This window comes from Harpia harpyja, chromosome 13, assembly GCF_026419915.1.
Source record: "Harpia harpyja isolate bHarHar1 chromosome 13, bHarHar1 primary haplotype, whole genome shotgun sequence".
Lineage (NCBI taxonomy): Eukaryota > Metazoa > Chordata > Aves > Accipitriformes > Accipitridae > Harpia > Harpia harpyja.
Window position 1 is genome coordinate 12,367,730 of NC_068952.1, and position 102,996 is coordinate 12,470,725.

At 42.5% G+C, this 102,996-nt stretch overlaps 4 protein-coding genes and 1 long non-coding RNA gene across 22 annotated transcripts; 1 reads left to right on the forward strand and 4 right to left on the reverse strand.

Moving 5' to 3' along the window:
- The first annotated feature begins 211 nt into the window (after positions 1 to 211).
- Positions 212 to 23,611, forward strand: RD3 (RD3 regulator of GUCY2D). Of its 2 annotated transcripts, none has more exons than XM_052806876.1 (3): positions 212 to 356; positions 11,751 to 12,065; positions 19,860 to 23,611. In XM_052806876.1, exons 2-3 carry the CDS (start codon positions 11,770 to 11,772, stop codon positions 20,155 to 20,157), a joined length of 594 nt encoding a protein of 197 aa, XP_052662836.1. In that variant the 5' UTR covers positions 212 to 356; positions 11,751 to 11,769; the 3' UTR covers positions 20,158 to 23,611. The 2 variants fall into 2 exon arrangements, with proteins under 2 accessions (XP_052662836.1, XP_052662837.1); XM_052806877.1 differs by lacking the exon at positions 212 to 356 and adding an exon at positions 1,003 to 1,117.
- Positions 23,612 to 30,654: 7,043 nt separating this feature from the next.
- On the reverse strand, positions 30,655 to 38,272 carry LOC128150571 (corepressor interacting with RBPJ 1-like). Its single transcript, XM_052806878.1, has 7 exons — positions 38,145 to 38,272; positions 37,440 to 37,511; positions 37,053 to 37,184; positions 33,875 to 33,927; positions 33,157 to 33,240; positions 32,820 to 32,912; positions 30,655 to 31,217 (listed from the first exon to the last, which is right to left on the reverse strand). Exons 2-7 carry the CDS (start codon positions 37,507 to 37,509, stop codon positions 31,167 to 31,169), a joined length of 483 nt encoding a protein of 160 aa, XP_052662838.1. The 5' UTR covers positions 37,510 to 37,511; positions 38,145 to 38,272; the 3' UTR covers positions 30,655 to 31,166.
- Positions 38,273 to 39,609: 1,337 nt separating this feature from the next.
- TRAF5 (TNF receptor associated factor 5) lies at positions 39,610 to 63,505 on the reverse strand. Of its 12 annotated transcripts, none has more exons than XM_052806858.1 (13): positions 63,183 to 63,505; positions 53,026 to 53,165; positions 50,693 to 50,837; positions 49,961 to 50,329; positions 48,762 to 48,819; positions 47,383 to 47,484; positions 46,658 to 46,822; positions 46,272 to 46,349; positions 45,817 to 45,891; positions 45,450 to 45,542; positions 44,363 to 44,503; positions 43,683 to 43,851; positions 39,610 to 43,203 (listed from the first exon to the last, which is right to left on the reverse strand). In XM_052806858.1, exons 4-13 carry the CDS (start codon positions 50,173 to 50,175, stop codon positions 42,626 to 42,628), a joined length of 1,674 nt encoding a protein of 557 aa, XP_052662818.1. In that variant the 5' UTR covers positions 50,176 to 50,329; positions 50,693 to 50,837; positions 53,026 to 53,165; positions 63,183 to 63,505; the 3' UTR covers positions 39,610 to 42,625. The 12 variants fall into 12 exon arrangements, with proteins under 12 accessions (XP_052662818.1, XP_052662816.1, XP_052662813.1 ...); XM_052806856.1 differs by having other exon boundaries at positions 50,693 to 50,841; XM_052806853.1 differs by having other exon boundaries at positions 50,693 to 50,841; positions 53,014 to 53,165.
- Positions 63,506 to 65,771: 2,266 nt separating this feature from the next.
- RCOR3 (REST corepressor 3) lies at positions 65,772 to 93,261 on the reverse strand. 6 transcript variants are annotated; one of them, XM_052806865.1, is made up of 12 exons: positions 93,008 to 93,257; positions 92,388 to 92,444; positions 86,507 to 86,584; positions 84,868 to 84,920; positions 82,989 to 83,150; positions 82,508 to 82,632; positions 80,894 to 80,972; positions 77,948 to 78,166; positions 76,196 to 76,273; positions 75,355 to 75,412; positions 69,676 to 69,917; positions 65,772 to 69,246 (listed from the first exon to the last, which is right to left on the reverse strand). In XM_052806865.1, exons 1-12 carry the CDS (start codon positions 93,147 to 93,149, stop codon positions 68,902 to 68,904), a joined length of 1,638 nt encoding a protein of 545 aa, XP_052662825.1. In that variant the 5' UTR covers positions 93,150 to 93,257; the 3' UTR covers positions 65,772 to 68,901. The 6 variants fall into 6 exon arrangements, with proteins under 6 accessions (XP_052662825.1, XP_052662824.1, XP_052662828.1 ...); XM_052806864.1 differs by having other exon boundaries at positions 80,876 to 80,972; XM_052806868.1 differs by lacking the exon at positions 69,676 to 69,917 and having other exon boundaries at positions 80,876 to 80,972; positions 93,008 to 93,261.
- Positions 76,340 to 77,930, reverse strand: LOC128150568 (uncharacterized). The gene is made up of 3 exons (XR_008238098.1): positions 77,850 to 77,930; positions 77,087 to 77,138; positions 76,340 to 76,365 (listed from the first exon to the last, which is right to left on the reverse strand). It is a non-coding gene; the product is annotated as an uncharacterized LOC128150568 (long non-coding RNA).
- Positions 93,262 to 102,996: the final 9,735 nt, after the last annotated feature.

A 102,996-nucleotide genomic window follows, 5' to 3' on the forward strand; every position in this document is an offset into this window, starting at 1 on the left:
TATCAGTGCAGATTTAATCTATAGAGGTAAGTCCCTGCGGGGGTGGGGGGGGGGGAGTCGACGCCGGGCCGGGGCCGGGGCCGGGGCCGGGGCCGGGGCCGGGGCCGGGCGGACGCCCCGGCGGAGCGCGCCGCCTCTGGGCCAAGTGGCTTTAGCGTAGTCGCTATGGCAACAGCGGCTGCCGGCGGGGGAGCGGCGGGCGCGCCTCCGCCCGCCAGAAGCCGGCGGCAGCGGGCGGCCGGCGGCGGCTCCGCTCAACTTCGGCGAAGGGGCGGTGTTGAGGCGGCGTTGCCCCGGCGCGGCGCGGCCGCTCGCTCGCCTCAGCGTCGTCGGCGGGACGGGAGCGGGTGGCCGCGGTAAGGAGGAGGGGACGCCGCTGCCGGCGGCGGGCGGGGTGTTGTGGCCGTGGGGCGCCCGGCGGGACGGAGGTGGTGCCAAGCGGAGGGGGCCGCTGCGTTTCCCGGCCCTTGCCGCGAGGAGCCCGGGGTCGGGGTTTCCCCGGAGGGCGGCCCTCCGGGCAGTTTCGGCGTTTGCCGCCGGTGTGGTTATCGCTGCCCGGCCCGAGAGGCTCCCGTGAGGGAGCGGCGGCCGCGTGCTGCCCGCCCTCCGCCGGGGCAGCGCCGTCAGAGCCGACGGCCGCCCGGGGCCCCGGGGCCGTGAGGCGCGGAGCTGGGGTGGGCGACGCTGGGAGGTGGAGGCGCAGGGCGAAGGGAGTGAAACAGCGACCCTGCTTTAACGACTTCAGAAAGCCCGAATTCCGTGAATTACGTTCATTTCTTCCACGTATCGGCTCAGCTGCAGATTAGGAAACCCCACAAAGCTCTCAAGTTTTGGAGGGATTTTTAAACAGGTACCGAAGTCTGCCCAAGTCGAGAGGTGTCACCTTTTGACGCGTATCTTGTAGAGGTATTGGACCAAGCCCTGACAGCTCAAAAGCACTGCTGTAAGCCCAGCTGTTATCCCTCGTCACCAGGGCTAATCCATACCCTAGTGTGGGTTTAAGCTTGCTATGCCAGTTTAGAGGGCTTGACTCCAAGCCACGTCCTCTTTCTGGTACCCTCTTCGCTCACTCTGGGTCCATCTGTCCGCACAAGCAGCGGGAGCGCTGCTGCCAAAGGTGAGGTGGGATGGGTGGGCAGGGAAGGGGGACGGGGTGCTCCGACAGCTCTCCCAGGCTAGGCTCGGACACGGCACCACGGGGCTGCCTGCATGGATAAACACTGGGTGACTGGTTATGTAAAGAACAGGCAGCCAAGGAGGAAAGCATGGTTTATGCTGCCTCGTGCTTATGCCACTCTTGTTTAAGATCTCTCAGATGAGACACTTGCCCTACTAAGTGACTTCAGTGTGGAAGTCCAACGTGTAGTAACCCCAGCGTGGTACCACTAAGGTCAGTCAGATAGCTTTGGAGTTATGGCAGTGTAACTGAGAATAGACTACACTGTACACCTCTTAATGCTAACACATTAATTAAAATCTGTCTCAAGACAGCGCTCCTCACTGCTTGTATGGCTGCTCTCTGTGGATGGGCCGTACGTGGGTCATACAGCTATTGCAAAAAGAAAAACATGAGCTTTCCCAGAGCTGTGCCGGTTGCTCCCTATGCTGTATGTGATCTCTACAAAGAGAGGCTTAAGTTTTCAAACTGTAAACTTAGCATTCTTCTTTTGGGTGCTTATTTTAAAACAATATGTATTTTTAAGTAAGTCCTGTCACAAGGACCAAACTTTAACACTGGTCCTAGTATTCTCCCGAACAGGGAAAACTCCCACATAGGCTAATAGTTCTGCAGAACAGAGTGAGACTTTGGGGATCTCCAGTAAATATACTTTCCGATAGATACTGTAACCAGGGTTCAGTACTGAATAGAAATGTACGGGCATCTGTTAAAATGCATTCTCACCTTATGATGCAATGAGTTACTCCAGCTTTCACAGAAGAATCAGTCCTCAATCTGGATGAAGAATGCACATCTCACCCACCCATTTTCACAGCACTTAAGTCTGGTCTACGCCACAATATATGAATAAAAAACCCAAACTTCAGTGGACCTGACAACAGGTGATATATGCTTTTGGGTCTGAGTTTCAAGCTCTTACTTTATATAATTCTATAGATATAAGTATCTTCAGTGAATTACAGTATTGGAAACTCCAGTTTGTGACATTACTGCCCCTTTAATAATGTTGTGTAGTCACAATGACAGTAGAATAGAGAAAGATGAGCTGGGGATCTCTCTGAGTTTTAATTTTGAAAGCCTTTTGTGTTGGAGCCTTCCATCAGATGCTATTGCTGCTTTATTGCAGTAATGCTTTTTTTTGTGGTTTGAGTAGTTTTTAATAACAGGAAAGCTATGTGTCTGTGTTACCTTCTGAAGTCTCATTTACATGGCTGAATGAATGGTGAAGAATACTTTAGGTCCCTCTGTCCTGACTGGAAACCTGGCTTTGTAGTCTGCAGAGATCAAAGTAAGATACAGAATTGAAGGTGTGTTTGTTCCACCACAGCAAGATCTGAGCAAAATATAGGAGTTTTAATAACAAGTTAGGCAAACAGAGAAAATCAGTGTGTTTTAACTTCCTGGCTTCAGTAGGTTTAGGTAACAGTCCAGTATAAGTTGTGTATGATAGAGTATTTTTATAGTTGCTATTAGAAAACATTGTTTAAAGAGTGAGTGGGAATTTGGCATGAAAATAGTCCTGTTTCTCAGCAGATGGAACTCATTTGCTCTGATAAGTAGACAAACTGTAAAATGCTACTCTGCTTCATAAGCAGATTTGAGTAACACCCACCCTTTTGCTTCTGCAGATAACACAAAGATTATCTTCTGTAGAGAGTCCCAGCCATTAGTAGAGCTCTAGGCTATTGGGCCCTTCCTTCACTTTTTCTTTAAGATCTGTAGACTGGATTTTCATCTGGAGTTAATCAACACAGCTCTTTTATTTATTTCAGCGAGGCAAATCTGTTTTATATTAGTGCAGCTCTACTGTAGATTGTGAAGCTGTACCACGGTAGCTGATCTTTCTCATTCATACCTGAGCTTAGAGCCCGGTTCATGCTGGTTTACCCCTCTTGCAATCAAAGTGCAGATGTAAAATGCATCAGATAGACATGTTTTCTAAAAGATTGAAGCTCTAAGAATGTATTACAAACTACACAAATGCTGGGGAGCCAAGAGCAGTATTTTTCATGTGTTCTCAATTTTAAAGAGTTTCTTTACAAAAAATCTTTGGAGGGCTACTAGCTGTAGAAAATGTGACATACCCCTGTATACCATAACCATTGTGGTATTTTCAGAAAGCCACTCAAGCTTTCCTTTGGTAGCAGTGGTATCACTTTTGTATCTCTTTTGTCTTGCAGCACCTTGTGATACGCTCCGACTATCCTTCTGTTATGCTACCTAGCGGTGATTTTTACAGTCATGCACATTCGCAAATAGCTTAAGTGACTTGTAACTCTCTGTGGCAATTACACCAGACAAAGAGCCAGCCCATTTCTATAATGCTGAGAATGCAAGATCTGCCGGAGAAAAACTCATACAGAAATTAGACTGTATGCTGAACGGCATTATGCTTCTCACATGTTTTTGAGAGTGCTTGTCATTGAGAAGCAGACCTGGGCAGCAGCAGGAGCTGTCAGCCTGCAGCAGGCTGGTTGCACCGTGTGCACAGCCCTGCTAGAGGCAGATAGGCATTACCTGGCACGCAAGGGCCTGCTGGGTGCCACAGTGCCCTGTCATGGTTAGCTCCCCCTTAGACACCGCTGTAAGGCCCTTTTTGCTGTCCTGAAACACCTGCAGCTGTGAAGACTTAACAATAAATAATGTTTCATTTAAAGTGTTGGCTTGATCCCCTGCACTTCTGTTCCTCAAAACTCCTTGCTACTTCTAACAGGGTCATGTCCCTGGATATATTTTAACGACTTTTAATTATTTTTTTTTGTCCAGAAATAGCATGTGTCCATCACAACAAGAAAATCTTCTAGGCTCCTAAAGCGAAACACAAGTTCTCTGCTGTGGTCTATAAGCAGACCCCTGAGTGTCCCCAAGAGTTCCCTCTCTTTATTGTGCAGGTCAGAACGAGGAATGCTGCTGTATTAATATCATGGTATTTGCATTGCTTTTAAGTTTCTTGATTGAAAAGCTCTATCTACTGCTTTTTCAGCATTAATTGCCTCATAGCAACTTTGGGAGATAGATGTCTGAGGTTATGATTTCCACTGAGATTACAATCACATGGCAAGTAGCTGTAAACACCATAGACTTCCAGTCACTAAACAAGAAGGGAGATTCCAGACAGATAGGAAGCAGGGTTCTTTGGGCCCTGGTAAGGTAAAAGTCTCTGTATGGAGAGGATAATGGTAAGTAACTGCAGAAAAGCAGCGTAGAACAGAGAACAGGGATTCTTTTACAAAGCTATGATGGACTATATAAATAAAATTGAGAAGGTGTTGGCAGCAGTTTCTTAATTAGAACTTGCTAAGATTCTTTGTTGGAACAAAATTAAGATATCTTTATCACAGGAGAAATAGAATTTGGGGTTCATTTATGATGCTGTTGCTACTTAATGCTACTGCATGCAGGTATAGCTAGCAGCATAGCCATGACTACAAATTCTGCCTAAGCAGCTGGTTAAATGTTGTATCAGTTAGCATGTACAGACTTCAGAGATTGGTGTAGCCAAACCAGCTTTAATTTACCTATGAGTTGCAGTCCAGGGAGATACTAGATACCCTTTGCTACCGGAAGGACACTGGACTTTTCTGGATAATGTAAGCCAAACTTTACTAAAGAAGCAAACTAAAAAAAAAAAAAAAAGTTTAATATGCTCTGCAGTTTCACATCATCTGTTTTCCCTGTGACTGCATGTCTTTTAAAAAGTACAATTATGAGCACAATTTGGGAATGGAGCTTGTCCTACTTCTTTTAGAAATAATTTTCCTTGTTTGTTCCCCTCTGATCTGGCATGGGTGGAAAAAGGTTGAGTGGGTATCTTGCATGAACAAATTCTGTCTCTGTGCTCTCTGACCATAGTAGTAAGGAACTACCACTCACAAGAAGGGAGGGAAGGCATTTCCCAGCTCCTCAGCCCAGTTTGTTGGTATGCTTTGCCTGGATAACAGTGGATTTCCTGGGACTCTATCTATAGCCAGCTGAGTGACAACATTTCCATTGACGTCACTGGACTTTGGATTAGGCTCCTACTTGTCCAACCCCTTAAGATTTTTCTCCATCTGCTCTGACACAGCTACCATACCCCTAGGACTACTGAGAGTCACTAAGGATTGTCAGTAGTACTCCTGGACTGACAGACTGTGAAGGCAAAGGCAAGCCACAGGAGACTTACCCAACTGAGGATGTACCTTTATAAAGGGTCCAACTGTATTCTATCCCCCCCCCAATACACATTTCCCACATTCTGCCGACTCCTTTCCTGTCCTGGAGGGTGTTGGAAGCTGGGAACCAGGAAAAGGATCAATGGAAAGGGGATTTTTATATTCTCAGAAGTTCATCTTCTACAAGGCAAACAAGTCCTGCTGATTGACTCATGGTTTACCAGAAAGCAGCCCTGCTGTAACAAGTCTTAGCAAGTGGTGATCTAGTCTGCAAGAGACTGAAGGAGACTGGTATCTGTTGGGTTATATGAACAGCCTCCACCTGGTCAAAGAACAGCCAGAGAGCAAGCTGTGGAAATATATTCCCTTTGTTAGTAAAAGAGCTGGGAAAGGCTGAAATCCTGTTTTAGGAAGGTGAAAAAACAAATAAGGCATATGAAGTTTGATATTTCTGATGATTCTTTGGTGCATTCATTGGAGCAAGAAGAGGAAATCACATGGGGAAATATGGGAGAATGTAAAAAACCAAAAGATGAGGTGAAATTGTACAGAACAAGCCATGAGAAGAGAATGGAGAAAGCTATAAAGTACGTGAGGAGAAAAATGCAGGAATTGCTGACAATGTGGAGAACAAAAATGAGATCTGGAGAGAGGCAAAAAGCTTCTTTAGAACTAAAGCTAACAGGAAACTTTTATATGAAAAAGTCTCAGAGGGACTTAATAGCAATCACTAAAAATTGAAGAAACCTCTCAGAGGCTCTGTGAGAGAGAAAGTGAGGTATTCCAGACCTTAACATAGTGTTGTGGTTTAACCCCAGCTGGCAACTAAGTACCAGGCAGCTGCTCACTCACTTCTCTCACAGTGGGATGGGGGAGAGAATCGGAAGGGTTAAAGCGAGAAAACTCGTTGGCTGAGATAAAGACAGTTTAATAGGTAAAGCAAAAGCCGTGTGCACAAGCAAAGCAAAACAAGGAATTCATTTACCACTTCCCATCGGCAGGCAGGTGTTCAGCCATCTCCAGGAAAGCAGGGCTCCATCATGCATAGCAGTTACTTCAGAATACAAACACCATCACTCCAAACATCCCCCCCCTTCCTTCTTCCCCCAGCTTTATATACTGATCATGACATCATATGGTATGGAATATCCCTTTGGTCAGCTGGGGTCAGCTGTCCCAGCTGTGTCTCCTCCCAACTTCTTGTGCACCCCCAGCCTGCTTGCTGGTAGGATGGGGTGGGAAGCAGAAAAGGCCTTGGCTCTATGCAAGTACTGCTCAGCAATAACGAAAACATCTCAGCATTATCAACACTGTTTTCAGCACAAATCAAAAATATATCCCCATACTAGCTACTATGAAGAAAATTAACTCTATCCCAGCCAAACCCAGCACACATAGATAAGGTAAATGTATGCTTAAAACTTTGTGAGGTGGTTGGTCAGACTTGCAATCAACAGTGTGAGGGGAAGGTTTGTCTTCTAGACAAAGGTCTAGGGTCAATGAGGCAAAAGTCTTGAAACCCATATCTGCTTCTGGAGTGAAACTTACATAAACCACTCTGAAATTTTGCTTGAATAACACCAGAGTAGTTCATCAACTGGATTATGTCAGCTCCCAGGATAGCCTCTTACAAGGAATCAGAAAATAGACTAATTGTACAACATAAAGATCTGTATTCAGATGGGGCAATATCTCTTTCTTTTAATAATTTTAACATGAATGCTTGCAAAGTGTAACTTTGTCCTTTTTCCCAATAAGAAGGTCCAGCTGAAACTTTTGCCTTCCTTTAGTTGGCCACATCCTGCTGACAGTCCTTTGAGTCTTTCTTAACAGGAAAGCCATTTTGAGTCATTTAATGATTAGCCTGCATGTGAACTTTAAATTAAAAACAGCAGCTACAATTAATGGAGCCCACAGTATCTTCTGCAGGCTGCAAAGACCAGTAGTGGGAAGAGTAGTGGCTTGTCAAGCCTGCTAAATAGAGATGGCCAGTTTCCAGCTCTCAAAAGGAGGAGATGATGGATGAGAGATGGGGAAGGAAACAATCTCATACAAACAAGACTCCCTTAGGAACAGCTAGCACAAGCTGCTGGTGTGCGTGAAATGCTTGCATGGGATTTTCCTTCATTTGAGAACAGGCCATTTCAACTGCAGGCGAGGTGCTTTTCTTAGTTTATACTCTTCTTTTGTGGAAGCAAATTTTTCAAGTAATGTATGGTAGACAAGTGGAAGCCCCATTCAGAGTCAGTGGTATTCATGTTCTCATATCAAAAGCAAATCTGCCTGTTACCAGTGCTTTATGAAAGCTCTGGAACAGGGCAAAGCTCAGGTTCAGCAGGCCTTGCTCAGACAAGGTATCCAAAATATTTTTCTAATTGATGGTCCTCCACAATACTAGCAGTAGGTAAAATGGTTCTCCTCATGCAGAGCTACTTGCTTTGAGAGAGACCTGTGAGAGAAAAACATACAGGCAATAAGAACAGCCCAGGACCATGTGAAAGCCAGGGCAGGTCAAATTAGAGCCCAGGTCTCCTTGCTCTCTTTCCCAGTTCTGACCACTAAATTCCCCTCTTGCTCTCTTCTAATGAAACAGCTGGTGAGCTAGGAATAGCTGGAAGGACATTCCTCAACTTCACAGTTACACTGCTTTATACTGATTTACCCCTAATGCCACTGAAGTCAGCAGAGTTAAACCGACATGAGACCAGGTCATAGCCAGAATAAGCGCAAAATAAGCTAACCCTTTGCTAGTAAAATACAGAAGGGCATGCTCACCTTCATCAGATGAAGGCGCAAATGGAAATGATAATGATACTTTAATTGGTCAGGTACCTGTAAAAGCTTATGAAATATTGCTCGTCACATAAGCTGAAAAGAAACAGGAGACTTTTAAATAATTTACAACAGTTTGTGATCTGTTATGCTGCTCACTTTTGCTAGCAGGGCTCACCTATGCAATACATAAGGGGTGATAAGACCAAATAAAAGGTCTTAAGTTTTAAGGATCTTCATCCTTAATAATGTGTAATGGTGAGTGGAGGCCACCATGTAGCAAGATCCAGGTACATGTTAGGATGGTGGGATTATGGCATTGAAGCTGTCAGCACGTCAATTCCAGCCTGAGTTCATTCACGTGTCTTTGGCAAGTAAGTCAGCGGCAGGCAGCCAGAGTGCTGTGTGGTGATTTGAGAGCTGTTAGCTGGAGTCACCCTAGTCATGAAAGCAAATGAAAGGACCTGCTGCTCCTCCTCCTACAGAGCACAGAAATGAGATAGGAGCAGGATTACTTCCAGCAGCTGCTGACTATGGCTGCTATCATAAGGATAATCATAGCTGATACTCCAGGGCGAAAACAGTCACTACAGTTCTCTCTCACGTATAAGCATTGTAAACTAGCAAAGTTGTTAATGTTTATACAGTCTCAGAAGAGTACCTGAGGCCTTACACACCTAGGTAGCTAGGTCTGTGGAAGTTTTCAGCCCTTTTATGTCTTTGTTCTGAAGAAACTGGTATTGCTGGGAGAGGTAGGGTATAGGACTAGAGAAACTAGTCCTTTGATGCAGCTTGTCAAACTTCCTGATTCTAGAAAAGCCTAAGCATTAGACCCTGAAATCATTTCAAACTTGGGACACTGTACAGACTATCCAGGTTTTTGGAGCATGTTCATTTAATGGTGTGACATATTTACATAATATGAACATTTCTGAAAGAGAACAAGGCTACATTGCAGCAAGTGATAAAGGCATGAAAGCAACTGAAGCATCCTTCTCACCTGGTGCAAAGAGTGATGGTTTTCCAGGCACTGAAGGCAGAATCCTATTGACCATTGCTCTTCTAGGGAGTCTGGGAGCTCGTGGCTCTCAGTTCTAGAGGGAGTACTGGGTAGTTATGAGCTTCTGGTGATTTGCATTGTCACTAAAAGCTCTAGGCCCTAATATGACAGCTTAAATCAAAAGCATATTTTTCTCCCTTTTATGTCTCTCTTCATGTCTGTGTCTCAATAGTGAGGATTTGCTCAGGCCCTGCAGAATCAGGCTCTTTAGTCCATCGCCCTCACGTTAACTTTTGACGCCATGTCCTGATTGGGCTGCTGCCAAGAGTAGCCTTTTGGTAATCGTAGCTGCAACTATTATTTGTGCTACCCCTTCTCCCTGGGGGCTAATGGAAGGGAGCAACAAGGCACGTAAGTGCGCTGTGTGAAGAAACAGATGCTGTTTTGCTCCTGTTCAGGTCCCTTGTGCCTGCTTTGGATTCCATTGTGTTTAAATACAAATACAATAGTTAATAACTTTGTTCCATGCATTGTTCTCTTGAAGTGACTACATGAGGGATTGGCTGGGTGAGGAGTTAATCCTTCTTTTGCTGAGTTGATTGGTGCAGTTTGTTCTGCCTTCTAAGTGCTGGGTAACTCCCAGCAGCAGAAACCTCTCACTTAGAAGTAATAACAGTTTAAACCTCGGTATGCTGCTAGTTGCCTCTCAACCCAGCCTCAGTTCCCTTGGCACTGGCGGTAGCGCCTAAGGTGTGCTTTTCCAGCATAGTTAATAGTTGGACTTCAGCTTGTACAAGATGGTGTAGCCTCCCCTGCATGCAACAACACAATTACCAAATAACAGTTAAAGCTCTGCCTGGCCTTGTAACTAATGGAGCTATTGCTTCTGCCAGTACTACCTAAGTATGGGTGAGCTCTACCACCTACGTTACAGCAGCAGCAAACCAACCCAGGTGCAGTGGGTTTGTGTGGCAAGGTTTTGGTAGTGGGGAGGCTACAGGGGTGGCTTCTGTGAGAAGCTGCTAGAAGCTTCCCCTATGTCCAACAGAGCCAATGCCAGCCAGCTCCAAGTCGGAACCGCTGCTGGCCAAGGCCAAGCCCATCAGCAATGGTGGTAGCACCTCTGGGATAACAGATTTAAGAAGGGCGGGGGAGAAACAACCTGCGCAACACCAGAAGCAGTCAGAAGAGAGGATTGGGAATATGTGAGAGAAGGAACTCTGCAGACCCCAAGGTCAGTGAAGGAGGGGGAGGAGGTGCTCTAGGTGCTGGAGCAGAGATTCCCCTGCAGCCCATGGTGAAGACCATGGTGAGGCAGGCTGTCCCCCTGCGGTCCATGGAGGTCCACTGTGGAGCAGATATCCACCTGCAGCCCATGGAGGTTAATGGTGGAGCAGATACCCACCTGCAGCCCGTGGAGGACCCCATGCCAGAGCAGGTGGATGCCCCCAAAGGAGGCTGTGACCCTGTAGGCAGCCCACGCTGGAGCAGGCTCCTGGCAGGACCTGCAGACTTGTGGACAGAGGAGCCCATGCTGGAGCAGGTTTGCTGGCAAGACTTGTGACCCCATGGGGGACCCACGCTGGAGCAGTCTTTGCCTGAAGGACTGCACCCCGTGGAAGATGCCCACGCTGGAGCAGTTTGTGAAGAACTGCAGCCTGTGGGAAGGACTCACATTAGAGAAGTTCATGGAGGACTGTCTCTGGTGGGAGGGACCCCACGTTGGAGCAGGGGAAGAATGTGAGGAGTCCTCCCTGAGGAGGAAGGAGTGGCAGAAACAATGTGGGATGAACTGACCGCGACTCCCATTTCCCATCCCCCTGTGCTGCTCTGGGGGAGGAGGTAGAGAAAATCAGGAGTGAAGTTGAGCCAGGAAGAAGGGAAAGGTGGGGAGAAGGTGTTTTAAGATTTGGTTTTATTTCTCATTTTCCTATTCTGATTTGATTGGTAATAAACTAATTTATCCAAGTCAAGTCTGTTTTGCCCATGACGGTAATTGGCGAGTGATTGCTCCCTGTCCTTATCTTGACCCATGAGCCTTTTGTTATATTTTCTCTCCCCTATCCAGCTGAGGAGGGGAGTGATAGAGCAGCTTTGGTGGCCACCTGGGGTCCAGCCAGGGTCAACCCACCACAGCAGGTCACCTATCCAGCCTTCATCCCTAAGGATCTCCTGCTAGCTAGAATGTGGCTCCCAGCAATAGTTTGACTCCGTGTGTTGAGTTTTTGCACGAAGGATTGCTGCAAGGTTGTGCCCTCCCATGAGTGTTCAGACAGGCAAGACCTAGCTCCAGCTCTTCTGTGTGGGCAGAATGCTTCCCCAGCCTAACCTGGAGGAGCAAGGTATCTTTATAACTTGACTTCAGATATAAGAACTGTGACTGTCATTTTAATTACGTGGTGACTGGAAGTTCAAGGGAAACTGTGCCTCTTCACCCTTTGTCTCGCCCTCTGCCCAAGTTGGCTGCTATGGGTGAGATTTCTCAAGGTGCTCAGCACCGATCAGTTCTAAGTGGCTAATCCAGTAGCACTTTCAGGTGAACAACAAACTTGAGGGGTGTGCGGGGGAGAATGTTCTCGGCTGAGGTGTGTTGATGATGGCACTGTTCTTTTTCTCTCCCTCCCTACCCTCAACCCACTCCCAGTAAAGACACACAGAGCACTATGTCACTGGCTTCCTGGTTCAGGTGGAATGAGCCCCCAAACCGCATTTCCCAGAGGAACCCAACAGAAATGGTGGTTGAGACGCTAATGATGGAGCTGAACTGGCAGACCAAGCAGGCAGAGAAGCAGCAGCGAGAGCGGGAGAATGAGTATCGCAAGATCAAGACTGGGGTGGACTACGGCTGGCTGGTCAGCTATCCAAAGCAGAGCTATGATATCAGCCCAGGAGAACGGCTGCAGCTGGAGGATATGTGTACCAAAATACATCCTTCCTACTGTGGGCCTGTCATACTCAGGTACAGTAAAAGATGTGATGATACAGAACTTTCCTTTCTCCCTCTTCTCTTTATGATATGTGAGGAGCGAGTGAGAGCTATTCAGACCAACAGAACCAAAACTTGGCATCCTTTATCATAAGTCGTGCTGGGACAGTGTCTTTGTGGAAGAAGGGAAATCGAATGTTTTAAGTCAGTTTAACATAGTATCACTTCCTGCAAAAAGTTACTAAATGCCATTTCCCTCTGAGACTGGCCTGAGTACTTTATGCTGCTCAGTAGCCAGAAAAACTTTATCTTGCCTGATGAGCAGTTACCATTTCAGTATTGTGATGGGTTTTGCTTCAGTCTTTAGAATCTTAAAATAATTGAGGTTTACAGGGACCTCTGGAGGTATGTGCTTGAATCTCCTACTCGGAGTGGGGCCAACTTCAAAGTTCGATCAGTTTGCTCAGGGCCTTGTCCTGTCCATTGTTGAGTGTCTCTGAGGGAGGAGATGCCACAGCCTCTGAACAACCTGCTTTGGTGTTTATCCACTCCCATTGGAGCCTTCCTTCCTTGATTCAAGCTGTCCAGCAGGTCTATTGAGGCACTTGTCCCCAGTGTCCAGACTAGCCAAAAGGTGCTACTGTGTTTTTCAGCCTGTGAGTCAGGTATTCCCAAAGAAAGGAGGGATTGCTTGCTTCTCCCTCCCTTGCCCTCCCTCCACACCCTTGACATGGAGTAGGATGCACGTGGGGTGTGCAGCTGGCTTTAACAGCTAGGTGGTGCTTCTGCCTTCTGCAGTGTACATGTAGACACAGCCTCTTAGACTTGCTGTTGAGCCTTTCAAGTGCTAGACATAGGATTGCTGCTTGCCAGCTGAATAGCCTTCTGTGAAAATGCCCTCCGAAATAGATCTAAGCCTGCTGTAGCATCCAGACTGGAAGGGAGGGAGGCGACTCTTCCTTTTGAGGGGGCTGTTCTAAGTTACTTGCGCTTAGTACAGTGCAAGTGAGGAGTAGTGACTCTGAAGTTCACCTTAGCCAAAGCAAAGCTGAGAAATGGGCCTTTATAATCCACTTCCCCTGTTGTGACATGTTGTTCAATCGGGATTAGAAAAAAGACAGTGCTGGTAGGCCATATGCAATGGAGTTCTCAGCACTCTGCAGTCCCTCACTGCATATGCTGGCACCTGTTTTCCCTTGAATAAATGAATCTACAGCTCCTGAACTACAACTGTAAGAGGGCTGGAATAGCTGGTCCTCTGTCTTACAGTGGGGGTAGCCAGGAAAGGATGCCAAAGCTACCTCTCTAGCCCTCATCTTCCCTGGGGCTGAACCTTGGAAGCAAGCTGGCATAGGGCTTTGGCTCTTGCAAAGGTTGCCATGGTGGCAGAATCAGAGATTTGGGATCATTCAGTGGCCAAGTTCTCTCCAGTGAAAGTTTGCTGGGAACAGCACCTGCCTTGTATTTGTATAACTTCAAGCTATGCTGTAAACAAGCCGCTACAAACCCCTTGGGGTTCAGAGTTATCTTCACCATCCCCAGGGCCACTGAGCAAGGCCTGGCTGGCAAACAGGTTATTTCCATGAGAATAGGCTTCAGTCGCTGGAGTTGGGAGGCCCCAAGGCTCATAATCTCCTTCAGAAAAGAGTATTAAGCTGAGCCATATACATCTTGCTGCTTTTTTTTTTTTTTTTTTAACTGAGACAAATCATGCAAGATGCATGATTTCAGCACAGCGTGTAGTGGTTGTTTGCTGTTGTTCAGGATTCAGCATACTGCTGACAGTAGATAAACATACTCAGCAACATTGGTGGGTTCTATGTGGGCATAATGGAAAAGGATAAAACCATCCTCTTAAAAATCCTCTTATAAATTGCTATTATAGGCTATCACAAATTGTATTACAGTATAATTCAAGAAGTGGCATGTTTTTGTTTGTTCCATACTGTGGAGTTTGCATGGCTAGCAGAGCCACATTAAAAAAATGAGGCTTGCATAACCTTTGTTGGTTCAATTCCATAATTGAGAAGGGAATGTCATAGCCTCAAAAATGGCAGAACTGGATTGGGTCAAAGGTCTGTTTGATCTGATGTGCAATCTGTATGTGAGAGAGTGGCCAGTAGCATCAGTGTAAGGAAAAGAGAAAAGAACAAGGCAATCGAATACAACAGTATGAACAATTACAGTATCGTGTATATAGCCAAAACCAGCACAAGCCTCCAACTTACTGTGCCTTGTAATCTGGGAGACTTTTGGAGCCAGAAGTGGTCCTTCTGTCCATAATTGCCCTATGTGGCTTTTTCTTCCAGTATCTTGTTTAGGTTGTGGGGTTTTGCTTTTCTTTTTTGAACACATGTAAACTTCAGCATTTGTGCCATCCTGTGGCAGAGTTCCGCATCTGAACTACAACTCTGCTGTAGAAAACTGTATTTTGCTTGTCTTAAACTAATATGTAGTAGTTTTATGTGATAATCCCTTTGTCTTGTGCTGGAAATGTAACAGTTGACCCCTCTTCTCTTCTACCTTCTACCTGAGAGCCCTGTGGTTCAGAAATCTTCGTTGCCGATGTGGAAACAATGAAAAAGAATGGGGCTTGCCATGCTAGGAGCTGAAAATGTACAGAAGAAAGAAGGAGCGTGCAATCTAACTAAAAGACAGCCCAAACTGGCTAAATTCTCCTCTCAGAAAGTAAGATAACATGGAGATTTTAATAACTTCCCCAAAATTGCACAAGATTAGTATAATAGGAATTCAACTGAAATCTTCACATTTCCAGTGAATTACTTTAATCACAAGATCATTGCATTGCTGATGTTTCCTCTTGAATACTCTGGACTTTCTGTTATGCAGCAACTTCTAGAAAAATCTTCCACCAAAAAAAATGTATGAGCTTGCATTTGGAAATTCAAATGCAGAACATGTACCTTACTGAAGGCCTTGGTTCTGTCTGAAATATTAAGCTTGATCCTTCCCCTTCCATCTTAGACATTTGAAGAGCTGAAGTCCTTTTTGATGTATTGGACAAGCATGTTAATACTTAAATAACACAAGTAGCATGCATCTTGCAAGACTGCAGAGTTTGTTTTGGTTGTGTCATGCAAGGTCTCCTTCTTTGTGAGATTCTGAGCTCAGAGTCAAAGCCAGAACAAAACATTTTTGTATGAGTTGTCAGAGATGTCACTTTATTCTCCAAAGGTCTAAATGATTATCCAAATTGTCCTTTTCTGTGGCTACAGTCACATCTACTGAGAGGCTGAGTTTCTACAGATTTGTTTCTTTAGATGTGGAGGAGGCTGGAAAGGAGCACTTCTCAAATGGGAGGTTTTTTTTCAGATCCAGTTTGCCTGTTTTGTATTTTGGGTCAATAGAAACTTTTCTTTGAGTCTCTTGAAATTCTGTAAGGATTCAAGGTACACTGCAAATACCATCAGATATCTGGAGACTCTGATTCACCTCATACAAAGCAAGCTATTGCATTCAGGTGTAATTTAGCTTTAGGTTACTGGGTTGGAGATCGCTGACTACATTTGAAATTAAACCCTGGAGCCATTTGAAGGAAGTGACAGTGATTTTGGTGAGGCCCTTAGTACCTAACTGCCATGGATAAACTGTACGAGTAGACTAGTAGCTTGCTAATACAGAATGCTAGATTTTTGCCATCTTTACTCAGAGCTTTAGCTCTAATCAGAGCTAGTTGTGGTCTGTTTCACTTCTTTGAAACAGTGGGTTTCTGTCCTCCTCTGCCCAGAGAGAAACAAACAAAACCCCCTAATATGGAAATGTAAATCTGCATTTTGGTGATCTTAGATGTTATTAATACCACAGGCTAAGGACTATAATTTTCTAAGGATTGTGTATAGCTCAAGTGGACTTCCTAGTATGCTTGAATGTAAAAGACAAATGACTAAAATCAGAAATGGGTTTATTTACAATTATGAGCTTAAGTTTGAGGTGATGTGACATGAATGTTGCAGTTAAGCGTGAATGCCATAGTCCTCTGGGAGTCAAATAGCCTTCTGTAGCAAAGCTGGTCATAGCTTTACAACCAGAATTCCTGCTCAAAATATAGATTCAGGAGTCAGCAGCTAATTATTAGCACTAAGCACCCCACGTTTTCTTCGAATGACTAAATCTGCTTAGAGCTCCCAGTTCAGACAGGCACTCAGGAATACACTGAACTATAAGCATATTAAGTCCACGGACTTCCATTGGATTTAACAGGTCTTTAAAGTTCAGGCTGTACTTAGGAAACCTACTGAACTGGGGACCTACAGAATAACATAGGCAGGTGACAGCACTTTAAAAAAAGCAGTGCCAGTATGAGCCAAGTGCAGCCAGATTCTTCAAATCTAATGCCCATATAAGGAAATAGAAGGGTCACAATTTAAAGAACAAATTTGTTTGAACTGTGATTAAAACACAGCCTGGACTGGGGGATGTGCTCATCCTTATGTATGCATATACATGCTCCCCAGGCTTCTGTGCTGGTTCAAGGTGAGTTTTGTTGACAGTCACGTCTAAGACTGCGTGACTTGCATAATATATTACAGGTTAGCTACCAGCAGTATCATAACTTGTTTCACAAATAAGATAGATAGGTATACTTTTCCAGTGAGTAAGGAAACCCTACTGAGGGATTTCTAGATATGGTTGTGCAGTTGCCTAGTTTGAAACTATTCCATGCAAAAGTGTAAGGGTGTTAACCTGTGCTAGAAGATAGGTGCGCCTCGTGCAATTTTGTGTGCTTAACTGCACCAAGCAGCTTTGTGTGGAGTTTGTTTCCCAGGATAGAAGCCCATATTCCTTGATTCCAGTGGTTTTACTGTTTTATATGTTGCTTGTTTTGTGCAGACAGCAGACTGCTGGATCATCCAGCAGTCAACTGGCTTCCACTGTAACTGGGGAAGATGGCTTCAATTATGCGTAGGTGGCTGCAGCAAACATCATCTATTTTCTGACACACAGACTGGTTTAGCTAGACCACAGCCCCTGATAACCTGTCCATCCTTTCTGCTGAGAAATATTTGTGTCATGCACACCTCTTGGACTTCATACGTGGGCTGTCCCTTACACAAACGTGCTGGTACTGAAGTTAGGTGGGCATTAATAAAGGGGTAAAGTTAGCTCATCCTATCAGGGAGAGGAAAGGGCCCCCTTTCCCTTCTCCATCTGAATAAGAGTGGCTTTTCTTTGGGTCACTGGCAGACAGTCTGTTGGATTGCTTTCTCTTTGTTTCTTAGACCTGCTCAAATCCATATGAAGTAGTTTTTGTGTTGGTCCTGAAAACTCAGAGGTGAATCTTAACAGCAAAAGCAGAGTTCACAAAATAACTCTTGCTGCCCTAGCTAAGGAGAGTGCAAACAGGCAGATAGCCATGAAGGTGGAAAGTTACACTGATTTTAGAAAACTATTTCAGCTAGATTCGTTGGGAGTGTTAGAGGCATCAGCATTAGAGCTCTGTGTTCAGGAAGTAAATCTGCTGTCGTACCACCCATTTTCTCTCTTGTTCCCAGAGCCAGTCACTGGTCCAGTAATAGCCTGACACATGCTGCTACCTGCTCTGGAGCCACAATTCAGCAGTATGACACACAGCCTCTAAAACCAGAGGCAGTGATGAGGCCTTTTTGGGTGCACAATTGCCAATACAAAAGAAGAGGATGTCCTGATAGATATATATAATATGACAGCATCTCTCTTTAAAATACACATGGAGATAAAATAATGGAATGACTCATTCCATTCACCTCTGCAATAGAAGTCCCTTGAAGGTGCCTTCCGTGGTATAATAATGATGTTGCAAAGACTTGGGTTTCAATGGACTCATTTGTCTATTATTCTGACTAGGATAAAGGGAAAAGTGTATTTATTGTGAAAACTTGTATTTTTTGCTCTTTGGTAACGCAACTGAAGTGCCGCCTCGGAAGGCAGAAAGGATGTTTGCAATGTACAGCAAATCTCTGTTACTGCTGTTATGTGCTAACCCTCAGCAAGACCTAGTCACTTGCTCTTACAGGCTCTGCACAATTTGGTTTAGCATCATTGTGTAAGTACTTATGTACCAGCGTGAACTACAGTGCCTCAGAGGCTTTTTGCACCCAAATGTTCAAAGTTTACAGGTTTTTTGGTGGGGGGTGTGAAGGGAGATTAGGAATTCATCCAAAGCAACTGAAATGCTTAAGGAACATCTTGGTGACTTTGGTAGGTTTTGCCTCAAACTCCTTTGGCTTGACCGTGAAAGGGACTGGTGCTTCTGCTCATACTGAGTTCCCTCAGCATGCAATATTGGTGTCTCCACAGCTGTACATGTAGCTGCCAATACTTGCTGTGAAAGAAGCACACTGAAATATCTGGGATACAGCATGATGTTAAGATATATGTCCAATACCAGGCCTCCACAGTAAGAGTCAAAAGGCATAAATGTACAAAGAGTCTTCTTGTTTTATCTCTGGTTTTCTTTCTGTCCTTATTATCTTGGGTACCCTTTGGTACACCATTAAGCAGTGCAATTCCATACTGCACTAAACTCCTTGTTACATTCCCAGGGCTTATAAAAAAAAAAAAACCAAGAGGCAAGATCTTTTCTATCAGCTTCTGCTGTATTAATTAGGCTTATTTAAATGCAGTCCTACTGTTTTCCATCCTCATTCAGTTCTGTTGGAGAAAAATATTAAAATGCTTACAGACCTTATACACTTTAGCTTCCATTAAGTACAAATACCTGGATTTTAGTGAAGTTCTAGTTTAGCTCTGTGTCTGCTTGTAGATATAATTTTTATGTTAAGAACTGAATATTTATTAGAGGAGTAGCCATATTACCATCTGTCATAAATGCATACTACTATGGAACAACTACAATATCTCTGTGTGTGAGCCTTGGGAGCGGATCCCACACTCTCCAGGCTGGGAACCAAATCACCCAACAAGGTGTCAGGAATGGTATGTTCTCTTCTTGGCCCAGCCAGTGAGCCACTCAGTGACTTCAAGAAAACTATCCTGCTCTGCATCTCATCTTCCTCACCTGCGAAATAAACAGTGGTAATTCTTCCCTGGTATTAAACTAGCTTAATAAACATCAAAAAAGCATTTTGAGCTCTTTGTTGAGAAAGCACTGGATTAATTCACAGTTGTCTACTTAGATACAGCATCATGCTGCCAATGAAGGTATTATCAGCTGAGCCAGTCCCATTATCCTACAGAAATCCAGAGGAAGATGAAATACCACTTCCATGAAATTTAAATATTGAGAGCCTAGCAAACATACAACAAAAAAGAGTTTTACAGGATTTTTGGTTGTCTAGTAGCCATTGGGTAATGCTATGGGAAACAAGAATTGGAAACAGAGAAAGTCTAGTGAGACTTTCTCTGGTTTATCATCAGCTTCTGGTAAGCAGCAGTTCAGGGACTATTTGAGCAAGGATTTGCATTTGGACAATAACGTTTAATCAGCAGTGATGGGGACGTTTTCTACAAACTTGTCTCATAATTTTGTTTCTTAAGCTATTGATAGCACTGAGTTCTGATTTAATAGGTGTTGTGTGAAAAGAGCACTTCCTTCTGTTCCAAACTTGCCACCTTCTAGTTTTGTTTGGTGCTCCCTATTATTTCTTGTGCTTATGAGAAATGGTGATTCATTGCTTCCTTACATTCTCTGGCTTGCTTGTGATTTGAGACCTTGAGCATATCTTTATGGCCCCTCTGTGTTGTTCTCTTCAGTCCAGGGAGTCCCATTATGTAGGAGAGGCCAAGTTCCAAGCCTAGCACAGTGACTTGGCAGCAATCCGTAATTTGATGTTTTTAATCAAAACTGTGCCTTGACTGTGCTTTCAGATTCCGGCAACTCATTGCTGAATATGAACCAGAAGTGCAGGAAGTATCCCGGCTCTTCCGCTCTGTCCTGCAGGAAGCTGCTGAGAAGATCAAAGAGGAGGAAGAGGCCAAGAAGCTTGCCAGGCAATGGAACACAAAGAACAAAACCAGCCTCTCCTTAACAACATTTAAATCTCGGTCCAGGATTTCCCCATTCATCAGTGACATCAAGACCATCTCTGAGGATGTGGAGCGGGGCACCCAGCCCACGAGGAGGGTTTGGAGCATGCCAGAATTTCGGAATGCCAAGGATTACTGACTCTATACTAAATAAGGTTTTTAGATGGTGATCTTTCAAAATCCCAGTTAACCCTTTTTTAGCTCTACTGTTTCTTCTTTGTTCCAGCTCTCTCTTCCTGCCTGTCTCCCTCTTGGAAGCTGTGTCCATACTAACTGCTGCTGATGCCTGTGGTGTGTAACACAATTTATTACCAAACATGCTAGCCTTTCCTTTAATTTAGTAGCTATTCAGTAACCTTAAGGGCAAGGCTCACTTACTATCTCATTCTTATTACTGGTTTCTTGTGGAAAATGAACTAGTTTTGTGATGTCTGTCTTCCCCCCCACCCACCCCCCAGCCTGGATGTAGTTATCTATGAAAGCTTTTGGCCCAAGCTAGTGAGAGCTGCTGGCTGGACCAATCTTGCTGAAAGCGACAGCCACTTACATGAGTAAGGCTTACAGGATCAGGCCTGTGAGTTAAAGCTCATATCTGATTTGGAACTGAACTTCCTTTTCCAACTAATAACCTTCCTCAGTGCTACAAGAAACTTCACAGGTAACCTCAGCACTGCTCTTGATCAGCTTTTTGCTGACAATTCACAATCTAACCTGAGTAGAAACAGACCCAAGTTTTTTGAGAAGAAAGACCAATGTTATTCCACAGCAACCAGTTTACGCATGCTCAGGTTTCTTGAGTATCTTCTCTTTTGTGCAGGCAGAACCCCCTGAACCTTGCACCTGCAGAGTATATAGAAATATAACAACCTGCTGCGTAGATATACAGGCGCATGCATCAGTGCTGTGGCAAATGCTCTTCTTGGTCCTCAGTGCTCTGTGTTGCTGAGGTAAGTGGTCCACCCCACATCCCAGTAATAAGTCAGTGGGCTGAAATTAATGTTTTTGGCTAAGCCTGAAAGAGTACTAAGGGATAGTATCAATGTACAGAGAAGGGTGAAGGGAATCACCATTCATCTGCAGGGCTCTTTGTACAGCTGCAATAGTTGAGATCATTTTAACAAGCTGCTGCTGTGAGTGACTGAAGGGCTTCGGCAGATGAAGGTTTGTTCTCTCAGTCTTCTCTCATGAGTGCTCAGAAGAGAGCTGTCCATATCACAGGCTGTTGGCCAGTGAGTTGATACTATTACAAAAGAATCTTTGGTGCAAACTGAGTAGCTTGTAGGACAGCATGGTTCTGCTGAGACCTTGAAGAAACAGGAAAATGCCACTGAGGAAAAGCTACTAGGGCTCTAACTCAGCATCAGTAGGGAGAGCTCTCAACAGCAAAGGAAATAGAATGGCACACTGTGAAAGTCATGGGTCCTGTAGAGAAGCCAAGGGCGAGGATGCTTTGTAGTGACCAATGGGAGATGGGTAAGGAAGAGAGGGATTTCCCTGTATGACTGGCTTTTGGGGAATCATGCCAGTGGCGTATAGCCTCCTGGAGGACCCTGTAGCTTTGTTGTTTCTTTTGTCTGTTTCCAAGTCTTTTCCCTGGGGATCTTTGCAGCAACATGTGGGTACTACAGCCAAGATAAAACCCTTTGAGGCTGTGCCACCTCCAGGAAGAATTCCAGTACATGTAATCTATCCTAGAGTAGAAATGTGCAGTTTCTTCCAGAGATGGGGGAGGGCAGCATAAAACAAAGATCAAGATCAAACCCTTAAGAGCTCTCTAAAACCGTGGGATTCTGGCTCTTCCTTTCTCCGCTCTCAGCTATCTAAGATTGAAGACAAGGCTTTCTTACTAGCACCAAGCTGTAGTTTCCAAGTCCCTTGGTAAACAGTGCTGCCAGCAGCCCTCCTAGGGACAGAAAGCAGAAGCTCACTTTTAATCAAAAACTCAGGGCTTCCAGATACAGCATCCAGTTTGGGATGGGCTATTTCAACTCTAGGTCAATGAGGGAGAGTTTAAAGCCTTCTGACAATCAGCTTGGTGTTTTTCAGCTGTATGTCCTTGTGAAGTAATGTGATTGTGTATATGAAGTAAAAACAAAGGCTTTACACACTTAGCATAGCCTTAGCTGTCTAGAAGATGTGGGATCTCTAGCAAAGGGTTCAGCACAATTGGCAGAACAATTCTTGTTCGGAAAAAAGCTAAGCATATTTTTTTAATATATTTACAAACCACTGTATGGTAACTGAAGGCTGACATGAGTTCACTAATTTCATGCTACAGCTCTGTTATTTTATTTGCACTCACGTTCTATCTGACACCTTCAGTATTGACTGTATTGATGCAATATTTGATGGACTGCTGGGAGAGATGGGACATTCAGACACACTGACATAAAGCTCTTCTTTGTTACAGTACAGTGTATGTAATATGCTCACTCTTTCTTAAGGAGAATCAGGAGTAACTAACTTCCCTACACCAATGTACAAAGCCAAGGAAATCACCTTAAGGGGTGTTTGCACTGTCACAGCAGCCTGTGATCATACTGTGTCCTTCATTAACAACCTCCAGCTAGCAGATACCATTCTTGTTTAACAGCCAGCAAAGGGAGACAAATCTGACCTTTGGTCAAAGCCATGTATGTTATAGAGGCCAGGCTGTGGCAGTGCCTGCAACAGCTGTTTTGCCTCAACTTACCTATCATTTCTCCACAATAAAATGTAACCCAAACTTTTCAACAGTATCATTCTCCCTGTACCTCTTCTGCAAGTTACACTGCGCTCACAGTAGTATCTGATGATAAAGGGGTATTCAGATACCAAGCTATGAGGTTTCTGTTCTTACTACATGCTATCTAGTACTCTTAAAGGTATAGAAGTAGTACCACATTCGCCTGTAGCCAGCTGCTTGGAGACTGACTGTGACCTTCTGCATTGTGTATGCACCAGCAGGTACTGAAGCAGAGCTGGGGAGGTGGTTAAGATGCATGTCTGCTGCACTGTGCTTGTGGTGTTCATTTTTCTTAGGAATGCTGTAGACCGAACCATAAAAGATCCTTTGGTCACAGCATGCAGCAACAACTACCCACTCATGCTTGCCTTGTCCTAATTCCACGTTTTGTGTGGCTAAATTAGCATTTTAGTTCAAATCAGGAGCATGCAACTCCTGATTGTCCCTACCTACTGTGCTATGGTCCATGGCACTGGGCAGGCATACTGGGCAAACTAGATTGCTTTTGGATGAAGCTAACCCAAATGATCAATTGCAGCTGGCTTACAGATCATAAAGTTGAACTAATGCTGGTCTGAAGTAAACCCTCATGAAACCTGTGTAGTGTGAACATCAGGTCCTCACCTACAACTGTCTGACTCCACAGCTCTGCTCCTCCTGGGCTGCCGTATTTGCTAGTGTAAAAAAAAAAAAAAAAAAACCAACCAAACCAAAAAACCCCAAACCACCCACATTTCTACACAGCCCTGATAAGACTCTCTGATCTGTTCTTAGCCCGTCCCAAGAGCTAGTCCAGTGTCTTAATTCTTCAAGAAGAATAAACAGTGAAATAGGAGCACAACATAATTAACAAACAAGTGAACTGAATGATTCTAAATCCTCAATCACTCTCTCAAAACTGAGCAAGGATTTTGGTATAAGCCCAGAGCATCACAGTTGCCCCACTGCTGATAGTGTTATGCTGGCCAAAGGACATCATTACACCCAGGAAAAAGCAGTCCTAGACTTACTATACATTCTAAAAAGTAATGGCAACACCTTGATAGCAGCTCAGCTGCACTGCTCAGCTTCAAGGGGCTAACACTCAGAGTCACTACTCACCTGACAGAGACTATGCAGCCCGGCTTCTATGCCTTCTGCAGATGAGCCTGGCCCACAGGCTGTGGTAGTCGGCAAAGGTGTGCAGGAGGTGAGGTTCCTCACCCATATCAGCATATAGTTCAGACAGCTATCACACCATGAGGAACTGGAGTAATCTTTGCAGGAAATACTTGTCTGCTGAGATTGCACTGTTTATACATTTCATCACGGAACCTCAGAGAATTAAAGCAAAGCTGTGAAATATAAAACAATTTTTTGTACTTGTTGTCTGTAATTAAAGATGTCCTGAAATATAATCTGTCCACATCTAGCCAAACACAACAGCTGTTTCACTGCCCTACCGTGCACTGTGTATGTATCAAAGGAGGAAGGCAGGAATGGTAAAGGCACTTGATCTAAACAAAAAAAGCCATCCTCTCTCTACAGGCTACAAACGCAGCCACCTACGTTCTATCTTGATACCTCTACAAACAGATCCCAAGATTTAAAATGATAAATAACCAGGATTAAACTACTAGAAAGGTCTGAAATTCTCTGAAGCTAAGTGGTTTACAGATACAACCTTGAATTGAAGTCTTCATCAACGTGTTTCCAAGCACGTCTCACATTAACCAGTATTGCCACGAAATGAGAAGATATAAGTGACAAAATGGATGTTTTGTCTCCAGATACTTGAGTCACTCCTGTTGATTCTGTACCTGATCCTGGGTACTAGAACATCTTAATATTAGCAGATGGCCCCAGATGGCTCAGGGCTCCCTGTGCTAAGCACTGTACATGTAAAGCACGCATATGTTAAACAAAAGGAAGTAATTTTTACCCCATACGAAGTATTACTGAAGCATGGAATGCATCGCTCAGCAGATTCTGGAGATCAGGTGAGTGGTTCCAAAAGGGGACTACATGAGTTCAGAGGGTCAGTAAATCACAGTGGTCAGGATACAACCTACAGCACAGGGCTTAGGCCACTCCTTGCCAAAAGCTGTGGAAAAGCAAATCTCTCAGTGTTGTTGCTTACACTACTTCACCAAACATTGCTACAGGCCTCTCCCAGGAGGAAAACTATAGACAGCTAGGCCATTCTGGATGGCCATTCTGATATTCCTGTGTTCTGCTACACCTCCCTGATAAAGGACATTGCACTGTAGTTTTGCCCAAAAAGCATTCTGAGAAGCACTAGACTGCACAAGTCAAAGCCTTTTTGGTTGTGCCCTGCAATAGAGGAAGGGCTATTAAGCCTCCCTCAGTTCCACCCACCTGTGCCAGGCAGAGACATCATAATCTCAGCCCCTGCCTTTCCCTGGTACTGCCGACTATGCTGCAGGCTGTCAGCACAAGGGACCTCTTGTTCCCTTTGTATGATCAGACAAGCCATGTTTCAAGATGGCTTACATCAGAAAGATACTGTGCTGGCTGTGAGAGTTGGGTCTCAGGGCCCAGGTCTCCCAATGACTACCATATATTTTCTGTGCAGTTGCTGCACAAAGATATTTTCAAACTGAGGGAAAATCTTTGCAGGATGAGATCTTAAACATGACAAAGGTGAGGAAAAGGGCTGCAAGAAGCACTGAGTTATGTGATGATTTATGGTTATCTGTGTATACGGTACACTTCATAAAATTATAAATTCTTAGAGTCTTGGCTAGATAGCCAGATTACAGCATCTCACTTCTGTATTTTAGTCACAATTACATTTTTCCTCTACCAAATAAATCTAATCTGACCCAGTAGTAGATACTGCAGAAGTGTGGAAAACAGCACGTGTATTTTCTACATCAGAGTATCTACTCTCAGAATGTAATTAGTTACACCTGTTCAGTGATCACAATGCCATATTCTCAGAGGCCTCTATTAGGTCACAGTCCATGTGCAGTACCTTTTCCAACCTTATTCCCTGCAGTGTCAGGCTGCCTAAAGCAACAGATTGCACCTAATTTAGTCTGAAGACTATTTAAATAACCAGATGTGGTATGAAGCAGTGACAGTGAAATACTCCTCAGGTGGGTTTTTCTTTTCCACTATATTCTGGCACTGGAGGTCTGAAATTATTTCAGAGATGGAGAAGAGCAGGGTGCAGTTTCTGAAGAACTCAGCAGCCCCAGGTAGGGATGGTGCAAGAACACCTGGTCCTTCCAGGTCCCTACTGGCTCTCAGCAACTTGCTCCTATTGCATTCAACTACTTAGAAGTTAAAGGCTTCCAGTTAAAGCACCATCAGGAGAGACTATTGTCTGTCCAGAGCACAGGTAGGAGGAAGAAATGAACAAAGACTGGATTAAATTCATAGGACAGCAGTAACAAATGTTCCCCATAATCAACACATAATTAGGTCTCTGCAGACCAATTATAGGGTTTCAGAATAAGGAAGTGCAAAGCCAATGTCCAAAGGTAAAAAAAAAAAAAAAAAAAAAATTAGATTTCCATGACCATCCAGCTGGACAGCAATGCCACCTGCCGGCAGATTTCCCAGCAATGATTAACTTAACCAGGAAACAGGCAGCAGCTTTGTAACCAGGCCTCTCCTGACAAATAGATTCCTCACACTACCTTTCTCTCGCACCACTATCACCCAGAGAACAGCTCATGAATGGAGAGCAAAATGAACACAATTGATGTTAGCTGTAGTGTTTAGCACCTTATTGGAAGACGGCACCAGTGGCCAGCATGCTGGTATCAGAAGAGTTGTCATCTTCAACATTGTGCCTCTGTCATTGATGTACACTTGTCAGACTGGATATTAATGACGTTCTTCACACTGCTTGAAAAGGCTCAAAACATGGTTCCTTAGACCAATTTAAGACACAATTTAAGACCAAAACTGAACAGGCAGGAAGAAAATACCTGTTGTCAACAGCCAGATAAACCATGATTTGTGCACTGGTCAGTAATTCTGATGATTTGTTTTGTCCAGAGATGGAACTAGAAGGCTGGGTGTTTGCCAATAATTTTAAGCAGCAGCTCTTCAAAAGCTTATCACCCTACAGCTTCAAATACAACCAAGTAGCAGACTGGAGGATTTTCAGGTGTGCCCAGGACCTCACATCCTTCAGGAGGATCCACTACCACTTAAAATCCAGCCATTTCATGGAGGGCCCAAATGAAAGTGGAGCTCCCAACCTTGAGAGCTGAGCAATAACTTTGGAAACTTGTTTCTAAATATGCACAGCAAAGACAACGAGGAGTACATTTAACTCGTACAACAAAGCATATCAGAGCTCCATCCAGTGGTCAAGGCCCCCACCTGCACCTCACCAGGGCGGGTTCAGCAGGTGACCCCAGGGCAAGTTACTTCAGCCTCTCTGACCTCTGCTTTTCCCCTGCATATAGAGCTCACTCAGTTTTCCCCGCTGCAGAGGATGACTGGGAAGCTCATATACTCCTGCAGCATGAAACATCCAAGTACACCAAAACAGCACAACCTGCCTAAGTTTAACCATACTAAATATCGAACAGGTATCAAAATTGCAGGCCCTGCTCAGCACTGCAGGATGATACATCTTACTTCAATGGAGGCAAGTATTTCCAATACAAAGTGGTATTCATATGTATTTTCTCTATCTCTTGTACATTTTTGCATGGGCAAAGGACTCAAGTTCAGGCAAATCATAAAGGAAATGAGTAACAAAGAATTGCATTGCCCATGAGAACTAGCTGAATCAATTACTTGCATCAAGCGTTCTTTCATGTTTGGGTTTTTGCCTGTTTTCTCTGCACAAGAAAAGAAACTTACATAACTGTGCTCCATCCCCTTCTGATAACTTTTGGGGATACAACTTAACAGTTGTATCAGTTGTGGAGAGATCTTTAGAAATACCTGGTTCCCTTCCGGCTTCGTGACAATTACTAGATCCAGGAGGTCCAAATGAGCACCCTCCACCATGGGATCGATAAAAACCACACAGCCATTTTACATTTATGCCTGCTTAACTACAGCACTCAAGTGGGAGGTAGGACTAGTGTGGTAGCAAGGGCTTAAAGAGCAACAGACACAAATCCCAAGGGACCAAGTCTTAACAATTCCGCTGCTTGTGGCACAATTTTTGTAAATGGGATAGAATACTTAGAAAGAACAGTGCCAAGGAAGATGGGCATGGTGGCAGCAGCTCAGAGAATGTATCTTTCCTCTCCTTCCCACGCCAGTGACTTCTGTTTCTGGAGTTTCTGTTGTTAAAAAAATTCAGTTGAATTCTGCATGATTGCCAGTATGGAAAATGGTGCAGGGACACAGGAAGTGCGTGTGATACGGGAGACTGTCACACACACACAAAAATGTAGGTTTCACATCTGAAAGACTTCTATTATTCAGCATTTTAGCAAGAATCTCAACTTGTCCAGCCAGGTAGGCTTCTGCAGCCCCTTCCTTATCACCTGACCTCTGCCCCATTCCATGACTTCTGACAGGAACAGTCTCCATCTATCCCCACCTCATACCTCTTCTATTGTTCTATTGTTCCAGCCTTCATCTTTCCCCACGATATGCACTTTTTTGAGACCTGGTAGCAAGGCTCTCTATCAGCCATTTGCATATCAGGTCAACATCCCACACCACTTCACAGTTCCCTCATGCAAATTGCTCCATCTGTATTTCATCACATTCCTCTACATCTCTTACCTTACTGTCACAACCTTCACATCTGGTTCAGTCTTTGGTTCAGCTGCCACAACAGTAATCTGAAGCAGTATTAAGAAGCTATGCTTTAGTGAAAAGGTCAACAAAATTAACTGCTTTCCTCAGGCAGCAAGGCATGGACAATTATTCTGGCTGTATGGGTCTGTGCTCACTAGGGAGACTGGAATCTGTTGGCCAGCTCCAAACAGCAGCCTCAAAGATACTCAGTCCCAAAAAGATGCACATGATCTCAGTGCCTGTGGGGAAAGATGGGGGAGGGAAGGATGCAACATGAATGCAAACCTCTTTAGAAACCCAAGAATCTACATGGAGATGGGCAAGAAAGAAAAGGAGGCTTATAAAAGCAGCAACTGCTGGAAAGTTTCAGACAGCACTTATAACTGACTGGGCAAGAGAGAATAAAACTGAATCACTGCCACAGAACTTAAGCAGCTTGGCTTTCTAAAAGAAATGATAGCTTAGAAGTAAATGCTGGCATAAAAATACTTTAAAGCAACACCAAAGCATATCCAGCGTGTCAAAACTGAACAGGAAAAGTTGCTCTGTCCTGAAACAACAACAACAACAAAGTTTGGTTTTTTTTTTTCTTAAGTGGTCTGACTCATTTTTGTACAGAGTTGGCAACTACCAAAACCCTGAAAGAGGAACAGACCACATCATATTACTAAAGGTCCTTTGCCTTTTCCATACTAGCATGGAACAGTGAAGGAGTTTTTACGATCTTGACCGATCTTGAATAAGGCAGCAAAAAGCAGATTATTTCAATTAAGTCCGAACCTTCCAACCAACACAGTTCTTTACAAGTGTGATCTCCGAGTTTCCCATTCCTACTTGTTTTCTATCTTCCAAATTTCTACCTTTTTTTTTTCCCCACTAAATTTTCAGGAAATGATGCTATCTTTACGTAAAATATAACCCAGGAATGGCAAGGACATTAGTGTCTTCTAAGAGCATGTTTGGGATTAACCTTGTCAAGAGAAGTCCAGAGATAAAAGCTGCTTATCTGGGCAAGATGCTTTGGCATCGCTAGCTAGAAGATAACCAAAGTAGCATAAATCAAAGCATGATCCCCATGAAAAAAAAAGGAGGAGGGTTTTTTTGTTTGTTTGTTTTTTCTCCTACTGACATTTCAGAACAGTGCTTCCAAAAAAAGCATCCATCACCAAGTTAGAAGCCAAGTCAAATCCAGTTCTTACCTATGTGTTTTCATGTTTTATGTTCATAAGGATGTAAGGACTTGCTCTTCTAGATCAGGGCTTTAGTCTCTAAAGAGTTGCATCTCTGCAACAATTGCAAAATGTTTCACAAGAAAAAAAACCCAGGGAAAAGACAGGATTCTAGCATCTTCACAAGGTTTCATACATCAAAACAGTTTTTAAATTATCCCTTGAGCAACGGTACAAATCTTCAGATTTACTTAAAATACCGTGGCAGACACAGATGTAAAGAGTTTTCCATTTGTTTGCTCTTTAATGAACTCCCCACACTCTGACCACCATACACCTGATACTCTTTTCAAAGTCAACTACCCTTGACTCCTTTATCCAGATATTCCTAAACTGTGGTTCCCAAGGAGCGCTTGCTACACAAGGGATTCAAGTGGAATTCCCACATCAGAGTTAGGTACACAGGGGCCTGCTGGATAATCGAAAGTCAACGCTCTGGAAGTGAGCAAGCACTGAGTAAACTACCACAGCTAACACACACACACAAGTTATGCTGGGGTCCAGCTGCATATCCAGACCTGTCTCATCTCACAGCAGACTGCCAACACACCTGGAGGGTCACTGTCACTGCCTGCCTCAGCATCATTCCTACAGCTCTTTCTCCTTCCATTAGACTAAGATATGCGTATGTGTCTCGCCACACTTCAGACAGGGGAAGATTTGATACACAGCTCACAGGATCAGAAAGGCAGGTCAGAACTCCAGAATTTTAGGTCTAGGAACTGCAACTCCAGATGTGGGGGGTAAACTATCTATTGTGAGCTGCCTTTGAACAGCTGATCCAAATAAACAAACACACCAGAGACCTTTCCTGCTTCTATTTTAGGATAAAAATCATTCAGCTACCACTATTGCTCTAGAGTATTTTACCCTGGTGAGAGAGCAACAAACCATCCAGAGAAAGATCATATCTCATACTCTGAAAGAAAATAATATATTAGCGAATGTCAAAAAATCATTTATGTAAAAGCATGTTCTATTTACAAAGGTCAACTTGCTCTTTAGGACAAGTAAAACCACTACTGGAAAAAATATACATATAGAAACGCCTCATCTTTCAAACAGACATTTACAAATACTCTGCTTTGCTTTAACTACTAGAAACATTAAGACATTTGAAATCAAGAGTGCGTTCTGCATGCAGTTAGGATATAAATTTCATTATTGGACTTCAGTGTGTAATTTCTTATCATTGTCAACAACACACACTCTTATAGGCTCTTGTAAAACACCACAGCCTGGCTATTACCTTAGGATCTCAAAAGGAGGACATGGATCTTCATTAACAAGTTATCAGTTACTCTTCATTTTGCCATTAAAAAAGGACATCCCGACTGTCTTCTCAGCAGGAGAGTCTGGTCTTGTCAAACTTGGTGTCCTTTTCCCTGAGTTTCCCTTTAGTGTTTTGCTAGGCATGATGATAGTTGGCTTGGTATATTTACAAGTCCTTGGTCAGCACTCTTCCCATTATAAGGCAGAGTTCAGAAATTCAAGGAGTTCTGCACGATTCCGGTCTCTCTGTAGAGCAGAAAAGCAGAAGCAGTGGTTTAACAGACCTGTACTCAGTGGACCAAGGCTGCATAACCCTGCTTTCTGTGGGGCTTTCACATCTCAGGCTGCATGACCCTGCTTTCTGTGGGGCTTTCAACATCTCAGGCTGCATAACCCTGCTTTCTGTGGGGCTTTCACATCTCAGGCTGCATGACCCTGCTTTCTGTGGGGCTTTCACATCTCAGCATGCTGCACAACAAACGCTACCACAAACAGCTGGATATGACTAGCAACCAGTTAGGTGTGAGTGCCTGGAGGAAGTGTAAGGCAATGGGTAATCAGGAGAGATGCTATAGGAGACAAGCTGTCGCTGTCGCTATTTCATGATACATTTTCTAAGTGGCTCCCCGTGGAGGCTTCATTGGGTTGTCATCACGTAGCTTGTAGCCTGGTCAGGAGGGAACTCTCAAGCAGAACAGATGCAATTCTCTGGTGTCTGAGGCAACTTCCACTGTACAAACAGCAAGTCTTGTGCTTTGGGAAGTATCTTTTTTTTTCTATGCATAAGCAGCAGCTGGCAGCATAACAGAAAGGGAACCATGAATTTAGGTTCTCTCTTTACATAAGAGATGGCCCAAAGTCAGAACGCTTGTTTCCAGTGTTTTTAAAAATCACAATTTATAAAACAATCATTGAATCTTAAACTATTGTGAAGAATGGATGTTGTTCAATTCAGCATGTTCATGACAGTGGACACCAATCAAAAATGGACCAACATCAAATATTGTAACAAGCAGGTTAATGGGATAAGACTAGCAAGCATTCAGCATCATTTAACACAAACTTCAGTTCCAGAAAGAAGATAATGTATTTTTGACCAAATTTAACTTGGAATGCTCAGGTCTGCTTTGGTAGCTATAGAATGAACTGTTACAGCTGAATCAGAATCTGCCAAACTGGATACCTCAGCAAAGTAACACTTTTAACACATACTGACTACTACCAGAAGCCCTCTGCAGATCGCTCTAAGGTGTGGAAACTGCTGAAAAGAGTGAACATATTATTTAAGTGCTGAGCCCAAACACCCATAGCAATAGCACAAAATGCTATTCATAGTATCTATTTCTCTGGGTATCTCAGCAAAAACATTTGACTGCTTTGAAAGAATGCATGAGCATGTGGTCCTAATACTATTACCATCTCTTTTTAATTCCTCTCTAAATAATGCCTAGTCTCACATGCATTAGAAAAACACGGTAAAGCAGCAATTACCACAATTGATCACAAGAGACTGGAAGAAGATGAGGACAATTAAAAACGGTGCAAATTAAATCAACAGAGAAAGCCACGGATCAGCTGAACATTATGGACTGAAATTCTAAGAACCTGCACAAGCATCCTTTGGTTTATCTACTCATGCCTGAGCATTCCAAGCCCACTCATAACACAAAACCTGCCAAAAGAACGAATTAAAATTTCTCAGATGGCATCACAGCCACATTAAAAGCTACAATCAATTTACAACCCCTAACTGTAAGATCTACTCTTCTACAAAAAGACTACTGTTAGAAAAATATTAAAAGATACAGTATTTTCCCTTAGGGATATATAGACTATTTTAACTCTTACCTCTTTATCCTTCTTAGTCTTCTTTATTTTCATCTTAATTTTCTTTCCAGTTATCATGCTGTAGTTTTCATTCTTCTTTTTGTTTTTAAAGAACTAAAATGAGATCACACATTAGAAAGACATAAGCTTTGCTTTATTTTGTAATGTTACAAATCTTAAATAAAATTACAGACAATAATCTTTTATACTTCCTAACTGGCCAGAACAATAGAGATAGGTTTCTATTTGCTGAGGACAAAACTAGTGCCACTAGTGGTGGCATAAACATTTTTATGACAGGACAGATTAAGTGTTTAGATGAGAAATATAACGGGACTTCAGACTCACACAAGCATACCTTGGAAAGCTGGACAGGTCCCGTTTTCTCTCTCTTTTTCTTCTTTTCTTTCTTTTTCTTCATTTTGTTCTCTTTTTTCCTTTTCTACAAGTATAAGACATGTACTCTAATGCTTACAGACTCACAAGGGCAAAAAAAGGAAACCCACAAGTAGCTCTTAACACCCCGTCTAGTCAAGACAGCCACTACTGCTTGCCGTTACCACTGCTGAACAGGTACTATCTGAAGTACGCAGAAAGTAATGCAGCAGGGTTAGCAACCCTTGAGATCAGGAGAAACAGAAATGGCCTGATCCCTGATTATCTCTCTTTTAATGTAACCCCAATATATAAGAATCACTGAACAGAAGGTCCTAATAAAACGAAAAAGAAAAATCACAACTGCAAGAATCTACCACTCTCTGACTACAAATAGTTTCTTCTAACAGAAATTCTATAAAGTTATCAAGACTCCCCACTTCCCTTTTCTTCAGAGACTACTCTAAATTCTAGCTGGACCAGCAATGACTGGCAAAAGAAACCTTTAAATTATTTCTCCTTTAGTATACACTCCAGTACATGCCAACCTGTCAGCTCACCTGCTGTAACCCTAAAAGCATGATTCAGATTTACATAGCCACAGACAAAAGCATGACATCTTACATGACACTGAAGGTTATCGAAATATGAACAACTATTTTCTGTTTGTTAACTACTTATTTCTCTTAGTAAATGTTTACCTTTTTGTTCTGTTTTTCTTTTTTCTTTTTCTTTGATTTAGACTTAGGAGAATCTAAAAAAACCCAAAACAAACCCCTGTAAGTTTAGTATTCTGAAAGAGGCACTTGGTTTTACAGACGAGGCATACAGAAATGTAAACCATAAGAAGAAAATGCTTTAATTCAGCTATATATATTAAGGCTGGTTGAAACTAACCCTGAGAAAAGCAACACATTAACTTACTGCCACTTACTGGTCTAATGTGGAAACTGAAAATACCTGATTTACTCAGTGATTACTTATACCAATATATTACATCAACAGAGGCAATATTTCTCTCTTCTTTGCAATCTGTTGAGCACAGCTGCAGAAATACCTGTTTTATAGCCAGGGATCCTGATTCACAAAGAAAGCAACAAAAAGTACTGTTGGGGCTGACAAACCACTGAAAATATCACTCTTCAAGGCAAATGAAAAACTTTTTGTACCTACTCAGCTCACCTTCCAACTTCAAGGTTTTTTAGTAAATTTTGTAAAGCAGAAACTCACAAGTTCTATAAGCCAATCATAGATTTTGAAGATTACACTGTGACTGGTATGTGAGGAAGTTGATTTTGAAGCACCAGCTTTGACTATGGGACTGTAAACCTAGAGAGACTGTGAAACAGCTTACTAGTCTTCCAACAGACTGCCTTCAAGCTATCACCTCTTCAGCTTCTTTACAATAAATTCCAAGCAAAAGATAATATAACAGGAATATACCAGAGCACAGCCAGACTCAAAAGTGAGACAAGTCTAAGTTAAGGCTACCCAAGCAATCTTCTTGTGGCCTCCTAATGACAAATGCAGCACAAGCACGTCAGAAGCAAGCATAAAAACGGTAATTCTATCACAACATTCAGTCTCCTGGTAACAATGGACTGGATTAAGCACCCACAGGGGATGGTATACCTGGCCAGAGGGCTTTTACAAATGTTTGGCAACATCAGGAAAGGGGTACATTCAAGAACACTGGGTTTCCTTCCAGACTCTGAAAATCAGTATGCTATGATGAACAGACACTTGCCCAGTTTTATTCCTTTGCCCACATCTCCTTCAGACTCAGTTTTTACCTCCCACCACCCTAGCCACGGTTCTCGTGACCACAAACCCTAGAAGAACTTCTCTAGACTTCTGCACTGAACTGTTGACTTCCTAGGCTAAGCCAGGCCACCTTTTCCTCTTGTTCACTCTTTCTGAGTTGCCATCCCTCACCATCTGGCCCCCTCACTATCTCAATCCATTTCCATACTTGGCCACCCTACCTCCCTAGTTCTAGCACTGCTTTGCCTGCTTGTCTCCTGTCTGAGAGGAACCCCCTTCCCAGCTCCACGTAACAAGCTGCATTCCCAGATTCTATATGCCGATGTCTCTCTTTCCACAGCGAAGTGTGTCCTTTCTGCATTCAAGTTAGCTTCATTTTCCATATAACCTATGTTACCAGCAAGGTTGGAGAAGGTAGGTGGGGCATACAGTTCAAGAGAGCAGAAGACAGTTTCCCCCACTCTCCTCTTGGTTTTCCCAGCCACTGCCCAGTGTCTAACAGCCAGAGTTACAGCTGCACTCACTAAATAAGAAAAGAGAAACACAGATAAAAAAAATGCCAGAAGAACTCTCCATTTTGCTATCCCAAGGAATGTTAACTCCACTTCTGCTATACCCAACACATGAGACTGGGGCAACCTTCGTCATTCAAGGTCTTCAACTGCAGGTTAGGCAAGCTATTCCACTCTTCTGCTGTTAGAATGTATTTTTACTAGATTGAATTCTAAGCCCTCCTGTTGCAGTTTTAGGTCATTATTCCTTGCTCTGAAAGTCACAGAACTATTTTCCAGTCCTTCTCCATAGTGGCAACTACCTACACCTATATATCTGTCTTAGCTAAATTACCTCGTGTCTTTTCTTCTCTAGGTGGAATAAGTAGAGTTGTTTAAACATGGCCTTGTAGGACATTTTTGCTAGATCATCTGCTCTCCCCTGTGAACGGAAAAACTTAGGGAATATTTAGCTGTAAAGTTTTAGCAAATCTATGAGACTGACGACTTAAGCCTAATTCAGAATGACTTTTTTCCTCAGATACATGTTTCTTGACATCCCTCTAAAAGATGAACCAAAGAGCATGCCAAGCATGTTCACACAGTCAGTGTCTGACATGACATTTTAATAGTTTTCAGAAGTTGTAGAGTGTATCACATGGGATAAAATTCATTCAAGAAGAAAGGAAGACACCTTCCACCCATCAAATGTGCAAGTTCATATATTTGAGTATTTTCAGAATATATTTATGGCAGATACATTGAATCAAGCCACTGAAGTATGAGAACAAGTAATATTTCCATACAGATGTAAATGTGCTTCAAGAGAAGCAGAACTAAGTCTCTGTTAAACTGTGGAATGCACAGTCACAAATATGAATCACTTCCCAATCATAGTAAAAAAAGATAAAATACAGTTCAGTGTTTAGCCTGACACATTTTATTAAAAAATGGCAATTTGGTCACATTACCTGCAGTGATACCAAATATTTTGATACAGAATATCAAAACAATGCAGTCTTGATATAATCAGCAATACATTCCCCTCGAGGTCACAAGTTATACCCACAGAAAAAATCTGCACTGACTCCCAGATAGTATCTACCCCAATTCCTCTAAGTAAGCAGCAGTTAGTATGGGAAGTCTTAATCCTGCAATGCTTGCATACGTGTTCCCACTGAACTTGGTCATTGGTATTAATAAACTTCACGTGAATCCTCACAGTTAAATGCTTGAAACATTAAGACCAAAGTAAGACTAAATCAAACACCCCAACTCTGATCTAGATAGATGGGTGAAGTAGAAAAAGGTTTGTTTTCCTTATACATTCTAAACACAGCATTTTAAATATATACAGCATATTGTTACAAAATAACATTTCTTTGAATGGCAGTTTCTATTTTGAAGTTATTTAAATTAACACAGGAACATTGCATATTGTGCGTAAAGAGGTACCTTAACCCAGCAATAGGAAAGTGTTGAGAGAAACCCTCTGAACATGCAGTGCTGGTATGCCACACAGTCCTTTTGTGGTGGTTTAGCTACATTTAAAATAAGCATTAGATGTCTCCAGGAGCACTATCAGAACTGGTAAACATCATGAGTACGCATGGAGGTAGCTTACCTCTGCTACTTGAAGAAGACGACCTTGATGATGAGTGTGATGAGGAAGAAGTGGATGCAGCGCTAGAAGAAGATGTGGATGAAATGGATGATGATCTGCTTCTACTGCGTTTTCGTTTCCTTTTTTCTTTTCCTTAGGATAACACAAGGCAACAGTGACAAGCATGCTAGTAACTACTGTCTACAAAAATGACTCTTCACAGAACTTAAGCACAACGAACACCTATTTTGAGGGGCTGGTGGGGTTTTTTCCCCCTCTTCCAGTGCACCATGGTCTACTACTGCCATTAGCAAGCGACAGTGCTCAACACCAGGGTCAAACGTGGTAACTGATGTAAAGGATAACATGCGTGACACCATAGCACGGAAAGAGATTAGCAGTGCCTACCTCGGACTTTCAGCTCTCCTTGTGAGGTTGCACAGAGCGTCCTATTTTTTTCGTCCTTCCCGTCATCCATATCTAGTGAGAGTCAAAAGTACGTTCAATAACATCATTTCCAAAAGACTTGGGGGGGAGGGGGAGGAAGAGCAGTGCAGAGACCGAGAAAACCAGCGAGCACTTCTAAGGGCACTCCTATCAAACTGCATCAGGGTACGGCGAAGCGCAAGCTTAGGCTCTCGTGCTCTTGCATCAGGAATCTGAGGCCAAAACCCCGCTTCCGTGTCATCTTCGACGACTGCGCCGTTAGCATGGACGCAGGATTTTTGGCCGCGGCCCCACGGCAGGCTCCGGGTGGATCACAGGGCCCCGCCGAGGCCGGCCGCGGAGGAGGCCCCCGGGGCTGCGCAGCCGCCGGGAGAGCCCCGACCTGCCCCGCACCCGCCGCGCCGGCACTCACCCGCCCGCTCACGACCGTACACAGCCCCGCCGGCGGCCGGCGGCCCGGGAGGGGCTCTCCCCCGCCAGCCGGCACACGGGCGCCTAGGGGCCGCGCCGCCATTTCCTGGGCGAAGATCGGCTCTCGGCTCCCAGCTCCCGCCCCCTCCCCGCGGCCGGGTCCCGGCCCGGCTGCTGGCAGGACCCCCTGCCCGACCCACCCGGGGAGGAGACCGGCCGCTGCCGCTCCGGCTGCCTCCCCGCCGACGCGCTTACCAAGGGGCGGCCCGGGCCCCGCCGCGCTCCGGCAGGCGACCCGGAAATGCCGGCGCCGCCGGCCGCCGCTTCCTGTGCGGGGAGGGGGTGGCGGCGGCGGCGGGGCGGTTGGCCGGGCCTCAGGCCCTGCTCGGCCGGCACCTCGCCTCGGGGCTGAGGGCTTCCAGGGGCCGAGGCGTCACTGCCCCCCGCCTTCCCCGCGCTTGGGTGGGCGCCTCGGGCGAGGGCGCCGGGCGTCACACCGCGCGGCCACGCAAAGGGCCCTGCCAGCCCCAAAGCCCGGGGGCTCCTGCAGGGTGCTGCCGACTTGGCCAGGCACCTCTTGCAAGGGGGGCCACAAGCCCAACCTGACACACGCTGGAACCCCTTCCCAGCCCGTGGGCTGAGCTGAGCTTAAATGGGTGTCGTGAAGCCTTTGCTGAACCTCGCCTGCAACTGAAGCAAGTGACTTACTCCATGTACCTGTTCAAAAAATGAACGGCTCCTGCCACAGGAACCTGTCCCGAACAAGGCTCCTTCGTGCTTCGCAGGATCTGCAGGGCCTCTCACCACACTGCCCACCTTGCCTGGCCAGCGTGGGCCATTGCCTTTGCTCAGTGCCCTCTGCAATTAGCCCTAATGAGCTGTGGGCCAGTGCATGGACTTCCCCCAGCTCCCAAGGAACAGCGCTGGGTGAGCCAGGTCCAGCTGTGGCTCCTGCAATGGAGACCCCTGCAAAGCCCAAGCTTCCCCCGCCATTCTGTTGCTGTGCACCAGTATGTGGACATGGCCTTCCTGCATGTCTTTATCTCCACACACATGGATGAGAGCCAAGCAGGGTTGGCTGTAAAGCAACTAAGAGAGCTTGAGTCCTGCCCTAGGACCTCGTTTCCCACTCCCTCCCACAGTGTGAAGGCAGCTCTCACACTGCCCACAGCAGCACAGTGCCAAGGCCGTCTATCACCTCCGCCCTACGTGCCATATTTACGGAGCTAGGACACCCTGTAGCACTGAGTGGGTGTTTGAACTCTCACAGAGGAATGGGAGTCAGACGCTAACATTTTTCCCAAGCTGATTTCCAACACTTTGGGCTTAAGACTGCCAAGTTTTCCATTCCCATTTTTAAAATACCATGTTGTCAAGCACAGTGTAATCACGGGACGCTGTTACTGGCCTAAACTGAAACAAATCCCGCCTCAGCTGAACCCAAACCCCCTCCAAACAGAAATAACGTCCGCTTATGATTCCGATATATCCTTGGACCTCATGGATCTTCATCTGATCTAGCTCAGCTTAGAATTTACTGAACTTCTATGTGCAGCTGCTTTATGATATTCAAGTATAAACCAATATATCTGTGAAGCACATTGATTCTTAATCTAAAGCAGTGTCAGGGGTTTTTTTGATTGTAAACAAATATCCAGTACTCCATATCCTTCTAAAAAGTCTACTTAAATCCAGCCAAAAGGAATATATGCCACACTCATTCCAGAAGGATGGTAAATTTTTTTATTCTTACATTAATTTACGTATACAGTGATGACATTTGGCTAGAAAAATGCCTGTAGTAAGAGATATTCAAACAACTACAAACTGTCAATAAATACATTAAAAACATACTGTATGCTGATGTAGAAATACCCTACACTTTTTTGGTTACTTACCCAGTACAATGTTATTGAAAAGTTTTTTGGTGTTTTTCATGCAACATCAAAATTCTTCCCAACAATTCATGCGATACAACATTTTTTTCTTTATTAGGAATGGGATGAAATTTAAAATCCTGTTTACAAGTAGTAAAAATCACTGAGAATTTTAACATAAATCTCTCAATTGTTGTAATAAAAAGAACGAATTTAAAGACGGTTGTCTTTAAAAAAATTTTCTCAACTAATTCTTTATAAAACAGGCAGTATTTCAAAAGGGATGTTTCCATTACCCAGGATGAATCATTTGTGCTTCAAAATGTTAAAAGGAATATTCGTGGCAAAACCCTAAACCCAACTGGTAGGTAGAGGAGAGATTGCAGTATGGATTGGCTAAAACTGAACATGCTTTCAAAATCTGTCCAGGAACACACTAAACACTTATCCACGTCACTGCTCCATCACCTACTCGAACAATTAGAAATGGAGTTTTAATAATACTTAGCTCTTCTCATGCTCAAAATTCTTCACAAACACTTAAATAGTCCTAACACTCCTGCAAGTATTATTATCCCCATTTTACGCTTGGGGTGGTGGAGGCGGAGAGGGCTGGGAATTTGACAGGATACAGACCACATCCTTTCCCTCTTGCCTCCCTTGATTCTCCAAGTTCTTCATCGCTTTCTGTATTTCACACTCAACATACTGGAGAGTTCCAGGAAACGTGAGTGGTATGTTTCCATCAGTTATTAGTGGTTATTATACAAGTTGTGCCATTTTGAAAGTTACATGACAAATATTAAAGTAATAATTGACATGAAGTCCACGTCTGAGGCTCAGGATTGATGTCCTAGAATGCCACACCATTTTCAAACCAAGCTTGCTCCTTCTGTGATGAAGCATTAGGGACATGAGGCCTAATTGTCTCTGTTGTACAGCCAAAATGAGACTGAAGTGAGTCTTAAAGTCAGTCATGGCCATACAAGAGAATAAAATCCATTCTTCACCATCTGTCCCTGGGAACATGGAAAGCCCCTACAGTGGGCCAGTACTCCCTGACATCTTACAACAAAAAGGACATCTAAATCAAAATGAACATTTCAGATGTGCTAAGTCGCCGTAAGGTACCAATAATTAAGGTCTCTTCCCTCCTGTCCCTGAATTTGAAAATATTTGTGTCTGAATTACATCCTAGAAACCCTGTGGGAAAGTAAGTGCCTAGCAATGAGATTGCAGATATAAAATACAGTATTCTGCCTTTGTCTTGGTATCAATCCCCAAATTGTATTATTTCAGTTGATCTCAACATCCCACACAGAAAGGGCATTTTTTATTTTGCCACATTTGCCCTCTTGAATTTTCTACCTTATACGTTGCAGTCTGTGCCCCATTTTGATTTTTATCCTGCCTAGTTTACTCTTAGTCTAAACCCAGCTTGGTTTCTTGCTGTCTCTTGACAAGCTCTGGGTTTGCTCTGCCAGTGGACTGCAGGAGCAATGGATAACGTTGCGGTGTTTCACTACCTGATCTGTGAGAGATGAGAGACACACAAAATTCTGTCTGTTGTAATAAAATGACCGGGTGTGCAAAATTACATCCCTCTTACAGGCACCCAAAAGGCTTTAAAAAGGCACGTGTATTCTTTGTCACTTGTTCCTCAGTGCCTGATCTTGGTGGTTTTAGTGCGTCTCCAATAAACCCCGCACAATGCACACGTTCCCTTGCAGTATGGAAGGAACTTGCGATAAAAATTAAGATATTCAGACGCACTTCATTGTTACTTAGCGGCTGTCTCGCCCTTTAACAAACACTAGAGCTGCACTACCTGTGAGAATTGGGTTCTTACAGCAACCTCACTCCCTAACCCATTTTCCTCCTTCTTTCCCAAACATCCAAATTTCTAGCAGAGGGGAACAGTGCATGTTACGTGGACCTTTTCCCAAGCAGATATCCAAAGCTCTTCCTGTCTTTTGTAGAGCTGGTAGGCCAGAAAACATCTCTTTTGTGCAGGTGTGGGAGCACAAGTACAGGAGTTTTGCACCCCTTCTTCCAGCAGTGCAGCCAAGAGTACCCTGCTTCTGGCCATGTCCTGAGAGGTGAGAAGTGCCTGCAGCTTCTTTTGGCTTCAGATGGGGACTGTGGATGTTTACCATCAATGGAAATCAGTCCCAAGGCACTAGGCAGGAACGGAAAGGACATAACAAAGCTATTGTGACCTGGGGGTACTCTATACAGCTGAAATACCAGGCTAAGAGGCATTGGCATCTTCCTCTGGGCTTTCTGGAAAAAAACAATTAAAACAAACAAACAAACAAAAAAGATGCAAGATCCCAGGCAAATGTTTTCCCTGCCTGATTGAAGCCATTCTCCCCACTTCAAAAATCCAGGAGATGGAGGGATCAAGATACATTGATTCAAATGTGCTAATGTTGAAATGCTTCCATTTCAGACAAGTGAAATGCACTTGCACACTTGGGCATGGCTTCAGTTCTATGTGAGGGATGGGAGCCCACAGGCCTGCTTGGGCTCCAGGGGGCTTACTGGAGGAGTTTCGTCTCCAAACACCAGTCTGGTGATGGGAGACAAGCATTCCCCCCAGCCTGGACTGAGCCAAGTCTGGATCGAATGCATGTTCGCATCAAACTGGACTTCTAGCTGCCTTAAAAACGCAGTCTTGAAAAAAAGGTTAAAAAAGGAAAGGCTGATGCTTTGGCAATTCATTATCTGTTATGCAGTCCAAAAGCCTCGAAACATTATCAGTAGCTTGACTAGTGGCAATTCACTATTGCATGGCTAGTAGTCTCCAAGAAAACATTTTGTAATGTTTAAAGCAGTCACATGGATCGGGCACGCTTTTCACAATTCCTCCAGATCGGTTAAATCCACAACCACTTTCAAAAACAGAGTGTCATCTCTGATGTAGGTGTTCTTTGTGTTCTCCAGGACTGTGTGTGGCACGAAGCGTGGACATCCAGAGGCAATATTCATTTCTCCATCCGGCCTTTTGAAACTGCTGCTGTTAGGGTCAGCTCTAAAGACTTCCACGATGTGATTTTTTTTCCCACTTTGGTCCAAAAGCATAAGTGTAACTTTTTGCTTGAAAGGCCACGGTAGCAGCGAGTCAAACTCCCCTCTCATCACCACGAAGTAGAGGGAGACGTGTGTTCCCTTTCCTGAGCCATCCCCATTCAGGTAGGCTCTTGCGCATAACCTGTACCCACAGCGGCTGGTGTAAAAGGGCTGGCTGAATATGGAGAGGACACGGCCTTCCACCGCTTCTTTTTTCTTCATCTTGTAGTCCGTGATTTTCCAGATTAATTTCCCATTGTAGCATGTGCCTTCCAAAAGCTTAAACCGTTCTTCATTTTTATTGAGCTGTGCTTTGTGAATATTGATCTGGAGATCGTGTTTGCTGGACTGACCTTCCAAAACAACTGGGGGGGGAGGGAAGAGAGAAACATCTGGTAAAATAAAACTGTCAGAGCACTGGATACAAAGAGCAACTGGACTGGAGCTAACAATTCTGAACTGCTGAGTACAGGCTGTTACTGTTAACTTTTTTTAATTGTAATTGCAGCTTGTAGTTGAGTAAGGAAATTCGGTAACTACAAACCAGATTTAATGCCTGACTGGACAGTACCCCTGCCTCCACCACAGTGCACCAGCCTGACCAAGGCCAGCTCTCTGGCCCTGCAGTGCCACAGGAATTCAGGAGACATTGTGGAGTAGGGGAAGGCAGGAGTACGCAGCACACACAGCACCACAGCTTGGTCTTAGAAAGTGAGAAGAAGAAAGTCCTTTCTGGCAAAGAGCTGCAACTGACTGACTGTAGCACCAGAGCCTCTACTTAGCTACCAGTAAATCCGCAAAAAACCCACACCCGTGCAGAAAAGAACTGAAAGTCCCAACACACCCAAGCGCTGATCGTATGTCTCCATCAGGGCAATCTTCTGTTTTACATGTTCAATTGTGTCAAACAGGGGTCGCAAGTCTAATTTGCTTTGTTGCTGGTTTGCCATCTGTATTAGCTGTTTCACTTGCGATTCCAGGCGTGCAGACTTATCCAGATGACTGGCCAGAGCCTTCCCAGTTCATGCCATTGGAAGAAGGTGGAAGCAGAGATAAGAGACATTCATAAAATCAGCCATTTCATTTGAAATAAGATAAAGAAGCCTTCAGCATGTCAGCAATATCAATTATATGGTGCATTCAAAAGTACTCTGCTGGCTTAGGAACATATCCAAATGCTCCTTCACAATTAATTTGGCATTTAGTGATTGAGAAGCCACCCCTTACTCAGATCCATTTGCACTGCATCACTTCATTCAACTATTATTCAAATTTACACCTGCATATTTGCCATGGGGATCTGGCCATGAGGATTTATACAGTTCTTTTTGCCCAGATCAGATATCCAAACTTCTTTATTGGTTAAAATGAAAAGACAATAGTGTATTCTAAAAAAACAAGAAAGGCTTGTGAAGTGTCCAGGAGATTGGTTATTGCCCTGCTATTAATGACAACTACTACTGGATAAACACGTTTCAGGATGTAAGAAAGCAATTGGCCAAAAAAGATAAAATTATGTCTCACCTGTGTGCTTACCATCAAGTTGCTATTTTTACCAAACAGTTGTGTAAACTGTCTGAACTCTTTCTCACACTTTTTAATGGCCTCTGCTAGCTGCTGGATTTTAATCTCTTTACATTCCAGGCTCTTATACAGGTCAGATATCTACAGATGGAAAAAACCAGAGTAAAAACGCTAAGGCACACCAAAAATATAGAACAAACAAATTAAGACATATGTGACTACATAGGAGAAAGTGGAAAAGTTTACAATGCAAAACCTCTAACTTAGCAAGATACAGCACTACTTAATTCACAATTCGTGGATAAGCACTGGCAAGTACTGAACATAAGGAGACATACTCTTTAATAGATCTGTGTGGCAACAGGTGCAAAGAGACTTGTATCTCTCATCCCAATCATGATGATCCATTCAGCTCTACAGGGGGATAATACATCTGTTTCTGTGTATGTATATACTCCCCCCCCCCCCCCCCATACTAGGATCTAGCCAGTAAAAGAGATGAGTCAGTGAGTAGTACTAACTCCAAACTCAAGTTGTAGCATTTTGAGGCACTTATTTTTAGCATAAATAAGCAGAAGAGTAAGTCAATCATCAGTTTGGATGCATACATCTTAGCAGGACTGGGCATACACCCAGTGTCACCAGCTGGGAGCCACAGAAGTGATCACAAGTGGAAAGGTGCTTACAACTGCCTCTGCACTACTCTGTGCTGCCTCTACAGAGGGGGTGACTTGGGCATCTAAAGGCTCCTTTTCAGAGTAATCTGACTGGCCACTGAAACTTTTAAATGCTTTATCTCCAACCCTCGTATCAATGATAAGCAGAGACCGAAAGCAAATGGGGTGAGTGATGGCAATGAGCCTCCCACCGTGCTTGGTGGAGAATATACGTGCCTGAGCACGGAGAGGTTTCCATCTAATTGACTGACTTCACTAGAAGAGCTTATTTTGACTTTTGAGGAGTACACAGATGATAAAAACACTCTTTTAAAACGTAGCTGAGCTAAACCAGGCAACAAATGCAGAATCTCGTATTGTCCTCCAAGCAGCCAAGAAATGCTCAAGAGTGCTCGTTAAATATGACTTACCTGTTCTTCCAACCGGGAGTTCTTGTCTAAAATCTGCAGCATGTGTTCCCTCAGGGCACCATTTTCATGTTCGGCAAGTTTCCCTCTTTTAACCTTAGTGAGGCAGAGGGGGAAGTGAAAGAATAAAATAATAAGATACACAGATTTTTGAAGCTGTTAGTAAAAAATTCATTGATGCAAGCATTTAAAACGTCTCCTCTGTGCTTTGAAAGTGAGGGAATGGCAGTCCTGATTCTCTAGGACAGCATCTTAGCCAATACTAGAAATGGTTGTGAAAGAACAAAAATTGGTTATTTTGATTAGTTACTCCAATTGGTTTGGGAGACAAATTCCAGTCCCGGTACAAACAAGATCTATAAAACAGTACCTTTACAAGACAGCCATACTGCTTATATGGGCAATCCACTTCTGCCTCAGGACACACTGCGTGGTGCTTTTCAATCTGCACACATTAACATAAAAGAAACTTGTAACGAAATAAATATTAAGTAACTTGCTGCACTGATAAAATCTGAATGCCTGCTTAAAGGGTAAATAAAGGCCAATGTCATGACACCACTGATCACATAAACAGGAAAATGAGTATTCAGAGTCAATAAGCCAACCAGATATTTTTCCATACTGCAAAATGCCAATGGTTTGCAGTGACTGAACACCTCACTTGTAAGATGGGACATATATCCCTTTTAGGACCAAACAAAGAAAATACTTAGTGCAATGAAGTTTTATTGGCACAGGCCAATGTGATCTGCAACATAACTTTTAGTTTTCATAAATGTGTGTGATCTGCTGAGTCACAGTATATGAAAAAAATAATAGTACCTCCTTTTTCAGAATTATTTGTGAACAGTTTTGGAGACAAGGCACAGGATAATCAGGACAGTCATTTTTCTCATGATTCTGGGGAAAAAGAAACAAAACAAGGCAATGGTTTGCATTTTTCTAAAGTAGTATACATAGAGGAAGCTATGCAAAGAATAATCCCAAACATACATGTGCAAGTCCCATATCACGTTGTTGTTCATAAGAGCAACAGTAATTGGTGTTATTTAAAGCAAGCACATTTATTATACTTTATCCTTCAGCTACTCAGTCAAATTTTGTTTCAGGAGTTGTTAAGCCCCATTGCAATGCTGGAAACCTTTCACTCAGCAACACTAAGAGGAAACACGTGCTATGGATTCCCAGGGAATGCTTTATAATCTTACCTTTATGTTAATTAACACCACATATTTATTACAGTACTGACACATTTCTTCTCGAAATTTACAGTGCTGGCTCAAATGCTCTTTCAAGTCTTTCCGAAGAATTTGATCACCACATCCATCGTTGGTGCATTGCACGCTTTCAAACAAACACTGCTGAAGGTGCTCCTGCAACACGCAACAGCAAATTAAACCCCAAAGTATGTCATTGCATCTGCAGGTGCTTAACAGACTCAGAGAAACATTTAGCAGTTTGGTAACAAACAAAATTCCAAATACTCTTTCCTCCATAAACTTTCTCCTTTTCCAACCTCAAAATTAAAGTGAACGTAAAAATTTGGAGGTTCCTTTGTATGACTTCCATTTTTCATTCAATAAAGGCCCAAATGGCCAATATGTCTTGGCAAGTTTTCTTCAATCAACCATTACACGGCACCTAAGCATACAGAAGGTATGTGTAGACTCTGTGGATATACTAAAGCTGCATAAAGCAAATGGTTCTTTTTAAACAAATAACCTAAGGCAAAGCTGGAACAAGCTAACAGCCATAATATTTTGAGCTTAACATCTGTTCCTTACAGTGTATAGCTAAGTCATAATCTTTGTACTTAAACCACATTGCTACAGTAACTCTGAAGTCTGAAGACAATCACTGGAATTCAGCTTATCATAAATACACAGAGTTTGCATGAAAATCAAAGGCTTCAAAACTGATCAAGCAAACTAACCTGATATCGTCCCAGAATTATTTTTGAATTGCAGTCAGGAATGTTTTTGCAGAACACATGCAAGTTGAGAACTTCTCTTTTACAGCAGTTGTCTTTGAATACCTGTAAAGGAAGCAAGCCAACCTTCATACGCAGTCACATAGGATGTTATAAAGAATATAAAAAAGCAAAACGTCACAACAAATCTTTTAAGCACACAAGTGTAGACTCCATAATTGCGAGTATGGTTCTTGATAATTCATATTGAAAACTTATATTAAAAATATGAATTTTCTAATAAGCATAGGGTTTTTTCCCCATATAGTTATTCCACATATGCTGATCCATCCCACAGCCAACAGGATTAGTAGCTCAGGAGCTATAAAACTGCTCCCAGAGCCTGCCTGTATCTAGAAGAAAGCAGCTGGAGCTAAAAGACCCCAAAGACCAAACCAGCTCTGTGCACACTCCTCTGATGTTCAAGCAGTGCAGCCTGCCTTTGGGATGGAGACGATGCTGAGATACCCCTTCTATAGACTCTGAGAAACTGCACTGTTCCCAGTTGTGTATGCAGAAGCAAATTAAGCCCCCAGAGCTAACTTTCAGTCTTATTTAGAGATCTTCCTATAAGGAGCATTATAAAGCTGCTCACTGTTGCACTACTGCCATAAAAATTTGCACAAAGGAGAAGACAACAAATGAAAGATGAAAATCACATAGAAAGTCTAATTGTAATTTCCTATCAGCAATAGCAGAAAGAGAGGAAGGAGACATTTGATTTCACTGGAAAATTCATTCTGGCAGGACCAAGTATCTGGCATACTTTCAAGCTGTGGCATATAAATAAGGACAAACGAAACCATTACAAAAAAAAAAAAAAAATCAGTAGCTTGCCAAATAAGCAGCATGAACTTGTCTTTTCCTCTAAAAAGTTACCAAAAAGTAAATTTAAGTCTGCAGGGTTAATGATATATAATGGAAATAGTTAAGGTAGCAAATTATAACCAAGTCAAAACAAAGACAATCAAATAAAAAAGATTCCCCAGCAAGATGGGGCATTAAAAAGTAAGTCAATAAACTCTCCCCTAAAAAAACCCCACCCAAACATCTGAAGACTAGAGAAGATTTAAAACTTTGTGAAACTCTTCAACGTTACTGGAAATACAGAGGACTAAAATGAAATAACTTCAGAACATGAGGTATAAAATAAAGCTTTAGCTCTATAGCCATACTTCCTTTCTGGGAGAGCATCACTGAATACACTGCTTCCCTTAGCATCATTTCAGAGACAAAAACTGCTCTGCCCCTGAGGACTAACAGACTATGAGCCACCTTGTTCTCAGCTGTCTTGCTTTTTCCATGCAGATGTTGACTGCTGAAGTAAAACTACAGCCACTTACCTCATGCATTTTTATTGTTTCTTTGTCGACAGGACAAGTGGGTACTGCATTCAACTCTCTAGATCAAAAGAAGATTCATGTTAACCCACAGAAAATTTGATTTGTTTTATGAAATTGGGCTATGCTAGAATCTGATTCTGGCAGAAGTCAGTACTAGATACCATAAAACCCAAAAAAGTGCTTTGAAAACATTTTTGTCTGGCAACTACACAGCCAAATTCTGCCCACAGCTCTAAGAGGGTATTAAGCTGCGACAGTGAATATGTAACAGAAAGCAGAGTTTGTCCTATGAGTGTTGATGTTTTTTAATTAAGAGGCCTTTGTCACTCTCTGGCCACCTGCTGCTTGCAAATATCATATCTGAAAAAATCCCATCGTGTGCATTAAACCCAGCCTTTGCCTTGTGCAAGCAGCACACTTCTTGCTACGCCAGTAAAAGAAGATCTAAGGGCTCCTGTCTTAAAAGGCTTCCAGAAGTCCTAAGATAAAGGATGGGAAAACACTTATAGAGGCAGTGCAAAAGGGAGGCAACCCAGAGAGAGAAAGCAGCAAACACAAAGCATCTAAAATTCATAAAAGGTAAATAGCGACATCCATCCACGTCATCAGGCTTCTCTGCAGCCTTCCCAAGCCAAATCCTGCCCTCAGGTACACCAAACAGTACGTAATGTATTTCCAGACAGGTCTGCCGGGTAAACTCATTTGTACCTGCAGGTAAATCCCAAGCAGATAGATGCCAGCAGCCTTGTGATTTGACTGTAATATCAGGTAATACTAACATCAGTTTTATAACTCCACTAAAATAAAAGAAATTGTACAGAAGCAAATGAAAACAGCTTAATCTAACCACCAGTGCCAGTACTGAGAGACATTAATGCAACAAATTAATCTGAACAGCACAATGCTAGACAGACAGACTGAAACAGCATCTCACACAGTAGTGCTTAAGCTTACATTGACAATTTCTTCCCTGCAGTTACCAAAGCATTCCTCGCCAGCACTGGGTAAGGTCTTTAAAGACACCTTTAAAACACCGAGCATACATTGAGTCCAGCAGAGCCTTTCCATTGACTCCTTCAGCGTTTTGTCAGATCAGTACTATTATTATGGCACTCACTGCTGATTTATAGAAGGCATTGACTTCTTTTTAGGAAGGGGAGTACAGGGAGCTTGTAGACGCAGGAAGAATTTGCACTGACCTCAGAGAAAGAATGCACTGTTGGCAAAATCGGTGCCCGCATCCCGTCTGGTGGGGATTGCGAAGGACGAGGTGGCAGTAGGCGCACTTGTACCTGTCTTCTAAGGTTTCAACAAACTTGTAGTCGGCATCAGGCTCAAAGTCCAGAGAGATGGTGCTGGCAGAGTTCTGGCGCGTGAAGATGCCCGAGAGAGCAGCAGGTTCGTCACAGGCCATGGGAGCTGCACTGGGAACCAGACACGGGGATTCCTTTCAAATATTCACTGGCAGCCACGCTGCCTTGGCTACCACTTGCAGCAGGCTGCCGCTTGCGGGAGGGTTGTCATCTGCAGCAGGATGTGACAGATTTCGGAGGTAAATGCAGCGCCAACTATGGAAGAACAACAAAATGCTCAGAGAACCACAAAACGATGGTTACACGACAAGCATCGAAGCATGCTTCTTTGGAAAAGAGTTTCACAATCTGAAAATTATTCTGCAGAATAGAGATGTTTATGTTTTTTTAAATTTTCTTGCAGCAGCTCTTAGTTTTAAAAAAATTACAAGAGTCACAGACATGGCTGGGGAAAGCAGAGGCCAAGTCTTGGCCCTAATGTCTGCCAGGGAAGTCTACATTTAAGGTAGAGCCCACCCACATGACTTCACAAGTTCATTGCACTGGTTCAAAAGCAGGAGACAGCTTTGTGATTCACAGCAAGGAGCATACAAAAAAAAGGCAGCAAGGGGATTTTACTTTCAGTTTAGGTGTTACAGGAGTCAAAGCCTCTTAACTTGACATCTTTCTTTTTCCTGTTGATCACTCATTTATAGCAGTAAACTCTAATCCTATTTTTTCAAAATTTTACTTAATTATGTGCAAGTTCTTGGCTATATTAATCCTGCCTGAAAGAAGCGGTGGAAAAAAAAAAAGACAGAAAAGCAAGACTGCAATCAGAAGAGCAACGTAAGTTTTTCTCTCAACTTACCAAAGCTCATACACAGCACAGGAATGCAATGTTAATTTTCTAATAGGAAAAACCAGCAACATTTGTTTCCAGCCCTAAGTCACAAACCTTGAGATTTGCCACCAGTCCCTCAATCTTGCAGTATTTTTTTTGCAAGTAGCTCGAGACCTAGAGCCACTCTCGTTTTCATTTCTTGTGGCTTTGCATTCAGTAGACATTTTTTCCTTACAGGATGTGTACAAAAGCACAATGCACCTGAGGTCTCGCATTGTTTCACAGGGGAAGTGCTCAATTTTATAGCTGTGCTGTGGGACGCTACTTCACCTCTGCGTGCACCACCCACCCTGTCAGTCACTCGAGTCACTCTTACTGGCATCAGCACCTCTCCGAGAGCTCTGACTCAGCTCCTGTAAGGTCACTGAGGGTATCCGCTGCTTTCGTAGGGAAGCAGGGCCAATACATCACCATTAATAACCTCATGGCTTGCATGAAACAGTATGCCAAGTACTGATATACTGCCCTAGCTCCCTGCTGCAATGGATTCCTGGCCCATGAAAGCAGTGATTAGGCGTCAGAAAGCAGCATCCATTTTCCTTTCTACTTTAATATCCCATACTGGGTGAGGAAATCCTGCAGACAGATGAAGTACCTGATTCAAAAACATGCCAAAGCATTTAACCAACGAAAATGTATTTCACAGCAAACATCTGCGTGCTCCTGTAACTCAACACCCTTGTTCGTGGTTGTATGCAGTATTTACCTGCCCAGCTTGTGAGAGCCTCCCTGCCCTCCACCAGGCTGAATGTCAGACTTCAGCACAACTGGCCATCTAACGTCGGTAGCCCACAGGAATACAAGCCCTAATCATATTCCAGGCGTAAAGACTTATTCCAACTGGAGTTTGCAAATTACCCTGTTCGGTCCCTCCAAATGAACAGCCTTCTGCTTCAAACCAGAGATGATTGTCCACGTCACTCCTTTCATTTTTATACAGCTGACCTTTTCTCCTCTGAAAATGGGGTTCCCGGTTCTCTGACGCTTAGTAAGGAGCAATTCTATTTTCCTCACACGAACCAGAGACGCCCAAATGCAGCCCAAGGGATCACCAGCCTTGGGCCTGGGCTGCCTTGGTAGCTGATGCCAGCAGCAGAGCGCACCTGCTGCTTCAAAGGCAGATAGACAGCTGTCACTGTTAACTTCCACAGCATAGACTACCTACAGGACAAATTTCCTACCAACTCATTCTGTCGTTGGTGAGAATCCTGAAACATGTTTCCTTCCTCTCTCTTATTAGTGCTCTCTCCCATTTACATGGCATCCAATTTCCTGAGTCCTATTACACTCCTGGACTTGTATCACCTGATAGTATGGTTTAGCAAGTTAATGCCACACTGTGTAAAAACACACTAAAAAAAAAAAAAAATCCACATTTTACCTGTTTTGCCTTTAAGGTTCTACCTTAACTCCAGAAGTACTTCCAGCTGGGGTGAACAATGTTACAGATGTTTTAGGCAACGAAGTTATGGGATGTATTAAGAAGAAACACAGTCACCAGCCCAAAATCCCATCCAGAAACTCCTTCAGAGCTCTCGCTGCTCATCAAATCAAACACATTCGTTCCCATCTCTTTCTGCAAGGAGCACTCTGCTGTGGTACAATGCCTTCCAACTATCTTGCTGAAGCAAGAGCCTTTATATCCTTAAACACCTTCATGACGCACCCAACCCAGATCCCATTCCTAAAAATGGAGACTCTCAGCATCTCTATGAAAGCTCCTCCTGCACCTCAGACTCGCTCAGGAGCCTGTTGCACAGCTGAGGGCACCTCAGGGCACAGGAAAGAGCACTTCAGGTGAAAGGCAAGCCTGCCTGCTCAGAGGGCAGAACGGAAACCTCCGGGTGCCCAGAAGACTGGGGATGTTTGCCACCACTGCCAGCCTTGCAGGAGGTTTGCTGCAGGGTTTGCAGCTGCTTTGCTGGAGGAAATGGGCTGCTCCAGGAGAGGGCCTGTGGATGGTGATGCTTCACCCAAGCTGGGGAAGTGCCTGTGTGAACCAGCTGGGGAGGTGAGCTTGGAGGAGCCGAGAAAGGCAGCCCTGTGCCAGACCTACCGCCAGACCTACCGCCGGCCAGCGCTCGGCGGGATGCAATCCAAACCATCGCAGGTGGCGTGTAATTCCCGTCCCAGTGCCCACCGGTGACTCAGGGCGGATTGCAGAAGCTCTTCGTCCACTTCTGGCTTCCAGCGCCCGTGGTCTCGGAACTGAAACCAAAGGGAAACCGTCAGGGGAAAAAGTGCTTTTTTGTGACACGGAGAGCACGCCAATGGTTAACTGAATCAATTTCCTGCTTACGCTAATGCCTGGCCCACTTAGGAGAAGAGGTATGCTTTCACTTCTGCCTGTTCACAGCTAAGAGCAACGGGAAGGCGTCCTTTATTGCACACACTACAATATTTCAGCATGCATGTGAACTGTAATGCTGTTTTAAAAGAGAGTGGCAGGTTCATGCTGCATGACAATGCTCTTGTGGCAGACACAAAATGCATGCAGCAAAGGGATTTTCATTGCAACTCCACTGCAACAGCACACACACAAAAAATACCCCAATCTATGGATGGTGAAAATCTACACGTCAAAAAAAATGGATTTCAAAATACTGAAATAAATAGAATTAATTCTGACCGCACATAAAAAAGTAGTATGAGTCACTAGAAGCTAAGCCCAAGTCCTATGAACAGCTACCAAAGAGTGGGAGCTCAATAGCAGTGCAGTACAAAGAGCTCCCAGCTGCACCTTCCTACCATTTCAGCATCCCAGCCCTGCCTGCACCAACAGCAGCACATGCAAAACACTTCTGGAACAACTCTTTACATAACGGTGTTGTACACAGATGCTTTAACCTCACTGGAAATAATCCAAGGGGGAGAATTTTCATAACAACAATAAACTTTCTTAAATGTGGGCTATCCTGTTTTAACTACCACCACACCAAACTGCACCCAAACATTTTCCATTAAAATGCTCCACACAGTATATCTTGCTGTTCAGAAACTGAGCAAGACACAAGCAGAACATGATAATAAGAAGAAAAATCAGCATGGGCATGACTTAATATAATATAAAATTACATTAACATTTTTAAAGCCATGTTCAAACAGTTCCCCTCCAGCAGCACTGCTGCCTATCTACGCCACCAGCAGTCAGAATTGAGAGAAGCGGCGTGCAACACTAATATCACATTGAACTATTGTGGACAGATTAACTTTTTTTTAGCCATGAAAACATACTTACTGCACATAGAGAAAACCATCCCTATAATGCGGTTGCTCTTTTTAAAGACAACGTGTTTTTCCTGTTTTCTCTCACACAAAGCCAAGCCCCTGCAAAAGGTCAGCAGATTACCCCATGAGCTATGAGCACACCACTACAGCAGGCTGCAGCACCAAAACCTCCAGGACGGCAGACCCGAGACACAGGCACTGAATGCCACCACATCTTTTAGACTGAGAAGGGAAAATATGTGTTGTTATCACAACTTTGGTTATCACACATGGACAAGTTTGGTCCTGCTGCTGCCCAACAAATAGGGGCTGAAAGCACGGCTTCTGCCAGGTTCACTGCATGAGGGGACGGTAATGCTCAGCTCCCCTCCAGGACTGGGGTATTGCTCAGTAAAAAGCACTGTGATCAATTCCTTACTTATCATGCTTTCATAAAATACATACAACAGGGCATAGAAAAAAAGCTGTATACCTATGTTCCTATACACCTAGCTCCAGTTCAGCTCTATTCCTTTGCCCAAAGGCACTTGGTAGGGACAAGCCTTAGAGGATGCCCTGTCCCTCCCTCTGAAAATTATCTACCTTTTATGGTACATCAGAACTGGAAGCCTGTCTTAGTCACAGTGGGGAAAGTTTTGTCAAATTTAGAGGTCTAAGATCAATTCAGTTCATTGGGAGATGACAGGCAGAAATATGATGGAGGGGAACATACCTTGCATTAAAATGACGCCCTCCAAGCTGCCTTATAAACTAGGTAGATTAGCTGCCTCCAGTATTTTTGAATTAAAAGAACAAAGTTATATGATTTACTACTAATATAAGGTCCTCCACAAAAACACTGCAATTTGGGGACAAGAAATATATGCCCCAACTCTTAACATATGGAGTGGAACAGGCAACGGAGTCTGCTAAAGAATGACTAAAAATATCTATACACTTTGAAATACATATTTAAGATACAGCAGATTATGTGAAAACAGCAGATGATGACATCTGACCTCACTGAGGGAACATCCTTGTCCCTTCCAACCCAGGAAGAGTTACAACACTTTGACTGCTGACAACAAAATGCACTTACAGAGTTGCCGTGGGGGAGAAGGACTCCGGCTGCATAATTTGTGGCCCCCCAGCCCAGAGGCTGCAAAGGGAAAGGATCCCCTATTGCACCAACACAGACCCACCACTAACACTCAGGGCTTGCTCCTATTTCACCTGGCAGCAAGTCAGTCTCAGGAACTGTTCTGCTGTTGTCCTAATAGCTTAAAAACCATGGTGCAGTGACCAGCTGGTAGCCAGAAGAAAATATTTCTAACGGTAATAATTTCCTATTGGATATGTGCCTGCAACCCCACAGGGGATGTTGCTGCAGAGGGCAGCAGAACAAATTTGTTTTCTTTTGTATATAGACAATATTATCCAATTCAAATTCCAGTATTACCTTATTCTCAAAGCACAGTAAAACCTTACTAAGCAAGCATCAATTTGCTAATCTCCATAGGCAAATTTTCACTAAGCAGAGTAAGACAGTAGGGTTTCCTTTGCATAGAGTTACAGTCAAGCATTACAATAAACCCCCATAAGACTAGACTTCATTGGTTTTTTAAGGCATAGATTACAACACGGATAGCATTTTAAAAAAAGTTTAAAAAAATACACTCTTACATCTAACGAAGTGTGTCTGGTGCTGAAGTAGTTTTGATTTTACAGCCAGCTGGCTTATTTGCTACATCTACTCTTTTCCCTGGATCTCCTAATCATTAATTGTTTTTGTATTATCAAGAAATCTCTCTACGCGTAATCAACACAATATTGTTACAGTAATATGGAAAACTTTTGCCTTAAAATAATCTCATTCACAGCTAGAAAATAACTTTGTTCCCATCACTTCTGTAGCAATACCTGGATGTTTTACCACCTTCCTGAGCACCAACAGAAATTTCGGTAAGAGGGCACCACCATTCACCCCTATGACACCCCAGCACTGCTTTGCCGGTTCAGGGAGTGAACTCAGTTCCTGAGATGTTTTGAGGTCTGCAGCCTTCCCCCATTGCAGCCCTGTGCCACTGACACCCCTGTGTGCCACAGTTCACCCCTGAAGAACCCTTCAGAGATGAGGAATAATTCTAGCAACGTTAGGCTCCTGCTGGCATTAATGAGACACATTTTGGTAAAGCCATACCTGAAAACTGTAGCTGGTCCTCAATGGGGAGAAAATGAGAGGGAGAGAGAGAGCTCACGCCAGCGTAAGCTTTGTGGTTAAAACAAGAGTACAAGCGTTTTAAAACAGCAAGGGAGCGGAAATCCCCCAACGTAGCTTTGAAAAGATCATGTCTAAAAATGTTTTAAAAGTGTTAGGACAAAAGGCAAGCCTTTGAAAAATATCTTCCCTTACTGCATTGATGTAGGGACTGCAGATTTTACCATCTGGAGCAACACAAAGTTACCAAGAACTTTTCTCACAGTTTTTGTCCAAGATACAGAGGCGTTTTCACCTTTCGCAAAAGTGGTGAGTGATGTGACCAAAGAAAAAATACATGGGCAGCACAAAACACGTAAGGACGTAAGGAAAACCCAGGTCCAACCCTGTGAATCCCTCCACAGTAGCCCTGATGAGCCCAGGTGGACCCACTTGTTGCAGGAAGCGAAGGGATGGTTCATGGAGGAAACGGCACTGGCTCGGTCACAGAGCGACTACATCAACTCACGCTACAGGCTGCATAGGGATTTTGCATTTAAACCAGAACTCTCCAACTGAGATAAAATCCATTTTAAGAAAATAAATGTTTATATTTGGGTTTGTAATAATTTGAGTGGCCATAAACCCTAATGATTTTGTAGCCTGAACTTAATTGTGCACACAGGATTCCTGGCAGCCTTCATCTCCACTGACTCTATGTCAGCCTCCTTCCTCAAACCAAAATGTGCTGCCCTCACGGCAGTGCCATGGGTTCCATCTCTAACCCCACTCTTTTCTTATTGTCCTCTGCCCCCTCTCTTGGCTTTCTAGTCTCTTTTTTCCCCTCTCCTAAAGTAAGGTATCTTATTTTCTATAAAGGCAATAATTTTTAAGTCTCCTGTTATTTAAAATACTAGTTTTCCAAAGAAAGCTACTATTCTATCTTGTAGTAAATGCAATACATACCCTCTTTAGCCTTTTCCCTTTAACTGAGCTTGCTCCCAGAGCATTTCTAACCTATTTCATTTTCCATCTCCCCTCCCAGGAGGCATCTCAACCTACTGCATGTTTTCCTGAACCTTCCCTGAAGCTCTGGAACAGACAAGTCATCGCTGAAGTCTGTTCAGGCAAAGGGAAAGGCATCGATTTGAAGGCATGCTGCTTCTTTATGGGATCAATTAAATTGATCCAAGTTGTATTTCTAGACGCAGCCTAAGCTCACTTCTACAGTTAAGCTTTTTAAACTAGAAGATATTCTTTTGTCCTTGCCATGAACTCACGTCCTCAGGGTGCATCCTGGTCAAGCTGTTGACTATACACAACCTCTGCACAGGTTGACATCAGAACAGCAAAAGAGCTTGTACACGGGCTTTCCTTGAACCTGGCAGCTCTGGAGGAAGGATGGATACGGCTGGTTTCGTCGGGAGGAGGCAGCACTGCAGAAAGCATAGTGCTCTGCGAGCACAGCTCCAGGAAGCACCATCTGCTTCTGGGAAGCTTTGGGGAAAACCCCAAATGGAGAAGTTGAGTAGGAGCAGGATCTTAATTTTAAGCAATTTCACTCTGCAGATGAGTAGAGAGCAATAGGCCATGTTATTGTTTGTGGGCAGCCCTCCATCTCCTCCAGCACCAACTGCAGTGCTGAAACCCTGACCAAGTTTCAAGCATGCTCAAGGGGATGAAGGTGAGTGAAAAGACAGACAGCAACAGCATTTAGGAAACAGAATGAAAGAAGAGAGGCACAAGAACAACATAAAGAAACAAAATTCACTGACAAGAGGTAACAATAAGGGATGGAGAGCAAGACAACTAATGGGTTTTAGTATTTTTTATTTTAGTGTATTGGAGCCAAAGTGAAGTCCTCACTTTTCCTAACAAATAATAGGCCATTACACATTTTGCAGAACTAGGTCTTTGGGGCTTTTAAGTTTACATCTCCTTCCCTGCCCCAAGGGGACATGTTATCCAGGACTTCAGTTGCTTTGACCATTCATTTGGTTTGGCCATGAATACCTATTCAAGGCATAAGAGAGTCTTGGTTTTAAATTTCCACACCCTTCACCCTTCGATTTAGTCTTAATGAAGAACTTAATCAGCATGTATACAGAAACCTATGAATCAACTCAATGGTTATTTATCCAAATTACTAGGATGAACTCAAATTTTGCTAAGGCTGGCCACCCCCTTCTTCTGATGTGTTCCCTTGTTCCAGGGGTAAACAATTCCCCCCCACTGCGGCCTCAAGAATTCATGAGTTCAATGGATTTTGCTCTAACACACATGTACTTGACAACATACAGACACACATTTTTCTAGTCACAGTCGTCACTGAAAAGGTAGCTGCTAATGTCAAAACCCAAATGCTATTGGGGACCCCATGAACTTGCTGTTGGGAAAGCAGTGACAGCAAAGATTGTCACCATTTTCTTTTCCTAAAAAAACCAGGGGAAAGTATATGTTCTTAAGGAGTCCTTCCCATGAGATCAAACAGGACAGGCTGGAGACTTACAGAGGTATGAACTGGGAGCGGTGCTTTCACGCGGCCCCTTCTCTAAATGCGATCTGCAGTTGACAGCTGTGCTGCCGCCCCTCCGTGCACGCTGCCGCAGCCAGGCAGCAGTGCAGCTGCACAGCAAGCCGCACCACTGCCACGGGCCTGGATGAGTGCCGGGAGCAAGGCGCAGGGACCTGGCATGAGGGGTGAACGGCAGAACCACCCCTTTTGGCATCAGGCAAGATGCCATGTGAGAAGGATGCTAAACACGGGCAGCATCCAACCCTGCTCTCGCTGTTGGCACCAGTTTTAGCTTTATTGCTCCCAGCAGTGAACAATGTCACAGTTTTTAGTGACCTCAAGGTGCATCTCAGGCATCACCAAGGTCCACATTCATAATTCCTCAGTAAAAAACTGCCATCACACAAGGTTTAACGTCAATGACAGCAAGACAGACAAATGGACAAGTTTTTTTCTTTATAGATAGTCCCCAGTAGCCTTCCATAATATCTTTCATTGAATATGTGATCTGGCAACTGTTTGTACCTGCTGTGTCTTAAGGCAATATTAAGAAATGAAACCCTTGATTTTTGCTTCTTTCATAGTTAGTAAGGGCCACATTCCAGTTTCAAGTGCATGGATATAGCGGACAAGACTGAAAACCATATGACTTAGCACAGGTCTGATCATTGCATGTCTCACAGCGACTACTTCGGGAAAAACTGCTTTGCAGATTGTTCCTCTCCTTGAGGTTTGGTTAGTCACTAGGTGGATTTGTGTAGCAATAATAATAATAAAAGCCCCCAACTTTTACATTTCAATATTATCTTCTGCAAAATAAGCACACAGCAACATACTTACCCTTAGAGAATCCCTATATGCAAATGTCAGTATATTACATATAAAAACTTGCTTTATCAGCCCACCCCCCAAACGTGCTTAACTGTAGAGCACTCTGGGCAGTCCCATATCAAAACCACTGCGGTTTAGGGTGCCGACAGTTTCTCACACACTTATTTATTTGTTGCAAGACCGAGCTGGGGAGACTATGGAAATTTTTGCAACGTTTTTGTTAACAATATGCATGACTCAAGTTTCCTCACCTTCCCGAGCCCAGCCATGCACTGGGGTAGAGAAGTTCGCTTCTTTCCTGGGCTGAGGGAAGAGTGTGGAACAACCGCACATTGCAGCCCAAATTGGTACAGATAAGGGACTGACCTGATGACTTAACAGCATGAATATTAACTCTTCACAGTCATTCGCCAAGAAACTTGGACAGAAAAGGACCAGAAAGCAAAAGAAGAGATTCCAAAATCCTCACCACAACTCAGGGCCCAGACCCAAGGGTGCGCTGGCCATAAGGTACCCCAGCCAGCTGGCTGCGGTCCTGCAGCAGCATCCTCAGGTTGGCATGCTGCTCCGGGCAGGCCACTGACCACTGCTGACAACGGCATGTCTGTGAGATGAAAGAAACTACCTGTATCACTGCAGCCACCACCAACTCTCTCAAGAAGATCAGAAGCCCAAGAAAAGTTATAACTCATGCAGACCCCCTGGAGGGCCAGAGGGAGGAACACCTCTCCATAGTCAGCTACTTATTGATGATAAATAATGTCTATTTATATAAAATCAAAGGGTCAGACAAAGAATTGAAGAAGATAGAGGGCTATAAGTTAGCTTAAAGATGGGACACAAATAATGTCCAGGAGATCAAGCACCCTACAAGTCTGCAGCTTCCCATTGAAGAAATGTGGCAAAGTGACCCAAACGATACGCAGCACAGAATGAAGAACTCCTGACCTGGCCCGTAGCTTTGACAGCTGTGTAAAAAACTATACTCCTTAGGGAGACTGATCAGGGAGCCTGTGGGGTGAAATAAAGCGCTGTCTGGTTACTGCTCTTTGCACTCATTTGAAATTCCTTTTGTCAAAGTCTCCAACAGCAGCTTTCTAGCTTTAAAATGTTGTCCCCTCCTGGATGTCATTCCTCATCCTCCCTAAACTCTGCAATTACTCCCATGCCCTCCACAGTTTCTGTGAGTGCCACAAGCATTTCTTTCTTCCTCCCTGATGTTACTCTGAATCTAATCTTTCAGCAGCTTACACCTCTTCAGCCAAAGTTTCCTGCCAACTACTCATAGATGTGCCCTGTTGCCGCAGTCCATCTTCCTGCATAGGCTGAACTCTTGGCCTCTCCTCCAGTACCCGAGCTGTGGATGACTACCGGCTCAGAGGTAGCCCACTGTCTCCAGCCTTCCCCAACAGGCCTTCTTCTGCACAGCGCCTCAGTGTCCAAACCTGACACAGCCAGCCTGTATCCCACTTGGGTACATAACCTTCATCTCTCTTGGGCTTGAAGCCTTAGATCTTCACAATATCTCACCAACTTCTCCTGCTTCATAACTCTATACGATACAGTATTTCTTGTCCACTCACACAAATAAAACATCCATCATACTCTGGTTTTCCAAACACTCATTTCTCTTGAAATACAATATTTTACTTATTTAGCCACCCAGGGTGCTGCTGCAGGGATCATTTTTCTAAGCCACAGCTATAACCACATCACCTCTCTGTCCGTCCCTCCACTTCCCCACTGCACCAAAACTTCTTGACTTTCAAAGCCTGTTCTAGTCTCCCTCCACTTGCCCCTGCATCCCCTCCAACGATTTAAAAGGGCTGGTTTCATCTCTGGCCAAATGATGATACCAGGCTCCACTGCCTCCTTGTTAACTATCTGAGCAAGTGTGTACTATGAGGGCAGATTTTTTTGGAGGGGTATTAGCAGGCTATTCTACTTCAAATCTCTTCTGTAAAATCTCCTTCGCCAAGCAGCTGGGAACAACTGGCTTCTGACTATGACACTGATCTGGAGGGTCTCACTGCCTCCTATTGCTCTTCCACACAGGTGTGTCCCTCCCTCCCTCCCGACTTGAACTATAAACCCCCTTCAGCTGAGGGCTGCGGTTTTGCCCTCTGCTTGCACAGCTCCCGGCACACCAGGGTCCTCACCCATGGCAAACTCTTCTCCACGTGACAAAAATAAAAAGGATAATGCAGCCTAATGGCAAAGGAAGTTACTCTGGGTAGTTTTAGGCCGAGTATAACACATGACCACCACGGCTCACGCTCAGATCAAAAGCAACAATGCAATGCACTCCTCAGGCGAAACAAGATGAAATGCAATACTAGCCAGGACAGTACTCCTACATGAGAGCACCCCAGAGTGCCTCAATTTTATGTTCACTGCTAAACCTCCGTGCTCTGTGTAGAATCAGCTGGGGCTGTTTAAAAATATGACCGTGTTACTGCTGCCAGTCTGGAGACGTGCCTGACCTGAATACACCCAGCTATTTTTAGGACATCATTGCACGCCTTTCAGCCATCCTGTATTTATAAAACGGAAGTTATGAGGAAAGTTGTTCTTGGCTGGCACCAGGAAGGCGCTGCCAAGCTAACAATAGGCGAAGCGATTCAAGAAGTGCAACAATAGGCGCTCTCCATGTTTCCTTCTAAATCTAAAGAGTGTTGAAAGTATTTTGTCAAAGCCTGCTGCCTCAGTATGCTCCCAGAGTGCTGTTAATCAAGGAAAATCGGAGGGCTGGCTGGGTCTCCCTGCACACACGCAGAGGGGAATTTCCCGCCCCCCCCCCTCCCCAGCAGAATTCAATTGACACCAGCGGCGATACTTGCTACAGTTCCCCGCAATGGAAAGAGATCAGAGCCGCTGCAAAGCCGTCCATCCGAGCAGTCCCTGCCTCTTTGTTTCCTTCTCAGCCTCCAAAATTCCAGCCCTGCCAGCCTCCGAGGCACGCACCGGGCCTACGTTTCCCCACAGCATCGCGGGGGAAGGCGGCGTTGGCGAGCCCGTTCGTGAGAGGAGAAGAGAGGGGAGGAGAGCTCACGCTGCCAGCCCGCACCGGGGCACGCCGGGCCGGCGCCGGGCTCAGCTCCGGAGACCGGAGGAGACCTCCCGCGCCATCAGAGAGGGGCTCTTCCACAGCAAGGCGGAACTCCCGGGGGCACCAAGTTCAGGTTTTCTACGCGGCCCTCCTTTTTAAGCCGAAAAGCGCCGCAAAAAGAAAAGCGCCGCGCAGGCTTCCCCTCCCAGTCGAGGGGGCAGGAAGAGAGAGCCTTCCCAGCGGGGGTCACCCACCCCCGGGGGCCTCCCGCCAACGACCGCCGCCCGCGGGCCCCGCGCAGCCCCGGCCTCGCTCCCCGACACGCCCTCGCCCTCGGCCCCGGCACCTGCCGGCCGCGGCCCCGGCCCCGGCCCCGGCGTGACCCCCGCACCCGCGGCACCGCCCCCCCCCAGCCCCCCGCCGCACCTGTGCCGGCGGTCGCCACCCCCCGCCCCGGGGCGGGGGCCGTGACGGGGCCGCGGGGGCCGCCGCCGGCGGCGGGAGGTGCGGGCCCGCCTCTGGCTGCGCGGGGCGCGGTACCGTGCGCGGCGGCGGCGGGGCGAGGGGCGCGGCGAGGAAGCGCTAGTGCCGCCGCCCCTGGCTGCCGCTGCCGCCGCCCCCGCGGGCGGGAACCGCTTTCGGTTTCATGGCAACCCCCGGGCGGGGAGACCCCGGCGGCGGCGCGGCCCCGCCCCGCCTGCGGGGCCGGGGGAGAGCTCCGCGCCGCTCCGGACGCCGTCGAGCGTCCCCGGTGTTTCCCCCCGCGCCCTCCGAAACGGCGCCGCCGCTCAGCTTTAAGCTAAGACGTTAGCTGCGGGGCCCCCGTGGCTCAGGAAGGCTCCCCGGCAGCCCCGCTTCACCGCCGCCGGCTCGGAGTTCAGCACCGGGCTCTGCAGCCTCCCGAACGCTCCGGGAAGATTTGCTCAAGCCAGGACAAAAGTCGGTCACGGGCTACGCAGTTAGTTTTCCAGGACGGGCTAATGAGAGTCCACGGCGAGGAGCACCGCTGCGCTGGTAAGGATCAACAGGCTTCGTCTGCTCCTTTGGGCGATACGCCCTGCTTGCATCTCGGCCTGCCTGCCTGGAATACAGTTACTTGTCTTCATTATTTACATCTGCGGTAGTGAAACAGCAAAACAAAGCCTCTGCTAAGTACACAAAAAACACAGACATTAGCTATTACCACATGCCAGTATTATTTGCTAATTACTCAAGACATCCCAAAGGATTTTTTACAAACGCAGGCAACACAGCCATCCTCCAGCCAACGGCACTGATGCAATTGTTGTATCGCTCGCTCCCCATCACCTGCTGCTGCACTTTGTTCTGTCTTTCACATTAAACCACTTCTAGGAAAACCAGTCCCTAAGGAAAATACCATACTAGCACGTGAACAAAAGCTCTAAGGCTGACAAAAAATAAACCTGAAAAAGAAACAATAAGGCTGTGTTATCTGGATTGTCTTAAGATGAGCTCTAAAAATAATAAAATGGTTTCAGAAAGATTCTTCTTTTGCTAAAATGACTCAAGACTTGCCACTCCCAAGGGTGTCAGTCCATATTGCATTGATTCTGGGAGTCCAGCAAAGGTGTAGAGGCCATTACTATGACAGAGACCTTTTAAAACACTCCCTCTTGCTAAAACTGAGGACAATTTTTTTTTTCCTTAGCTTTTAGGACTATCCCGATTGGTCTGGGTACTACTTGTCCAGGAATTTTGTGGGAATATCCATCAGAACAACAGGCATTATGTTTCTGTAAGTAAATATTTAAACATAAATGAATAGTTTCTTTGGAGATGGGATCGGGTTCCCAAGAACAGACATTTGCTGCACTCATGATCCTCCTACTGCAGAACATTGTAATTCCCCAGAAATGAGCTTCGTGGTGACAAAGATCTGTCAAAAGGATCATCGAATATCAGGGTGCAGGCGTTACTTTTAAAATCAAAACTCTTAAGATTCTGTGAGCGTAACAGGAGGTCTGGTTTGCATTAAGATAAAGTCATATCCCTGAAGCAGCAGTAGAGATCACAATCCCCGAAGCTCAGTGCTTCCTTTTGTGCCAGTCCAAGGGAAAACTTCCAAGTCAGTAACAGCAATGAGGATTTATTTTGCTGCTATAATTATTTCAGTGTACAAAACTACACTGAAAAGGAGCTTTAAGATTAAAGAATAATTGACACAACTGCAAAGTAGCAACCTTCACTAGTGGTGAAAATGAAGCAAATTTTTTTTCTAAAGTTGCACTTGAGTATCAAATTTTAAGGATGTCTTATAAAAAATGGGCCAGTTGCTTGTGAAACAGTCCAGATACTCTTGCCTGTGTATTTTGCCTCTCCTCCTTTGATGCTTAATTCATCAGTAACAGTCTGTAAGTTGTGTTAAAGAGTTTATATTTGCCTATCATCTCACATACAACTTCCTGTGATCTTAAAGCAGATGTCTATCACAACAGTGCCTGCCTTTAACTCGCTCAGAGAAAGGCAAACTCTGAGGTTTAGCTATTTCAACCTCAGGAAAAGCTGAAGGTTCACCACATTTATTAAACCACCTAGTTGTATTCAGCGCAATTTACAGTGCACCATTTTGCACTGGAGCTGTGACAGCTGCTAACTCCTCTACAGCTTCCTTTGCATTTTGAAACGCACCTCTACAAAAACAATTTCAAGGTGTTTGTCTTTGCCCTGGTTTTGCTTTTGCCTGACAACCACATTTCTGCCTAGCATCAGCTGTAACTTCAGTCTCTTCCTTTCTTTTGCTAGCAAGAGGCACAACATAGTTCCAGTAACCTTCATCCTAAACTGCAATTCTGCTCTATTCATCCACAAACTCCCACATATATAAGCTATTGGTTTGTGTTCTGTTTTCTGTGAAGTTTCCAGACTAAACACACTGTATGATTTAAGAAAAATCCCAACAATATAAAGACAAACAAAAACCTAAGGACAGAGGTAACTATAATTCCTTTTGCTAACCATCAACTGTAAGACAAATTAAACTGCTTTACTATGATGTGAAATGTTTAGTGATTGTTTTATTAATACAGAAATACCTGCTTAACTTCATACCCATTCTGATTTAAAGTGCAACAATTAAATCTGGTAGTTCTTGTACATCCATATTTTGCAAGTGTTGTTCCTAGAAGACATGTCATTCAGATTATGCCTTGCATTTGTAAAATCTGTCATTTTTTTAGTACCGTTTTGCTTTATTAACTAAAATAAACTGTACAAAAAGCTGTAGAATTACATTAGCTTTGAACAATGTAGGATACATGTCCTCTGCCAAACTTTAGTGTGCAAACATTTTACATTTTTTTAAAGTGACAAAATTAAGCCAACCTTGAAGTCGGAGTTCATTACTACATTACAAAACAGGAGACTAGATATGGCAAAAGAAATTCCCCACTGAAATCAACACCATTGTATAATTTTATTTCTAATTCTTAAAAAAATATAAATGAATTTAGAAGAGAATCACAGTATAAGGGCCCTAACATATTAGACCATTACAAGGTACATAAAAATAGAAGACACAGATTTCTTTGAAACTTTAATCCTTTGATTAAGCAGCAAGCATATCACTCTCCAGGCAAACACTGCTTAAAACAAACCCTACCCCCCAAAACAGGACGTGCAAACTGTATGCACATATTCTGCAAAGCACACAATAAAGACATTTTGCTATGTACATACTTATTTAGTACTACAAATGCTAGGAGTTCCCTACTGTGTGCTACAGTGTATGTAAATTAAGAAATACTACCTATCTCTGACCCTCCCTCCCCCCTTCAAATACAGCACCTTTGCCCAGTTATAGAATATTTAAACAAGATTAAACGGAATTACAATGTACTGAACAGTTTTATAGCAGTTGGTGGTGGCCAACTGTACTGCAACACCCAACATTCTGCATACTGAAGTCTATCGACAAGAGACAAGACAAAAAGTAGCGAAGGTACAATACATACACCTGGGAGACTCAATGCTAAAAAAAAAAAAAAAAAAAGGAAAGAAAAAAAAATCCTGAAGATGTATCTTATCACTGTTAAGAATTAAACTGAAATACTTAGGATGTCAAAATGTACCAGATTGGTTTTGTATTGGTTTTAAAGTCTGGAGAGCAGCCAGATTTGTGTGTAGCTGGTGAGGGGACAGTTATGACTCCCAGAACACAAGTTTCAGTGACCATGAATTCCTCGGTGCTTGTTTTACAAAGCTGCTTTTCTTAGACGAGAGGTCATCTGATGCTCATGTAGTGGCTAAGCATCTACTCTGATGCAAAAGAGAATTTGTAAGAAGGACCTTTTGTACGAGACCTCGGCACACCAGTGAAAGCTGATCAGAAAGAAAAATCTCTCAAGTTTGATCTGAAAATATTTTTAAATGAAGAACTAAACCATAAAGGTCAACACCTTAACTGCAGTTCAGGCCACAACTATCAAACTTTAATACTAGATTTACAAATTAAATAGGATCTGATGCTGTAAGAACTTCCCTTTGCACATAAAAAAGACCTTAGCCAGCTGCTAAACTGATTGTTAGACCATCCAATTTATCTGTGAAAAAGCCTAGGGAGAGCACATTCCATTTTCAAATAAAGTCTCATTTTAGTCAAGGGCAAATCTAGTTAATAACAGAATGGATTTAAAAGGATTTTCAAACATCATTTCAGCTATAAGCAAAGCTAATTTTCTAAATAGTATGGCAGTCAACATGAATGTTATTACATAGTCAAGAATGCAATATTTTTTCAATAGCTTGATTCAGATCACACAGTTTCAAACAGTGCTACTCAAATTTGCAGCCTGGTTTACTTGGAGGGTAGAGGCATCTACTTTAACAAACAAAAACCCAACCAAACTAAAAAAAAACCCCACCTCCAAAACACTGCTGGGCATAAATCAAGGTTTCAGAAAAGAATACAGTGGAAAGAAAACCTTTCAATCTCCTAAAATCTGGAAGCAATAATTAATACCCAAATGCAGATTTTACTTAGTCAATAAACAAAACAAACAAAAAACCCCACAGTAGCCTCAAAACCCAGCTAATCAACTCTGCCAGAAATAAATTATTATCTCTGATTTCTGCTAACAGTAAGACTGGGCTGGCCGCAGGTAATTCTACTGCCACAATATTCTACTACCTGCATCAGCCTCTATACTTCCCTCATGAATTTTAGGTAAGATATCAATGATCTAACATACACAAACTGCAGACAGCCATTCTCAGAGGAATTAAATTCTACTGTACTTAAATTAGAAGAATTAGTGGAATAACAAATTAAATTAATGGTTCTTGCTATATGGTTCCTCTCCTGTCATCCCCCGGGTGGTGGAAGTTGCTGCCTCTCTCTCCACCCCAGCCCACAAGAGATACTGCAGCAGGAAACCAGACTCCTGTTTTCAGCCAACTTCTAGGAGTAGAACACGCACGAGATTTAGTAAGTTTGGTACAATAGCTTATTGAGTCTTCAGAATACTCTTTCAGATGAGTATTTAATAAGACAGTACATTTTTAAACAAGAAAAAGCGTTCTGGGAAGAACATGAAGAGAAGAAACACCTACATTTTACAAGTGCGTGAAATGCTTCTACTGTTATCTAAACAGGGCCAAAAATTCTGAACCTAAGGCCATTATTTTTTTGCACTAAGTAGTGAAAAAAAAAACCCAAAAACCAAACACACACACACACACAAAAAAACCCAATGCTACATTTAAGTCTCCTACAATATTATCTATTCCTAGATTTGCCAGACTACTTTCTTGTAGTTAGATGCTTGACTACAAAGAACTGTAATAAAATAAATAGAGTAAAAATCAGTTAAACAAAATCTTGGTGTCTTGAACATTTATTCATTTAAGAAGTTAACTTCCTTCAACAGTTATTCATATAGAGGAGGGCTGTATTGTAGGCATTGTTCTGCTGTACAAGTCTTCGACATAAAAATATTTTTATACAGGTGGTCACTCACATGGTTCCATTTCTAGTTATTAGCTTGCTCCTCTGTAAAACTGGTCTGATACCTGTGAAGGCTTGCTCTTTTCTCCCCTTCATTATCTGGGGGGAAAAAAAAAAAAAAAAAAAAAGTACATTGATACAATTTTTCAAATGTAGGAGTTAGCATAATTCTGCTTTATTTCTTCAGTGCAGAGTGGACTGAGATTCTGTCTGAATTCCAATAAGCGAGGGTGGCTGCTGGCCGCTAACCGTGGTTAACACTGGCCTTGGATTTAGACGAGGAGGCATGGAATTAGCTGGGCGGATGAGTGGTGGGGGAGGCTGATTTAGAGTCGGCCTTGGCTGAATAAATCGCGCCTGCTGTTGAAGTGGTGGAGGCTGACGATGGAGAGCAGGAGCAGCAGGAAGCGCTGGACGAAGTAACGGGGGTGGCTGATTTAAAGTTGCGATGGGAGCGGTAGGTGCTGGAGCAGATGCCTGTGCTGGAGGTGAAGGGCCTAAACACTGAGTGGCCGGAGTGCTTTGTGCCTGCACAAAGGACAAAGACAAGACTGCGTGAACAGCCATCCCAGCCAGAACGTAATGCAGTTGGGCTGCCACTGTCCACTACACAGGAAACAGCATTTAAAAAACAAAACAAAAAAACTGAGAAGTTACTGAAAAGAAACCACCAACCAAAACATTATAGACAGCAGAACTAAAAATATTTACGAAGCAAGAGTCTTCTTCTAGAACAAGAACTGTATTTTAACAATAAAACAGTAACATGATCGTCACTATGAAAGGTGCAGTCCTGCTCCCAGCTGGTTAACGACATTGGCTGAAGTTCTATGCAAGCTCATCATCATTCTTTAGAATGCAGTTTGCCACTCCACACCAGTTAACCTTACATTATATCACTAAATAAAATGCTGTTCCTCAACCCATGCTTACTTATTTCTGGTACACAAAACACACCTCATCTTCTTCATCAGTGCTCTTTCCTGATGGCACATTAGAAGTATTTTTTGTGTCCTCCCCTAAAGCAGAAGCATCACCATTAGAAGCCAGGGTTCCTTGTTCCGCTTCCCATTCCTGCAATACCTCCTCTAAGTTAAACCGACGCCTGTAGTTTACAAAGAAGTTCTTCACTTGGCCAACAGTCTTGTTGCCAATTACATCTGCAATAGCTTGAAAATCTTTACCATATTTTCGGACACCTGGAAGGCAAAGTAAATAACATAGCTGTGAAGAATCAGTCAGACACAGCTACGTGTGATGTATTTATAGAGAGAACCTATGGGACCTGCAAACCAAGGGCTCGCTAATTAGGAGGACTTCTCAATTAGGAGAAGGCCTCAATTTCCATTAAAACAAAATAATTTTTAATTGCACAGCTATCAACATACAAATCAAGAACTTTATTAAAAGGTCGTTACCCACTCTTCTTAAAGATCCTGGCTTACTCACCAAGCCTCCCAACCTAAAACCAGAGATCTGGCCTCTGACAAATAAAGTATATCCTTCAGTGTGCTTGCAGCAAGGGCAGAAGCCCACGACAAGTTCAAGACAGGAGAGGGAGGGTGACTGAGCACGTGTGTATAGCTGTAAACAGGGTATAACACTAGAAATGTTAAGTGACAAACATTGACAGCTTTTATAGGTTCCCTCTGTGCCAGCTGCACACAGATGTTTCTTTGCTCACAACCTGTGCAGCAGGAGTGGTAGAAGGCAGTAGCTACTGGACCAAGCACAGGGCAGAAAAGGGGGGCACAGTTCCGTAAGTCACAATATATTGCTCATTCCTGCACCTGTGACATGCTTTACTGAGGCTACAAAGAGCAACTGGCAAGCATTCACCTGACAACGTCTTTTTAAAGCTTTCATTCACCATTTGAGCCGGGTAGAAGAATCTGGGGTTTTGAGACAACCACCTTGGGGAATGTAAGTAAATATAAGCTATTGGTGTCTGTTTATAAGACAGCCCAGCACAAGCCTCCAGGATCAAATCCTCCAGCAAGAAGCAGCATGACAGAAGATCTTTGCATTGTTCTTTTCATTCATTTTCATGTTGACATCAGTAGGTCACTTTTGTTTACAAGAACTTCACAAGAAAATACTTCACAAGAAAATCCCAACACATACTTTTTGAAGTTCTAAAACTACATTTGCATCTAACACCACCCCCACTCCCCCTTGAGTACAACATTCCATAGTTTTTAACCTAAAACTGGAATTATAACCTAAAGTTTATTGATATTCTCTCAGTTGCATTTAGGGTATGTGTCTAGTTCCACCTCAAGAAAAAAAATCCTAAAACTCTCCAGCATCCTAGAACACAGCTTTTAGCTGCACAAAGTATATTTTTAATCACAAGTGTCCAAAAGTTTGGAGACTAAAAGAAATAAAACAGAGTTTTATTCCAGACTGAGTAAACAGAAGACTCATTTTTTGCTCTCAGCTATGCATGAGTGAATTACAATTTGATGACTTCTGTGAAGCTCCTTATAACTAAGCTCATTCGGAACATATTACAGTGCTTAGAGGACAGGCACTCTGTCTCATTACAGGAAAAGAAATTTATGCCTGATTTCATGCCTCACTTCAGAAAGTGAAGCAAAGGATTCAGAAAGCGAGAGCTGTTTCAAATCTGAAAGCTATGTTCCTTTTCAACTTAATTGTGAAGAGTATGACCCTCAGCTTGTTCTGCTCTTTTCTACTTTCTTCGTTAATAGGCACTTCTGATGTGGTAATGTACACTCACTGTAATTTAAGAGAAAAGTTCAGCTCCAGGATAATAACAATTTCTATAGCCAAAGCTGATGTTTCAACTGTCAAGAGCCCAGCTACATTATTTAACATCTTTTCTGGGGCATACAAAAGAATCCAACCATCCTGACTGCAAGAACCTTGGAAGGAAAACAAAAGGACCTAGCAGAGCCATGTGGGAGGGCACATATCTAGGCAAAGACAGGGATTTGGCTCTGTGCTTTATCAGTTGTACAAGGTATCAGCTATACTCCTTAAATGCTGTGTGCACCCACAGAGCACTCCCTCCAGTGTTTTAATATTCTTTGATTGCCCTACCACTACCACCCTTACTAATTTATAATGGTAATTAAATGTCCAGTGCAACATATTCAACATCCTGTACAAATTAATCAAGTGAAGAAAGTGCCCAGCAGAAAAAAGCACATTTTTGTTTCAAACCTAATTCAGACTTTTAGTGATTTCAGCCTTTTCTGTTACTATGCTGTCTATACTTCTTCCTTCCCCTTAATCTGCAAAACAACTGAGCCTGTTGGCTAACTTCAACTAAAGTTGTTGAAAATAATGTCTTAAAGCCTATTTCCAAGCAAACAGCTTGAAAACAGTGTATCTTGCCTTTACTGAGAGCCCAACTATAAGAAATTTCTAAAGAAAACAAAATTTCCTTAGCTACATGCAGCACTACTCATTTTGGATTCTTTTCAGTGTTATTTAGTGCTGCTCTAGCATCACCACAATGACTCCTACACAATGGTGTAGTAAAATCCTTTTAAGCTGCATCAGAAACAGAGGAAGTTCAATACATGTTTATGAAAGTTTTATGCATAAGGTGCTGGCATATCTGTAAGAGTTGATGCCAACCCATCATCCCTTTCAAATTGGTGCACATTACTTACACATCCTTATACAAATTCTGTGCTAAACACCACCCAAATTATTTCTGAAGTGTTTAATCTGTTATTCAGTAAGAATAATTTTATTAGGTTGCTGAAAGTGAAGCTCAAAGAAGATGACTGCATAGCCTCACTTCACATGTGTGAATGTCTTTCTCCTGGCTCATTTGACAGTACCCCTGGTCATGGGAATCCTTCAAGCTCTTCAAAACTTCGCCCAGTTGCAAAGGAGCACTTGAACATGTGCATGCTCACTATTACAATGTTTCATCTTGAAAGTCTAACTCAGAGAAACTCATAAATGGAAATTCGATGCTGTCTATGCCGCTGAACGTTGTGCAGCACAGCAAACACCGAGAGGCACACAAAACATTAGCCTGGGTCCAAAGCAATATAATACAGCACCACAATGAGGCAGAAATAGTTAACAGCAACCTCTGGGTTATGAAAGCTGCAGTTTTACTGTGATGGGATTACAGTGCTCCTGGCAACTACCTTACATAGCTAGATCCCAGTCGCCCCAACTATATTCCACTGCAAAGCTATGAAAGCCATGCACTGCTTTTCAATTCAAATTTTGTTGTTTTGAACAAGTCTTAAAACATTTTTGCAATTGGAATTTTCATATGGCTGAGATCTTAGTTTGAAAAGATGATCGTGCTCATACATTCCTATACATAAATAAAGTTTGTAACTTAAGAACACCTCAAGTGATGAACTGGCCCATTACATTCAATAACTATTCAGACAAAGTTGAACAGTAACCTGATAAATTATACTGCCAAAGATCGCCTCAGAGATCATAAGTCTGAGTCCACAACCCCATTGCAGGCAGCCACACTGCTTTTAAGATTACACACTCAGCTCTATTTTAATGTGGGTTTTTTCATTACCTCCTCTTTAGTTACTGCCAATCTCTTGAGATTACCCACAGATGACAAGAGTTTTTTCATGTTTAGGAAAATAAGTACCACAATTATATTACTGCAGATTATTTTTATGATTTCCATGGTTGGATTTAATGTCTGAATTCAAGTGAACAAATCACAGAAGTGCCACCTACCTGCTTAACGCTTATGATTTCTGTAAAATTATTAAAACATGCCAAAATATATCAATACATTTGATGAAATAAATCTGTTTTAAATGTACAAACTAAATGTCCCCATGCTTAAGTCAACTTCCAAGTTCAAGCCTAACACGCATTATGGTAGCTTTTAGTACAGCAAACATGGCTACTTTCTTCTAAAAACAGAGTCAGGGCAAAAGACAGCGTGGCTCCTTCACGCATAGGTCTCCTAGCTCAAGCAAATATTTTGAAGCAAGAGATCAGGGTCCTTAGCCTGAGGGACGGGAGGTTAATACCTACAGCACTGTCATTCCAGGAGGAAGACTCTATTACCAGGCAGTAGGTAAGGATGGGCTAATAAGAATACTTTGTTCCTGGTATTAAGGTTCTCTCCCATCTCCATTTTATTATACAGTGGCAAAGGAAGGGGACTAAAAAGGAAACATAATGCATAAGAAACACATGTAAATTCAATGAAAACAGGTTTCTTCCAGAAGGCCTGATTTCTTACCCCACCCTTAAATATTGAGGCTGACTACCTTTACAAAACACAAGACATTCCCTAGAGAAGAGACTAGAAGACTAGAACTCCTCTCCAGGGAGTCATCACCACCCTTCATTCTCTTTTGCCCATGCTCCAGTTTTATTATTTACCTTGTCGGTCTCATAGTGCCATAGCTTAACAAAAGCTAAATGCATTCTTATCGCTTCTCAAACCGACACTTAGTGAGAGCTCCAATAACTAAACTGTGAAAATGCAAGACGGTTTGAATGCTTTCATGCTAAGGCAGGCACAATGAACCTGGATTTTCCCCACTCCTCCAGCAAGCATTCTACTTACTAGACTATCATATTAAAGCTAGGCATCTCCTTCAGTTGCATTTGGAAACAAAACAAAAAAAATGAGCTCGTTAGCAGTACTGAGGATGAACTTAGGACAGAAAATGGTTTGGAGATGCAAATCCCAGTCTGAGGCATGTAAATTGAGAGTCATTGCTTCAGACACACCATGCTCTTCAGCATTTCCATTCACACTTCAAAATAAACCTAACTTTAGGTTCAGCCATCTGGCTAATAACTATGAGATATGGCATACCTGACAACTTTACACTGATATCCTGATCCAACTGAACGTTTTATACTAGAATTCAGTCTTTCGTTTTAAAGGTGAATACAGAGAAATAAAGCAGATGTGTATAACTGAGCTCATTATATTATCTTAAAAAAGATGATCCATAGAAGTGACTCAATACATAGTGTCTTCAAGAGAGCATTAGGCTCTCCAGTTATTTCTCTTGCACGTTCCTTGATTAAGCAGTGCATGTTAAAGCAAGACAAGAGTCAGTTTTCCTTCATACAAATGAAATAACTGCAAATTAGCTGTATCAATAGCCTATTAGAAAATGTTTTTTCTCCAATAAGAGCGTTAGTCAAGTATCCACATCCAGCTTCAAACTCTTAAAAGGCCTTCACTGGGTAGATATCTGCTTTTATTCCTTCATGAACAGAGAAAAGTAACTGTAAAGCAGTTTTACTTCTGCTTTTTCCTACTTTAAGAACACAGAGAGATGTCTTAAGTGTTTGCTTCAAATTTTATTATTTCAACTATTACTTCAGTCTTCCACTTCAGAGAAATTGACATAAGGTGATTTAGAAGATGACTGAAGGGACTTTTTGGTACTACTACAGTTGTTAAACCCAGCTAAGCTTTTCTATTCAAGATTTAACATGGGTAACTGAAAGACTAGTGTCACATTGCTTGAATGAATACCCTAAATATTCTCACTAGTTTTGCTGTTTTCCTAGTGACTTTCTTGTAAGACCAGAAAAAGTTTAGCTTTTCATTAGAGAGAAATACAACATAAGCCTGAGTACCTCTTCAAATCCTGCGCATCAGATTTCAAGTCGCTACTACTATTAACGTACCTTGTACTGCAAGAAGCTGCTCTTCTGTGGTCCAACGGGCATTGATTTTCTGATTAGACTATTAAAATTAAAAAAATGGCACAAAGATCATTAAAATGTTTCAACAGCTACAAAATATCTGAGCATCAGAATGTGTTTTACTTGCACTACATTTTGTAACATAGGTAAAAATCTCTTGCTTATAAGCCACAAATTTATAGTTTAAGATTGCTTTCATGAAGTAGCATTTAAGGATCTGAGCTTAGAACTACACCAATAGTTTTGCCTCTGTTTTATTGCAGTTCTTAATATCAGCTATATCATAACTTATGCAAAAACTAATGAACTTTATACAGACAGATTTTGAATTTATAGTTACATTTATCTAAACTATTAGGACTTGGTGTCTGGAGTGTTTCGCATTCACGTTATGTTTCATATCCAAGCCTTTAAAACAAGCAAAAAGAGAACTTCAGTAGTAATAAATCATTCACTTCGGTTGCCCAAATGTATATGTAGTCATGTTTTTACACAGAACATAGAATTTACTGCTAGCAATCTACACGATCTACTTTTAATCAGACACCCCCCCCCATATATCAGGGCTCAATTTCAGCTCCCTATTGTCATGAACAGACATGAAATTTCATTTTTTTTCTGCTTCTTTGTTCAGCCAGTTGCCGTAAAAAAGCCTACCACTAATTTCTTATAAAGAAGCCAAACTCACCCCTGCATGTAATTCAATGGATCCTGTTTAAGCTGCTGCTGAAATGCAAACACTATGCTGCAGCAAAACACATTTCTGCAGCTTCCTACTAATGTAAGTGCAAGGCCACAAATTCTAATATTTATTCTGATTTACCTCAGGAGGTTTGAATTCTTCAATCCCGCCTTCCATTTTCTGTTTAAGTGCACTGTTTACTTGCTTAGCATTTTGAACCTTGGTCAAAAACAACAAAGTTAATCAGCTCCACAAAGAAAGTTGGTCACTTTACACATATATCTTCACTAGGATTGCCACAAGTGTACCTCCTAAGTTAGAAAGAGAAATATTATGGTTTAAGGCTTCACTACTTTAACTGTTAAAAAAAAAAAACAAACAAAAACTTAAAAAAATACAGCACAGTTTACTACAGAGAGAAAAATATTTAAGCCAGTCTTTCAAAAGAACAGTTTGTCTGCAGAAATATTAGAAGTAGGACATAACAAGCAAGTTTTGATAATGATGCGTATGTTCTTGAAGAAGAATGCAGAATATTCTAGACACAAAACTTGGTTCTTAGAAATCTAAGTGAGATGTACTGTATACATTAACTTCCTCCTTCTCCAAAAAGCACTTTGAAAAAACAAATAAAGATTTATGAGATGTTTTCAGTTAGTTCCTTCTGACAGACTGCTTTTTATTGACCTTAGATCATCGTGACTTCCTTTAAGGGTGATTCTTGAAATGATTTAAAATATTTAAATAAAATATCTTAGTCTATAAAAAGGAGAGAGCTTCCAAATTGTACATATACATATCTATTAACCATTTAAACCTGACAGTGATGCACATAAGGTTACATAGGTAAGAAAATAATTTTGCATACTACGGTGCACAGCTATTACAAGTGTTCTTAAGTATGGACACAAAAGCAGACAACTCAGTGGGAGATTCCAAAGGCTGCATCTCTGAGATCACTGCAAGAAAAAAAGAGAAACACAACCTCAAGGCTGTAACTCACCTACACTTAGGCTAAAGAGTGAAACCCACCTATGCTATTTAGCCCCAGAGTCCTGCTGTGACAGAAAGAAGCATATTTCTCCTGTAAAAGAATACAAGGGAGCAAAACCCCCATGAAACGCTTTATTCACTCCATGATTTTGCAACATGGCAGCTCTTAGCGGTCTATAAGGCAGCAGAAATTTCAGGAGATAAGCCTTGACTTTGTAGCCCCATCACTCCTAGAAAGCGAGCATGCACATACTGCCGTACCCTTTGAAGCTGAATAGACTCTGTGTTTCAACTTTAAGTGCCAAAAGTTAACTTCTTCATGCAAAGGACGCAGGCAATTGTCCTCTTAAAGGTGAAGACTACAAAGCTTTTCTAAATTTAATAAGAAGTAGAAAGCTCATCAATTAAAACACAGAAGCAACTAGGCCCATGATTTCCCCCCCATACTTTCATGGTAGGTAGGGAAAGACATCCAGAAAAACAGCTACAGTTTTAAGCACAACAAATGTAACTTCCTCTGCTTCATTGGTCTTATTCTCACTTGTCACACAAATACTTTTAACAAAGTTAAAAAAAAAAAACCCAAATCAAATGTGACTTTGGTTTTCTCCTGTCCCCAAATCTGTAACATTGTTTTCATGCCATACTCCCCCTACTCCCCCCCCTTTTTTTAAAGGAAGTCATCTTGTTTCATGTTATCCACAAGAGCAGACGAACATAAGAAACAAAACCGAAGAATAGCTAGTCAGCTAGTGTCCAGCATTTCTGGTGATAACTGTGGAACAAAATTAGGAAGACTCACATTAAAGAAGTTTCAGAATCTTCACAGATAATCTTCAAAATCATTACAATCAGAACAATCTGAGATGAAAACAAAACAAGACCAATAACCCATGGTACCTGTCGCTTTAATGAGATTAGTTCCATATCCAGCTGTCTAAGAATTGTGTTGGCTGCATTGGGACTACAGGAAACAGCTATCACATCTTCCTGGGTCAGGTACATGCCTTTTGGTGGACGGCATTTGGAACGCTGAGAATGGTGGCGATGCTGCAAGCTCTGATACTCTCTTCTACCCAGACCTATTTTGCTGGTCTGAACAGGCTGCTCATTATTGCCCTTTAATTTACAAGAAATAAATCATTAAAGAATAACAGTATCTTGTATACAACTTTATTAAAGAATCGCATAGCATTGTAATGCCATATTTATGACAAAGAAAACCCAAACTAACATCCTCCTCTCCATGTAGTATCCAAACTAAGTCTTGCAGATAAGCTGATGGAGCATACCAGTTATTTGCTGGATAAGCCTGCATTAGTCTTAGAAAGGTCAGTTTTAAATTTTTTTTTTTTTAATACAGCTGAAAATACAATAAATAGTATAGAAATCACAGTCTGAATACTGTGAAAGAGGGCAAAAATTGAGAAACTCTTATGTACGCAGAAGGTAAAGAATATATATATATATATATATATATATATATAAAACATGTTTAAACCAAGTAATCAGTGAATTTACACATTTATTTCTGGTCAGATATGAAGAGTCCAGGTGAACACCAGGGGAGAAGAATGAGAGAAAGTCAACCAGGACAGGCAGGAATGCAAGATGACACTTTTTCCTGCTGCAAGCACTCCATGGAAAGTGATAGTGCTGTTTGTTTTGGGAGGGGATTTGAGATTTGGAAGAGAAAGGATGGATGTACTTTTGCAGTCACTGTAAAAATCCATGTAATTTAGCAAGCTTAAGCCTTTGTTGTTTGCTTTTTTGAAGTGGAAAGGGATAGCAAAGAGGAGATGAAGTCTTTGTAACTGCTGTTTTGATATATTTGGACACCTAAAAATTTCAGCTTTGTCTTCAATGGGCATTGCTGCACAAGAGCTAGTCTGCATGTATGTGACTCCCATAGAGCAACTGGGTAGGTTCCCTACAGACCAGGAGTACAGAAACAAAAATTACTTTCCCTGCAAGGATTTTCCAATTCAAAGCAATGCTTAGCACCAGAACAGAGATGGGATTCAGGCTTTTTGCTACTTCAAGCAGCTCCCTACTGCTCCTCCCTGCTGGCATCCATGCAGGTTAAGAGGAGGTGGTCATCTGATCACAGTGAAGAGAAAACAAATTGCAGCAGCCATTATTATTATGTTCTGTAGCATTAGTACAGATCAGCAAACAGTACTTTGCTCTACTATGCTTGACCTTCTGCCACATTCTCTTCCCAGCTAATGTAACATCTTAATCCAGTCCACAGACTTCACAGAGGCCATCTTAAAAGCACTTAAGATATTTGCTCTTCCTTGCAAAGTTGATATAGAGCATTACATCTTTGACATCTAAAAATCCCAAGTTTACTTCTGGCCCATTTATTCCATTGGTCTTTTCGTTCTGCATTGCTCTTTCAGTATGAAATTGCAGTTTCTGTCTGTTCAATCTGGATTTAAAGTGAAAATATTCTCTCAAGCTTTTGTCTTGCCAAGCTAGAGTGTTTGGCTTGTTTTATGGTTTTCTCTGCTAACAGAAAGTTTCCATTGCTCTGTGTGTTCAAGTAGCCTACTTGGTTTATATTTTGCTTAGGAAGTGAAAGTATGCAAATCCTACCAGAAATATTAGCTCACAAAATTATCTTATGTAGATTCAAATAGCTCATCGGAAACTGCAAACCTATTTGTCCTCTTCCTAGAAGACTACGAACACACTACTTTCACTCTGGACTGCGTGTAGTGATTGAAACAATAACCAAGGAAAGTAAATTGAACAGAATAGCCCTTATTTAGAAGTGGCTTAGGCAGCAACTCAAATCAGCAGATTGCAAGAACATTGTTACAACAGCAGAATGAAAAGTGAAAAGGTTCATTATTAGACCTTGTGCCATTTCTAGTTCTAAAAAACATATCCTGGCTTGTTAAAAAAAAAAAAAAAATCTCAAACGCTTTTACAGAAAGGGGTAATTGTAATTGTCCTTTTTTCCCCCCCCGAGGCAGTTAAAGTGATACATTGAAGGTCACTGCAAAGCTGAGAATGGAATCTAAACCTATCAGTCTCTTACTCAACATCATTTTTGGTAGAACTACAAAGTTTTATTAATAATCATAGATGCCACTTCATGGGAATGTTGAGGTTTTGCACTCTCTCTCCTCTCATATTCTCAGGAAGCATGAACCGTCCCATTTTAGGAAAATCACAAAGATGTTAAGTTGATCAAGGAAAAAACCAAATGTTTACACACTTAACTGTGTTCTTCTAGTCTTGTTCATAAATAACTTAATGTTTACCAAAAGAACCCAAAACTTGAACATACCCCAAACACAGCACTTATCTGTAAAGCTAACAGTGAATGCTCATTAGAAGAGACAAAAATGTTTTTCTCTACATTTATTAGTAGAAAGCATCTCAAAGCCACATATTAGTTGAAATGTATAACCTCACTGTGGCTTTGAAAGAACAAAAAAAGTTATTCTTGGAAAAATGTCATTTAATTTTAAAATGCAAAGAAAACATTTAGATTCCAATAACACGCAACCAGTAAAGCTGTAAACATATTAACAAGACAAAGGCAGGGGGAATGTTGTTTTACCAAGTAGTGATAGCATACATCTCTTAAAAAACTTGAAGATCTCTCAGTAGATAGTGAAGGTAATGAGAGATGCATTTATGTCCATGGAACAGCAAAAACATATGATAAAATTTTGTTTCAGTCAGAAGTTGTCAAGATCTTGATCACCTAAAACCCCTGTGATTTCAGCAGGCTGCCAGCTAAACCTCTTTACTACAAGTCATATTCTTCACAGTAACACATTCACAGAAAACAAACAAACTGACATTCACCATTAAGCTATCTGTTACCTCCTTTTTAGCTTCTTTTTTGGGATCATAATCACTATCATTTCCATCCATTGGATGAGCTTCTTCTACGTCATCATCACTGAGGACAGATTATAAGAAGCTGGTCATTTTATCTTTTTTAACCTCAAATATAAATATGTATCAGGCTAAGACAGAATGATCTACTCTAAAACATCTAAGTATATGGTATCTCAAAGTTATTTGTAGTTTTCAAAAGTGAGCTGTTACAACCATATTTCCTTTATTAAATTCTAACAATTATTTTGATAAACAGCAATCCTAAACTGTAGTTTCAAAATTACTTTAAGCAGTGCTGGTACTGCTGCCAAAAAATTTGGTGTCACCCTTTCTTCAATTCAACCACTTGTGCCAGCATGAACACTTGCATGGTCAACTATACCAAGGCTAGAAATAATCTTTCATTTGCCATGTTAGTTTTAATAGATCAATTTTCAAACCACTGCACCAACTGGATGAATAAACCCTTGCTGAAGTCTGTGGGGAGCAAAAGGGGACAATATAAGATGGGAAAACATAGGACTGCTTTTTCACCAAAGTGCTCAGGATCTAGCAGTTTGGGGGAGGGGAATGAAATCTGCTGAATTAAATCAAAGAAAAAAGGTTGAAAAGACAACAGTTAGTTTAGTTGAGTCCAATCCAGTCATTCACACAATGTAATTTCTGAATAAATGAATGTAAAAACACCACAAAAATTTCTAATTATTACAAAAACCCCGCAAAATGCTAAATATAGAAGCAAACTGATTTTCTTCTGCAATTTTTCAGCTATAGGGTCACTAAGTAAGCATATGAATTTTAGATTTCAGGAACTCTTTTCAATAACATATAATTAAATAGACCCTTTTGCTCTAGCTAGGCAGTTTTCCGTAGATGTAAAATCATACTTTCCAATATAAACATGATTATATTACTTATACATTCAACATATTAAATCACTTTTAAAAAAGTACAAGTTAATACCCAAGTATACTAAGTGCAATATAATTTTAATTTCATAGTAAGTAGGGGAAATGTCATTCCCTTCTATCCAAGACAATTTAAAACTATTTTGAGCTCTAATTCTCTTTGACTGATAGCAGTTCTAAGTCTCCTAAAATAAGATTTCATATGAAGCTTTGTTATAAAACGGTACTTGGGCATTCTAATTGCTATAGCTCTTTACAGTGGTTGATCTTTCAGTTTTAATTCCATTCTAGTCCAACCCCCGCCCCCCAAAACCCAAAAAAACCCAGAACAAAAACCCCCCACATCCACAAAAACACTCTCCTCCCCACATGATTATATAGGGTTAGACTTCTCAAATAAAGCATTATTTCTAAACCACATTCCCAGACTTAGGGGGTTTTTAAACCCTTGTTTTTACAGTTACCCGTTAAAGCACTCAAGTGTGTTATTACAACTCACACCGACTGGAATGATATAGTTCTTAAAGCACCAGTATCAAACCCCTCGCTAAAAGCGGAGACATCACCACAGATGCTTAAACCTAAAAAACCTGGTTCACGCTGAAACATAATGGCTGAAAATTACTCTGACATCTCTACCTAGAAAGACTTCAGTCTCTGGTTAGCTACTTAAGAATATAAAACTTACCTGTCACCTTGATTATTTCTATTAGCTAGTTTTCGAGCCTGCCGATCCATCAAACTTGTCCTAGAGCGAGTTTTTTTCCAGGAATAGTAATATTTTACAAGGCTTGCGATAGTCTTGTCTGGAAGCTAGAAGAATTCATTAACATATTAATACTTTTAAAAATTAAAATTCCACCCAAGATTATAATTCTGCTCTATTTACAACCACCTCTACCCAAGTATTTTAAATGCATGGATGAGATGAAAAGGAGGGATGTATTTAGTGTATGTTTTTAAAAAAGGGGGAGGGGGAGAAATGCTTTTTTTCTTAGAGTGAAAAACCTGTAAGTCCAAGAGACATGATGAAATTAACTTAAATCTTATAGTCAAGGTTGTTCCTGAAGCTTTTACACAGAAATCAACATGAAATTTTAGCCCAGCTGGAGCCTTTGCTCCTAGTGAATCCGAACTGTTTAATGCTTCTGATTAAAATATTACTTTACCATTTGCTGGATCCTGTGAAAGCTCTTTCCATGGAAGCTAAATGCTTGTTCAAATAGGACTTTATCTTCAACTGTCCATTCATCAGGGAAAGGAGTGAAGTTAGGGAGATCCGCAAGGGACTTCTCAATATTGTGTTTATGCCAGAACAACATGCCGAGAGCCTTTGAAAAGAAATAGTCCCTTTTTGGATTTAGTCAACTTTCTAAAATATTGAGAAAAGTTAAATAAAAAAAGGCAATTTATTTATTTAAAATAAAATTCGACTATCAGAACCCCTCTTCTCAAAATGTATTTACAATTTTATTGGCTAGGTACTACAGGTTACAAAATTCTCTTTGGAGATGGTATGAAGTGTGGGCACATCTGTACTTTATTAAAGGTAGGAAAGCTAGACAATTTAAGGTTGGCATGGCAGCAGTAATTCTGACGTAGCATGAACTAGTCTGATAGGCTCAAATCTGACCTGCTTTCTTCCTTTACAAGCATGTATCACCTACACAGTTCCTTATAGATCTTCAGGCCTTTACTAACAGCCCACTCAAAAAAGAAAATAAAAATACTTTTCAGCAGCTAGAGGATTATCCAAAATGCAAGCCTGAAAGTTCAAAGTGAGAGTGGTCTTTCTACAACTCTCCAATCCACAAATAACAGCATGGCCACTTCCATGTCATGTGCACCTAATAAGGAATGGAAACTTAAATATACTTTCTTACATAATTTAATTTCTCAATATTCTTAAAGAATTTTATGCCAATTAGACTTTCTGCCAGAGAATCAACGACAGACTTGATGCCAAGTCTGGCATGGAAATTGGGAAATGTAATCCACTCAGTTTCAACCATACAGTGCAGACATGATCACCAGTTGTTCATCAGCTCTCCAAACCCCTGATTTCACATCTTCTAATAATCTGGACATAGCAAACCTCTTTTCTTGTTAAAATGGCAAGTGACAAGCACCTCTTGCACAGATAATTTCTATTCCGCTGTGACCAGTCTACAAATATTTTTGTACCAGAAGTTGTTCTGAAAATCAGTCTTTTTTGTAGACTTGAGATCCCTCAGTTCCCTCTCTGCCCTAACAAAAGCCAAGCCATAAACAAAAATCACCAAACTGCAGGTATTCTGGACATCGTAACATTGGCAGGCTCTTTTTCAGACAGCAGTTGACTAGCAAGTCTCTGCTATTATGAGCTTCCATCCTCCAAAACTTGATCATACAACTTGCTTCCACTTGTACACCAAATATTTTTTTGCAATAGGTAATCCCACTTTTACATAAATTGGTTAATTTATGAAGAAAATTCAGTAGAACTAAGTGCAGTCCAGCAAAGTTTTATCCTGTACTTTTTATGGGACAGTGACTAAAGGTTATTAAAAAAACAGTGAACTTGTTTGTTACTCTCAAACCTAGAATTTGATTCTGTTTTCCTGCCTCTGAAAAAACAAAGTTGGTTTGTCTCTTTTTTTAAAATATGCAAGAAACCTTTCCAGTGCTGTCCGTATCACAATTAATGGCTCAAATTTGTACCATATTTGAATTCTAATATCAAACATTAAATTTGTAAGCTGCTTTCCTAAGAAATTCTTTAGCTAAATATACACACACAATTGCATGACATGCCCAGTGTATCAAGAAACATACCAAACCTTTCAAAAGTGCACATTACAAGCTGAGCATGTCATGAAAACAAAGAGCTCAATCTTTTGCAGAGAATCCAGACCACAACTGTATGCAGATCCATTTAACTGCAGTGTTTGCTGCCGTGCCTGAAGAGAAACAGCGTTAATTAATGGTAACCAAGGGAAAAAAAGAGTTGTGTTATACTTTTATATAAAAAAATCCTTTAAATGAGCACTCTCATTTCATAGCACTTACCTGTTCCACATTGTATCCATGTTTTTCCTTTGCTATTGCTATATATTCATCCACTGTAACAAAGCAATGTCAGAATTATTCTTTAGTACTTTTAGTTATGCTATAAGGTGACACAGAATTAGCCATCTAACACAGGAAAACAGCTTTCCCATGCTTTAATACACCGCATAGGCCCAGGTCCCCCAAAACGTTATATTCATAGTGTTATTAATAATAAATAAGCCCACTGTCTTTAATCCAACATTTAATTTAATGAACTTTTTACAAAAGCTAATTCTCAGTGAAAAAAATGCTTTCTTTCACATTTTTACTGCAACTAAGCCACAGAGGCTCATCATTTATTTATTTAAATCAGAGACTAGCTGATTATTGAAAGGCTATGTCTTCTCGGAACCCACTCCTAAGAACACAGACACACTGGGGAGGTGTCCAGACACCTGGGTTAGTTTTAAATTTAACTACTTCTACTGTTTGTATTCCCAAACATGTTAAAAATTAATGTAAAAAGATCCTAGATCAATGATCATGCATATCCTCAATATTAATATAGTTTTCACTGACCAACATTAATTTTAACCATGGCATGAAGTCAGTTTTCAATAGAGAATATGAAAATTCAATAATTAGGTCATCAAATTTGCCAATAACATATTTTTTAAATCATATTTGGCCATACTAGAGCCAGCTTTGAGTTGAACCCTTTCCATCATTTTGCAAGTAAGTCCTGCTAGCTTTGATCTTCAATGGATACTTTTTTTAAAGAAACAGACTCTTCCCATTCACCTTCTACAGTTCACAATTAAGTGGCAACTAAATATAGTTGAAAGGAAGCATGATTGAGAAAAGGAAATAATTATAATCTCATTATTCAAATGGACCAGGGATGTCCTTGCCATGAACTGTTACAGCAAAGAGTTAATTGTAATTTAAAGGAATGAAGAAAGTTTAATAATCATAGCTGTAGAGTATTTTATTTCTAACTGTTCTGCCATAGTAGAAGGTATGTTCCCTCAAATGTAGAGGGATACAAACCTCTAACTACTGCTAACAGGTAGAAACTGTCCTGAGGACCAGGTTCTCATGACTGCATCCTCAAAATTTATTCCCCTATATTACATACGGGAAATTCTAGCATAGGAAGCAGGTTTAAACTAGATTAAACAGATAATTGATCACATTTAGTCAGATGACTCCTGTATTTCAGGTCACTTTTGAAGGGAGAAAATGCTCAGTTTTTCCTGATGAGACAGCAACAAGAATTCCCCATTGACCTGGGCCTCAACAAATCTTTTCTGAATTTATCCACTGCAATTCCTTTTCCTAGAAATTTAGAGCAGCAAGTTCCTCACGTTTAGATGTTTTATTCTTTTATTAAAAACTAATGGTTCCACAGACACTGATGACAATACAACACAGGCAGTGTGTTTTGAAACAAAGACTTAACTATAAAATAAGAGGTGATCTTTCCTTTCCCTGGAGTTCTCTAAATAAAAAAAAAAAAAAAAAAAAAGAGCAGCTTTGTGTTTAATTTACTAATTTGCAATTTCACTGTGTGTAAAATAAAGAGTGAACAGGCACACCAGAAACAATTATTTAGTTATACTTAAGCATCCAAATTCCTAAGCAGGGAAGGACTTACACTTGGCATCTGGAATATTATGATATGGAGACCATACAAGCATCCCTCCATTATCTTTATCAGTATATTTTGTGGCACCTGTAAGGAAACAAGTAAGTCTCAGTATTTATAAATATGATCTAGAGAACAACTATACATGGGACAGTAAGTAAAAGTCAACCATACTAAGAAGTCCAGCCCAGGTACTAAGGGGAGGGAAAAAAATCATTAATTCCACATTATTTCCTTAAGACATCGAATGGCTGAACTTGAACACCGCTCTTATGAGGTTCAGTCATAACTGGATATTAGGATCCTGGTTACCACAATTGGAGCATTAAAGTGCACTGCTGAAGTTGCCATGGATGCAAAATTTAGAGCTACTTGTGTTGGAACAGTCCTCCAGAAGTTATGATTGTCTATTAGTACTACAACATTTATCACTATCCATAGGAGTATCAGGATCTACCGTGCTAAGTTAGGCTTCCTTATAACAAAAAACCATACAAGATTGAGGGTAGAATACAGTCACCATCCCTGATCCTTTCAACAAGGAACTATACTAACAACAATGCCAGAAACAATTCTGTTCATCTCTCTCTGTAGTTTTGATTTTCATAGCCATGTAATTTTAATATTCATAGCCAACCAAATTGTGTAGCTGTAGAAAGTAGTGAGGTGTAAAAGTAATCTTTTTTTTTTGTTTTGTTTGTTTGTGCTTCATCTCCACCTCAGTGTAGCAAGGGAAGCAGTCCAAGTTACCTAACCTATCAGGAGGACAGAGCAATACTGATGCAACTTTGTACAAAGCACTAAATCGTAGAGTCTTTGATTTTTAAAAACATGCTGTAAAAGAAAAGGAAATTCCCCCATACTGGAAAAGCATTAACTAATAGTTACTTCTCATTAATATTTTACAAATGTATGCTACTACATAAAGCCTCTTACAATCTATTTGTTTACAACAGTTTATCTTGCTAAGACGTTGCTCAACAATTGGAGCATTTACAGTATGAATTCCTTGAGGAATCACCCCCCTGAGGAACTTTCCTTGCATCCTTCTTGGAGAAGGACAGATTTTTTTATTCAGTGAAACAAATAACTTTTCACTCCATGTTAAGCTTCCACACTTTATATTTAGGTTCTACAGGAGACAGGAAATAAAACAAAACAAATCAATGTTCTGGAAAAGAGAACAACTTAGTGCTTTCTAATTATGTACTATGTTTTGCTGCTCTTCCCTCCTTAGTTTGGCAGTGTTTTGCATTTGCTATCATCTTTGCAATCTTCAGATCCATTATGACTGTGAACTTGAAAACCAGTTAATTAGAAAAACTAAAAGAACTCGTGCATCTTCCAAAATGAGATGTGCAAGACAGATAACCTAAACGCATCATAAACTCTGTAACAAGTTAAAAATGAACATACATTCATAAAGCACCAGTTTCAAGGCATAAGCAGTACTAAACTCTGAAAGGGTTTTGGTATATAACAACAAAGCCCTTAACATAACATTTTACTTTAGAACAAAAAAGCATGCTATTTTTAGTCATTAGGAACACAGTATTTCATGAAGAGTAATGCAAACATGTTACAGGCACATTTCTCTTGTCCACTGTTTTTTTTACAAGTAAATGACCACTACCCTGTGCTCCACTCTTTAACTAAGACATGAGGAGAAAACAGGACCACTAGAGAATGCATCAGAATTTCAGGTTGTGAGCAAGAAATGTCTAAACTTAACATGAGTATACCCTCAGTTTTTCCTTCAAAAAAAGAAAACCAGACACCTGCAGACAAGTGGACATCATGAATATTACCAGATATTGAATATTCAAGTACTAAAGTGAAAAAACTTAGTTTCAGAGTTCTATCATTTGTGCCTGCTGGAGATCACGTATGCAGTGACACTCCCCTACTGAGGTGCCACCCTCAGGTGACTAACAAGCAGCTCCCACCAGAACACCCCTTTTTGAAGCAGTGTTGTTTCTCCAGCAGGAATCACACAACTGTTTCTGTGCAGGTGGCATCTTCACACGGCCACAAGGAAAGCAAGGATGACAAAGGAAGGATGGATGGGATGCATACAGGTAGCTTGAAGGAAGGCACCCTGTCCTCAACACAGGATGTGCATAGCTACAGTACAGGGATCCCTCCACCTCCATATGCAAAACCATGATCTACCTTTGTAAGAACTGCTTCTGGTCCTTTGTGCCCCAAGTATTCAAGTAAGCAGCACTCCCCCCTCAAAAAGTTTGTGTTTTATCTCAAGGGCAACATGATCTTTATCTGGAAGATCCATTCTTATTATGGACGGTGGCTGGAAATACCAGGCAACATGTTAACCAAAGCATGTTAGAAGAGCAGAGTTGTAAGCCAGTAAGGAAGAGAAAGACCATGAGCTATCTCTCAAATATGACAAGTCTCCCCTGGCCAAACGCCACATTCAAGCCACTTAGGAAGAGGTTTCTGTACTTCAGCTGCTGTGCTCCTCTGCCAATACCACTGAGAAAATGGGGCTAGCTGAAGATGACCAACAGGCACTCTCCACTGCTTCCAGAATAGAGAAAGCGTAGCAGCAAACTGACACCTTCTAAATTTCAGCTTTGCATTAGAAGTTCGGTACAGGCGGATGATGCTCCTCTGGACACAACTCCAAGTACTGAGAATAAAATGAAAATCTGGAAGCATACAAGACTTAATAAGGGCATTGTGGGGTAGCATGGCAATTTAAAAGTATATTGGTTTCCAACATAAAAAGCAACATCATCTGCTTAAGACTAAGTTTTGAGAGTAGGAACAGAAACACAGAAACTAACAGGAGGAAGAACTAAATTTGTAACATAAAGGACTGGAAATCTTGAAAATAAATAAGTAAATAAACAAAAAACATCAGGGAATGTGAGGACAGATGGCATAGAATAAATGGAAAATTTTATATACTTCATCACACCATTTGATAATTTTGATTTAAGAAAGCCTGTTTTCATATACGAAGACTAGAGGGAGAAAAGTTACAAGGATGTACACAGAAATGGATTCTGTAAGTGACCTTAAAAGGTATAAAACATTCTTCTTGACAGTACCCCCCCACCCCTGAGAAGAGGGTAAATGGCAAATACTTATTTCAGCATTAAGTAAGCAAAATTCATGCTAAAGCCTTTGGGAAGTCCAAATCTGAGTAGAATAAAACTTCTCTAGCAGTCATCTCATCTCAGGATGACACGACAGTATGGTGCATCTCCAGTGATGGCATTCTCACACTATGCTTTCGAAGAGAATGCCAACAGCCCACAACATAAGGATACCGGCTTTGTAACATCCTGCTACATCTATAGGTGGGTCAGAAAGTACAAACAGAAAAAATTTCACCTCAAGAATATAAAGTACTACAGGAAAACCAGCAGGAGGAGACAAAAATCTGGAGTGCAGGAGATGGTTTATTAACTCAGTAAATTAGGTAAGGAGAGTTATGATTTTTATTTTATTAAAACTGTTTTTTGCAGTGAGAAAACTTCTCATTGCAGTAGTCTCTAGTGACAATTAAAAATGGTATTTCTGTTACAGCTCTATCTGAAGGGTTGCTTGTAAAAGGGGGATGGTGGGGGAAAGGGTAAGAAAGAGTATGTTTAAACTAACTTCTCCTAATTGTTGCTTCCAACCACAATCCACTTCTTCAAGAGACACTGACAAACCGTTGATTCACTTTTTCTTTAAAAAAATTCTTATTTTATACATGAACTTGGATTAAAAAAAATTTTTACTACCATCACAACTTTAATCATGAACATCTTGTTCCTCAATGTATTGTCGTAGAGCACTGCTTATGAGTATTTTTCAACACAGGTTAAGTGAGGCCAAAGGATTGGTATTTATTCTACTCATTTTAGTATTCTGTGTGTGTACCAGAGGGCTGACTTTGTATCTTAGACTTCCATCTAGTTTAATCTGTCATCGATTCCCTTCTCCCACCTATTTAAGGGGGTTAAAAAACCAGCATTCAAAGTACTGTAAATAAACACACATTCTAACATATCTGGTACCCCCCCCCCAAAGGCATTAAAACAATTCCAAGAAGAAACAGCATTAAAGTTAGTTAATTAGAGATAGTGCCTATGTCCATATATGCGAACCTAGAAGTATGATGGAGTGTCCGTTACATCATTTGCTACCAAAAAAAAAAAAAAAAAAAGTAATTTAAGTGTAGCTATGATAAGAGCACAGCTTTTTGTCCAGCATTACTTCCATCTCTAAGAAATGATGCCTCAAGACTCATCAGAAAAAAAACCAAAACAGATGAAAGCATGAGATCTTGCTGAGATCTCCTCAGGTAACCAATCTGCTAAGATGGTAAGTATGTATTGTACTTTTACTCTTTATGGACTTTTTAAAAAATTTTATAAGACTTAGGTGTTCCAAAAAATGTTACTATCTTCTTGCCCTAATAATCAAAATACACACACTAAGGACAACAATACTATACATTATACCTCTTACACAGGACTTATTAAAGAAAGATTTCCATCATTAAGGAAATTGATAAAGGAATATATGTTAATCCCAGTTATTGGGGAAAGGAGCATCAATTGAATTCCACCCCCCAGGAACACTTAGGAGCTCTAAAAAGTCTGATTATAAGAGAGCATAAAATCAGTTCTGTAGTTATAAACGCAATGATACTATTGCATATATAGTTTACAAAATTGAAACCACAGAACCTCAGTTGTCCTACGAGGGGTGAAGAGTTCTTTTAATCAAAAGAAAAACAAACACTATGTGTTTTTCTAATTTAAGTGGCCTGTAGGAGAAACAAGCCCAGGCTGTGTGTTAGAAACGATCATTTTTATTTATGTTTATTTTTATGCAGGCAGTGTAAAAATAAAGGGTGTAAACGGCTAGTCTTATTAACAAAGAGACCTAGACTACATGCTCCTTTCTAAGGGAAAGGCATTCCCTTATGCCAAGATCATGCATCCATTTAATCCCACCCTCCCCCTTTCTTTCCCCCGGCCTTTTCTTTGGCCTGTGGGGACTTGTGCCCATCAAGAGGGGCTCGCTCCAGCTTTAGGAGGCACTATGTGAGAAGCTCTGGCCCAATCCTCTTCCGGTAGGAAATCATCTGACACCAATGGAGCCTGTTTGGAGAACAGGAAAGTAGATAGGCTTCATCTGACCACTACAGCAAAACTGATAAACGCTCCTACGGTCTCACTGCTCGGTGTAGTAACGCCAGACAGCATTCTAGCAATTAACTTGCTAAAACCGAGTACCAGGCTATGCAAGTGTACCCAGTATTCCTCGGGGCGGGGCTGGGGGGGGGGGGTGAGGAAGGCGGAGGAGAGCAGCTCAGCCTGCAACAGCGGGGCTAGCGAGGCTACTACCGCACACAAAACCAGGGGCAGGAGTTTCCCACCAAGCGCATCTTCCACCCAGCGCCTCCAGCACGCAGCGAGCTCTGCTCGGCTTCCGGCAGGGCGCATCACTTCCCACCCTTGCCCGGCAACATCCATCACCCCTCGTCAAATATTTTTAAATCCCCTTGTTAATACATTATATGCGTTATGGTTTAAGGAGGAAAAAGAAAACAACAAAAAAGCATCGACCTCTTTCTGCTTCACCGCCTGCCGCCGGAGACACATAATACGGCTGGTAATGAACTGAGAATTTCCCACCGCGATGCCCCCCCCCGCCCCCGGGCGCACAGAGAGCAGACGCTGCCACTGCCAGCCTCCCGCCGCCGGCACCGGATCGCCAACACAAAGGCTCGAAAGCAAAATAAACACAACGCCGCGGCCGCCGCCGGGGGAGCGCCGAGCCGAGCCCACCCCAGCCCCAAAGCCATCCCTCCCGCCTCGGGAACGGCGGCGGCAAGATGTCAGGTTACAGCCGAAAAGCGATTTACCGGGCTCGAAGTCAGGAATGCGCGCCTGGTATTCCGCTCCGACCCTCATTCCTACATCTGCAACGCAAAGGGGGGAGAGAAATTAACGGCTGGGCTGTCCTCGGGCGGACGCCGTCCCAGGCTACCGCCGTGTGGCGGGCGGGCGGGCTGGCGGACGCGCCGCCCGGGAGCCCCCGCCGCCTCGCCGCGGCCGTGCGGAATAAGCCACCTCCCCCCCCCGCCACCCCGCCCGCCGCCGCCGCCGCCGCCGCCGTCGTGGATTAAGCCCCGACGACCGCCGGGGAGGGGGCCGGAGGGGGAAGGGGGAGTTTATTTCAGCGGAACAATGGGGACAGCGGCGGCGGCTCCCGGGAGACACTCCCCATCGTTAAGCACCGCGGGGCCGCCCGGCAGCCGCGGGGCCGCGCCGCGCGCTCCCGCGCACTCCCTTCCCCCCCACACCCCCCCGCGGCCGCGGCGCGGCCCGGCCCGCCGCAGTACAAACGCGCGGCGGCGGCCGCGCCGCCCCGACACCGGCGCGGGGAAGGGGGAGGCGGCTCGGCTCGCCGCCCCTCCCGCCGCCTCCGCCACCCCCCTCCCCCCGCTGGCGGGGCGGCCCGGGGCCGGCCCCAGGCTCGCACCGTGCTCGTCGCCACTGTCACCGCCGCCGCTCTCCGGCTCCGAGTAGTGCCCGTTGGAGGGGCTGCTGCTCTTGGTGCCGTTGGGGGCTGCCCGGCTCTTGCCCCCTAAGAGCTCCGCTCCCTTCTCCATCATGCCCGGCATGTCAGGGCTCGGGGGGGGGGGAGCGGGGGAGAGCGGCGGCAGCGCGGGCTGCCGAGGGGGGGAAGTTAACACGGAGCCGCCATGTTGCCCCCTCCCCGCCCCCCCCCCCCCCCTCGGGCCGCCGCGGCGCCGGCACCTCCTCCCCCCTCACACCGCCCCCCTCCTCCCCGCCGCTCCCGCTCCCGCTCCCGCTCCCCCTCCCCCGGTGCCGCGCAGCCCCCGGGAATCCCTCCGCGCCGGCCCGGCCGGATCTAGCCGAGGGGGCGGGGATGCCGGCAGAGCCCCGGCGGCGCGGCGGAAGGATTCCGTCCGCGCCGATAAGGGGGGTCTCGCCGCGGGGCTCCTCCGTCGGGCGGGGGCAGAGGGGAGAGGGGACTATTTCCCCCGGAGGCGCAGGGATCTCGGCGGGGAGGGGTTCTGCGGCCGTTGGTGGCGCTACGGCCAGCGGTGAGGCGCGGGAGAGGTGCCGGGCCGCCACGGCCGCAGCCAAGGGGCTGCGTGGGCGGTGCGGGGGAGGGGGGAGGGGGGAGGTCCGGTCCGGTCAAGTCCCGGCTGTGGGGCAGCGTCCGGGTGAGGCTGGGGCCGCGGAGCAGGGCCTGAGGGGAGCGGTCTCCAGTGGGGCTGGAGGGCGGTCACCCTGGGGAGCGGGGCGGGGCCCCGGCTGCGAAAGCCGGGGCCGGCTGGAGTTGGGGGCCGGCGCGGTGAGCAGCCTGGGCGGGCGGGCGGGCGGTGAGGCAGCGCTGCCTTCCTAGCCCACGGCCTTTGGGAACGTTTCAAACCAGGGTCAGGTCAGGTTGAGGGGATTGTAAGAGCACAGGAAAGCCGGCGCCAGAAACGGGCAGCACTGCAGGTAGTTCCAGGTGCTGTGAGGCGTGTGTGAAATCGTGCTGATTTTTCTTGCTAAACGCACACATTTATTTATTTATTTATTTAACGTAATTCCAGTGTGTTACCAAGTGCTCAGGTGTCACCATGCAGTTCATATCAAAATATCCGGCTTTTAAGAGAGGGGAAAAAAAAAAAAAAAGAAGCTGAGACTGGCTCCAGTTAGAGGCTGAGTTACAGTATGGTAACAGTCTTGTTACTTAATCTGGAGATGCCTTAGCCTGGTTTGTTTCTATGCAAATACATTTAATGTCATTGTGGCTATGCTTTAAATATGCTTTAATGATATTTTTAATGATGCGGTGATAACTTGGCAGTTTGGTTTCCTGATGCAGGAAAAAGGTATAAACTTAACTGTTAAAGTTACCATTGTCTTACGTTCCAACTAAGACTATCTGACAGAATTCGTTATACTTTGTGACATCTCAGCCGTTCTTTCCAAACTTTGCCCTGGCAGCTGTCTGTCCCAAGTTGATTGGTTGGTTGATTGATTTAAAAGTGCTAGCTGGAACGGTACAGCTGCTTTCTTACAGTGAGATTAAGGGAAGATGACTACTTGTGTCCCTACTTGTGACTACTAAGTGTCCATAGTGCTTTACAGTAGGATTGTAAGACGATGTAGTTTGCCATGTTTGCAGGGCGCTGTTGTTTGATACTTGTCTTGAAATCAGCCCAATATGGTCAAATTCTATACTTTTGGAAAACCTTTGATTTACGTATGCTTCCTAGAATATGGTGGGAAAATATCGTCAAGATTCTTCCTGCCCTGGGAATATTACAGTCTTTGAAGAACTGTTTTTGTGACAGCTTTTGGCAGCTGACCATCAAAAAATGTGAGAAAACAAGCTCTGACTCCTGTATGCTTGCTGTTCTTTCTATCCAAAAGTTGGAAAGAAGGACTAGTAAGGAGAAGGTAGAAGCAAAAGTGGTTAACTACCTGCAAGTGCCTCAACAATTGAGGAAAAAAAGCTGTAATGCGATCTCACATTTTAATGAACACAAAAGAATTCACCTAAGAGAAAGCACTCACAAATACCAGAACCATGGGAAAATCTTCAACCAATGTTTGCACTTTTAAAATGCAAAATCAATATGAAAACTTGCAGAAAATTGGGCTTCGTTATTTTAGTTCTAAAACTGAGTATTTGAGGCTTTTTACCTTTATTTTCTAAGGCTGTGAGGTTTGGGCACATGTACAGCATTATGACTGTATATGTCTTGTCAGTTCTTAACTGATAAACCCGCTGAAAATTTTAATAAGCTATTACAGCTTTCAGGAATGCTAAGTGTTGTGAAGGTAGTCACCTGAAAGGAAGAAAGATACCTTGTCAGTATGGTTGGGAGGAGAATTGTCTTAAGAGCTTCCCCCTTTTTGTTTCTGTTATTTGCATGGCTACTGTTAAAACTGTACTTCAGAGGTTACATTAGAAGAGCGTAGGTTCACTAAGTCAAGCACTTAAGTATTAGCAAATGCATATAGTGAGTTTTTTCCCCATGCAATCTTAAAGTTGTCTTGCCTTGGAATATGCCTTCTCTTGTATGGAAGTCTTCCTTTTAAAATTTTTTTTTATTCCCCCCCCCCAGTTCCTTTGTCACATTTGGTATCTGGGTGCTCCTGGATTAGATGTGGTATGCTAAAGCAGACTGTTGTTTGCAAGATTGGTCCTGCATTTGTTGTGGAAACTACATATAAGGAATTAGCTTAGGCTAATATTACCATATTCTTAATTTTTCTTCCTAAACATAAGCCACAGAGGACAGCAATGTAACCAACACATTCAGAAGGTATGACTCGGGCCAGTCTAAAGATTCTTTTTATGATTCTTCCAGTTTTTCATTCTTGGAGCTTATGCATTTGTTCTAAAAACTTACTTCCCAAAGTCATAGTTTCAGGGGGAAAGGTTGTGTTTTGGCAGGAGGGGAGGGATTGCTGGAGTGCAAAGTGGATTGCAACAGAGAGGAAGGGAATTGAGGAATGGAGAGGTTGCAAACAAGGAAGGTGAAGCAGTTGCTTCTTTTTAACAGAGTTACTAAAAGGCTTTAGTAGAAATAGAAGCTCAAAGGGAAACAGCTTTCACTATCCATGAATTAACTGACCTTCAAACCCACGTGGCTTCTGAGGTTGCTCCATGCAGGTTTGGGGCCTCTTGCAATCATCTTTGTTAGAACAGGTTCTTGGAATTCATTGCTTAAAATCAGGCTCTTAGACTGTGGACTCCTGCAATTCATTATGATTACCTTGTAGTGAGGGATAATGATAGTATTGACTGTTGAGTGGTGAACTATGGGAAAGCAAAGACTGTTCAGAACAAAATAATTTCCTAAAGCACTAGATGGTTTCATATGCCTATATTACTATAGAATCATTTAGATTGGAGAATACTCTTAAGATCATCAAGTCTAACTGTTAACCTAACACTACCAAGTCCACCACTAAACCATGTCCCTAAGCGCCACATCTACACATCTTTTAAATACCTCCAGGGATGATGACTGAACCACTTCCCTGGGCAGCCTGTTCCAATGCTTGACAACCCTTTTGGTGAAGAAATTTTTCCTAATATCCAATCTAAACCTCTCCTGGTGCAACTTGAGGCTGTTTCCTCTCATCCTATGGCTTGTTACTTGGGAGAAGAGACTGACACCTGCCTTGCTACAACCTCCTTTCAGGTAGGTATAGGGAGCGATAAGGTCTCCCCTCAGCCTCCTTTTCTCCAGGCTCAACAACCCCAGTTCCCTCAGCCGCTCCTCATAGGACTTGTGCTCTAGACCCTTCACAAGCTTCATTGCTCTTCTTTGAATGTACTGCAGCACCTCAATGTCTTTCTTGTGTGTTATGTCCATCTCACCTGTGAAATTTCTAGCTCATGAAAAATAGATGCCATGCTTGGCCTTTTTATCTTATGGTGACAGTTTTACAATTTTGGTTTTTTTGGAAAGACTGTTTTGACAGTTCCCTGGCTTGGGAATGTCACTTTCTACCATTTAAAATCTCTGTCTTTTTAGATCTGTTTAGAAACAGGTCAAATTAATTTGTGATACTTCTTCAGAAAAATTACCAATGTGTAACGTGTGTTGTGTGAAACACAGAGAAAATGGGATGACCGTGAACCCTTTTGGCAATACCCAGCCTGGAAACTTGTGCTTTAATGTGAATTATAATTTCCTTTGGTATGAATGTTTTGTAAAGAAAAGTATGCTCTTTGTCTTCATAAACACATTAAGAAAAGCGTGCCTGGAATCAAGGTAATTTCAGATAAATTACACTGCTTGGAGTCTGCTCACTCCTTTGCTGGAAAATACATAGGTGTCATCTGTCAAGTACTATGTTTCTTTAATACTAAATACAACCTGGTCTGCTGCGTGGGAAGCTTAGAGTGGACAGCGTGAGATTTATTAGTTCTTTCATACTGATGGTTGTTGCTCTGTTCCATGCAATGTTCTCGAGTTTTCCAAAGACTCCATGTTTTAGTGGAACCAGTGGAAGATGGTGGAAGCTAGGGGTTTTCTACAGCTCTGGAAAATCAGGCCATAGGTCTCAAGCTGGGCACTTACTAGTATTTCTGAATTCTAAGTCTTAATGTTTTATTAAGGCAGAAATCAGTAAAAACTTGTTCTATAACTGGTCAGTGAAATGCAACAATGAAACATTTGTTAACTGAGTTGCTGCTGTTAATATCCCACAATGGAGAGATATTTTTTCTTTGTTTGCTTTATTTTTGTAGTGCTGTCTTCCAGTTGTAGTCTTCAAGAGCTATCTGCTCTCCAAATCTGGATGGAATTCTTTTGCAGTTTTCTTAGTGTCATAGAGTATAGACTGACTGAGGACAGTTAGTAACTTATTCTTGGGAAATGGAGAAAATCATGTTGCAGTTTCTTTGAGAAGTCTAAGGACTAAAGCAGTTGTAAACACTTTTCTGTATTTAAATTCCTGCCACCAGCTGATCAAATCATGTTCTTCAGAAACCTTTGCCAAAATTCGAGACTCTAAGCTGTGTTGTATGGTGTTAGTCGTTGATAAGCTGGGAATGTTAGGACTTGGCACTCCGTTAAAAATAGTATTTTGAAATGGTTTGTTGCACTGGAAGGAAGGCTTATCCAAGAACTAGCATAGTGGGTTAGTACTAACATCCATCTTGTTCAGTACTTTGATCCTGACAGTTACGAACGGCAAAGGCTACAGGGGAACTCATTTTGAGACAGGTGCCGTAATCTCCATTCCCTCTTGGAAAGAAGCCTATTCTTGGTCTTCTAAAGATTTGTTTAAGCTCTGAAGAGTAAAGCTTGGTATCTTTTGAAAAAAATCATAATTTCGATTCCTCTAGATGTGTTATGAAAATATCTGTTCCACCTTTACCTATGTGTAGATTCTTGTTTCAGTGACTTTCTATAGCAGTGAGTTCCACTGACACTGTATGACTTTTTTTTTTCTTTTAGAAGAAAAATGAAAAGTTTTCCAAATATCCTTTTTCTTGACAGGAGGGACAGGTGTTCATGATCAGCCCTTTCAGTCTCATTATTTCATTTCTCTACAATTAACCTAAATATCTGGTAAGCTGTACTGTTTACAGAAAGTAAAGAGGGCTGCTCTGTGTCCAGTTGATTATCATGACACACTGTGGGAAAAGCCTGAGTTTAGCTGGCTTAACCTTATGTTACATAGGCAACTTGGGACAATAGGTCATTTCAGAAAGTCAGTTTACGGACATCATTTAGCTACTTATATTTTTCCATACCCTCTTCAAAGTAAATTTTGGTAACAGCTGGCAGTATGTCTTTGAATCAGAACATTGGCCTTCAGTATTGTCAGTGAAGATTCTCAGTCTGTCTATGAATAGCTCACGTACGTGGCTGAAATGGCAGCATCTCATTACAAGTAATTTGGGTTTAAGGCTCGTTGTTTCCCACAGGGGAAAAAAAAAAAAAGGCATTGTAATTGTTTTGGTAAGCTAGCGTGCTTTTACTTTGTCCTGTCTTACTTTTGCATACAGTTACCTAAGCTACTTTTCATAGGACTGTTCAGTGGAAAGCAGATCTCACCTAATTAACACTTAAAGCTGTTGGACTTCCGTAAGAAATGTAATTTTGCTTCTGCATGGCATCTGGATTTTGTGTGGTTTTGTTTGTTGGTGGTTTTTTAAATGCAAAACAAGTGCTTTGATTTCATGCACTTAGTGAAATATGTGCTAAACTTGCGCTTTATTCTTTCTTGTCAGGTTGTCTATTGCTGTTGTACCTGAAGAGGTGACCATTTGCTGTGAGTTAATGATGTTTATGCTCCCTCCTATTTTTTTCTCCTCTTTTTCCTTCTGTGAAGTAACATTACAAAAGGAACATACTGTGCAAGATCTTCTCCTTGCAGTTAATAATACCAAATACTCACTCCCTTGAGAAAAATATCCTTTAACACATACCAGAATAAAAAAATTATGCTCTGGTATGTTACTGTGTTGTGTGCCTAAAAGAAAAAGAGAACCTTGCCCCAAACAGCTTACTGTTTAATGAGGATCCAGTCAGTGTATGTAACCAACATTAGGAAAAACAAGGGAGAATAAGGGAAACATCAATAATACATTAAGTGTGAACAAACCAGGTAAAATTACTGTAACTCTGTAGTGCCCATCCATTTAAGACACAGTGTAATTGTGGGAGTAATCTTGAGGGATTTGAAAGAACCAAAGGTAGTAGTGTTAAGACCCTCATTTGAGGAAGATGATGTATCTTTGCATGTGGAAAAAAAGTATAGAGTGGTGTAGTAACCAGTAGTGGCAGCTTGTTTTGCTGTATGTCTTGGGCCTTGGACTGTAAGAACATTTTATGCTACAGCATACTGGCACCTCCTGCTAAATTTTGTTCTCTGTAGCTTATCTTACCTGGCTTCTTGTGGTTTAAGGGCGGGGTGGTATAAAGTGGAAAATAACACTGACTGTATATGACCAAAAGAAGGTTCCTGAGGTATTACAAGAGTTTGTATTTTTGTTTTCCATCTCATGGCTTCTATAGAAAAGTATACACTGTTTCTTAGAAATGCCTGTGTTATGGAACTATGCTGGATTTTGGAGGTTGGTGTGGCTGGACCGTATAGATACTGAAACATTATTACTATTCAAGTATCATATCTTTTCCTACTGTAACTATTGTTTGGCTGATGTAATGATCCACAGTTCAGGAATGCAGTTTAGGAAGTATCAGCAAGAGGTTCCATTTTGAGAATATCTAGAAGATGGAATTGCAAGCAATAAAAATATAATTGTTAATTAATTTTTCTGGAATGTGTAAGATTTATTTTCCTGCATGGAAATTGTTATTATAATACCATTTCACTGGATTTTTCTAGGAGTACAAATGGTTCTCTTAAGTGTGTTCTGTTAAAAACCCAATTCAACAACAAAAAAATCAGTATGGCTGTGTCTGGCTCTTCAAGTTGTATTATATAATGCTTTCAGGAATGATGATTCTCTCTTTTCCTGTCTGAGGCAGATAGAACTACATAAATACAAAAATTGAAATCCACAATCTTGCATTTGAGGGTACGTGTGAATACATACAGGCTCAGTCTACACTAGGAAAATTCAGCAGTTCACAGCACTTCTGCTGGAGTGTTTGTTAAACCAAGAGGAAAAACAAAAGCTCATGCTTATATAACTTTAGGTTGAAAAGGCTGGATACCACTAGGACCTTGCTATCGTTGGTTTCCACAATAGTTTTTAGAAAAATACCCACCTCAAATTCACTCACAACCAATGGATTAAATACCCTTATGCTGGAGGTGAGTTTTTTCCTTGCTCATATATAGTTCACTATCTTTCATCTAAATCACATCCCTTTTAATGAAGGTGGCTTTTATCCTCGGTTTAAGGGTCTACCTAATTAAAACTGGAAATGTGTTGTAGTCTGGGAGCCTGTTATGAGGTCAGTTTGTGTTAGACATCTAGTGTTCTGACAAACCAAAGAGATGATCCAGGTTTCAGAGTTGCACTCCCTAGAGATACTGCAGAACTGCCAAAGGCATCTTTGATAGATGATGCTTCTGCTGATGTTTCATGTATAAACATTCACTTCTAACAAGTGTGTGTCCCAGCCCATCCACTCATTCCCTAACTTCACCTTCCTTTGTGCCATACGCTGTATTTTGGTTAGGTAGCTGGAGATAGGTTTGTATATTATGGTGCATCTTTTTTAAAAAACATATTTCACTGTACTGTGTGACTTTACCCAGAAGATTTTGTATCAATTAACTGGTAGCAGTCTTTGCTTCACAATAATCAATGGAAGCACAAAAAGGAATCCTGTTGTATTTGTTTAAACACTTGGAATTTCCTAGAGCATCTATATTCATGACTGAACATCTGTAAAATGTGAGCTTCTTATGAACATTGTACCTGGCAGTGCCTGAGCTGAGTATATTGTAAAAAAAATTAACCAAAATTAGAAAAGGCGTTAAAAAACCCCACAGCAGGTATCCAAGTGTTTACAAAAATCAATAGCCCATCAGACTTTAGGGTCATGTGATATTAGTCACTAGGACTAGATATGAGCCCAGTGCCGATAAAGGCACTGGAAAAAAAATGCTATTAAGATATAATCAAACTTAGAAAATTAGGAATTTTTCTCAGTGCAACTGCAGGAGATAACAGAGATTAGTTAGAATGAGAAAATCGGTAGTCACTGCATTTAAATTTTAAATTTAAAAAAATGGTGGTACTAAGCTAGTTACAAAGTAGTTTGTTTTTTTTTCTTTTTCTTTCTTTCCAGATTTGTGCTCCTGAGTTGTTTGGCTACTTCTGTGTATCCTTCCCACTGTCAAAGAATGCAACAAAGTTCTGTCTACATAGAAAGCAAATACTGCAAGTAATCCAGCCTGTTGACAGGAAGATCAGTAAGTGGGAAATACGTGATGAAATGTTAGGCTTGGTAATACTTTGAAATGAAGTGAGAAGAGTTTGTTTTGCTTTTTTCTCCTTCCCTGTTGTAGGGGTTTTTTTGGAGGGGTGGTTGGTTTCTGTCTGTTGACAAACCTTATAAAATTGAAATAGTACAAGGAGCAGATATGGTCAGTGAAGTTGTGAGGTAAGAGATCAACTTTATAAAATAACTCCAAAACAGGAATTCTGAGCACATGTAAGGCAAAAGCTATGAAATACAAGCCCTGTGCAAGAAACTTATTCACTGTGTTGAGTATAGTTTTATACTGGGTACTTTTTGAGGTATGTTTCTTGGAGAGGCTACTGTAAAAGAGGCACTAGCAGTGTCTTTACCACTGTCAGCCTCACAGGTGGGATGCTTCTGTCCAGAGAACAAGCAACAAGGTTTTTAAGATTGTTCTGCTTTTTAAATTTAACTACAGAGTTTAGTCTATATATTATAATTTGGGGAGTCTTGACTCCATATTATTTAGGAATTCTTCTTGTATTATTATATTCTTGGAAACTGCTGTATAGTAGAATACAAGGTTTGTTCAGAAAGCTAATCACGTGGTTTAAGTCAAGGGCAGTGGTTAAAAGGGGATGTTTTAGGGCCAAAGTAGGAAAAAAAACCCCAACCAAAATCCAAAGAGATGGAAGACCTGCTAGGTAGCACAAGCATATTCCTAACTAGGAGTTATTTTTCCAAACCTGGGCCTAAAATAGCTAGTTTTTGGTTTTATTCTTTGTACAGCATATTATGAAAATATAGGATTAAAAGTGGCTTTTCTATATTGCTAAATCAGGGACTACTGGACCACAGTTGAGAGAGAAAAATGCAGTCAGTAGCAACACATTAATACAGCCTGAGGTGCTCCTTGCTACTTAACAAAATACTGTTACCCAAAACTATGGGTTCCTAGGCTTATTGTGGACATGGCATGCAAAGAAAAATATTTATTACAATTACTTAGTGGGGGCCCCTCCCTTCTGTTAGAATTCAAGCAAGCTGCACCTGAGTTGCTTCATTTTGCCTTGTTTTATATTGACCCAGACGC

Coding starts and splice junctions, on each gene's coding strand:
- RD3 (XM_052806876.1), top strand. CDS start 11,770: ATGTCACTGGCTTCCTGGTTCAGGTGGAATGAGCCCCCAAACCGCATT. Junction 12,066..19,859: donor TGTGGGCCTGTCATACTCAG/GTACAGTAAAAG, acceptor CTGTGCTTTCAG/ATTCCGGCAACTCATTGCTG.
- LOC128150571 (XM_052806878.1), bottom strand. CDS start 37,509: ATGGATGACGGGAAGGACGAAAAAAATAGGACGCTCTGTGCAACCTCA. Junction 37,185..37,439: donor AGGAGAGCTGAAAGTCCGAG/GTAGGCACTGCT, acceptor TGTTATCCTAAG/GAAAAGAAAAAAGGAAACGA. Junction 32,913..33,156: donor GACCTGTCCAGCTTTCCAAG/GTATGCTTGTGT, acceptor ATCTCATTTTAG/TTCTTTAAAAACAAAAAGAA.
- TRAF5 (XM_052806863.1), bottom strand. CDS start 50,175: ATGGCCTGTGACGAACCTGCTGCTCTCTCGGGCATCTTCACGCGCCAG. Junction 46,823..47,382: donor TAATTCTGGGACGATATCAG/GTTAGTTTGCTT, acceptor TGCGTGTTGCAG/GAGCACCTTCAGCAGTGTTT. Junction 44,504..45,449: donor ACTCCCGGTTGGAAGAACAG/GTAAGTCATATT, acceptor TTCCATCTGTAG/ATATCTGACCTGTATAAGAG.
- RCOR3 (XM_052806864.1), bottom strand. CDS start 93,149: ATGCCGGGCATGATGGAGAAGGGAGCGGAGCTCTTAGGGGGCAAGAGC. Junction 83,151..84,867: donor ATGGATACAATGTGGAACAG/GTAAGTGCTATG, acceptor TTCTTTTCAAAG/GCTCTCGGCATGTTGTTCTG. Junction 80,973..82,507: donor AGAAATAATCAAGGTGACAG/GTAAGTTTTATA, acceptor ATCTGTCCTCAG/TGATGATGACGTAGAAGAAG.